The sequence below is a fragment of the Tursiops truncatus genome, chromosome 1, assembly GCF_011762595.2.
Source record: "Tursiops truncatus isolate mTurTru1 chromosome 1, mTurTru1.mat.Y, whole genome shotgun sequence".
Taxonomy (NCBI): domain Eukaryota; kingdom Metazoa; phylum Chordata; class Mammalia; order Artiodactyla; family Delphinidae; genus Tursiops; species Tursiops truncatus.
The window spans coordinates 87,114,950-87,257,445 of NC_047034.1; the positions used below are offsets into that span (position 1 = coordinate 87,114,950).

At 45.6% G+C, this 142,496-nt stretch overlaps 5 protein-coding genes and 1 long non-coding RNA gene across 15 annotated transcripts; 2 read left to right on the forward strand and 4 right to left on the reverse strand.

Annotated features, from left to right (window-relative positions):
* Positions 1-4,700: 4,700 nt before the first annotated feature.
* LOC101334388 (chymosin) lies at positions 4,701-16,811 on the reverse strand. Its single transcript, XM_033863546.2, has 9 exons — positions 16,640-16,811; positions 14,108-14,258; positions 13,164-13,281; positions 12,043-12,161; positions 9,514-9,713; positions 7,304-7,417; positions 6,395-6,539; positions 5,711-5,809; positions 4,701-4,969 (listed from the first exon to the last, which is right to left on the reverse strand). Exons 1-9 carry the CDS (start codon positions 16,699-16,701, stop codon positions 4,832-4,834), a joined length of 1,146 nt encoding a protein of 381 aa, XP_033719437.2. The 5' UTR covers positions 16,702-16,811; the 3' UTR covers positions 4,701-4,831.
* Positions 16,812-37,853: 21,042 nt separating this feature from the next.
* Positions 37,854-45,699, reverse strand: PROK1 (prokineticin 1). The gene is made up of 3 exons (XM_004318134.3): positions 45,562-45,699; positions 42,873-42,998; positions 37,854-41,340 (listed from the first exon to the last, which is right to left on the reverse strand). The coding sequence occupies exons 1-3, from the start codon at positions 45,631-45,633 to the stop codon at positions 41,221-41,223; spliced, it is 318 nt and encodes a 105-aa protein (XP_004318182.1). The 5' UTR covers positions 45,634-45,699; the 3' UTR covers positions 37,854-41,220.
* A 20,130-nt stretch (positions 45,700-65,829) lies between these two features.
* Positions 65,830-105,167, reverse strand: LOC109547371 (uncharacterized). 7 transcript variants are annotated; one of them, XR_012334018.1, is made up of 6 exons: positions 104,062-105,167; positions 102,444-102,606; positions 95,676-95,835; positions 83,393-84,231; positions 70,746-78,209; positions 65,830-66,332 (listed from the first exon to the last, which is right to left on the reverse strand). It is a non-coding gene; the product is annotated as an uncharacterized lncRNA (long non-coding RNA). The 7 variants fall into 7 exon arrangements; XR_012334017.1 differs by lacking the exon at positions 65,830-66,332 and having other exon boundaries at positions 69,795-71,045; positions 77,442-78,209; XR_012334007.1 differs by lacking the exon at positions 65,830-66,332 and having other exon boundaries at positions 69,795-78,209; positions 95,742-95,835.
* LAMTOR5 (late endosomal/lysosomal adaptor, MAPK and MTOR activator 5) lies at positions 83,787-88,134 on the forward strand. Of its 2 annotated transcripts, none has more exons than XM_004318133.4 (4): positions 83,787-83,924; positions 84,783-84,844; positions 86,749-86,866; positions 87,799-88,134. In XM_004318133.4, the coding sequence occupies exons 1-4, from the start codon at positions 83,890-83,892 to the stop codon at positions 87,857-87,859; spliced, it is 276 nt and encodes a 91-aa protein (XP_004318181.1). In that variant the 5' UTR covers positions 83,787-83,889; the 3' UTR covers positions 87,860-88,134. The 2 variants fall into 2 exon arrangements, with proteins under 2 accessions (XP_004318181.1, XP_073665853.1); XM_073809752.1 differs by lacking the exon at positions 83,787-83,924 and adding an exon at positions 84,105-84,240.
* On the forward strand, positions 96,765-118,515 carry SLC16A4 (solute carrier family 16 member 4). Its single transcript, XM_019919727.3, has 9 exons — positions 96,765-96,897; positions 98,105-98,223; positions 102,480-102,612; positions 103,338-103,481; positions 103,659-103,820; positions 105,099-105,614; positions 107,518-107,729; positions 108,798-108,891; positions 118,355-118,515. Exons 2-9 carry the CDS (start codon positions 98,137-98,139, stop codon positions 118,513-118,515), a joined length of 1,509 nt encoding a protein of 502 aa, XP_019775286.1. The 5' UTR covers positions 96,765-96,897; positions 98,105-98,136.
* Positions 118,516-132,353: 13,838 nt separating this feature from the next.
* RBM15 (RNA binding motif protein 15) lies at positions 132,354-140,248 on the reverse strand. Of its 3 annotated transcripts, XM_073809741.1 has the most exons (3): positions 137,263-140,248; positions 136,843-136,977; positions 132,354-133,235 (listed from the first exon to the last, which is right to left on the reverse strand). In XM_073809741.1, the coding sequence occupies exons 1-2, from the start codon at positions 140,126-140,128 to the stop codon at positions 136,877-136,879; spliced, it is 2,967 nt and encodes a 988-aa protein (XP_073665842.1). In that variant the 5' UTR covers positions 140,129-140,248; the 3' UTR covers positions 132,354-133,235; positions 136,843-136,876. The 3 variants fall into 3 exon arrangements, with proteins under 3 accessions (XP_073665842.1, XP_019775565.1, XP_073665839.1); XM_019920006.3 differs by lacking the exon at positions 136,843-136,977; XM_073809738.1 differs by having other exon boundaries at positions 132,354-136,977.
* Positions 140,249-142,496: the final 2,248 nt, after the last annotated feature.

Genomic DNA, 142,496 nt, shown 5'->3' on the forward strand with positions numbered 1-142,496 from the left:
AAACGTGACATCTACTCAAGAAAGACAAAGAAGGTCTTCTCCCCTTCCCCTGTCTTCTTCTGATTATAAAAATGGAACCCACTAAGCACTCAGGGCAGCACAACGCTCGCCTGCCCGCTTGTAAGCCTCACAAGTGTCCTATCCTAATAAATCACGTATCTATCACTTTGCCTCTCACTCAATTCTTTCTGCCCTGAGACATAAAGGACGGTGCTCCTGGAGCCCCCTGAAACGACACCTATCGGTTTCAAAGCCGTCCAACCTGCTACGCAGTTTACACACTTCTTGTTTCCACAGTCTGTGCCCTCCACAGAGTTCCATGAGGGTGGAGGTTCCATGTGCTGTGTTCGCTGAGGGACACGGTGAATAGAGCAGAGCTTCACACCCAGTAGGTACTCAAAACATATTTTTTAATAAACAGGACAGGTGACAATTCTAATTAACCTCAAGTAAACCGAGTGGCCAGGGGCCAGCCAGCGAGTATTCCTGCCTTTTGGAGGGTCTGGGTGAGGCGGGCATCATGGGCAGTAAGGGGGCTTCTCAGAGGAGGGCACATTTAAGCTGGTCTTAAAGGATGAAGAGCAGCTCACAGGTCAGAGAAAGTGGAAAGGGACATCACATGGAGGGGACAGCTTGAGCAAAGGCCCAGAGGCCAGCCCCGCAGGCTGGTAGGTGTGGCCATGGCCGAAGGCTACACCAGATGTTTCTTCTGGCCTCAGCAGGAAGCTGCTGCCCACCCTGGCCCATCGGGGGCCGCAGCTCCAACCAGAGCTCCTGGGCAGCATCCAGGCCATGTTCCTCTGCCTGCCTGGGGCTTTCCCTCGCCCTACCTTCCCACCACCGGCTTCCTGCTTTTAGTGTGTGTTTCACTTGTGTTTCCTGCTGTCAAGGGCTTCCTGGCGTGGGCAACCTCCACCATTCCCGGTGCAGAGATATTCTCCTCTTCTGCTGCTGCAAGCAAGAAACAAACTGCACAGCCCAGAAAACAATCCATCATTTTGTCATAACATTTCCATTTCAAAGACTTTCCTTCCTTTCCAAAGCTTCTCTCTGGCCAAAGCTTCCTCTCATTAGCAAGAGGAGAACTGGCAGGAAAATGAGTGACAAGGAGGGAGAGGAACTGAAAATAGGGCTCTAGGCCTGAGGCCTCTGCCTGTGTGTACTCAGGGCCAGGGCCCAGGCAGGGACTGGTAGGAGACCTGGAGACTCGTGTGTGTGTGTGTGTGTGTGTGTGTGTGTGTGTGTGTGAGAGAGAGAGAGAGAGAGAGAGAGAGAGAGAGAGAGAGAGAGAGAGCCCCTGTTTTTCAGCACTTACGATTCATGCCACCGGGTCAGAGACTTGCCCACTCATATCACAAGGCATAAGCCACCCTTGGGCTCTTTCTCAGCCTCCACAGTGTGCCAGGAAGTTCCCTGGGCACTGAAGATTCAGAGAGTAAAAATGCTGTGCTGTCCATCCGGGACTCTAGCAGAGAGACCAACATGTCAGTGAATAACAAAGGCGAGATAAACGCTGTTTTAAAGATCCCTGCCGAGCAGTCAGGAAGCGGGGAGGCAGCAGTCTGGTGCAGGGTGGGTGTCACCTCAGAGGACACTGAAAGCTGGTCTTGAAGGGTGAGGAACAGCTCACAGGTCAGAGAGAGTGGAAAGGAGAAAACAGGCAAAGGGAGCGGCATGAGCAAAGGCCCAGGGGCCAGCCCTGCAGGGTACTGGGTGTGGCCACGGTAGCAGACAGATGGCAGCTGCTACATAGATGGCAGCTGCTACATAGAGGGTGGACGTGAATGGCCACTGAGACTTCCTCAGCTGCCCCGCCAGGCCCTGGTTCTCGCCAGCAGACAGCGCAGGTAGGAGACCTGGTAGTGAGTCAGCCAGGTCTCTCCCAGCATCACAGCGCCTCACTGGCCTCAGTTTGGCTTCTTCACCAGGGAATGGCAGATGTGCCCCCTTCCAAGGCTCCTTTATCCCCTTGCAGACCCTCAGTGATCTGGGCCTGCTTCAAAGCCTGGTGTGGGCCCCTTGGCAGAAACTTAAAACCCTGCAGACAGCTTGGCCCCTTCTCTCCCCTTCAGTGTCCTCCCAGCATGTGCTGAGCCGTTCCCCAGGCTCACAATGGGAAGGAAAAGGTAGAGAGCAGGCCTGAGTGTGCAGTGAGGGCGGGCGGTTGTGAAGATGGGGAGGAAAGAGGAGACCAGCTGTGAGTAGTATGACTGGTCAGGACGAGTGAATCATTTGTCCATTCATCCACTCATTCATGCAACAATACCTGATAGGGGCATTCCATGAGTTAGGCCTCCAAGATATCAAAGAGAGGCACACAGTGTCTGTCCTCAGGGAGCCCACTGTCCGTGAGGGAGACAGACAAGAAAATAAAAATACCAAGTGTACCTCAGGGAAAGGGCTGGGCCCGGCAGGGCCACAGGAGGGCACCAAACCGGACCTGGTCAGGAGATCCTAAAGAGGTCTGGACTGAAGGGAGATTTGAAGGACACTTAAACGTTGGACAAAGGGTAGGACTGTGGAGAACATTCCAAGCAGGCCTTTCTCTGCAGCTAGGAGAAATCCCAGGAGCAGACTGTGAGGCTGCCATGGCCCATGAGACCCAGAGGGCGCTGCCCCCTCGGGACAAGGGTCTCCACCCGGGCCAGGTGGGCAGTGGGTGCGGCGGGGGACCATTGGGTCCAAGCTACCTATTTAGGAAAGTCATCACATAAATACAACGACTTTCTACATTACCTCCAACTGAGGCCTGGATGTTTCCTTTGTTAAGGGAAAACCACTGAAATATAACACAATTTTTGTGAGCCTGTTTGGCTTTTTTTTAATCTACAGGAAGCCTAAAAATAATGAAAGTGGCCCAGTTCTGTCTCATTCTTGGCAAATAGGCAGAATTGGTCTTAGATTTTAAGAAGTGCCTGATGCCAGACCTTACTCAGCACCACACTCGCCTCCCCGACCCAGTCAGGCTGAAGCACCAACGCTGCCCTCTGCCCTTGAAGTCCCAGAACATCCTCCTGTGTCCTCTGCCCAAACCCACCCCAGACCCCTCAGCTCCCCAGGGCTGCCGCCTGAGCCCTTCCTCCCCCACGTCACCCACCACGGTGCAGCCCTGCTCCTTCCCTACCAGAGGTCCCCAGTTCCCTCCACGGCCAGCACCGGCTGCTCAGCCGCAGACGAGAAAGCCACTGACACAGCATCTCCACCACCCTGGGTGCCATCTTGTGTGTCCTTGGGTACGGCTGGGAAAGACCCCAGGAGATGCCCCCAGAGGGTCCCGTCAGCAGGACCCCATCCGCAGCTCCTGTGGGAGCCCCCTGCCCCCTTCCTAAAGGACAGCCTCCTTTGTGAAGTGTCACAGCCACGCCTGTAGCTTCAGGCGCTCTGAGACATGCCACATGACTCACCTGCCCCTGCTGTTTGCAGGGCACCTGTGGTCAGGATACAGTGAGGGCAGGGACTAGATAATAATGCAGTCCCAGACCTCTTTCCAAGGCCTTCTGAGAGTTCAGCTGCTATAAAGGTGTGACTTAAAGCCCAGTGACTGTCCTGGGGGCAAGATTGTCTGTGATTTAGAAAAGTGAAGCCTGATCAATGGTATCGTCCCCTTTAGGGAAATGACTGTCCAAAGAAGGGGTGCAGGGCTTCCCTGGTGGCGCAGTGGGTGAGAGTCCGCCTGCCGATGCAGGGGACACAGGTTCGTGCCCTGGTCCGGGAGAATCCCACATGCCGCGGAGCGGCTGGGCCTGTGAGCCATGGCCGCTGAGCCTGCGCGTCAGGAGCCTGTGCTCCGCAAGGGGAGAGGCCACAGCAGTGAGAGGCCCGCGTACCACAAAAAAAAAAAAAAAAAAAAGAAGGGGTGCAGAGAAGGGAAGGAGGGCCGAGGGAGCAAACGTGCACAGCTCCTGCCAAGTGACCGAGCACTGGAATCTCCCCAGGAGGTTGGTCAGCTGCCCCTCACAGCATCTCAAAGTAGCATGACTGAGAAAAGCCTCTTACCTTTGCCTAGAGGCCCTTGTTCTGACCCCCTGATATTTGTATTTCTTCGGCGGCCTCTCCCCTCCTCCGAAGACTGCAGGGACCTGTGAGCATGCGTGGTCTGTTCACTGACAGCTGTGGCCTTTGCTGACCTTTGACATGTCTGCCTCTGTGAGCCAGTGGACATGGGCCACTCTGGCGCTGGAGCTGCTTTTCAGGCCCTGGCAAGTCAGGTGTGGAGCCTCTAAGGCTGAGGATGGGACTCTGGGCTGTGATTCTTCCCCGCAGCAACCTCAGGACCCTCAGATCTTCCCAGAAGCCCTCTGCCTGTTCCACTAATGTCTTCTCCAAATGGCAGTCAAGGCCTTGTCTTAATAGAACTAGAGCCATTCTCTCCCTAGGCCAATATTCTCTACTCGGCCTGACCTCAAGCCCTTGTTCCCCGGGCACAAGTCTCATCCTGCAAAGGTCTCCCTTACTGCACTCTTTCCCCAGAAAGACGGGGAGTAAGAAAACAGGAAGGCAAGACTGGTCTTGCTTTTAAAAACCTGACCTGAACTTGAAATGGCCAATTCCCTTGTGAAAGTCTCCATCCATCCACAGTGTCCCCTGTGCTCCCCTACCCATGTGGCCCCCGTTCTGCCGAACACACCACGTGACTGTCACATCCCACCCCCAGAGCGGTGCAGGGATTCAGCCCCAAAGGAAGCCAGGCTTTGCAGAGATGTAGTATTTATTGAGAACCATCTGCTTAAAAACCTCACCTATGTGTGTGCATGTGTGTGTGCATGCGTGCGGGTGCATGTGTGTATGTGCGTGTGTTTGGGGACAGTGAGGTTGTTGGTCCGAGGTGCAATCAGACGGCCTTGGCCAGCCCCACGCGGTTGTTGGCCCTGTCAAAGACGCTGTAATACTCCCGGATGAAGACATCCCCCAGGATCCACTGCTGGGAATTATTTTCACCCTGGAAGCCACTGGTGCAGAAGCCCTGGTCCTGGGAAAGGGAAGGCTGACATGAAGCTGGTCCCAACCCCAGTTGCTGTGCCTCTCCGGACCCCACCCCCAATCACTCTCTCATCTATTATTTCCTCTCACCCTTGAAATCACCTTCTGAGCTAAGCAAACAAGTATCAGATTCATCTACTCAACAGACGAAAAAATTGACATTCAGAAATGAAGTGTCAGATCCAAGATCACCTGGTGGGTCCCCTCCCCGTTCCCCCTCACCGGCCCTCCCCACGCCCCCATCCTCCTGCTCTTAGCACCTACGGCCCTGGTGACCAGCCAGAACAGGCCTGGGGACCCAAGACCTTGACAGTTCGGGGTGCTCAGGATTAGGTCAAAGCTGAAGCCGGCAGGGCAGTAGGGATGAGGGCTGGGTCCCCACAAAGCCCAGGTTATCAAGAAAAATCCCAGACAAAGCCCTAGGCCCCAGGGCTTAGAAGCTAGCGCAGTGGATGGAGGTTCCTATGGGTGGCTGTGGTCCCGCCCATCCCACCCTCCCTCAGGCCGCTGGGCTCGGTCCTTCCTGTCTGCACCATTTCTCCCAGGATGAGGCTGCCGCAGCCACAAATGAGGCCCAAGGACCACAGACCCCACTCCGAAAGGCCAGGTGGTCTAAACGCACGTCCTGCTCTCTCCATCTAGCCCATGCCACTTATCACCAATGCGCTGAGTTGCCAGGAGGCAGGAGGGGAGCTGGGTGAGCCCAGGCTTCCTCTCCGGAGACTCATACCTGGTTGGTGTAGGCGGAGGGGGTCAGTGGGTACATTCTGCTGTTGATCTCAAAGACCACCGTAGGCATGCTGCTCAGGCTGCCGCAGTCGATGTCAAACTAAAGACCAGAGGGAGGTCCTCTTAGAAGGGCCGTGGGTGTGATCTGACTGCCAGTAGCAGAGAAAGTCCCAGGTGGGTCCTCTGCCTCTGCACGGCAGCCGAGAAGTGGGGAGGGACCTGCTACTCAGAGGACCCCCAGGGAGGTCCTTAGACCTCAGAGGAGTCACACCGATGGGGACCAGCCCAGGGACAGACACCAGCTCGAGACAAGGAGTTGTTTGCCTCGACATTTCCCCTCCAAGCCCAGCCAGAGCTCCCAAGGACACTGAGAGCACTTAGCTGTCAGGGAGGAAGAGGGGAGACCCATGAGTGGAGGGGGACAAGAGGGCGCAGCAGAGCTCAGGGAGTCGGGGATGTATGACCCTCCCTGCGGACAGGAAGTCAGATTGCAGCCACTGCACGAGACATGGGACCTCCAACAGCAAGTGAGCCAAAGCTAGAAAAGCTAGGCCATCTTGAATGCCTCCCAACCCCTGCAGGAATCCCAAGCCCCTCACCATTTCCCTTTGTCATTTCTTCCATGTGCAAAGGGGTTCCCTCTTCAGGGGGGTCTGGGGAGGTGGGGATAAGGGTCTGGCCTCACCTCACCATACTGGTTCTGTGTGGCTCCGATGGCCATCTGGATGTTAAGGATGTCACTGCTGGGCCCGACCAGCATGGAGGTGCCCGTGTCCAGGATGGCCTGACAGCCACCATCACAGGCCACCACCACACCACCGATGGTGACACTGCAGAGGGGAAATAGGATGGCCTCGCAGCGCATCCGGCATCCACCCCTCCCTCGCTGGGTCCCTCCTAGCCTCCCCTGCCAGGATCCTTGGCAGGAAGGAAGTCCAGCCACCCCAGATCCTTTTCTTTGGGCTCCTTCCTGGAGCCCCCATAACTTCCTGAACTGAGAGAAAAGACCCGAAACCATTTTCTCCCAACTCAGTGACTCAGTGGAGGCCACCTGACCTTCTATGGGACAGCAACTTCAATGGAACAACAAAGTCACAGGCATTAAGGGGTGGAATGGGTACCACACTGGTTGCCCAAAGATCTGGCTTCAAGCTTTGTCCTGCCATTTATTTGCTGCAAATTCCCCAGTCTTCTTACACTCAGGCTTCTTATCTACAAAATGGGTACATTAACCACCCTGTTCTTGATTTCCTCAAGGGATGGTCGTGAGGTTCAAAGTCGATGTTAGTAAATTACAAAATGAGGATCATCACAGCACCACCCCCACAGGGCTCTAGTGAGGACTAAACCAGGCAGTCATATTCTCACCCAGCACAACGCCTGGCAGGTAGTGGTGCGGGATAAGCACAGCTAGTCTTATTAATAAAGTGTAAGTGAACGTTCAGCATTCTCACTGACAAAGACACTTGACCTTGGAGCATCTGATTCACACGTTAATGTGATGGTCTTACGAGCTACCGGGCTGACACCCAGACCCTCACATCCCCACACCTGGAGACAGCCTCTGGCGGGGCCACAGCTGCCGCTCACCCACCTGTCCACGGTGAACTGCCAGTACTTCTGCAAGGTCACAGGCACCCAGTGCAGGGATCCTGTGTAGTAGGACGGGTCAATGGCCCCCAGTGTGAGCATGCTCTCCTGGCCATTCCTGAAACCAAGGAAAGTCATGATGTGGGACTCCGACACCCTGGCTCTGTGAGGAGGTAGCCCAGCCCCACGCAGGGTTAGATGTGATTCAGACCCTGCCGCACTGTCCTCCCTGCCCCCAACACCCACCTCCACCCCAAAGGCTTCAGATGAGCTCTCCCACCTTCCCGGTACTCCAGGCTTTTCTTTGATATCAGCTGCAGCATCCTTTCTCTCTGAACTCTGCAGCACCCCCCCAGGATGAGGCAGCACTAGAGCCCAGAGCATGGGCATTACCGTGGGAGGGGAGGTCAGGAAGTAGGAGGTCACGTGCCTGTCAGGCTCTGCTCAGGCCACTGTGTCCCTGCCCCCCACCACTCAAGGCTTTCGGCCCCCAGCCCTTTGGCCTCGAGTAGGAGAACGGATCTTCAATGAGGTCCCATATGCTCTGCATGAAAACTGCCATCCCAGGGCTTCCCTGGTGGTGCAGTGGTTGAGAATCTGCCTGCTAATGCAGGGGACATGGGTTCGAGCCCTGGTCTGGGAGGATCCCACATGCCACGGAACAACTGGGCCCATGAGCCACAACTACTGAGCCTGCAGGTCTGGAGCCTGTGCTCCGCAGCAAGAGAGGCCACGATAGTGAGAGGCCCGTGCACCGCGATGAAGAGTGGCCCCCGCCTGCCACAACTAGAGAAAGCCCTCGCACAGAAACGAAGACCCAACACAGCCAAAATTAATTAATTAATTAATAAACTCCTACCCCCAACATCTTCTAAAAAAAAAAAAAAAACTGCCACCCCCAGCCCAAACCCTCTCTGCTCCTCCTGGGACTCTGTCTCATGGCCAGGAAACACCGGCACACTGTGGGTTGCCTGCTTCTCACTCTGCAGCTCTTGTTCCTTGGCCTCATCAAGCTCTGTCCCACCTCCGGGCTCTGACACATGCCGCCCCACTGCTTAAAATGTGCCATCCCTTTGCCTCACCTGCATATCACCCACTCGGGCCTCAGCGAAGCTTCCCCTGGCCACTCTCCACACACATATCTTGTCAGACTGGGCAGTCTGTTACTATTAAGCCTTCAGTACATGCAGACCTCCCCTGCAGGGAGTGCTCTTATCACAACTGTCATCATAATTGTATACGTAATTACGATGTGTGTGTTGTCCGTTTCCCCCGCTAAAAAGTTGACTACCAGTTTGTCCTGTTTGCTGATGTATCCCCGTCTCCTGGCACAGCCCCTGCACATAGTAAGGGCCCATAAATATCTACTGAGTAAACGAATGAGTGACTGCACCTATCTACCCCCTGCCTGGGTTACCCAGCTCCTTCTCCTGGGTGTGATTCCCTTCTGCCAGTCCTGCCACCCACCCCTCTGTCTAGCAGAGTTGCCCCATCAGGCGGGTAGAGTGGGGAACACTGGACTGGGAGTCAGGAGCCCTGGGCCCCCGACATGGCTCGTCCACCAGTTTGAGGGTGACCATCCCGCCCAAGCCTCAGTTCCCTGCATATTGAAAAGAGAAGGTTGGACTCCTTTAGAGCCTGCTCTAAACATCTGTGAGTCTCAGGGACATCAATAAATGATTACTGAGGCCTGCCGCTTTGGAAGAAAAGAGATTAAAAGCCCGTATGCAGAGATGCATTCAGGCTTCCTTTTTTTTATTTATTTATTATTTTTTTTTTGCAGTACGCGGGTCTCTCACTGTTATGGCCTTTCCCATTGCAGAGCACAGGCTCCAGACGCGCAGCCTCAGCGGTCATGGCTCACGGGCCCAGCCGCTCCGCAGCATGTGGGATCTTCCCAGACCGGGGCACGAACCTGCGTCCCCTGCATCGGCAGGCGGACTCTCAACCACTGCGCCACCAGGGAAGCCCCAGTCTCCCTTTTCTAAATGCCAGAAATGAAAGTCAAATGCTGGCCCAGTGGACTCTGACTGCATCAGTGACCATGTTGGGGACCTTTAGGCAGGAGGTTGGATGATTCTGGAAGCAAGGAGAGGTTTGCTTGGATGATGGTGACTACCCTTGTGTTGCAGCGTCCCCAAGGGGTGGACACTCCTCAGCCGACAGCCCCTGCCAGGATGTGGAAGTCCAGCCCACGCCGGGTGCAGCTCCTACCTGTCCATGTAAACCGAGAACAGGTCTTGGGCCACCAGGTGCCTGTTCATCATGTTGTCAAACACGGGGACCGAGTACTCAGAGGCAAGGGAGGGGTAGGCCAGCCCCAGGATCCCATCGAACTCGGAGTAGGTGAAGACGTCACCAGGTTCCTGGGTGCTCAGGCCCACAGTCTGCTGGGGGTCCACAATGTCGGAGACCTGCAAGAAAGGCAGAGTGACCTCCACCAGGGGGCCCTGCAGGCAGAGGACCCAGAAAGGTCGAGGGTCAGGCTCTGCCAGCCCGCCCTCCCTCTTTTAGGCAGCGTAGTTATATGAGCTTAAGAGAGAAAAGCCTCCTTTCCCAGCTCTGTGCTGTGGTTTTGAGGGAACTGGTCTGATGAGGCAGGGGACAGGGTGGCAGGGGAAGAGAGAGCATGGCTGGGGGTATGGACAGCAGTGCTCATGGTGCAGAGGTTGGGGGTGAGCCCAAAGAAGGGCACAAAACAAGGGACGCTCCAAGGCCCTCTGCCAGCCTGAAGCCCTACCATCAGCTGCTGCACCAGGGCATCTCCCAGGGAAGAGCCGTGGGAGCAGCATGATGGACAGAGAGAACACGCACGCAGTTTGCATCGAAAAAGATCCCGCTGGGGCTTCCCTGGTGGCGCAGTGGTTGGGAGTCCGCCTGCCGATGCAGGGGACGCGGGTTCATGCCCTGGTCTGGGAAGATCCCACATGCCGCGGAGCGGCTGGGCCCGCGAGGCCTGGCCGCTGAGCCTGCATGTCCGGAGCCTGTGTTCCACAACGGGAAAGGCCACAGCAGTGAGAGGCCCACATACCGCAAAAAAAAAAAAAAAAAAAAAAAAAGAAGAAAAGATCCCGCTGTGCATCCTTGCTCTGTCGTGTGCTGTGTGACCTTGGACAGGTACCTTTCTGAGCCTCAACCTCCTCATCTGTTACAGGGAATAATAACACCTGCATCTCAAGGCAGTGCTTAGACTAAAGAATATGAACGCTGAACATTTATCGCGCACTTACCAAATGTATGATCAGTGAACCTTTATCGGCACTCTGCGAAGAAGTGCTAACCCCAAAGTGTCCTATCAACCTGCCCGCTTCCCTGGAAGGCTGACGTGTCCACTAGCCTATTCTGAGCTCCCACAGCGGCCCACCAGGCCTCCTGCTTCTACTCTGTCCCCTTATAACCCATCCTCCACACAGGTAGCCGAAGCGAAATGGAGAGTGGACGTCCTCAGGTCACCCCTTGCTCCACAGGCTCCTGAAGGTATTCAGGATGAAACCCGTGTCCTAGAGTCCCCTCATGCTCTGGTCCCTTAGCTCACCCTGCTCCACCCACACTGATCTTTCTCTTCCTTGGGTGCCCCACTCATTCTCACTTCATGTGAGACTTCTGTGGGTGGCAGGGGGGAGGGAGGTCCTGACCCCTGAGCCTCTCTCTCCCACCCCCTGCCCAAGGTGGGTGAGCGAAGAGAGCAAGGTGCACCACGGCTCAGGCCCACAGCAAGGGCCAGCTCTTCCGTGAAGATGCAGGATTTCCCCCCAGAACCCAAAACAGCAGAAAATAGCAAAACCTCGGCAGGGGAATCGGCCTTCCAGACGTCTGTCTGCGGGGCCACCTCAGCCAGTGGCTCTGGTGCTGACTCCTGGGGAGGCCTGAGCTGGGAGGGCAACTCCTCAGCTGAGGAGAGGGCTGTCAGCAGAGAAGGGCTGTGTCCTTTTGGGCTTGAAGTAGAAAAGACTTCAGCCAGACTCCGGGAAGAACTAAAGGAAGGTCAAGGGGAAGAGCACCAAGGGATGCTGCTGGAGTTTTAATCTTAGATGGTGGATGAGGACGAAAAGAAAGATGTTAACGTGTATTGGGCACTTACTATGTGCTGGCCACTGTATTAAGTACTTCAGAAGACAAAAAGGAACACGAGCAAGGGGAGCCCTTGCCCAGAGGGCACAGATGCTCTCTGACATGAAAGAAGATGCTGCTCTGTGACTGATCAAGAATGAGGTCAAGCCCAGAGAGTCGGAGACGTGGGTCTGACACTCAGCTCCCATTGTCCCCCAGCTGTGCGACTTCAGGCAAGTTATCAGCTCATCTGAGCCTCGGGTCCCTCATCTGAACAATGGGGGTGAGAATACCTTCCTCAAAGGGCTGTTGAAAGAACTAAATTTAAAATGAGATCACACAGGTGACGCTGAAGAGCTCAGAACTGGCGAAGATTCAGGATTCAGGACTCACTATGGCCAGGTCAAGTGAGAAAAGGGTTAGGAGGATGGAAACCGGACCCAGAGAAGCGCGTCGGGTGGGGCTCTGGGGACTGACATGGGAAGGAAACGGGGAAGGGAGGGAGGGACACCCCACAGCTGCTGCTGGCTAAAATCCCTCTCAGAGTCCTCCCCCACAGCGCCACCAACAGGGCCAGGACCCAAAGGGCCTCTTGGCACCAGCTGTGGCACAGCCCAGAGCCCGGGGTTCTGGGTGGGAGAGTGGCTGGTGCGAGGGGAAGGCGAGGGCTGGCTGGCCCCAAGCCCCACTCACAGTGACGGTGTCGTAGCCCAGGAAGCCCTGCATGCTGCCCGTGCCATACTGGATGGACAGGGGCTTGCCCAGGTTCTGGAAGGTGGACGACATGCTTGGGTCGAAGCGCTGGTGATTTTCTGGAACACAGACTCAGGGTTAGTGGGGCTTGTAGCATCTTCTCACCGCTCGACAGTGCCAGTGGGAGCTGAATCTTCACCAGGTCTTGTAAGGATATCGTCTAAATACTAACGATTCTCTCTACTGAAAATAAGCAAGAAAATTATTCCTTGCTGCTCAACCCAACTCTCTGACCCCCAGTGCTACCTTCGTAGCTCCCAAACAAAAAAAAAGGAAGAAGACAACCATCCCTGTGGTTTCCCGGGACCGGCTTCTACCAGCTTCGTAATTTCCCGCAACTCTTTTTGCTTCACTAAACATTGGTTTCCTCACCTGGTAAGTGGGGACAAAAAGAGCACCAACCTCCCAGGATTGTGGGAGAAATAAACTATTTACATATATTAAATGTTTACTCAGGGGCTTCCCTGGTGGAGCCGTGGTTAGGAGTCCGCCTGCCAGTTCAGGGGACATGGGTTCGCACCCTGGTCCGGGAAGATCCCACATGCCTCTGAGCAACTAGGCCTACATGCCACAGCTACTGAAGCCCGTGCAACTAGAGCCCGTGCTCCGCAACAAGAGAAGCCACCGCCATGAGAAGCCCACACACCACAACTAGAGAAAGCCCGCTCACAGCAACGAAGACCCAAAACACTCAGCCAAAAAACAACAACAACAACAAAAAAGTTTACTCAGCACCTCCCACTTCATTCTCCCAGGACCCACTGGCATGTTGTAGACCCATTTTACAGAAAGAAAAACTGAGGACCCGCGAGGGTAAGGAGTCTGCCTTGGCTCCTAATAGAGCCAAAAAAAAAAGGCAAAAAGTCCCCTCATTTCTCGCTGGTGCTTTATCCATCAGCCTGTGATTTGCACACCTTCCCAGTCTCTGGCCATTTGGAAGGGTTGAGCGAGGCTGGGCATGTCCAAGCAAGCTCTCCTTCCCCCTATGTTTACCCCCAGCCACCCTGACCGTGGCTGGCAGAGCAGAGGCGTGGGCAGGGCAGGGGGTGGGGGTCACTCACGGCAGGCGTCGCTCTTGCAGTAGACAGAGGGCACCCAGAGGTCGGAGGAGCCAGTGTCAAACACCACAGTGAACTCCTGGGGCGGGGTCCCAATGTAGATCTTCCCAAAGTACTGACTCTGAGGACAGACAGCACTGGGTGAGGGTTGACGCTCGGCACGGAGCCTGTTCAGCTCTGTAGGCCCCGTGCTTTCTGCCCACAGACCTAGGGAAGAAACGGAAGGAGGATCCCTGGGGGGTTCTTCATCCCCGGTCCCCACGCTGAGCTCCGACCCCAGCCATGTGTGTCTTGCCCCTCCCGCAAGCCCTACATCCACTGCTGGAATCAGCCCACAAAGCATACACTGGACCAAAAGGTAAGTCCTTTCTGGTAGGGAGCCTGGGCCACCCTGCCAGGGGCAGGGACATAGTGATGGGGCACCAGCTAGGTACAGACCCCAGACCCAAGCTGTCCTGGCCGCCCCTCCTTTCCCGCTCTCCTCACGGGTCAGTACTGGGGCCGGGGCGGGGATGGGGACGACCTAGATAAGGAAACGAGGGCACAGAAGAGAAAAACAGCAGGTTGTTTACTGCCAAGAGTGACAGATGAGAGAGACAGTCTCCAAAAAGGAAGAGGGCACAGGGGGCACTCCTGCCATGTCCCAGGCAGCTGCCCCCTCCGTGCCAAGCCCAGCCCAAGACATGGGTTCCCTGGGCCCAGAAATGCAGGCATGAGGTTGGATCTGGGAGCAGACCACGTACCCCCGAGGGATGCTGTCCACAGGAAGGTCGTCTGAGGTGCAGGGATTGGTTTTACAGGGCCTGCTGGCCCCTGGGAGATACTGAGGGGTGGGAGACGGCCCCACATCCCCTGGGGTGCCATGACTCCTGAAAGAAGGAAAGAGGCAGGGGGCAGCCAACACACTGTGTGGGAATCATCACGGGAAGGCAGCCAGAGCCACTCACATCCAGGTAGCTGGTCAGGGGCTCACTGGCCACCTCCCCGAAGCTGGAGTACTTGCTGCTGACGGCAGACTGGTGTTTCTGCAGGAAGTCCTCCAGGAGCCCATGCTCTTTTAGTGCCTTTCTCAGGGGTTTGCCTTTGTGCAGAGGGATCCTGAGGAAAGGGGAATAATTAGTGGTGAGGTGGGCATCTCCACAGGGCTGCCCAGCCTCAGAGAAGTGCCCAGAGGCTCTGGGCTCCATAAGCCAGCCCCCCAGTCTTGTACCATAACCCGAAGTGAAAATCGCATTCTACGACAGTTCACAAATCCACACCAGCCCTTACAAAATGCAATGCACTCTGACATTTCCTACTCCTTTCTCTTTTTTAATGCTGGTGGAGACTCAATCGATCCGCTAATGAGTTTTGCAACTCCAAGGTTTGAAAGACACTAAGCGTATTGTCATTCAGTCTCCAGTTCTTACTGTAGACCTACTATGTGCCGGGCACCGTATGGGGCACAGGGGACACAATGGGGAAAAGGATACAGTCTTACCCTCCAGAAGCATACTGTCTGGAGAGAAAAATGGTGTCCCCCACACTCTGGAAAACGCTATGACAATGCTCCTACCCTTTGCCAAGCCCTGTTCTCTGCTCTCTGGGCAGCCTAACGTGGGTGGAAATTCTTCAAAGGGTTTCAGCACAGAGTGTGGCCCCCACGGAACTTGGTTAGAATTTAGATGTTGGGTGATGGAGGCAGATCAGCAGGAAGAGAATCAAGAAGGAAGACGGCAGAAGCTGGGTCAAGACCTGGTCTCCCCAAAGCCCGCAGAGCTCCAGCTTCTTCTCTGCGAAATGCATTCTCTCTTCTTTTCCAGCCGTCTCGGGGCCCTGCTGTGGACCAGCTGAGTGGCTTAACCTCTCCGGCTCTTAGTTTCCTCTCCTGCGGATTGAAGGACTGGAGCGTGATGGTTCCCAATGTCCCTCCCAGCTCTAAGAATCACATGGTCCTCCTCCGTGGGCCTATTTTAAGGACAACTGGAGACTACAGGTGTGAAAGTGCTCTGAGAGTAATTAAATGGCAGCAGCTTTAAGACCCATAAAGAAAACGGGTTTTCTCATGTTGTTCATGTCCCAAATGGATCCCACGTGGAACAACCTCGTATGTGAGTTATGGTCTCTCGTCTGGCGCCTTCCCACCCTCAGCCCTCAGGTGTGACATCAGCGGGGACCTGACTTATAAATGAAAGGTTCTCGAGACATTTCTCAGCCTTTGTCTCTGATGATAGAAAAGAACTTCAGCCCAAAAGGAAGGAGGCTGGACTGAGCTCCTGGGAGCAAGCCCACAGCTGCCCTTTCCCATGTCCAAGCCCCCGGTGCTTTCCGCTTTTTCCAGCTCCGGTTCTCACTGGCTACAAGATCCACTGGCTGAGTGCCTGGCGACTCCCACACTAGTAACTGCAACTCTGCTGAGCTGTCCCATCACAACACAAGACCCAGAGAGCCTCCCTCAGGGCAAGCGAGCATCAAAGGCAGTCCACCGCCCCACGATGGCGGCCCTGAACACAGGCTCCAGCCACCGTGAAACTTCCACCCACTCCTGCCTCCAGGCCTGTGCTGAGGCCACCAGATGCCTGACACTTGGAAGAACCCCACTTTCAGGACCACCACAAGCAGCCCCCACTGGTCAAAGACTGGACCTCTTTTTAGGGATCCTGCTTCCCAGGGATGGATTCAGGTTTCCCTGGGCTCGGACCTTGACAGGGATCGAACCTGGGAACCAGAGGTAGTGTGACGGTCTTTGGCAAGAGTCTGGGACCAAGACTGGGACCACCTGGGACCAAGTCCCGGCTCCTCCATTTTTAATCATGTGGCCTTGGGCAGCTCACAGACCCTCCCTGAACAACAGTTTCCTCATCTGTAAAATGCAAATAATATATCTACCTAATCCCTGAGGTTTAGTATAGGTAAAGACCTAGTTAAGTGTCTGGCAGCTAGTAGCAAGCAACTCCGTAAGTATCAGTTATTATTTTAGGAGGAGAACCTGGGAACTTCACCCACAAAGGATTTGGACCAAATAACGAGAACTTTATTTTGTTTAACAGACGCACGCATAGCTCTTACAATGTGCCAGGCACTGTTCAGAGCATTTTACAAATACGAACTCATACACCCCTCATGATAACCCCATACGATGGATACTTCTGTCATCCTAATTTCACAAATTTATGTTAAGTGGTGTTAGAGAGTTACGTTAGTGATGGAGCTGGGGATCAAATCGCAGGCAGTTTAACTCCAGAAGCCATGCCCTTAATCCCCCAGGCAGCCCATCTGACCCCCTGTTCTTGTTCATCACGCCCTGAAGAGAGTAACGGAACGCCTTAGAAGGAAAGGCCGAAAACACCAAGGCAAGACTGACCGGGAGCGACTATCTTGGGAAACTGCAGCATGTCCTTGAGGACTCCCGGGGGAACAATGGCTGGAAGACCATTTAGAGACCCACACAGAGCCGATGCGTGTGATGCCCATCCCCTCCCCTGGGGCCTGATACCCACCTGGTGATCCCAGTGCCCTGGGAGAGAGCGAGGACTGAAAGTAGCACCACGAGACACCTCATCCTGGACCTGGGTCTGGCCACAACTCCAGCCAGTGCCCACTCCCAACAGCCTTTATGGAGAATGCGGGGTTCCCTCTGGCTGGGAGCCCAGGCTGCAGAGATAGCCCCTAAATTCAGGCCACTCCACAAACACATTAAGATAGCACCCAGACTACACAACACCTGCTCTGATAAGGGCCACTCCGGGGACTTCAAAGCTGAAGGGTACACATGCCTGATCTTCAGGCCAGGAAATATCACTCACACCTTCCTGATCTGATTTCCCCTTTCAAACAGGACTTCTTGGGCTAACACAGGTGGAGCCACTGCCAGAGTCCTATCTCATGTCCCACCTTATGGTCTGTAAAGAGGCCTGTTCCCAGTGAGCCCCTTCCTGCCCTAGCTGCCTCCCGTCCCTGGGCCTGACTTCACGGGAGCCCCAGCCGGCCCTATCCTGGAGTCTCCCTGCCCAGTCCTCCCAGGCCAGGTTTCCAGGGTCCACTCAGTCTACTCCCCAAGTGGCATCTGAGGCCGAGAGTGCCTGTTCAGCCTGTCATCTCCATCTAAGAGAGCCACAGATCCAAGATTCCAGCTCCCCCAGGGTGTGGCCCTTTGTTCCATGTTGGAAGGGCATTGGGAAGGGGAGGGAGCAGACACCAGATCCCATGAACAGTTGGGAGGCCTGAGGAGGGTAAACGGGGAGGGCAAGCATGTGCCACACATGGAGGGGAAGGAGGAAGCTATGACGTGATGGTCAGGTTTGGGGAACAGGTTAAGCGCATCGAAGTCACACACAGAGGATGCAGAAGAGCTTCTTGGAGGCACACATGCAGGCGCTTGTGATGAGGAGAGGGTCCCAGGGTCCAGGCCAGATTGGCCAGATATGCTCTCAGGCCTGTAGCCTGGGAGAGAATTAGGGCAAAAAGGAAAACAAAGACTTAGCCACCAAAGTGGAAGTCACATCCCAGGAGTGAGGGGAGGCTATGAACTGGAAGCTCAGGCTCAAGTTAGAATAAGGCAGGGGCTTTGGGACCACAGGTGTGAGGGAGGCTAGAGTGCCAGCCATCCACACCCTGTAGGACAGATGTCTGCAAAGTGAGGGAGGCCTGGTGGTGTGGAAGAGGGAAGCATGGGCCTGGAACAGAGAGGGCAGGTTGGGCAGCTGAAGAGGTGAGCATGTGGTGGGCCTATGGTGGGCCCCAGACATGGGCAGGGGGTGGTCTGGGAGGGGCAGATCCAGAAGCTCCTGTATTTGACTTGTAAGGGCCTCAGGAGGCCAGTCGACAGGGAATCTGAGTGTTTTATGACAGGCCTGAGGAGGACAGGCAGACCCCACCCTGGCCATGGCAATGCCCACCCTCATATCCTTTCCCAGTAACCCAGGATGCTGCTGCTTCTCAGGCCCCAGGAAGCAGCCATGGGCACATCCAACTTTCCAAAAGCACCCTCACGACATCATCAAGGCACCCTCTCTTTCCAAAACCAGGGAAGCGGAGAGAAAAAAACGCCACCTGATGGTACAGCTTGTTTCCCATTTCCTTCCCTGAGAACGCCGCCCTGCCAGGCCAGGCAGGGCCTGCGTGTCCTGTCCCAGTGGCCCTGCATCCGACTGCTGTTTCCTCCACACGTCAGCACCCAGCATGCCACATAGTAGATGCTCAATTAAATGCTTGGTTAAGCAAATGAATGAATGAATGGTCTTGCCGCCACTCTTGAGGAATAACTAGCAGGCCGCATCTTTATTGTATCCTGCAGAGGAAGAGATGCAGGCTCAGAGAGGTTAAAGGGCTTGCCCGTAAGGAAGAAGAGCTTGAACTGCCACAAGACTCTTGGTCTGATGCTCTACATATACTATACCACAGGGCCCAACAGGCTGTGAGAAGTTCATGAGTTTACAATGTCGAGTCTGGGGCAGCACTTCTTCTAGCTCACTCCTCTCAACTTCTGGACATTCCTTGGGACAGCCATACTTATGAGCAATGGGGCCATTGGTAGCATCTGGGGCTGGGACCCACAGGGGTCAGCACATCAGGCAAGAGTGCTATACCACCCCGCTCCATGTCACCAGTGGCCCAGCCTGACCCAGCAGCAAACACTACTGAACAATGAGTCTTGGAAGTCAGGCTCAGCCCCCTCTCCGTCAGCAAGGTGACCCTCAAAGCCAAGAACCAAAGCACTGGTTTCTCCGTGTTTATTCACAAGATTGGGATCATTCTAGCAGCATTCAAGTGCACGCTATCAGGAAGGCTGCCCCAGACTGCACAGGATGTTAGGACTGTATATCCCCGGGAAGCAGGCCAAAAACTGCAAAAAGCTTTTAGAAAAGCCACGATAAGATTTCATCACTGGGTACCCAGAGCCAGGTGGGAGCGACTCTCCTCGGTCTAGATTCCTCGAGTCTGGGAACTGACCCACAAAAGTGGCTCAAACAAAATCAGGGCCCAGGGACAGCCTTTCCTGGGTACCCAACCTTGTGACCTCCACTCAGACGTGAGTGGCAACAACACCAGCTCAACACATCCTGAGAATCTCCTAAGGGCTCACACTGGACAGAGGCGTGGAGCTGGTGTCATCTCCACCCCCAGGGAGCCACAGTCGGGTGGGGGACAAATTGGCCCTGGTATGTGACCCTGTTGTGATCCAAAGGGCCAGACACCTCCTCTGCAGGGACTCGTTGGCAGGGGAGCGTGGTTTCTATAAAGTACACGTGGAATGATCCCGGACTTGAATCCTGGGTCTCCATGTGTAATTACCCTGGGCTTGAACTCTGGGTCTGCCACATGGTGTTGTGACCTTGAGCGAATCCCTTTACTTCTGTGTGCCTCAGTTTCCTCTTCTGTAGGGTAGAGACAATGACACTGAGAGGGTCATGTGAGGGTCAAAGATAAGAGAGTCCAGGGCTGCTGTTTGTTAGGCCTTCTACAAGTAGGGGGCATAGCGACTGCGGTTGTGTGACCTTGAACATTTGAACAATCATTGAACAATCGTTGAACAATCCTTGAACAACAAACCTTGAACAATCGTTCCCCGGCCTCGGTTCCTCATCTGTGAAATGTGGGATTTACAAGCTCAGATGTGTCCACAGCAGCAGTTCTTTTTGTGCTCTATAAATCATTTGAATTTCTGCCCTGTGCCCGGAGCCCTCCAGACTGAGGGGCAAATTAACCTTAGCCATTTTTGCACAGTGCCCCACAGATGTGCTTTGGCACACGTGACTCTCCAGCCCACCAAGTTTACGGGGGCGTGGGTGGGCAGCAGTGCCCTGTGGTCTTTCCTTGTCCCTGCCTGGGTCCCTGTTGCCTCGGTGTCTCACCTGAGCCCCCAGACTTCTGGAAGCTTCCATGGTCATCCTCCCCAAGACAGGCCACGCGGCCACTCCACCCTGATCTTGCCACCTACCTGCGCCACTGACAGGAAGCAGGGTCCAGGTCCCCGCCACTCAGAATCTGCCTGACTCCCCTGCCTCTGCCTTCTACACCCTCTGAGGAGCCCCAAATTCCCCCAGGACTTCAGGAGAAACACATCTTGACCCGGAAACCCTGCAGGTCCCTTCTGCTTTCTGCCCTGCCACATTTTCCCTGAGGGAAGCTGGCTTTTCCTTTCCTGAAGAAAAGAGAAAGGAGAAAAATGAGAGGAGTTTTTTAAAAAGTCATAAATCAGTACCTCAAAATATTATTCAGCCACACTTAGAGCCTATACCATGCATCATGGGCTTAGTTAGTGTCAGACACCATGCATTTACTCTTTTCAAAGGTCTCCATGTCACAGATGAGCAAACAGGAGCTTAGAAAGCTTAACTAATTTTCAATATCACTCAGCTAATGATAAACGGAGCTGGGATTGAAACTTGGGTCGGTTTGATTCTTGACGGTGCAGTCTTTCAGTCTGACCACGTGACCCTCCCAGCACCCAAATCCTGCAGTTCAGCGAACATGACATCACATCCACACTCAACAAGTCTGGGGCTGAAGAAGGTGGGAGGGGTCCTAGGGTCTTTAATGCAGCTCAGCTGGGAGAGACTTCAGAAGGGCAGAAACCTAGAAAACACATCAGAAGACTGCCCTGCACATTTGTAAGTCCCTACCCTTCTCCCCTCCTGCCCCCAAAGTGATCCCTGTGAGTGATACACTGGCTGGTCCTCCAGCCATGGTCAGCAGAAATTTGGGGGGGAGACCAGCACCCAGCCTCCAAACCCGCAACTCTGTTTGTTCTGCATCAAGTGACCTGAGCCCTGAGAATGTCTGCCCAATGCCTCATGGAATTGCCAGGTCCTCTTGGGAGAAGGGTGGGGTTAGGGACCCTGCCCTGTACACACGGGAGAGCACATTGTGAGTTATGGGAAACAGCAACAGGGAAGCCCATTCCATGCTGAGCACAAGGGCAGCTGTGCTTTCAGAATGGGAGGCAGAAAGGGGAGGATGGGAGAGAGGGAAGGGTCAAGGCAATCCCCAGCTCCGATGCAGAACTCGGGGCCACCAGCAAACCAAGTCTCTGGATCACTGGCTCATGCATCTTGAGATCATGTTTTGCTTTATAAATACAGTGTTAAAGAATCACTAAATAGTTGGGGAAGAGGACTTGGTCAAAAACTAATACTATTGTATCGATGTCAATTTCCTGGCTTTGATATTTGTACTGATTTTGATTTTAATATTTATAAGGAAATGTCCTTGATTTGAGGAGACATACTGAAGTAAAGGAGCATTGTGTCTGCAACTTACTTTCTAAGAGATCAGAAATAAATATATATATATGCATATATATACAGAGAGAGAGAGAATAAAGCAGGTGTGGTCAGGTATCAACATTTGGGATATCTGGGTGAAGGTTTCAGGAATTCTTTATATTTCTGTAAATTTGAAATTATTTGTAAATAAAAAGTTTTTAAAGATTGAGATAATCTAAAGACGTCTCCAAATAAATTCCTTATTTATAACTTTGACATCCAGCATATTCAGAAGGAAGAGGATGGAAACCAAACAGCAAAAGAACCAGCTACTCAGCACCCAGGGCCCTGCTCCAAGGGAAAGCCATTCAGCTAAGGCTTTGGGAAGCAGGGCTGGCAGCTTCCTAAATCCCATTTGGGACTGTTTTTTCAGTAGGGAGTTGAAAAGAGGAAGAAAAGTGGGGTGGAAGAGAGGAAGAAAAGGATGGGAAGATTCTCTGGTAGAAATCAGGTCCCTCCCAACTGTGCCTCCAGCTTCACAAGACGCCCACAATCATGACCGGACAAAGCAGGGCTAAAAGGGGACAATAAAGGTGGACGGGGAGAACACGAGCCACTGCAGGATGACGAAACAGAATCTGTGTCACGCGTCTTGAGATCATGAATGTTTGCTTTATAAATACAGTTTTAAAGAATCACTAGATAGTTGGGGAGAAGAATTGATCCAAACTTTCAACTTCAAAAGCTTCATGACATTGGATTTGACGATGATTTCTTGGATATGATGCCAAAAGCACAGGCAACAAAACATAAACTACAACAAAACAAAAGACGTTGTGTATCAAAGGACACTATCCACAGAGTGAAAATCAACCCACAGAATGGGAGAAAATATTTGCAAACAAACCAAATATCCGATAAGGGGTTAACATCCAGAACACATAAAGACTTCCTGCAACTAAACAACACACGCAAAAAAAACAAGTAACCCAAGTACAAGATGGGCAAAGGACTTGAATAGACATTTTTTCAAAGAAGATGTACAAATGGCCAGGAAACATATGAAAAGATGCTCAACATCACTAATCATTAAGGAAATGAAAATAAAACCACAGGGAGATATTAGCTCACAGCCATTAGGATGGCTATCAAAACAAATAAATAAATAAAACAAACCCCAGAAAATAACAAAGGTTGGCAAAAATACAGAGAAATTGGAACACTTCTATATTGTTGGTGGGAATGTAAAATGGTGCAGCCACTATGGAGATCAGTGTAGCAGTTCCTCAAAAAATTAAACAGAATTATCATATGATACAGCAATTATATAACCAAAAGAATTGAAAGTAAAATCTCAAAAAGATATTTGTACACCCATGTTTGTAGCAGCAGCAGCATCATTCACAATAACCAAAAGGTGGAAGCAACCTAAGGTTAGATGGATGAATCGGTAAACACAATGTGGTAGATACATACAGTGGAAGATTATTCAGGCTTAGAAAAGAAATTCCTTACAACTTGGCGGCCATTAATTTAACTTTGGGCTTTTTGGTGTGTGCTAATTTAGTCAGATTTCAAGAAGATACATAGATATTTCAGTCCTCATTAATTAAATGAGGACATTTTAAGAAGTTGAAAGAGAATTTGATTTCAAGTTGAGAGTGTATTCTCTTTTAAAACCCACCTGATTATTAAATAGCTTCAATTTTATTTTTAAAAGCTGCAACTTGTTGAGTAGATGGTCCTGAAAGTACAAGTGAGATATTAACAGGCTATGTATACAATAAAATGGTTTTATTTTCAGTTTTGCACCACAAAACACTGATTAGTATAAGAAACAATCCACACCATTATTGCATTTTGTTTTTTGCCTGATTCAGGCGTCCCTTGAGTGATATCCCTTAAATGTTCAGGGTTGGGAGTCAGAACCAGTTATCTGGCTTCTCTTGTCTATTGCTTAGGTTTGTTCTTGTTGTCAAAACTGCTCCCCGTCCCCCGTCAATGGTGTGACACATGCTCATGCACATTATGTTAAAATGAGTACACCCTTGTATTTGTATTTTCAACATTGCCAAGGTGCTATGGGAAATTAACACAAAATTAGAAAAACTAAAATTATTAAAAAGCAAAAAAAAAAAAAAAGGAAGGAAATTCTGACACATGCTACAATGTGTATGAAACTTGAAGACATTATGCCAAGTGAAATAAGCCAGTTTCAAAAGGACAAATACTGTGTAATTCCACTTATATGGGGCACTTAGAGTAGTCAGATTCATAAAGACAGTAAGCAGAATGGTGGTTGCCAGGAGGTGGGAGGAGGAAGGAAATGGGGAGTTATTGTTCAATGGGTATAAATTTTTCAGTTTTGCAAGAAGAAAAGAGTTATGGAGATGGATAGTTGATGGCTGCAAGACAATGTGAATGTACTTAATGCCACTGAACTGTACACTTAAAAATGGTTAAAATGCTAAATTTATGTTATGTGCGTTTTACCACAATTTAAAAAATTAAAGTTCACTTGTAACTAAAAAGAAACACACGAGGAGAGGAACCAAGATGGCAGAGTAGAAGGACGTGCTCTCACTCCCTCTTGTAAGAACACCAGAATCACAACTAGCTGCTGGACAATCATCAACAGGAAGACACTGGAACTCACCAAAAAAGATACCCCGCATCAAAGACAAAGGAGAAGCCACAATGAGATGGTAGGAGGGGCGCAATCACAGTAAAATCAAATCCCATAACTGCTGGGTGGGTGACTCACAGACTGGAGAACACTTATACCACAGAAGTCCACCCACTGGAGTGAAGGTTCTGAGCCCCACATCAGGCTTCCCAACCTGGGGGTTGGCAATGGGAGGAGGAATTCCTAGAGAATCAGACTTTGAAGGATAGTGAGATTTGATTGCAGGACTTTGACGGGACTGGGGGAAACAGAGACTTCACTCTTGGAGGTCACACACGAAGTAGTGTGCACATCGGTACACAGGGGAAGAAGCAGTGACCCCAGGGGAGACTGAACCAGACCTACCTGCTAGTGTTGGAGGGTCGCCTGCAGAGGCGGGGGGTGGCTGTGGCTCACCGCCTGCCAATGCAGGGGACACGGGTTCGTGCCCCGGTCCAGGAAGATCCCACATGCCGCGGAGCGGCTGGGCCCATGAGCCATGGCCACTGAGCCTGTGTATCTGGAGCCTGTGCTCCGCAATGGGAGAGGCCACAACAGTGAGAGACCCACCTACCACAAAAAAAAAAAAAAAAAAAAAACTTCCAACAAACAAAAGTCCAGGACCAGATGGCTTCACAGGTGAATTCTATCAAACAACTATAGAAGAGCTACCACCCATCCTTTTCAAACTCTTCCAAACAATTGCAGAGGAAGGCACACTCCCAAACTCATTCTATGAGGCCACCATCACCCTGATACCAAAACCAGACAAAGATACTACAAAAAAAAGAAAATTACAGACCAATATCACTGATGAATATAGATACAAAAATCCTCAACAAAATACTAGCAAATAGAATCCAACAACACATTAAAAGGATCATACACCATGATCAAGTGGGATTTATCCCAGGGATGCAAGGATTCTTCAATATACGCAAATCAATCCATGTGATACACCATATTAACAAATTGAAGAATAAAAACCATATGATCATCTCAACAGATGCAGAAAAAGCTTTTGACAAAATTCAACACCAGTTTATGATAAAAACTCTCCAGAAAGTGGGCACAGAGGGAACCTACCTCAACATAATAAAGGCCACATATTGCAAACCCACAGCAAACATCATTCTCAATGGTGAAAAACTGAAAGCATTTCCTCTAAGATCAGGAACAAGATAAGGATGTCCACTCTCACCACTATTATTCAACATAGTTTTGGAAGTCCTAGCCATGGCAATCATAGAAGAAAAAGAAATAAAAGGAATACAAATTGGAAAAGAAGAAGTAAAACTGTCACTGTTTGCAGATGACATGATACTATACATAGAGAATCCTAAAGATGCTACCAGAAAACTACTAGAGCTAATCAATGAATCTGGTAAATTTGCAGGATACAAAATTAATGCACAGAAATCTCTTGCATTCCTATACACTAATGATGAAAAATCTGAGAGAGAAATTAAGGAAACACTCACATTTACCATTGCAACAAAAAGAATAAGGTACCTACGAATAAACCTACCTAGGGAGACAAAACACCTGTATGCAGAAAATTATAAGACACTGATGAAAGAAATTAAAGATGATACCAACAGATGGAGAGCTATACCATGTTCTTGGATTGGAAGCATCAATATCGTGAAAATGACTATACTACCCAAAGCAATCTACAGATTCAATGCAATCCCTATCAAATTACCAATGGCATTTTTTACAGAACTAGAAAAAAAAATCTTAACATTTGTATGGAGACACAAAAGACCGCGAATAGCCAAAGCAGTCTCGAGGGAAAAAAACGGAGCTGGAGGAATCAGACTCCCTGACTTCAGACTATACTACAAAGCTACAGTAATCAAGACAATATGCTACTGGCACAAAAACAGAAATATAGATCAATGGAACAGGATAGAAAGCCCAGAGATAAACTCACGCACTTATGGTCAACTAATCTATGACGAAGGAGGCAAGGATATAAATGGAGAAAAGACAGTCTCTTCAATAAGTGGTGCTGAGAAAACTGGACACCTACATGTAAAAGTATAAAATTAGAACACTCTCTAACATTATACACAAAAATAAACTCAAAATGGATTAGAGACCTAAATGTAACAACGGACATTATAAAACTCTTAGAGGAAAACATAGGAAGAACACTCTTTGACATAAATCACAGCAAGATCTTTTTTGATCCACCTCCTAGAGTAATGGAAATGAAAACAAAAATAAACCAATGAGACCTAATGAAACTTAAAAGCTTTTGCAAAGAAAAGGAAACTACAAACTACGAAAAGACAGCCATCAGAATGGGAGAAAATATTTGCAAATGAATCAATGGACAAAGGATTAATCTCCAAACTATATAAACAGCTCAAGCAGCTCATTATTAAAAAAAAATCCCAATCAAAAAATGGGCAGAAGACCTAAACAGACATTTCTCCAAAGAAGACATACAGATGGCCAAGAAGCACATGAAAAGCTGCTCAACATCACTTATTATTAGAGAAATGCGAATCAAAACTACAATGGGGTATCACCTCACACCGGTTAGAATGGGCATCATCAGAAGATCTACAAACAACAAATGCTGGAGAGGGTGTGGAGAAGAGGGAACCCTCTTGCACTGTTGGTGGGAATGTAAATTGATACAGCCAGTATGGAGAACAGTATGGAGGTTCCTTAAAAAACTAAAAATAGAACTACCATACCACCCAGCAATCCCACTACTGGGCATATACCCAGGGAAAACCATAATTCAAAAAGACATATGCACCACAATGTTCATTGCAGCACTATTTACAATAGCCAGGTCATGGAAGCAACCTAAATGCCCATCAAGTGATGAATGGATAAAGAAGATGTGGTACATATATACAATGGAATATTACTCAGCCATAAAAAGGAACGAAATTGAGTCATTTGTTGAGATGTGGATGGATCTAGAGACTGTCATGCAGAGTGAAGTAAGTCAGAAAGAGAAAAACAAATATCGTATATTAATGCATGTACATGGAACCTAGAAAAATGGTACAGATGAACCGGTTTTCAGGCCAGAAGTTGACACAGATGTAGAGAACAAATGTATGGACACCACGGGAGGAAAGCCATGGGGTGGGGCGGGGGGGGCGGGATGGTAGTGTGATGAATTGGGCGATTGGAATTGACATGTATACACTGATGTGTATAAAACTGATGACTAATAAGAACCTGCTGTATAAAATAGTAATAAAATAAAATTCAAAAATTAAAACAAAATAAAAACAACTCTCTCATGAATCAAATATAAAATGTGATATACTTCTCTTTAAAACTCGCAGTGTAAAAGATGGACAACTGCACATGTTACATCCTCTCTTTGAACATCTGGAAAACTAGCCCCTCCCTGGAGTGGCTCCCCAGGGACCAGCACCATTGTAAAAAGGGAAGGACCCAGAGTCTGAGTCATGGGGTTTCCAGAACTGGAGGAGCCTGGCACAGCCCTCAGTCCTTGAGTGCTCACTTGGTGTCAGGTGCCCCAGACTTACCCTTGGTCATGTGATCCCCACTCCTCCAAACCTCATCATCCTCATCTGTAAACATCTACCTTGTGGGGTTTTTGTGATGATAAATGAGCCTATGTCAGGTGCCTGGTTGACAGTAGGCATTCAATAAATGTACGCCCTTATTATTCTCCTCTCTTCTAATCACCACCAAAGGCATACAGAGTGGATATCATTACCCATATTTTACAAATGAGAAAAATGAAGTTTAACGAAGTTAAGTCACTTACCCAGCTCCCAGATTAGAATACGGTGGTGCCAGGATTTCAATCCAGGACCCGTTTGACTCCAAAACCTGTGATTTTTCTACTCCACCCTACTTGGGCTTCATTTCATGGATGAGAAACCTGAGGATTAGTGACCCTGGGCAAAAGGAGCGAGCTCAGAAGCCCACAGGGGCCAGGCAGGTAATGCAAGAGAGTATGACAGACAGTGTAAGGAAAATCATCTGCCAGAGATTCTACCAAGAATCTTTGCTTTAACTAAATTATGGGTTAAGCATGTAACATAATATGAGTCTATAGGGTACTAGAGATTGTGTTTCCAATTCTAATTTGTAAAGTAGATATCAAAAAATAGAAATACACAATTAATTTAATTCCCTTCCAAACATTTTAAGCATGATGCAGTCAACACTGTGTGGACCAAACAAATTATTTGCAGGTCAGATGCGAATCCCAGCCACCCAGTGGCCACCCTGAGGCAGGTGTGGTGGAGACCCGGACATGTGTGTGGTGGGTTCAGGTGTGTTTAAACCACTACCAAACTGGCACAAAAGCAGAAATACAGATCAATGGAACAGGATAGAAAGCCCAGAGATAAACCCACACACATATGGCCACCTTATCTTTGATAAAGGAGGCAAGAATATACAATGGAGAAAAGACAGCCTCTTCAATAAGTGGTGCTAGGAAAACTGGACAGCTAAATGTAAAAGAATGAAATTAGAACACTCCCTAACACCATACACAAAAATAAACTCAAAATGGATTAAAGACCTAAATGTAAGGCCAGACACTATCAAACTCTTAGAGGAAAACATAGGCAGAACACTCTATGACATGAATCACAGCAAGATCCTTTTTGACCCACCTCCTAGAGAAGTGGAAATAAAAACAAGAATAAATGAATGGGACCTAATGAAACGTAAAAGCTTTTGCACAGCAAAGGAAACCATAAACAAGATGAAAAGACAACCCGCAGAATGGGAGAAAATATTTGCAAATGAAACAACCGACAAAGGATTAATCTCCAATATATACAGGCAATTCATGCAGCTCAATATCAAAAAAACAAACAACCCAATCCAAAAATGGGCAGAAGACCTAAATAGACATTTCTCCAAAGAAGATATACAGATTGGCAACAAACACATGAAAGAATGCTCAACATCATTAATCATTAGAGAAATGCAAATCAAAACTACAATGAGATATCATCTCACACCGGTCAGAATGGCCATCATCAAAAAATCTACAAACAATAAATGCTGGAGAGGGTGTGGAGAAAAGGGAACCCTCTTGCACTGTTGGTGGGAATGTAAATTGATACAGCCACTATGGAGAACAGTATGGAGATTCCTTAAAAAATTAAAAATAGAACTACCATACGACCCAGCAATCCCACTACTGGGCATATACCCTGAGAAAACCATAATTCAAAAAGAGTCATATACCACAATGTTCATCACAGCACTGTTTACAATAGCCAGGACATGGAAGCAACCTAAGTGTCCATCAAGAGATGAATGGATAAAGAAGATGTGGCACATATATACAATGGAATATTACTCAGCCATAAAAAGAAACGAAATTGAGTTATTTGTGGTGAGGTGGATGGACCTAGAGTCTGTCATACAGAGTGAAGTCAGAAAGAGAAAAACAAATACCATATGCTAACACATATATATGGAATCTATTTTTTCTAAAAAAAAAAAAAAATGGTTCTGAAGAACCTAGGGGCAGGACAAGAATAAAGACGCAGATGTAGAGAATGGACTTGAGGACATGGGGAGGGGGAAGGGTAAGCTGGGACAAAGTAAGAGAGTGGCATTGACATATATACACTACCAAATGTAAAATAGATAGCTAGTGGGAAGCAGCCGCATGGCACAGGGAGATCAGCTCGGTGCTTTGTGACCGCCTAGAGGGGTGGGATAGGGAGTGTGGGAGGGAGACGCAAGAGGGAGGAGATATGGGGATATATGTATATGTATAGCTGATTCACTTTGTTATGCAGCAGAAACCAACACACCACTGTAAAGCCGTTATACTCCAATAAAGATGTTAAAAAATAAACCACTACAGACAGCTGGCTACCACTCCCACCAGTTAGTGCCACTGTGGGAACCCAATGGGATGCCACAGACTTCCCATTTTCTAAGAGATACAGGAAATGCAACTTTGGGGGGAAATATACCAACTTTTAAATACAGGTAACCATTTATTTTTTACACTGTGCAGACAAAATAAGACAGGTCTGCAGGCAGCCGCCAGCGTCGGTCTCCACGATGAGCCACTTCACTCACGGGCAGAGCCCAAACTCAAGAAAGGTCTCTGACTCCTGAGCCATGATGGAACCAACCAGTGGTTTCTCCAGCCCGAACCAGCCCAGAACTGAAGCAGGAGGCACGGAGGAGAAAGGATGAGCTGCGCGAAGGGAGTGCAGGATGCCCAAACCTGACAGAATCCGCCTGACGAGGCAGGTCTACAGAGGATCTGACTTCAGAGCTCACTTTTTTACTTCGTCAGTCAGATCTTTGCCTGAAGCTACGCACAAAGATTTCTGGCAACCCCTCGTCAGTGGGAGGACTGCACAACATCCGGCCACACTAAGTAAAGAGGGTCTTTTCCTCTGAGATGACTGTGTGTTAAAAATATCAAGTATTAATCACTGGCAACATTCATTTATAATAATGCTTGTCTCCCTTTCAGCTTCCAAGTCGACACCTGGCATGACTGCTTTGAAACTGACACCCGTTCCATCGTGGGAATTATAAATAGCCCGAGTTAGAATTTTCATTTTGAACTGAATAGACTGACTCCATGTGATGGTTTATGGAATGAAGGGACTACATTGGGCACTAAAGTCCTGGGTGGGTCTATTTGAGGTGGTGTTTAAAATGTTAAAAAAAAAAAAAAAAGAAAGACAGCAATGGTAGACTGGGAGGGAGGGTCCTAGAGTAGCTCTGACCTGCTTCCTCCCCGTGGGAGGTCAGCCTCCCTCCCACCTGGCCCATTTCATGATGGGTCAGAGGAGGGAGGGGACATAGGCTGTCTCATCCCATCTTGACTAAGTTCACAGTCCAGTTTCTATACTTGCTCTTGGTGACTGATTGGTACAGACACCATTCTCTATTGAAGGGGCACAAAACCCACTTTATATGAACAGAAGGAAAATCCCTCTATCGGCCTACAGAGCACTGTCAGTGCACGAGCTCACTGTGCCCAAGGTTTGCACCATCTCATTCTGGGCCCACAAAAACCCTGCGAGGGAAGTCCCAGTGGGAATGCCATTTCACAGAGGAGGAAACTGAGGTTAAAAATTAGCTGCTTCAAAAAAAAAAAAAAAAATTAGCTGCTTCCCTGAGGTCCAGGTAGCAAGTGGTGGGCAGAGTCAGGATCTGACCAAGAAGAGGGAGTCGCTGGGGTCTCCTTGCTTAATCCCTTTCCATTGTTTTTCAAGCAGCTAAAACCCCAGGCCCCCCTTTCCAGGAATTTGGATCCAGCAGCTCTGGGACAGAGCACAGGACTCTGGGAACCTAACGAGCACCCTCAAGTGATGTCCACCACCAAGGAGGGTTGGGCAGCATTGCTGTGGGGTCCACCTCATTACAACCCGGTGAGGTAGCAGAAGTCACTGTCCCCAAGGAGCAGAGGTGCAAACAGACTCTGAGAACCCCTGACCCCTCAGGGAGCTGAGTTGAGAATCTGAACCTTTGGTCCCAGTGCCACCAGGAAGGACTGGACAACCAGACAGAAGGGGAGGGGAGGGACAGAGCACCCCGTGGAGAGGAGAAGACAGGTAGGACGTGGGGAAAGCAGCGTCTGGGAAGGAGGGCGGGAGATGCTGGGGGCAGCATATGGCCCCATTTCTGATTGTCCCCAGCTCCCCAGGAGCTCAGGGCATCCCTGGGGCAACCAGTGAAGGCCTTCCTGGCCCACAGACTGCAGTCTCCATGGGTCTCCCCTGGTCCAGGGCTCCTAGGAGGGTGCAGGCTGTCCAGGGGCGTGGTGGCCACAGGAGGCCTTTCCCACGATCAGAGGTGCCCACAGGCCCTAAGGAAAGGAAGGACCAAATACCCCGGGAGCAGACTACTGACAGACCACCACTAAGTGACCTCGCAGCTGCCCGTTGACAGTTAGGGCCCTGGGGCCATCTTGTCCACCGGAGGCTCTTCAGGGAGCCCAGCTGGGGCTCAGTGCCCTGCTGGGGCCAAATCCTCCCAAGAGCGTAGTCTCCCCATCCCCTACCCCCTGAGACGATCCTACCTCTGCCCCTCCCCATGAGGCCTCCCCCAGGCGCCTTCTCAGTGTCCCTCCCTGGAGGCTAGTGAGGCCAGATAAGGCATCCTGACCTGCGCTCTCAGATGTGTGATTCCCCTCGCCTCACCTGGGAGTGAGCTGTGGGCTACCTCTGCCCCTGGGGCTCCTTACGGAGATTCCCGTCCCCAGCAGGCTCCTGGGGCGGGACAACCCCAAGCCAAGGGGCCTGGACCTTATTTTCTGCTGCCCTGATTCCCCAACACCCCCAGCTGACACCGAGCGTCCGTTTGGCAGCTCAGATGCGGGTCTCTTGCAGCTGGGCCCCAGATGGGGGCCTGGGAGCATATGTAGGACATGTGTTCGCCTCCTAGCGGGGGCCTTGGGGCACCAGTGCTGCCGCCTCACCTGCAGGTCTTCCTAGCAAACAGGTGGGGCCCCAGCAGTCCGCCTTCAAGTGATGGAAAATTATAGCCTCTTGGGGGTCCCCTCTCTTTGTGGTCCTCTTCCCCCTTTGCCACTTGGGTGACTAAGGTTTTCCCAGGGACAGTCACACCCACTTTGAAATCTAATTCTGGATGGACACAGACCCAGGCCCAGCCTCTACCCCCTTCTCCCTGTCTTCTCTCCTGTCTTGCCCATCCTTGTTTTAATATAAAGGCCACACTCTAGATTGACTGGAGCTTTTCCTAATGGAAAGTAGTCTCTCAGTCCCTTGGGGGGAAAAGTAGCATTTTCATTATATGTTTATTTCCTCCAAAGGTCGGGGTGACAGACAGGGTAGGGCAACGTTTCTCGGGGGGTGGAGGTGCAGGGACCACCTGCATCAGTCACAGCTGGAGGGGGCTTGTTAAAGGCTCCACTGAATCTGGGTCTCTGGAGGTAACCCAGGAACCAGCATTTAACATCATGCTTTGGGCTTCTGTGTACACTGAGGCTTGGACACTACAGGTCTATGGAGTGAATGACATTTCCTAGTTACTGGGGCCACCAGCCACCGAGATGCCTATCTCAGGGGACACACATGCTTTGGCAGGTTTAATTTGAACACAATCTGGGAAGAGCCAGAATAAAATTCAGAGCCCACTCTCCTTATGCTTTTTCTAGAAAAAAAAAAAATTGAATAACGCAGTATTAAGATCATAGCCCATATTGAGCAAACATTCCTTTGTACTTGGAAACAGTGACTCATGTGTATAAGCAGGGTATTAAGAAGCTCTTAGATAAGATTTGTGTATCTATGTTCCCAAATGGAGTGTTATTGAGCTTTTCCCACATAAGCCTGTGCTTCTATTTTTTTAATTTTTTTAATATTTATTTATTTATTTTGGCCGCACCAGGTCTTAGTTGCATCGCGCGGGATCTTCGTTGTGGCATGCAGAATCATTTTTAGTTGCGGCATGCAAACCCTGAGCTGCGGCATGCAAACTCTGATTTGCGACATGCGTGCGGGATCTAGTTCCCTGACCAGGATTGAACCTGGGCCCCTTGCACTGGGAGCACAGGGTCTTACCCACTGGACCACAAGGGAAGTCCCAAACCTGTGCTTTTAAACGACATAATAATAATGGAGCGTGATCCGGACAAACCAGGATTTCTTCCTACCGTGTTCAAATTCTGGGGAAGGAAAATGCATCCAAGAGCAGGTTTTTGTTTCTTCCTGGCAGTTTTATGAGTTTACCTCACTGAGGAGATGCCCCAGGTAACACTGCCTTAGTGTGTCAGGCAGAGAGATCCCAGTACTGACTGTCTGAGACGTCTTCATAAATAAACAAAAAAATGTATAAAACATTCCCACAATGCTTCCAAGGGCCAGGGCTATCCTAAGCACTTTGCGTGCACTGACATTTAATCCTCACAGCACCCCTAAGAGGTAGGTAGTATTGTTACGTAACCAAACTTGGGTCTCCTTGCCTGTGCTCAGTAAAGCCAGTCTACCGACACCAGTCTACTTCACCAGGTTGTGGTGAAGGAAAGTGCAGTGTTTATTGCAGGGAGTCCGGGCAGTTAAGACTCAAAGGATGCAAACTCCCCAGTGGCTTTCAGGGAAAGGTTTTTAAAGACAGAGTGAGGGAGAGGGTTGTGCGGTGTGTGATCAGCTCATGGACATTCTTCGGATTGGTTGGTGGTGAGGTAAAGGGGGGTCAGCATCATCAGCCTTCCGGTTCCAACCAGTCTGGGGTCTACGTGCTTGTGGGCAGCACACAGTTAACTTCTCCCACCTGCTGGGGGTTTCAGTATCTGCAGAACTGCTCAGAGAACATGGCTCAGGCTATTATCTCCAGTCCTTGACTTTGTTTAATGGCTAAACTATTATTATTTTGTCTTGCTTGACTGTTTTCCTTTCTGCATTTTCTCACTTCTCTGACTACATTTATTCTCTGGAACTCAGGGAAGGCCTAGGAAGCTAAAGTTTTTGTACAAACAAGAAGCAGGCGGGGGCTTCCCTGGTGGCGCAGTGGTTGAGAGTCCGCCTGCCGATGCAGGGGACATGGGTTCGTGCCCCGGTCCGGGAGGATCCCACATGCCGCGGAGCGGCTGGGCCTGTGAGCCATGGCTGCTGAGCCTGCGCGTCCGGAGCCTGTGCTTCGCAACAGGAGAGGCCACAACAGTGAGAGGCCCGTGTACTGCAAAAAAAAAAAAAAAAAAAAAAAAAAAAGAAGCAGGTGGAGGACATGGGGAGATTTGTCCCGGGAAGGCCCCATAGGGTGCTGCTCAGTTACACTATTATTAGTATATTGGCATTTTACAGACAGGGAAACTGAGGCAGGGAAGTTTAGTAAATTGCCCACAGTCCCTATCTAATTAGCAGCCTGACCAGGGTTCAACGTCACACAGTCTTGTGCTGTTAACCACTGTGTCACCCCAGTAGCAAGGCAACTCTGCTGCTAATTCTGTGAGATTCGCCAACAGAGCAAAATGCAAAATGACAAGAAAATGTCAAGCTGCCATTTGACAGAGTTGTGTACTTGGTCCTCGGGACTTAGTTTCGTGAGAGAATCTCACAGGCTCCTCTATGCCTTGTCTCTTGTCAGAACTGTGCCCGCGCCTTCGTACTCATCAGCGTTTCTCTCTGCTTAGGCCCTTCTCACTAATCCTTCTCACTGATCTTCAGCCCCCAGATAGAAGCCCCTCTGTCCTCACCAGTCGGGAGCTTTTTCCTGCCCAGGATGAAGCAAGGCCCTCCGGGGGCTCTGATCCCTTTTAAGAACCACACCTATGTTTTTCCTCCAAGTTGCACTAATATTTAAATGAAACGAAAGTCCCTATGATCCATGGGCAGCGGAGCCTTCCAAGTAGGGGGCTGAGACAAGAAAGAATCTTCTGGATGGAGGACCTCCTATGGCCTGGGCCCAGTGGTCCTCCTGAGGCCCACACACTCTTCTCTCAGGCTCATGGCTGGCTGCAGGCTCCCATGGGGCCCTTTCTTTATAAACTTTGAGTGGAAGTCTTCAGTGGCAACTTGCAGAGGTCGAGAGGGGCCTCAGGGGGCCAAGGAGGAAGCCGAGTCTTTGCCCACCTAAAAGTTGTTCTCCGCAGTGACTCTACGGCTTTGAGCTTCTGAGGCTAGGGATGGCCCCCGACCAGGGTTGGAACAAGGAGTGGGTCATATTTCACCCTTATTCCTACCCAGGATCAGCTGTCCGGAGCCTCTGTCCTCTGGCTGTGCAGCTGCTCCAGCCCGGGGCCTCCACCGTTCAACCCTGAGGACACAAACAGGACTCAGACACTGCCCTTCCTTCTCCCATGGTGGAGGCTGACCTAGACTGGATGCTTTCTAAGAGCGAGTGCCAACTCGCCGTCTGCAGTGTGTCCTTCGTGTTGATGGATGCGGTGGAGGTGGGGGATGCATTTGAGTTGACCTGCAGGATACGTGGAAGTCACCAGACATCAGAGGAAAGCAGAGCATTCCCCACAGAGGGAGCAGCCTGGGCAAAGACACACGTGGCATCCTCCACAAACTGAGACAGTCCTGAGGCCGGGAAGCCTGGTGGGGAGGGTGGGAGAGACAGAGAGAGGGTGACAGGGCTGGACCACAAGGGACTTTTCGCTCCCTGAGTAGACTGGGCTTTCTCCTTTGTTGCTGAGAAGCCATTGGGGGAATTTTTCATGGGGAAAGAACTGGGGAAATGCGCTGCCTAGAAGGATGACTGGTGGACACGCAGGGGTGGAAGTTAAGGGGAACCTGGAGGCAGAGAGAATAGGTGGAAGCAGTTGCCCCAGACCACACCAGGCAGGATGAGGGCTCAGACACAGTAACGGCTGGAAGGAGAAGGGGCAGGGTCGAGAGACCTTTTAGAGGTAATAGAAACAGAATTTGGTGGCCAGTTGACAAGGAGCTCAGGAAGAAGGGACAGTAGGAGACAGAAAAGTCTAGACTTCTCTTGAGCTTCAGACTTGATACTAGGGGGCAGTGGAAGCACTAACCATCATGACCAGCAGAGAAAACGAAGATTTGGGGAGAGAGGCAGCTCTTCCTGTGCCGTGCCCTGGTGCACACAGACAGGCCAGTGGGGCATCCAGTCATCTTCCTCTGACCCCCATCCACCTCCACTTTCCTAATCCTGAAGAAGCCGTGAGAGGAGATGTCTTACAGGAAGATGACAGAGGCTTCCAGGAAAGAAGTTTGTAAGGTGGGACCAGACCCAAAGGGGCAATTAAGCATTTATCATGCGCTCCTTACTGTAGAAGCCCTCTTTACAGAGGTGGAAATGTTGTCCCTCTAAACCTCTGATTGAATCTAACACTTGGAATGTCTGGGGAGTGGTTCCCATCTGCTTTGAGAGGTTTCATCGTTCTGATGCTTCCATCTTTCCCACCTCAGCTCTTCTGTGCCATCCCCACTTTAGCCAATAGATGGCACAAGACTCCACCAGTTGGGAAGGAAGGGTTGCAGCAAATAAGGGGAAGTCAGGCTGTCACTAAAGGGACCCACATCTTGAAGGGCTGCCCATTTACTTCACCTAATTCTAACTCTTAATTCGTCTAGAATATATTCTTATTATGGATATATTATTCTTATAATTTGATTCTTTTTATAACTATGTTTATGAAGAATATATCCTTGAATATAAAGAATTCTCACAAATATACTTTTCTTAGCCTCCCCAGCCTCCCCTGTGTTCTCTCCAGTCTTCAGGAAAAATAACAGGGAACTGGAGCAGAGACCAATTATCCATTCCTTGAAATTCTGATACAGAAAGTGAGAATCGGTCCAGTTAGTGTAAAGGGAAGGTTCGGCCCATCCATGGGTCTGCAGATCAGCCAGCTCCCTGTGGGGATGGAGAGGGGTGCCCCTCGTGCCTGCAGCCACCCCGCCCCTCCGCTCCCTGCACTGAAGCCTGCAGCGGTGCCCCACCCAGGCTGGCTCTGCTTGCAGAGGGTGGCAGGACTGAGAAAGGCCTCACACACAGCATGACCTGGCAGCAGCCAGCGGTCCCTGGAGATCCAAAGGACAGGATGGGCAAACTGGATTCCTGGACGTGGAAAGGAACTCTGTAGCCAGTACCTGAGCCTGAAAGTCAGGGGCAAGGAGACTCACGGGCTGGAAGAAGGGGACAAGTCCGCAGAGCAGGAGTCAGTATCTGTCAACAGAGCCAAACTGAAGAACACGCCCTGTGTGGGGCACAGGCCCGGGCTGGGTGGGTCCTGCAGTAAAGCCTGTCCTGAGTACACCCTGGGCAGAGCTGTGACAGGGTCAAGGGCAAATAAGGGAAGCCAGGAGCCCCTAGACCTCAGAAACCAGTTTTCTCAGAGGCTTCTGAGAAACACAAGGACACAACATGTTTTCATCTTTTTTTTTTAACATCTTTATTGGAGTATAATTGCTTTACAACGGTGTGTTAGTTTCTGCTTTATAACAAAGTGAATCAGTTATACATATACATATGTTCCCACATCTCTTCCCTCTTACGTCTCCCTCCCTCCCACCATCCCTATCCCATCCCTCTAGGTGGTCCCAAAGCACCGAGCTGATCTCCCTGTGCTATGGGCTGCTTCCCACTAGCTATCTATTTTACGTTTGGTAGTGTATATATGTCCATGCCTCTCTCTCACTTTGTCACAGCTTACCCTTCCCCCTCCTCATATCCTCAAGTCCATTCTCTAGTAGATCTGTGTCTTTATTCCCATCTTGCCCCTAGGTTCTTCATGACCATTTTTTTTCCTTAGATTCCATATATATGTGTTAGCATACGGTATTTGTTTTCCTCTTTCTGACTTACTTCACTCTGTATGACAGACTAGGTCCATCCACCTCACTACAAATAACTCAATTTTGTTTCTTTTTATGGCTGAGTAATATTTCATTGTATATGTGTGCCACATCTTCTTTACCCATTCATCTGTCGATGGACACTTAGGTTGCTTCCATGTCCTGGCTGTTGTAAATAGAGCTGCAATGAACATTTTGGTACATGTCTCTTTTTGAATTATCGTTTTCTCAGAGTATATGCCCAGTAGTGGGATTGCTGGGTCGTATGGTAGTTTTATTTTTAGTTTTTTAAGGAAGCTCCATACTGTTCTCCATAGTGGCTGTATCAATTTACATTCCCACCAACAGTGCAAGAGGGTTCCCTTTTCTCCACACCCTCTCCAGCATTTACTGTTTGTAGATTTTTGGGTGATGGCCATTCTGACCAGTGTGAGATGATATCTCATTGTAGTTTTGATTTGCATTTCTCTAATGATTAATGATGTTGAGCATTCTTTCATGTGTTTGTTGCCAATCTGTATATCTTCTTTGGAGAAATGTCTATTTAGGTCTTCTGCCCATTTTTGGATTGGGTTGTTTGTTTTTTTGATATTGAGCTGCATGAGCTGCTTGTAAATTTTGGAGATTAATCCTTTGTCAGTTGCTTTATTTGCAAATATTTTCTCCCATTCTGAGGGCTGTCTTTTCGTCTTGCTTGTGGTTTCCTTTGCTGTGCAAAAGCTTTTAAGTTTCATTAGGTCCCATTTGTTTATTTTTGTTTTGATTTCCATTTCTCTAGGAGGTGGGTCAGAAAGGATGTTGCTGTGATTTATGTCATAGAGTGTTCTGCCTATGTTTTCCTCTAAGAGTTTGATAGTGTCTGGCCTTACATTTAGGTCTTTAATCTATTTTGAGTTTATTTTTGTGTATGGTGTTAAGGAGTGTTCCAATTTTATACTTTTACATGTAACGGTCCAGTTTTCCCAGCACCACTTATTGAAGAGGCTGTCTTTTCTCCACTGTATATTCTTGCCTCCTTTATCAAAGATAAGGTGGCCATATGTGCATGGGTTTATCTCTGGGCTTTCTATCCTGTTCCACTGATCTATATTTCTGTTTTTGTGCCAGTACCATACTGTCTTGATTACTGTAGTTTTGTAGTATAGTCTGAAGTCAGGGAGCCTGATTCCTCCAGCTCTGTTTTTCTTTCTGAAGATTGCTTTGGCTATTTGGAGTCTTTTGTGTTTCCATACAAATTGTGAAATTTTTTGTTCTAGTTCTGTGAAAAATGCCAGTGGTAGTTTGATAGGGATTGCATTGAATCTGTAGATTGCTTTGGGTAGTAGAGTCATTTTCACAATGTTGATTCTTCCAATCCAAGAACATGGCATATCTCTCCATCTATTTGTGTCATCTTTAATATTTTTCATCAGTGTCTTATAATTTTCTGCATACAGGTTTTTTGTCTCCTTAGGTAGGTTTATTCCTAGATATTTTATTCATGTTTTCATCTTATGTTTTGCATTTTCCTAGACTAGGGATTGAGGTGAGAAGGCACCATGGGGATAGTAGCCTGGCACTTAGGAGATATTCCCAGCCCCTGGTTCAGACACAGGCTCAGGGCCTCACCAGCCCATCCTTGATATGGACTTTCTCACCCACACACGGTGAACTGAGTGGCATCAAGTATTTGACACTAAACAAAAGGGACTAAATTTCAGAAAAGGGAGCTGCCACCGTCCTGAGCTCACTAGTGGTCTTCCCACCCAGATGCCAGCTCACGGCCCCCACCTGTATCCAATCCATCTGAACCACACCCTCTCCGCCCAGAGTCCACTGAGCTGCCTTGAACCCTTCATTAAAAGAGACCCTGAATCCACTTTCTCCAAAAAATTGCCCCAGCTGGGTGGAGGAACTCCAGTTGCATCTCTCTCCTACCTGGACACAGCCCAGTCCTGTCCCCTCCCCACGTCCCCACACCAGTGCAGCAGGAACACCATGGCCACTCGCCCCTTTTTCATGCTTTTATTCTGCAACTAGTGGTCAGTGTGCACAGCTTCCAGCATCAGCATGCTGACCTGGGCAAGCCTCGGGCAGGGGCCAGATGTGAGGTGCTGAGTGAGGCTGGTGTTTCAGACGAGATGGAGACCAGTGATATAACGCCCAGACAAACTGCTTTGAACTTCAGGCAGACCTCACTCTCTAGAGAAGATGACTTGTTTAGATGCGGGGCACATGCAGCCTGGCTGTGGTCCTGGATGGTAGTTGCCTCCTGTGTCCGAAATCAGTGATCGGCCTGCCCCACCCCCGTTCCTGACCCCTCCCCAAGCTGACCAGATGCCAGAGGCCTCCTCAAGGTCACAGACCTGCTCTTGACCCTTGGAAGGAGCTGTCGAAGGTAACTCCCTCATTGCCACCTAAAATGTCAACAGCTCGTTTAGACTGAACCACCACCGTCTGCGTTTCATGGGGAGGCGGTGGGACTGGGGGCATCGCTGGGTAACGTAACTTGCGCTACGAGGGGCCTTGGAGGCCCACAGTTCTGGCCCGGGGGGCAGGCCACAGGCTGGCCCCATAGAAGCCGTCTGGAGGGCGACTGACCTCCTGGCTCCCCACGCCTTCCTCGAGCTCACCGACTCAGGCAGAGGAGTACGTGCAGGACGGAGAGAGGCAGGGCAGGCAGACGGAGACATGAGGAAGGAATATGTTCCTGCTACTAGCAGCCCCGCAGGCAGCCTGAGCAGTGCACACAGACTACTCCCAGGACCACAGCCACCAGCCTGGACCCTGCAGGTCACCCTGTGGCACGTGTCTCGTGGGTGCACCTGTGTGCGCTAGGGAGGAGGGGGGTAGGTAGGCAGTGCGGGGAGTGGGGATGCGACAGCAGTGGATTGCAGGATTGGGCCACAGGGCAGAAATAAAAGTCCAAGAGAGACCACCCCAGCCTGTGCTCAGGAAGAGGCCCGGTGGGTGTCGGGAGACCAGACAAGCTCCTACAAGTTGACGTTCTTCAAGTCAGTGGAGCAGCGGTACCTGCCATCCCAACCTCTGGAGCACAGCAGGCTGGGCAGGCAGGGGCAGGTGTGGTGCTGGCGTTTTCTGAAGAAAGGGACCTGGGGAGAGAAGAGAAGAGGGTGGCACCTTCACCAAAAGGAGATGGGCCCCAGGGCAGGAGCCTCTGGCCGGCCCAGCCCTGGCCAATGTCTCACTGCCACCATCCCAGCACAACAAAAACAGTTTTACAGAGGAGGAAACTGAGGCACAGAGTGGCTAAGCAACGTGCCAAAATCACACAGCCAACGTGTGGAGGAGCCCGGATTTGAACGCAGGCAATCTGGCTGTGACACACTGTGAACAGCCGCAGCCCTAAAACCCCACAGGCCCTCACACTGCCCACCCGGGGCCCCTCGCTGACCCAGCACACGTGACCACTCACAAACTCACACCTACATCCGTAACTGACTATCACTTATAGCTCACCCGTTATACTCTCCATCCCGTGTTGGGTGCCGGGGATGCAGCTACACAGAACGTGGTCCCTGCCGGGTGATTCACACCCAGAGGAGGGCGAAACCACTGAGCTTTCCTCAAAGGGGATGAATAGGAGAGGGTCAGAGCATAGGTAGTCAGGCAGCCTGGGCTCCAGTCCTAGGTCTGCCACTTCCCAGCTGTGTGGCAACTGACAAGTTATTTAGCTTCTCTGTGCCTCAATTTATTGTCTGTAAAATGGATTAATAATAGAGGCGACCACCTATGGTTGTAAAGGGGTTTACACTGTAAACCTGAAGAGGTTTAAACTTGCAAAGAGCACTTAATACGAAGGGTGGCACATAGCAAGCACTCCGCATTAGCTTGTATTACCTCTGCTGCCTGCTTTGGGAATATAGATCTGCGGCTGAACCCCCTGACACACCCCAGGACCACGAGGACTGTACTCTGTCCCGTCTGTCTCCCCCCACCTCCTCACACCCAGGCAGACCCTGCCAGGGAGGACCACAGCCGGAGGATGCCCCTGGGTGCAGGTGTGCTCCCCAGAGGGGCTTGAAGGGCGTCCTGGAGCACAGGAAGCCCCGGGAAGGGTGTACAAGCCCATAGTTGCTGCTGCATCCACCTCACGTTCAGAAGCAAAGGCCTTGTGGCCTTTCTGTGCCCTCTCTGCTGGGAGCTCCTGAGGGAGCAAGGCAGGTGCTGGGCACCTGGGGCACAGAAGGGTGAACCTCCTTAAAGTGTGTGCACCAGGGGCCTGGCCAGCCTCACCCTGCCCCTCCCCCACCCCAGGCCCTGGCTGGGAGCCCATTTTACAGTCTTCCCACGTCGTGTTCTTGAGGGAAGGATGCCGTGCAGCAAAGGGCATTCAGGAGCCTCTCAGAGCTGGAAATCATCAGACCAGCAACAAACATCAGACGTGTCGTCTACTCCCCTCGTTGTATGCATGAGGTGACTGATGCCCAGGACCCTTCAGCAAATGAGGAGCTGGGGTCCCAGCCCCCAGGTCTAACAGGCTATGTGATTGGGACCCCACTGCACCCCAGGCCACCCCCAAAGCAAGGAGGCAGTGAGATATTCCTAGACTGGAGTCAGAACACTGCGGTCCAGTGCTGGCTCTGGTTCGTGGCCTTGTGCCCTGAGCAAGTGTGAGCAGTACCTTGTGGCTGCCGGGGTAGCACTCCTCTCCTTCCCACCCCAGCGGGGTGCACACACGCAGCCCACGCAGCCACAGGCTGACTGCGCAGCAGGTGCCCGCCCTGCACTGGACGTCCCGCTCGCAGGCCTGCGGGGTGGAAGACAAAGGGGTCGTTAGTGCCCATTAGGCCCAACCCAGAGAAACCAGAGGCAACGCACATCCAAAAGCCCTTGAGAGAGGTGCTGGGAACAGCACCCAGGCCGCGGCCTCCCGGGACACCTAGGGCACTGCTGCCCCTGCGCCTCTCTCGGCAGGGTGCTCGGGGCTCAGCTGGGCAGCAGACCTGGATGGGAGGAGCCCCCAACTCCTTCGAGGCCACTCGGCAGGGAGGCTGTCCTCTTCCAACGGGACTAGAGCTTAGGAGGTGGAGGTTTTCTAGCACAGGAGATGCTCCGTGGATGCTGGTGGGGTTGAATTAATTCAAATCCTCAGGTGGGGGAGGGCCCCAATGGCCTGCACCCCAGGGGGTCAGTGCTGAGTTTCTGTGGATGTGGACTCTCCAGCCCTCACCTGGCAGCACTCAGGGTTGGTGCCTCCCCTGCCCGTGGTGTCCCCCTCGGTCCTCACTAGAAGCCCAGCCTCATCTGAGGGTCCAGCACCCCTTGACAGGTGTTTCCCCTGGGGCTTCTCTGCTGGCCTGCCTGGCCCCCAGAGAGGGATGGACCCCTCTGGGCTGGGCTCCCAGAGCAGGGGCTAAGTGACCTGGAAGGTGCCGTCTGTAAAGCCACCCAAGCCCGCTTTAAACAAAAGCCTGGATCGGGAAAGACAGAACGGAACGGCTCCAGACTCACAGGAGGCCACACTGGAGAAGCACCCAGGCTTTCCACTTCCAGAGAAGCTTTGCGGCTTTTCTGAGCCAAAATTGGGAGCGGGGTTTGGGCTCTTATTTACCAACACAAGGCCATGGAGGGCCCTCTGGCTGCCTGTGGGCAAGGCAGGAACTGTAAGACCCACAATGTGCTCAGCCCCAGGAGGAAGGTGGGAGATGCCGGGGCTGCTCGTCACGCAGAGGAGGTGTAGGCGGCAGTCACCTCGCCACTCCGGTCTCCAGCCTAGCGAGGGTACTTCTCACACACCAGCCGGTCCCTGAAAGCTCAGGGTTAGGGCCGAGTAGACCCCACCTGACTCTTCCACCAGAGAGGTGGGGCATCGCTGTCGCCCTCTGGGAAGAGGGACCCCCCAGGCCTGCATTTGGGATGGTCACAGTCCTGGGAGCAGGGGAGTGCGGGGATGGTAGAACCCAGCCTCTTCCTGAGGGTCAGACTCAGGGCAGCAGCAAGGCCCGGAGCGCAGAGGGAACAGTTCTAACTACCTGTGGTCGGGTCTGTCATGTGTGTCCTCTTACCGCAGCTTCCTCTCCTTCTGTGCTTTGCAAAGTGTCAAACTGGAGCCTTTCCTAGGAAGATATTTCCTCATCTCTCAGACCTGCCTCCCACGCCCCTCTGCTTCCCCATCCCTGGCCAGACTCAGGGTCAACCCGCTGCACCCGTCCCTCTCGGCAGGGTAACCACGGCTTCTATCCTCTGCTCTTACCCTCCTGATCTCCAAGCTACACAATAGGAAGACAGCCTTTGGTGGTTTACATTCATTAGGTACAATTCTGCCCTGACAGTTGTATTTATGCTCTGGGTCTCCAAAGCTTTGGCTTGCCTTTGATACTTGTTCTCCTTTGAAACTCAGTCTTTTTCCTCTAAAAGAGAGAAGAAAGAAATTTCCTTTTCTGTGAACATTAAAATTAATTCAATTCCAGGAATGGTTTGGCCTTTCTCTACATTTCCATTCTCTGTGTAAAAAGTTAGAGGAAGTTGAAACAAAAGTGAATGTCCCTCTTTTCTTTTTTTTCTGGTGGCTTTTATCTGGAAAACTCTCGGGTAAGCCATTACTTTCTGTTTTGGTAAGAATTGTCCCACCACTGTCACACAACATGTGCCCATGTGAGGGTAGGTCCAGGTGAAGCCAAACTTCTGAGAGAGAACCACAGTTGGGGTGTCTCGAATACTATGACGTGCCCGCCCGGGTGTGCCCACAGTGGGACCGGATTTCTACTTGTTATCCGACACTTGCTTCTGGGTCACTCAGCCAGGTGTTGGCATCGCCCTTATTCTTATCAGACCTGGGCACCGAGTGAAAACACATAAACCATAAGGGAAAGAAAGAGTTTCAGGACAGGCTTTCTTTAAGAGTAGAGAAAGCAGAGATTAAACGTACCCAATAGAAGCTAAATAAGGTCACAGCCTTTAAGTCAACTTGCTATGTAAATTACACTTGACGTGTGGTCTAGACCATACATGAAAACCAAAGTTTACACAAAAGATAGATTAGGGGGTGCTAATCCACATTCTAAAAGAAGTCATTATTACACAATAGGAATCTTCTTTTGACCAAAGTTCCAAACTTCAGAATTTGCAATGCTCTCCTAATGCACTGAGAGCAGAATCTGATTTACACACAGTTTCTCAAAAGCAGATGCCCTTTAGCAGAGTGAGGTCTAACTAACGTGAAAATTCTGTGAAATGCCTCTCGGAAGTGCTGTCTGGTGGCTGGCTCCCCACGCCCTTGGTTTGCCTCCTGTTCGGTTCCTGGCTCCCAACCCACGCAGACCCTGACGTCCTCCCAAAACCCAGGGAGTAGAGAATATTGGACGACTTACCCCTGTGATCACGGCACAGTCGGACACAGTCACAAGGAGGAGCATGACTGAGACTCGCGTGGTACCTCTCATGGTCACTTTGGGGTGATGGCAAACACTGCCGGCCCCGCTCAGCCTCAAGCCCGCCAGCTGGGAAGGCCAGGCTCTCCCCAGAGATTTATACCGTCCGATCCAGGCTGCCCGTGGACGCCTGTCTCCTCTATTCTCTTCCTCTTCACACTGTTATTCAGATGATCTCAGAGATGGAGATGAGACCTGAATCCCTAATGACATCAAATCACCACGAAAACCAATAAATGAACCATCGGCGGCAGTGACAGTTGCTCTGACTCTCAGGACGCAGAGATCCAGTCGGCTCCGTGCATCGTACCCCGCAGTACTCTCTGCCTCTGGGACATCCTTCTATTCTGCTTGGGGCGGGGTGGGGAGGGCTTTGGCAATAAATCAAGGGATTTACAGCATCGCCATTTACCCTTCCCTGCGCCAAACCATGCGACAGACGCTCAGGATCATTCCCTCACACGCAAGCCAACAAGAACAATCTGGGCACTTAACTGTCTGCTCAGCACGAGCTGGGGGCTGAGAGGACACAGTGGGAAGGCAGTGTCCATGGTCCCCTAGAAGGTTAAAATTCCAGTGGAGAGACATGAGACAGTGAGAAAACAAGGCCAGGCTTGTGGGGTTGATGTTCCTGAAAAACTCACAAGGAATCGCCCTCTAAGAGGCTCAGGAACCAGAGGGCAGAAGATGAGCCAGGCCACAGGTTCCTGTGGAAAAGCGTGCTTGGGCTGGGCTGCAGCTAAAAGGTACCAGGAGCCACGCGCCTTCCTCTTTTATGCGTTGAGTATGGAGTGGCCTTATCTAAGGGCGAACAAACAACGTGGATGCAGACACCAGTCCTGGGGAAGGTGACTCTGGGCACGGCCCCTCCTGCTGTGTGGGGAAGCACCTAGCCCAGATCTCCCCATGCCAGCCGACCCAGAGAGCTCCCAGGACCCTTTACCAGACAATCCCCGCTTCTCTCCACAGTGATAAAAGCCATTGGCACCCAAGTTACGTCCCCCAATATGCTAATAGGTGTTATGCACAGAAATACATAAACGTAAGATTTCCACAGTTGAAGCTCTGGGAAACACTGATTACACAGTTCAACTAGCCTTTTTACTGAAGGATTTTTCAGAGCCTTTCATATGCTAACAAGCATTTGAAAAACCAAGCAGAGAAATGGAACTTGTAGTTATTTCCTAAACAGATTCATCCACCAAACACTTTTTTCTTGGAGTGTCTCAGGGGAATAGGGCTCCCACATAGACACGCTGACAGGCATTTATGAGTGCAAAGAGAGAGGACCCAGCACAGCAGCTCAGATAAGACCACAGAGACAGACTGGGGCGTTGACTTCTTATTCCAGGGTCATTAGTTTTATGACCCTGAGAATAGCGAGAATCTCTCTAAGCCTCAGTTTTCTCATCTATAACATGGAGTTAAGAGTAGCACTTACATCATGGGGTTTTGTGAGTATTCGTCCATTATTTATTCGTTGACTATATATTTCTTCACAACTACTATATTGAAGGCACCGTTCTTGTTGCTGGAAATAGAGCAGTGAACAAAACAAGGTCCCTGCCCTCATGTGGGGGAGACAGGTAATAGACAAATAAACAAATAGGTTTGTAATAACATGGCTAGGTTTGTGGAGTGCTGTTAAAAAGGAAGGCAGGCTTTGTTATATAACAGAAACTAACACAACATTGTAAAGCAATTATACTCCAATAAAGATGCTAAAAAAAAAAGGGGGGGGGCTTCCCTGGTGGCGCAGTGGTTGAAAGTCCGCCTGCTGATGCAGGGGACATGGGTTCGTGCCCCGGTCTGGGAAGATCCCACATGCCGTGGAGCGGCTGGGCCCGTGAGCCATGGCCGCTGAGCCTGCGCGTCCGGAGCCTGTGCTCCACAATGTGAGAGGCCTGCGTACCGCAAAAAAAAAAAAAAAGGAAGGCAGGGAAGACGACAGAGCGTGACACGGGTGGTGCTTTAGATGGCGTGAGGGTCTCTCCAAAGAGACACTTGAGAAGACTGATGAAGTGAAGAAGCGAGCTGGGCAGAGCCTGAGGGGAAGAAGCGGTGCAAAGGCCCTGTGGCAGGCCCTTCTTGGCCAGTTCCGGGAGCAGTAAGGAGTGTGGTGAACTGGAGAAGGGAGAAGAGGGGATGCTGTTGAAGCAGGAGCCAGGGGTCATGCCATACCAGCCTTGTAGGACATGGTAGGGGCCTGACAACAAGTGTGACGGGTGCCCTTGGAGTGTCTGGAGCAGAGGAGGGGCAGGATGTGATTTACACTTTGAAGGATCTCTCTGGCTGCTTTTGGAGAGTTAAGCGAGATGATGCTTGTGAATTTCTCAGCACAACACTTGGCACACAGCAGCATTTTCAACTATTGGCAATTTCTATTGTAAAAAGATAGGCCTGTCTGCCTTCATATGAAATTTTCCTGCAAGGTGAGAATCAAAATGACAAGTGTCTACAGCCCATCCGTACACCATGGCACTGAGCCAGGCACACGACAGGAGAACCAAGACACCACCACCTGCCAGCAACTTACCGAGGGAGAAGGCGGCATGGTGCCGGGCGCTGGGAGGGGGCACAGAGGCAGCCCTGCACGCTCAGGACGCCCTACACAGACTGCCCGCCTCACACAGGTCACATCCCAAGACACAACGTTAGATGACAGCGATTCTCAGGCTAGCACCCCCATTCCGCCCTCACCTCCCATTCTCACCCCCTCCCTCGCTCCCCACAACCCCCCCAAACTAATTATCCCACACAATGGCATGAAGAATGGTAACAAGAAATACTGCTGCAAACAGGACCAATAACATTGATTGAAAGCACTTTATTTCTCTCGAATACTGTTGCTTGAGGAAAAGCCAGTTTAATTAGAGGAAGGCGAGGGATAGGCAGTGACTTGGTAGAAACCCCAGAGGAGACTCCAGGGAGCTTTGGAGTTTTGGGCCCAATAACTCATGTAAGCAGACTTTCACAGAGAGCTTTCCACAAGTCAGGGCCAGGAGCTCACGGCCGTCAGGTCTAATTTCCCTCTGGAACTGAGAGCTCTCCTGTCCTCTGCCAGGTGGATTTCAACAGTATCCTTGACATATGTTAGCCAGATGAGGGTTACTTTTTGGCTGACAGGTGTAGTGCAGAAAAGGAGAGTGGGAAGGAGAGAAGGGCCCTGAGCTAAGCCGGCAGGAACCAGAGACCGTAGCAGGAGGTCAGAGGTGAAGACAGTGGTGAAAGCGGGGAAATGGTGACAAGTGTTGACGCTGTACTTGCCTCCCTTGAGGGAGAGGAAAGCTGGGGAGAAGATGTGCTGGGCAAACCTTTCCCACCTCCTTCATGGCCAGAGGGAGTGAGGCGGGTGGGCATTTGTAGGAGAGAGCTGCCTCGTGTCTGGGCCGGGCCCCTGCTTCTCTGCATTAGTGCTGTGGTGCCAGTGTCACCATTTTGCGGGACTGTTTATACAACCGTGTGTGTGTGTGTGTGTGTGTGTGTGTGTGTGTGTGTGGTGAGCAAGGGCCGCTCACTCGCTCGGGCATAGGAAAAGCCTATGGCGTGGGAAAGCCCTGGGATGGAGGTGCAGGCCCAGGTAGCCCTGACCTGGCACAGTCCCTGAGGTCGCTCACCCTCCTACATGGGATAAGTTTGGCTCCTAGAGGGTCCGAGGCCCTTTCCAGCTCTACCATGAGGCCATGGCTCTGCAAACTAGAAAGCGAGGACATGTCCAGGGGCCATACTGCTCCTGCCTGAGAGTGACACATGTGATCACTTTATCAGTGGTTCGTTAGTAGTTAATGATTAAATAAGAGCTGACTCTGACTCACTGAAGAAAGAAATAAGCAACCAGGGACTTTGCTGGTGGTCCAGTGGTTAGGACTCCACGCTTCCACGGCAGGGGGCACGGGTTCCATCCCTGGCTGGGGAACTAGGATCCCGCAAGCCACGCAGTGTGGCCAAAAAAAGAAATAAGCGATCAAACAATGGAAACTGGAGCATCCAGGCCAGAAGTTCTTAACCTGGGGTCACAGCTCCCCAAGCAGTTGATGAACAGAATTCAGAGGATCCATGAACTTGGGTAGAAAAAATAATTGCATCCTATTATCACTAACTGCTAACTGAATTGTAACACTTTCTTCTCTTCTAACCGTAGGCCACACACACAGAAGTATTCATAGTACCTGTGTTCTTGTCACCAAGAGAAATCACAGATCTTTTAATGCCATATGCTATTGTTGCACGTAGCTCAAAATATCTCCGCTCATCACGACATTGAAATCATGGTAGCTGTTAGTCTAGACCGTGTTATTCGATACGTTAATAAAGAAGCACATATATGACCACATCACAAATTTGTTTTTAATATAAATATTTATATATTCAATATAAATATATTTATATATAAATATATATAATATATAATATATATAAATATATATATTTAAATATATTCAATGTAATTCTTTCTAATCCTACATATTTTATTTTATACATTTTAAAACACTATTCTAAGTGGGAGTCACGGGCTTCCAAGGTGTCCATAGTACAAAAATACCTAAAAACTCCTGAAGCAGCGTGAGGAGACTTAGAGAAGAGACTAGGTTCAGTGAGGTACAGGGTCATAAGTCCAGGCTAGCCAAACTTAGCTAGGACCTTAGGCTGGACACATTCGGGGGAAAAGTTGTCAAAAAGAAGCAGAAGCAGCTGAAGCGGCCAATTAGAGCAGGCAGAGTGCAGTGCCTGGGGTCACACAGAACAACAGGACTAATGCTGTTAGTGGCTGTTCCCACAAGAAGGGGTCACAAGGTGAACTGGCTCCTGATCCAGACCCAGGTAGATTCCATCCTAGGCCCCTGAGTCTCCCTAACCCACAGACAACTTGTACCCCATCTACCTCATCTTCAGAACTCGCTGGATTTTTAAAACCAAGGACCAGGTTCCCATCAGTCCTTGAATCTTGAGTCCCCACCAAGTTACTTCCATCCCAATTGTCTAACTGAGGTTCCAATGACTGATCACGAGACCTCTTTATTCTACAACTGGAAGACGTAGTTAAATAGAAGACATGATTACAATGTATCAGAGACTATCAAGTACCTAAGAAGAAACATCCCACAACCTGGACCTGTCACCCGTGGTCACCCTGACACTGTCCACGTCACAAGCTCTCGCTCACAGCCGCTGCCCTTGAACTTACCCTTGAACGCGGCCCTGCTCTCTCCTTCAGCTTGCACCTTGTTCCTCTCCTTCCCCACACAGTGAGCTTCTAGGTAGATAGACCACCTTCCTCTCCTCCTTTCCCCTCCTCAGCCCTCTCCAGCCTCACTTCTCTTCCTACCCCACCAGTGAAACCACTTCCTCTAAGCTGCCCTTGTCCTCTAAATGCCAAGTACACAGCGGAAATTAACACCATATTGTTAAGTCAACTATACTTCAATAAAATTTTTTAATTAAAAGATAAAAAATAGGGTATTTCCTGGTGGTCCAGTGGTTAAGACTCCAGGTTCACTGCCGAAGGCCCAGGTTCAATCCCTGGTTGGGGATCTAAGATCCCACAAGCCATGAGGTGCGGCCAAAATAAATTAATTAATTCAATAAAATATTGTTTTTAAAAAATAAATAGGGACTTCGCCAGTGGTCCAGCGGCTGAGACTCTGCACTCCCAATCCAGGGGGTGCGGATTTGATCCTTGGTCAGGGAACTAAGATCCTGCGTACCACACGGCCAAAAAAAAAGAAAAGAAAGAAAAAAACTTAAATTAAAAAAGCAAAAAAAAAGCCGAATACAAAGCACCATTTTCAATCCACATCTGGCACACTTGCAGGTGTTGACACAGGCACCTACTCTTTCTTTAAATCCTTCTCTTACTTTTCATGACATTGTTTTCTCCAGGTCCCCCCACCCTTCTCAATCTCCTCCAGAGATGCCCTGGGGCTGCACTCCCACTAGCCCCCTGTCCCTCCACCCGCACCCAAGGGAGCTTCACAGCCACCTACGTTCTGATGACCCTTGACTTTTCTCCACCCCGACCACCCCAGCTCCTGCCTGTCTAGCCAGCAGCCCATTGGATGTCACACGCTGCTAGCCGGGCACCTCACTTTCACATGCCCCTTCCTCCAGCATCCTTTATCACTCTCACGCCTAAACCCACTCATATTGCTCAGGGTTCTTAGTTGCAAATAACAGAGTCAGTCCGCTGGCTTAAGCAAAAGGGAATTAATAAAGATTAGTAAGTAGTTCACTGAATGGCTTGGGGTCTGGAGAAACAGGATGGAGCTTCACATCCAGGAACAGTGCCCAGAACCACACCACAGAATCGGCTAACAAGGAAAGTGTCTCCCCCGGGGCAGATCGGCTGACATCCAGGCCCCACGCAGAGCCACTTTCTTCCTGCTGCTTCGTTCCTACAGAAGGGAAGGCACACGTGGGCTGGTTACAGGGCGCAGGTCCCACACGTGCCCTTCTGCAAGGACCCTGGGAAGTAATCAACTCATAACTGAACACAGGGAAGGTGTTCAAAGCTCTCGCGCAGCTACAAAGCATGGGTGCCCGCCGCCCCATCTTTCCTGTTGTGTTCCCTTCTCCAATAGTGACACCGCAACACACTCAGTGGCCCAACCTGGGAGTTTCCTAGATTCCTGAATTTCCCTGCTTTCATCAGTCATGTCATCCTGTCACTCAGCCCTCCCCTGGACCTCAGACTCTACCACCATTTCCGTCTTCACCACCAGCATCTCCTAACATCTTCCTGACTGGCCCCCTCCTTCCAGGCTTACCCATCTTCCATACAGCCCAGAGATCTGGTCTTCACTCAAAGTTCTCCAAGGAGTCCTCACCAACCTCAGGATCAAGCCCAAACTCCTCGGGCCGGCAGCCAAGGGTATGAATGGCCCAGCCCTGCTCCCCCTCCAGCTTCATCTCCATCACCCCCACCCTCACACATTCCCCTTTCCAGCAACACAAAACCGCTCACAGCTCCTCCTTGGGCCAATCTGCTTTGTTCCTCCATACCTTCCACATGCTGGTCTCCTTCCTTCTTGTCTGGGTGTATAAGCCCTAGGTTCCCATCCCAGTCCGGCCACTTACTGATGGGTATAAACTTGCAGAAGTTATCACACCTCTCTGAACCTCAGTTTTCTCTTCTGAAAAATGAGAATGATACCCTCCTCCCAGGTGCATTGTGAAAAGTACATGACACAACGGGGCAGAGTGCTTAGACACTATTGCAGGTTGAAAGGTGGCCCCCAAAAGACATGACCCCATCCCACTCCAACCTGTGAATGTGACCTTATTTGGAAAAAGGGTTTTTGCAAATGTAATTAAGTAGAGGATCTTGACATGAGATCATCCTGGGTTACCCAGTGAGTCCTAACTCCAATGGCATGTGTCCTTATTAGGGAGAAAAGAGAAGGTCATGTGAAGATGGAGTTACGCTATCACAAGCCAAGGAATGCTAAGAGCTACCAGCAGCTAGAAGAGGCAAGGGAAGATTCTCCCCCAGAGCCTAGGAGGGCAAATGGCCCTGCCAACACCTTGATTTCAGACTTCTGGCCTCCAGAACTGTGAGAGAATACATTCCTGCTGTTTTAAGCCATCAGGTTTGGGGCAACTTGTTAGGCAGCCGTAGGAAACTAGCACAGACACTCACGCAAAGGCTATCCATCTCTTTCTGTTCCTCATCTCTTCCAGCGGGGGTCCCATCAGGGATGCTCCTGGAATGGGGACCCACACGGCCAGGTTCTGGCCACCCGACAGCACATCAAAACACCCCATTTCCTCTACAAGCAATCGCCACAGAGATGGCCTCTCTGAAGAGCACGTTTGAATAGAGACATTGCTCTGCCCTCACCTTGGGAAGTGAACAGGCTTCTCAGACGGTCCAGAGCAAGTGAACCCAGGGGACCAGAAATAAACAGATAGTCCACCAGCTTCACCGCTCAGGGGTCAGGCAGGATGACTAGTTCTCATTTATCTTGGCTTCTTGAAGACGCCCCAGGAATTTACAGCTTATGTTTGTTTGTTTATTTCTTTTTCTTTTTTTAAAATTTATTTATCTTATTTATTTATTTTTGGCTGGGTTGGGTCTTCACTGCTGCAAGCGGGCTTTCTCCAGTTGCAGTGAGCAGGGGCTACTCTTCGTTGCAGTGTGCGGCCCTCTCATTGTGGTGGCTTCTCCTGTTGTGGAGCACGGGCTCCAGGCTCACAGGCTTCAGTAGTTGCTGCATGTGGGCTTCAGTAGTTGTGGCTCGCGGGCTCCAGAGCGCAGGCTCAGTAGTTGTGGCGCACAGGCTTCACTGCTCCGCCGCATGTGGGATCTTCCCAGACCAGGGCTCGAACCCATGTCCCCTGCATTGGCAGGTGGATTCCTAACCACTGTGCCACCAGGGAAGCCCCTGTTGGTTTATTTCGTAACCTCGTCTAAGAAAAAGGAACACTTTTTTCCTCATGGAAATCTGAGGGCCCGGTGGCATCTGATTATTTTGACTAAACCCCTCCATCACGATTCCTCAGGGTCTACATAGGAGCTTAAAGTCCCAGGCATTGTAAGGACACTGGTGTCACTGCCCAGAGTTACGATAGGCCCAGGCTGGCCGACGGCGTCTGGGAGAAGCCAGCTATGGGAAGGAGAGGCCTTCGTTCCACTCTCGCCAGCATCCACTGTAGGTACCCCTTGGCATTTTCACTCTCAAGTCTGAGTCCCAAGGCAACTTAGTGTCTCCCTACCTCCTCACTCCACAGAGAAGGAGCTCAGCTCAGAAGGGTTATGGAATCTCCTGAAGCCACATCACAAGACGGCAGCAGAGTCCAAACTCTCCATCCAGCTATGGCAGAGGAAGAAGAGAAGGAGGTGTAGAACGAAGAAGCCTGGTTTTGGATCCTGGCTCTGCCACTTACATTAGCCAGGATTCCCTCACTCCTCCCCTCCCGTGTTTTTGAGACGCCCAAAGGGAGAGGGCGTGCTAACACACTTGCCAACTGTGATGTCTTTCCCGGAAGTGGGACATCGGTCCTCAGCCCAGAGGGAACCCCCATCATTTAGGTCTAAAGTCGAAAACGACAGTAACATGACCATCTTCTCAGGTCTTGGGGTTGGGACTCTTGTTAAAGAAAATCCGTGTTGGTTTGGCAGAAGCCTGGAAAGGAGGCGGCCATGCCCGCCCATCATAAGCCATGCTTGTACCGTCTCAGTGCCTGGCCACATTATTCCATCCTATGGCTCCTCCCCTGTCCCACTCTGGGGCTCTCCCACCCACCCACAAAGCCAGGTTTATTGCTGTCCAGTCCAGCCCTTTCCCTGCTCCATGGAGGTTCATATTCGAGGGACTCTGGGGCACAAGAGGGACAGGACAGCAAGGGGCCTTGAGCCCAGAGGCTTGCTCCACGGTCTGGACTTAGGGAGAATGCCTGGGGGCCCTTGTCTCTTAGACTGTGTTCCCAAACTGTGGGGATCCGAGTTGAATTTGAAGGTTAGATGATGGGCAGGAGAGTTTCCTACCCCACCTGCCTTACAGTCCTTGGGTCCCACCCAGAAGTGCTGCCTGCTAATCTCCTGACCACCTGTCTCCCCAGACAGCCCATGAGTTGTCCCTTCTCCCACCACCCTCACCCCTCAGCTTCCAGACCCTCTAGCCCTAGGTGGCAGAGTCCCAGAATCTGCGCTGGCTCCCCATCTCACCACAGGCGCATTTGTAGCCAGAGGGGGTATGTGGGCTGTTTTAGGGGAGGTCTTGAAATGGCAACCAAGTGAGGGAGAGGTGAGGGGGCTTTAGATGCTTAGCCTGGAAAAGCAGGCAGGAAGGCGACCTCAGTAGCACTCCATTACTGAGCCGTCTACAGTATCACCTGATTTAATGCTTACCACAGTCCTGAGGAGGTATCATTACCCACTTCATAGCTGAGAAAATGGAAGCTTGGTAATTATCCAAGTCAAACAGATGGCAAGTCACAGGGCTGGAATCTGACCCCAAGTCTGACTTTAAACGCCTACTCCTGACCGCCATGCTACACGGCCTCTTACGTAGGAGAAAGGCTGCTAGAAGGAAGGTGGCTGAAGCTCGCTCTGCGTTGCTTCAGAGGGCGAAAAGCGGGATGACAGTGTGGAAGTTACTGGGAGAAGGTTTGAGCCCAGGACAAGGAAGACGATTCCAGCAGGTAGAGATATGAGATGCACAGAGGCAGGGAGCCTCTTGTTTCCAGATGTGTTCAGAACAGGAACACGGCTTACTGTCTGGGAGAGAGGCAGAGACAATTCTTGCCTTTGGTAGCTTTTAAGATCCTAAGAGACTGAATATACAAATGGGCAGTGGCCAGACCATATATAAAAACAGAACTCTGACCCCCAATATCTGAAGCCACCAGCCCAGGAACTCACCCCTTAGCTAGAGTAACTGGCCCAGGAAGCCGGATAGAAGTCAGGCTTGTAGGAAGCGTGCTTGCTGTCTCTAGCAATAGTCCAAGAAGCCCAACGATAACCTGCATAAACAATCAGCTCCAGATGCCCAGGACTGGATTAATAACGAACAGCTTCCCTAATTTTTGACCAACCAGAGAAAGTCAAATATACTCCCCTAGCCAATCACACAGGATGCCCCCTGTCGGCTCACCTACAGCTTCCCTCAGCCAGCGGTCTCCAAACAGGGCACACCTGAAGCCATCTTTTTCCCACTATAGAGCTTTCCCACTCTTCTGCCTGCCTTTGTGTCCCTGCCAAAACCCAAGGCTGGTGGCTGACTCCCTTGCAATAGTAAGCTCAGAATAAATAGTCTCTGCTTTCCTCCTTTGGTCTTTGTTCATTTCCACAGTCCTTGCGAATGCTAAGGGTCAAATGTCTGAGTGTGTGTATGAGACAGGGAGAGAGATGTGTCTGTGATTTTATGTCTGTGTCCGATGGTGCACAGTCAGTTACATACACAGAAACCTCCTGTTATTCTTGCTTGGTGAGCCCTGCTCCTAGGCCCAGCTCACTGATTTTCTGGACCTTGGACAAGTCCCTCATAGCAGGCTCTGTTGGGGCCTCATGACGGATGTCACATCCCCTGGGCTTGTCTCTGATTTCAGGGTCAGCTGAGATGGAAAGTTCCACACGAGCTCAGATTTACCTGTGCTGACAGGGTCGGTCTCCGGAAGACCACTTCTTCCCATCTGAGACCCCAACATCTTCTCTGCCCTGCAGGAGCTCAGCCTGCAAGTACAGGGAGTTAATTTCTACCCAGTCCCAGGAAGCCTTCAACCAGGAGGATGGGAGCCAGCCGATAAATGCTCCAACCAACCTAGAAGACCCTGGAAGAATCCAGGCTGTATCAGAGAGAACACATTTTTCATTAGCATTCCCTCCTTCCCTGCCTCCTTTCCCCTACTCCTCACTCCTGTTTGCTAGAATCACCTCCCAAATAAACCACCAGCAACCACATGTTTGTCTCAGCCTCTGCTTCTGGGGAAACCCAAGTCAGCTTGCCACTCACCATCTTCAGACTTCATCTACATCCTCCACAAAATAGGAGTTTGCAGACGCTGTGCCTCAGGGACTCTCCTGGGGGAGGGGGAGCTCCCACGGCTAGTGAGGTCCAGCCAAGGGCCCCTACCCTGTCCCGCAGAGCAGCTACCCTCAGCTGTCACATCCTGGGGTTCCATGTCAGTTCACTTTTTCAAAGGACTTGTGCTTTGACTTGTTAAAAGACCACTGGGCAACTGGTCTTGAATATTCCCTTAAAGCCCTAGAGGTAGTTCTAGAAAGGAGAGCCCAGTCCCCCAGGACACCTGCTGAGGTGGAGTCCCCTCATCTGAGTGGCATTACTGAGGCCTCCTCTCCATGGACATGCTCAGAGCCCTCTGCCTGTCTAGCCATGAGGTTACATCAGAAATACTGTATGCTAACACATATATATGGAATCTAAAAAAAAAAAAAAAAAAAGGTTCTGAAGAACCTAGGGGCAGGACAGGAATAAAGATGCAGACGTAGAGAATGAACTTGAGGGGGAAGGGTAAGCTGGGACGAAGTGAGAGAGTGACATGGACATATATACACTACCAAATGTAAAATAGCTAGCTAGTGGGAAGCAGCTGCATAGCACAGGGAGATCAGCTCGGTGCTTTGTGTCCACCTAGAGGGGTGGGATAGGGAGGGTGGGAGGGAGATGCAAGAAGGAGGAGATATGGGGGTATATGTATACATATAGCTGATTGACTTTGTTATACAGCAGAAACTAACACACCAATGTAAAGCAATTACACTCCAGTAAAGATGTTAAAAAAAAAAAAAAAAAAAGAAGCATGGGGTTAGTATGTGCCCTTGGCTGGATGTTTCCAGCAAATTTCTGAACATTCCTATCTGGGATGGATTTCTTCTTCCCATAAGAGTATCTCCCAGGCACCAGAAATCTCTCTGGTTCATGAACTGGTTGGTTCCCCTATAAATGTCAAAGCCACCCATCTATGAGAGCCTAGCAATGTCTTTGAAGTGGCAGCAGCCATAAACAGGCTCGTGCTGCCTTGCTAACAGCAGGGCAGGGAGGTCTGGGAGACAGTTGGGCGACTTCAGCCTGCTTGCACTCTAATTACTCCCAGCTCAGCAAGAGGATGGCCCAGAGATGGAGGACAAGGAAGGCAATTGCTAACAGTCAGAGGCCCAGAAACAGGGAAACCTGTGGTGGGCCAGACCCCCTTTCCTGGGCAGCTGGAGAGATTTCCTCCCCTTTGTGCAGGTCAGAGCAGGGTCCTCTGGAGAGGAAAGCCCGGCGATCAGTACTCCCAGACAGTTCCCATCTGGTCCAGTCCACACAAGCAAATTCCTAGGTATAGATGGAGCTTGAGCCAAAGGAAACTCAGGGTCAGGAGGAAGGTTGGTAGAGAGCCCCTGAGTGGCTAGAGCCCCTAATCCTGCCCCTGAGTTCTCGGAGGGGGGTCTCCTCTGGTCCTTGGTTTTCCATCCATGGAATGAGGTGGACGTCCCTCTGAAAGTCACAGACTGTTAGCATAGCAGCAGCTCAGAGGTCTTCCTTCACTTTGACAAGAGGCAGGGGACTTGCTGGGCTGGGTTGTAGTGGAACCTACAGTGAGGGCCGGGACTCCTGCCCCAGCCCGGCATGCCTCCGCCTCCCAGCATGGACCCTCCTGAGTCTGACTCTGCCGGCCAGCTTTCTTCTTGCCAGACTCCTGCTCAGCCGGCACTCCCAGGTCACTACCAAAAACTGGTTTCATGGCCCCTCTTGTTAACTCAAGGCATCTGCCCTAGCCTCTCATCACCTAGCCTCTCAGGTAGGTAGGTGACACCCAAACCAAGGGACAGCACTATTACAAACCGACCTCCTTAAAAAGTTATTTCGGGCTTCCCTGGTGGCGCAGTGGTTGAGAGTCTGCCTGCCAATGCAGGGGACACGGGTTTGTGCCCCAGTCCGGGAGGATCCCACATGCCGCGGAGCGGCTGGGCCCGTGAACCATGGCCGCTGAGCCTGCGCATCTGGAGCCTGTGCTCTGCAACGGGAGAGGCCACAACGGTGAGAGGCCTGCGTACCGAAAAAAAAAAAAAAAAAAAAAAAAAGAAGCTATTTCTATGTGAAAAATGAATGGTGCTTTTATTTCACAATGTATACAAACATCAAATCATTACATGGTACACTTGAAACTAATATAATGTTATATGTCAATTATATCTTGAGAAAAAGAAGAAAGAAAGAAAAAAAACAAAGACAGAAACAAGAAAGAAAGGAAGAAAGAAAGAAAGAAAGAAAAAAGGAAAATAATCAGTGCTCTAGAGCAGTTTTTCAAACTGTTTTACTATGATTTACCTTAAGAAATAAATTATAGCCCAGCACCCACAAGTATGGATGTATGTTTATATAAAATTGAAAGCTTTCATTCAGTAATACTCATTCTTGTCACATGCAATGCACTCTGATATTTTCTGATACTCTAGTCTGTTTCATCCTTTAATGCTTGTTGCAACTCTTTAGTCAGGGATCAGTAAACTTTTTCTGTAAAGGTCTAGTTAGTAACTCTTTAAGACTTTGAGGACCATATAATCTCTGCTGTAACTACTCAAGGTTTCCATTGTGGTGGGAAAGCTGCCATAGACGACAGGAAAGAAATGGGCCCTGCTGTGCTCCAATAAAACTTTATTTACAAAAATGGGTGGTGGGCTGAATTTGGCCTATGGGCCATAATGTAACCTGATTTCATGACCACCAATGGGTTAAACCATAGTTTGAAAAACACTGCTCTAGGAGACCATTTCCCACATCTTTCCTCCTAACAGAAACCAAATTTCGTTCAGTGTGTACCTCTTCTCCACGTAGCACAACCCCCAGGGAGCTTACAAACTGTGACTCAGGAAAGTGACGGTTACTCCTCGTACCAGCGCTGGGTATACATAGGTCAAATCAGCCCATCACGTCGCTCACCCAGTAACCACTGTGGCTCCAGGGTGGATGCAGGACTTAAGTTGGCCCAACCAGCCTAAAGAGAAGGACGTAAAGTCTGTGCTTGGAGAGTGTTTTGTTTCTCCCAGATGATACCCAGGGGCATGGTGCCTGTTTCTCCCGTCATTGGGATTGGAGGATTCGGCCTATCAAGGTAACCAGTCTTCAGAAAAATCCAGTGCCGAGGATGACAGAGCGGAAAGATGAAAAGAATCTGGATCCCTGATTTGACCACATGTTAAGTTGCTTGAAGTCAGTGCCTTCTATTTCTGGTGGCCAAAAGTACCCTGACACCAGGGCTGCCCGTCAGGGGGCTTGGGCCTCCATCCACAGATGGAACCTTGGTCCATTCCAAACAGGTTCAAGCTTCTGGCGAAAGACCCATCCTCACTCTAAGCAGCTGAGGCCTCAAGCCTCCACATCCACGGACCAGTGCCCCCTCCCCCAGCGGTACCCACGCTACAGAAACCAGTGGCCTTCAGGGCGTTGTAGGCTCTGAGTCTTCCCTTATACATGCTGGGAAGAGTAGGTTGGCACACTCTGAAATCAGGACCAGCTCACTTCAATTTTTTATTTGAAAAAATAAAAAGGCCTCCCATTAGCCTTCAGCTGATGAAAGACAGGCTCAGCAGGAAATTTACATCTATCAAATGGGCTATTATTGGGTAAGTAAACAAGGAGGTCATTAGATTGGGGTGGTTCTGATGCCTTGGTAGCTACCTAAGCACCCCCAAACCTAAGTCAGAATCAATGTACTCGAAACTGAGAAAATGACACTTAGGGACAACCGATCACAAACAGCAACTGAGCTTTCCCAAGTCAGGCAACTGCTTCAGCTACAGCCAAGCAAGTAATTCCTTCATTTTGCTTCAACATCTTCTCTATAAAAAGTTTGCCCCTAGCTCCTGTCAGTGGTGTGCTCTTAACCACCTTTGGTTTTGTGCTGCCTGATTCGGATGGATATATGTTCAAATACGCTCGAAAATTTTTAATGTGCCTCAGTTTCTTTTTAACACGGAACGGAAACTCTTAATTTAAATGGGAGATATCGGACATCCAAGCTGACGCTCCCCTTTGACCCGGGAAAGAGTTTCTCATTCAGGCTGCTAAGAGCAAGGATAAAACAGAGTATTTAACACTGAACTGTGCATTCAAAAGATAATTAAAATGATAAATTTTATGTTATGTATATTTTACCACCAAAAAGGAAAAGGAGAAGCAGGGAAAAGAGATAAGTGAGGGGTTGTGAGGGCAGCAGGGCAAGGAGAGAGCATGTTGACATCCTACATAACCTCCTTAGAAAGGCAGCCATGAAATACTCCTGTGAGTCTGTTTACATGACTTCATTTCCAGGAAGGCCTGGGTGGGGACTGGCTCTGGGGACATTAGGCTGATGAACTGGAAATACGGGGAAAGGCCCGGGACTGAGTCAGTAGCAGCAACCAAAGCCAGACCCTTCCAGTAGGCCTCTTTCTCCCACGCCCCAGGCTTCCACGTCACACCCCTACCCCTACCAACACTGCCATGACCTGGGAGGCCAGGAGGAGCATCCTTTTATTTACTCATGTATGTATGTATGTATTTATTTTTATTGAAGTATAGTTGATTTACTATGTCGTGTTAGATTCAGGTATACAACAAAGTGATTCAGACAGATAGATACATACATACATACATACTCTTTTTTCATATTCTTTTCCATTATAGTTTATTGCATGCTATTGAATATAGTTCCCTGTGCTATGCAGTAGGTCCTTGGTGAGTATCTGTTTTATATACAGTAGTGTGTATCTGTTACTAATCCCAAACTCTTAATTTATCCCTTCTCCCTCTTTCCCCTTTAGTAACTATAAATTTGCTTTCTATGTCAGTGCCTCTGTTTCTGTTTTGTGAATAAGTTCATTTGTTTTGTTTTGTTTTGTTTTTTACATCTTTATTGGAGTATAATTGCTTTACAATGGTGTGTTAGTTTCTGCTTTATAACAAAGTGAATCAGTTATACATATACATATGTCCCCATATCTCTTCCCTCTTGCGTCTCCCTCCCTCCCACCCTCCCTATCCCACCCCTCTAGGTGGTCACAAAGCACCGAGCTGATCTCCCCGTGCTATGCGGCTACTTCCCACTAGCTATCTCTTTTACGTTTGGTAGTGTATATATGTCCATGCCTCTCTCGCGCTTTGTCACAGCTTACCATATTTTAGATTCCACCTATAAGTGGTATCATATGCTATTTGTCTTTCTCTTTCTGACTTACTTTACTTAGTATGATAATCTCTAGGTCCAGCCATGTTGCTGCAGATGGTATTATTTCATTCTTTTTTATGACTGAGTAGTATTCCATTGTATATGTGTACCACATCTTCTTTACCCAGGAGAAACAATCTATTGGGAAATTACTGTCAGCAGGCGCCATGACAGGAAGGGCAGGGAGGATGGAGAGGACTAAGAAAAATGCCAGGCTCACCAAAGCCCTTGACTTGTTTCCACCTCTAACTTGCAGGTTCCTACTAGGGCCAGGAGGAGGGAAAGGAGGAAAAGGATGCTCAGGTCCCAGCCATCTGAGGCAGGGGCTCTCTGGTTTCACTCAGATACTGATGCTTGTGAGGGACATCAGAAAAAAGGCACGATCTCCCCTCACTCCACCCAACAGCCCACCTGGCAAATGCGGGTCTCTAAGGGGATGGGCTCTGGTGTGCGAGCAGCGAGGCTGAGCTCAGGAAGCAGCTCCTCTCTGTTCTTGGTATTTGGGAGGAGAGAGGAGATGAGGTTAATAACAGTTATCCCTTTCATCAACTACATCCCCACTAAGCAGGGGAAGGAGCCCTGTAATTCCCTATGTCCCCATAATGACCGGCTATCTGCTCTTTCCTTCAGCTTCTACAGGCTGAACTGTGGCGGTTTCCCCTAAAAATGAAACTCCACCAAATATAACAAAACATGGGAGGTGGTCGAGGTCTCTCAATGCTAGGCAAGTAGAGTCATGGAATTAAGGTGCCCTATTTCAGAAAGAAAGAAAAATAATTTTTCTGGTTCTGGGAAGGACCCATGTGGGATTTCCAAAGAAAGTAGGAATTTAGAGATAGAGTCGAGTGAGGCCAGCAGCTAGGCAAGACTGCTGGGGGGCAAGTTCCATCTTCCTGCCCCTGATGGATAGCACCTCCTCAGCATGTTGACGCAAACACACACACACACACACACACACAGAGACTCATCTGAAGTGCTGCCCATCACTAACATTTTCAATTTCAGACCTGACAAGCCAGGCTTCCTGACAGCCGGCCCAGTATCCAATCTTCCTGACCGAGCTTCATCTCTGACTAGAGCCTCAGCAGTTTGTCCAGAAACGTACTTTAAGTGTGGGAGGCAGGAGACCAGAAGGACCAGGAGATGCACAGAAAATAAGAGATGAGATAGGGGGACTCCCAGCCTGGTCTCTCATTCATAACAGTATGTATTGAGCTCCTGCTGTGTTTCAGGCATTATCCCCAATAACCCCATGAAGTAGCTATTCTTGTGGGGAGCAGGGTACAGGGTGGTGGAAGGGGCATAAGCTTGGGAATCAGCTCTTGGATTCAACTACTGCTCTGTCATACATCAGGTGGAGAAGCTGGTGAGCAAACAGGCGATCCATTCCAGGAAACGGACAGGCTATCATCAAAGCACTAGGTTCAGCGGCGGCCAAAGGAACAGGCCCCTTGGAGGAGGGGGTGCTGGAGCCAGAGGCTGAGTGGAGTTCACTCAACAGACGTGGAGAGAAGAAGCTCCAGCCAGCACAAGTCATGTTTATGAAGGCAGAAAGACAGACAGAGCCCAGTGCATTTGGGGGCAGTGCACAGGGATACGGATTGGAAGTGACGAGCAGCAGGGATGAGACTGGAGCCTGGTCAGGCATGCTGATACAGGTAGATTTCTTCTTGTGGATGACGAAGAACTATTATATTTGAAGGAATCTTCAGGAAGGACGAGATGGATGAGCGGAGTCAAGTGTGGAGATGCTCTGTCAACCAGGAGGCTATGTCAATAGATGGGGTGAGAGTGGAGAAAGCCCAGCCTTAGGTGGCAGAGGTGGGGTGGGACCATGGGACAGACTTGAGAAACTTGTGGGTGTGAGAGTAGGGTGAAGGGGAAGGAAGAGTAGCAGATGATGGACGTTTGGAGAAATGTGTAGGAGTCGATGTAATTCACCAATTCAGGATGTGCAGGAGAAGGAACACGCATCGGTCAGGGTCCCCACAAGAAATGGGGAGGGACTCAAATTAGGACAGTGCAGGGAGAGTTTTCTCGTAAAAGTGTGTGTGGGCTTGGTGTAGGGGAAAGACAAGGGCTAGTGCAGCAACTTGGGGCTGGTAACGGCAGAGGGGAGGAGTTCCAGGCCAGAAGACAAGGGAGAAGACCGTTGCATAGACCAGAAGGAGAGAGCCACGTAGAGGAGTTCTCTTGAGAGGTTCTGCGACCTTCTGGCCAAGGGACTGCCAAACCAGGTGACCTCATCGGGAGCATGCCAGAGGAATAAATGCCTAGTTCCATTTTCTTCCTTTCCTCCAGTGGTGTGAGGGACCTACTAGCCAAAGCCAACTGGAGACCAGCCAGCACGGGAGCCCATGGTTGCCATTCCCCAGGTCAGCCTCCAGGAGGCAAAGCAAGGCAAAGAAGTGGGGGAGTGGACCTGAGGAGCAAAGAGCAGATTCGAGGGGTGCAGCACTCTGCCGTCTCTGCTGCTCGTCACTGTGTGGCCTCGGCCAAGTCACTGAACCTCTCTGATCCTCACAGAGAGGTTGGGCCTGAATACTTAGGAGTCATCGGTGGAAAGGTAGACACCTTGGCATGGCCGCCATTTCCTAGAGAATGTGTAGTAGGGGCAGAGAGACTGGGGACCTGGGGGAGGTTGAGGAAGGAGCCCAGGGAAGGACACTGGGAAGGAGCAACCAGAGAGTGGGCAGCATCCTCCTCTGGCCTCCTCAGCACTTATCCCTCAACCTCTCTCACTGGATTTTGTTGTCACTGTTTCCACGTGGCTCCAGTCAAAGTGTGAGCACCTTTGTCCCCACCCCCCAGCCCAACTAGGCTGACACCTACTCAGTCCTCGTGGGTTGAGTGACTAAGTCAAAACACTGAAGAATCTGCTTCTGAGAACTGGGGGACTGGTCAGTGGGCTCCAGCAGAAGGTAGAAGACAACCTGGGGTTGGAGTCAGGATCTCAGGCTGAGGAATGACCCCAAGACCTTGCGTCCACTCGATGGACACCTACTAGGGATTGTGAAAAGGAAATCAAAATGGAGTCGGTTTTGGTAAGTGAGCTCTCTAAAACAGAGCCAGGAGGCCTCTGAGGAAGTGTGACTTATGCACGTCCCAGCCTGGGTGGAAGCTGACCTTTTGACCACTTAGTGTCCTGACAAAGTCATCCAGAACTTCTGCCAGAAACTCAAGATGCTTATCAGACCCTTACCCTAAAACAACCTGTGATGGTCTATCCCTGAAGGACAAATATTTCCTTTCTTGTGTCAGAAGGCAGCCTCATGGCTCTTGCCTTTATAAGCCCCTGATTGTTTTTATTTCCCCAGAACACTTTTTCAGTTTTACCCAAATCTTTCTCCCAAACTGCAATTCTTAAGACCCCAAATAAAGTTCTTTGTCCTTTGCAGCCTTGATATTGGTTATTGTGCAATAGGATTACCACGTGACCGGCACTGTGCTCAAGACTAGAGGCTCTGACCTGTGCTCAGAGAGATGGCCACCAGGGTAAGTGTGACAGTTCCCCACAACAGAGCCGTCCACATGGCCTCACTGAGCGCAGACCGTTGTTAGTGGGATGTGGGCCGGGGCCGGGGGGGGCGGGGTGTGGTATCAGGCAGGTTGGAAGGTGAGGGAAGTTGAAAAGCATCCTGGGAATGAGCAGAGCCTGATTTTGGAGGGAGGGGGGAGCGTGCGGGGGAATGTGCAGAAATGAACTCAGTTTAGTGTTTAGTTTAAAGTTTTTTTTTAATTTAGTTAAAAATTCAATGCAAGAAGGAGTGAGAGACCAGATTCGGTGGGTAAGCAGGCAGGAGTTCATGAAGGAACTGAATGCCCAAACTTGGACTTTTAATCAAATTCAAGGCAATGGGGACCCCTGAAGGGTTTTGAGAGGAGAAGAACATAGTCAGGTGTGCTCTGAGTGGCCTGCTGCAGAGGGAAGGTTAGCAAGCATCACCCAGATGGTCATTATAACAATACGTACTGTGAAAACCTTCTTTGAGTACAGCTTTTGCACTTGCAGATGCTAGCAAGGTCCCAACCCCCCTGGCTGGGATGCAAAGTCCAGGTCCCTGGTGAGGGCGAAAACACGAGAAAGAAAAAATGAAACAGTTCGTCTTCTCCTACTAGGAACCCATCCACCTGGAAGAGCTAATATAAGCGCAAGACCCAACACAGCCCTCCTGCCCTTTCTGGGCTCTGCCATTAAAAACCCAAAAGGCTGTGGTCTGTGAGTTGCCGTGAGGAAGCAAATGGTTGTTTCCCAGTCCCCGGAAAAGAGTGAGCTCCACAGTCCCTCACACAGGATGAGCCATGGAAACGCGTGGAAAGTAAAAACTCAGGGTGGTCCGAACACGGCGATGGTGGAGCATCAGAGCAGACAGCTGCAGGAGCCACCTGCCCGCGCAGCCCGTGAGGACACAGAGGCAGGGCCTCACAGAAAGGAAGCAGGTATCATTTCCAGCCGGTGCTGACTGAACAATACAATAAATGGAAGCTGCTCTATATTGGGTCATAAATCTGAGCTGGCCAATTGCCCACTGAAATAAGTCAGCTGCGTCCTCCTGGAGAGCCCCGGGGGGCCCCTGGCCCAGTGCAGGCCCTGCATGACTCTCTTCTTCTCATGAAAGAATAATCCTTCAATTTCTGAAGCCGCAGAGAGTATGTGGGTGATTGTTTTAGTATTATTCTTCAACCCATGTTGAAATATTTCATTAAATAAAAGCAGTTAAATTAAAAACAAATAATTCTCTTGGCGGCATATTGGGGACCCTCTTCAGCCGAGGGACATCTTCTACTTTCCTCTATTTTTTTTTCTCATGTAAGAGTTACCGACTGGGGCTTCCCTGGTGGCGCAGTGGTTGAGAGTCCGCCTGCCGATGCAGGGGACACGGGTTCGTGTCCCGGTCCGGGAGGATCCCACATGCCACGGAGCGGCTGGGCCCGTGAGCCATGGCCGCTAAGCCTGCGCGTCCAGAGCCTGTGCTCTGCAATGGGAGAGGCCACAACAGTGAGAGGCCCGCGTACCGCAAAAAATTAATAATAATAATAAGAGTTAGCAAATGAAGATAACTTTTCTTGAGAACATCTTGAGATCAGCAGGGTACGGAGTGGCACAGTTGAATCATTTAAAGTAGGGGGTCTTGGGAAGCACAGCCAGCCAGGGGTCACTACCCGACACGAGGGCATGGGCCAGCTGCAAATCACCAGGGACAGAGCTCTGCCCCTTGCCTACCCTCAGGAAGAAGGAAACCCCAGCCCCGCTTCAAGCTGCCCTGCCTAGAGATGGAAAAAGTCCTAGGGCTGGATGAGGAACAGGCAGGAACAGAGGCTGCCTGTGGCAACGTGAGAAGAGTCATATCAAGTCTTAAATCAGAAAATGGTAAGAGCAGAAAAAGACGCGTGGCTCTCCTTAACCCAACTTCCTCCATCTCCCTCCACCTTTCTGGGTTAGTTTCTGATGTACAGCAAGGTGTATACATATTCTTTTTCATAGCCTTTTCCATTATGGTTTTTACTACAGGATAGTGAATATAGTTCCCTGTGCTATACAGTAGGACCCTGTTGTTTATAGTAGTGTGTATCTCTTAATCCCAAACTCCTAATTTATCCCTCCCCACTCTTTCCCCTTTGATAACTATAAATTTGTTTTCTATGTCTCTGCATCTGTTTCTGTTTTGTAAGTTCATTTGTATCATGTTTTAGATTCCACATATAAGTGATATCATGTGATATTTGTCTTTCTCTTTCTGATTTTCTTCACTTAGCATGATCATCTCTAGGTCCATTCATGTCACCTCAAATGGCATTTTTTCATTCTTTTTTTAATGGCTAATAGTCCATTGTATACATATCTAACATCTTCTTTAGCCATTCATCTGTTGATGGACATTTAGGTTTCTTCCATGTCCTGGCTATTGTAAATAGTGCTGTTATGAACATTGGGGTACATGTACCTTTTTGAATTAGACTTTTCTCCGGATACATACCCAGGAGCGGGATTGCTGTATCATATGGCAAATCTATTTTTAGTTTTTTAAGGAACCTCCATACTCTGCCCTCATTCTTATTGGGAAAAACAAACAGACAAACAAAAAAGGAAATCCTCCCTATGATTATAAACTAATTCAGGAAAGTCAAATGATTTCATTCCATACGCCAATGCTGATTGATTATAATGGCTGCCTAGAGGAATGTGTTGAGACTGGGTCTGAAGTCATCTCTGGGCTCCGTGGGAGAGAGCGCCGGCACTGACTGGTGGTGTCTGTCATGCGTACAGGATGGGAAACTGTTGGCACACGTGCCATGTATTTTCTAATCACGGGACTCTGTTCAGAAATAATCCATTTATACTGGATTTATCCTTGAAAATATCAATGAGATAACAGCCGAAGGCTCAGGATCAAGGCAGTTTCGACTCCTAATAGGAGGCCCCAGTTATGTTTTTGTCTCTAATCACAGAAATGAATTCTAGCAGTGCATTTAGCCTCCTGGTTCAGGTCAACGAGTTGCAATTACAGTTCTTCCTTTGAGAGCTATAGATTGTTGGTGCTGGGAATGGGGTTATGACTCATCAACGTTTTCCCCAGCTCTAGTGGTTCATGAAATAAACTGCTTAAAACAAACAAACAGGGCTTCCCTGGTGGCGCAGTGGTTGAGAGTCTGCCTGCCAATGCAGGGGATGCGGGTTCGTGCCCCGGTCTGGGAAGATCCCACATGCCGCGGAGGGGCTGGGCCCATGAGCCATGGCCGCTGAGCCTGCGCGTCCGGAGCCTGTGCTCTGCAACGGGAGAGGCCACAACAGTGAGAGGCCCGCGTACCGCAAAAAAAAAACACCCTTTGGCAAAGAGGTCAGGGCTGAACCTTGGAAAGGCTGCCCAGGAACCTTGCCTCCTGGACTGCCAATCCTTTCTAAGGACGTGCCCCCCCTGGACGGAGGCCAGGTGACACATAAACATGGGCCAAGATGATTCCCGTAGGCTCAGAGGATTCACCACAAAGTGAAATACTCTTCTTTTCCCTCAGTTAGTGGTTCATTTCAGCTGAAAATAAGACCTAGCATGTACAGGTCTCAAGGTCAACAGTTCCTACCATGTCCCTGCAACAGTCCTTTGAGAATTCTTTCCCCGAGACCAACAATTAATTCCCTTTAGGAAACAGGACTGGAGTGGCTGGAAGGGGGTCAGCCATCCTAACAGGGCTGGGCCCCATTCTCTGCTCTTGCTGTTCTGGTTCCAAATCCAGCATGGACAGAGGGGTGTGCATACAGCCTTGGAGCGTCCTTGTGGAAAAGGCGCTCTCTCTCTCTCTCTCTCTCTCTCTCATAGGATTTGAACAAGATGACAGGCCCATCCTGCATACAGTTCGATAGATTTACAGACAAAAGGAGTATGTGTCACTTGCAAAGCAAGCCCCTCAGTACCAACAAGCTCAGTCTGCTGGAAAAGGCTCTGTGTCCCCCTGGGGTGAAGCCCAGAGAGGAGGCATATGGCTGGACACAGAAGAAAACAAAGATGGGCAGAACATGCCTTGGATGAGTTAATGAGCCCAGGACTGAAGCTCCTTTATTGATGTGGGGAAATGTTAACATTATATGGCTAAGTGGAAAAAGCTGGAAACAAAAAAGAATCTACAATGTAATCCCCATTTTACACGTGTGTGTGTGTGTGTGTGTGTGTGTGTGTGTGTGTGTGAAGGCATGGACACACACAAAGAACAAGATGGAAAAGAGAAGAACTAAAATGTTCACATTTTATCTTGGCAAGGAGGAACTGCTAATGACCCTGGGTTTGGTTTATTTGTCTTGGTGGTTCTTTTGTCTTCATACGTTTCTACATTTTCTGTTTTCTATTTGCGCACACGTTCTTTCGGTAATAGAAAATGAAGTAAATGTTACTTTCGAATAATTAGAAAAGAGTGGGAAAGGGAATAATAAAAAAGAACATGAGTATTGGAATTATTTAGAACTAATAATAATCCTCATTCTGTCCCATCTTAGCTGGTGTCCTCCCTGGCCTCTGGGGCTCTCCCTAAAGCACCTACACAGTACGTGCTTAGACAGAGAAGGCAGACCTACTGTTTTTATGGTGGTTGGTTATTGTTTTCAGAGCAAGGGTTCTTAGCAGCCAGCAAAAGATGATTGTGGTGCTAGGGAGAGATTTTTGGTTTCCCCTGCTGAGACCGAGGGTCTAGAGTAGACGTGAGGCAGCCTGGTGGATGCCAGGAAATGGTGCAGCTGGGAGGTGCCCACACTCACCATCCAAACCCTCCGCAGTGCCTCCAACCCAAGCATGGGGAGTACAGACCAGCAGAGACCTTGGGGACCTGGTCAGCAAGATTCCAGCCGCATCCGTGGCCGTGACTAATGTGAGCTAACATTCAAGAGTCTGGGACACAGCCAGCAGACATGTTCTTTGTGAAATACTGTGTAAGTGCTTATGAGTAGGGGGCCAAGCCAGGCTGGGAGGGGGGATAGATGGATTCACCTGCAAGTTGATGAGACCCACAGCCAAGTAAAGCGGTTGGACCTCCATGGCAGAGGCACGAGGGACACAGGGGATACCAGGATGGGGCTGAGCATGGCTCCAAGGGCTTTGGGGACATCGTGCAACGTGGGAAGGACCATCCACAGTGGCCCAGCAGCTTCTGCCACAAGGAGCAGTCCCAGGTCCATTCTGCCTTGTAAATCCGGCTCCAGAACGCTCAATTTCAGCAAGAGCTCCCCAGAGTTCCCAACCGGGCACATAATTTCACCTTCTTAATAAATCACCGGGAGTCCTCCTGTCCTAAGAAAAACAAGAAGAGGAACAGCCAGAATCTGTCAAGAAATTAATTGAAAACAGCAAAATAAGACAATATAATTCCTTTCTCAAGGGCAGACTTGGAGGTCGGGTACTGTCCCTCTGAGGCCGGCTGACCCAGGGCCCCCCAGCTGCTGGGAGGAGGTGCTCCTGCCTCCAGCAAACTGTAGCTCTTCCCTCTCTAGCAAAGCTACAAACAGCACATCTTTGTGCACCTTCCAACCCAGGAGCCAGGGCCACAGACGTCACGTGGCATCAAGAATGGCTCTTCTAAGAAAAGCTAGAAAAAAATGCCTCTGTGTATTATGTGCACCTGAAAAAGGCACTTGTGTGTGTTCATTATATGTTTCATTTATGTGTTTGCATCCTCTCTTGTGTGATGATGACCAAACTAGGATCCGAGCATCTTAGAGCTGGACGGAAACCCTGAGATTAGACAGCACCCCCAGTGCCCAGCATTGCACCCGGGACTCAGATGCCATGTCCTCATTTGATGGGTGAGACTATAGTCATGGTCACAGACACAGCTAAATGCAGGTCTTCTGCTCCCAAGTGGCTCTATCCCATTGGTCCTTCTTCAGTTCCATTCAGCAAACCAGAGCACACAGTGAGAAGGCAAAGCTGAATAAGACAGAGCCCCTACCCTCGAGGGACTGGTGGGAAAAGCAAGGATGTACAGGACTGTGATGTTAAGAAATAATACTAATAATTCAAAACCTGGAAATGTGGCCACAAGAGGACAGTAAGTCCTTCCAATGTCATTTGGTCATTGTTTCGCAAGTCCACCCAAGGATTATTTAATCACCCAGGGGAAGGTATCTTTGTTTAATGGCTATTTACCATTAATTAAGGGCTCAGACTCTGTGAAGTTACATGTTAACTTGTAGACCATGTCCAGTAAAGATATAAATAATGTCTATTCAATAGAAAGCATAACATTAAAGACTGATTTTTTTAACTGCCTTGTAAGACATTAACCAGCTGTTTTGTTTTTAATTGGGATAAAATACACATAACATAAAGTTTTACCATCTTAACCATTTTTAAGTGTACAGCTGTGTCATTAACTATATTCACATTGTGCAACCATCACCGCCATCCATCTCAAGGACTCTTTTCATCCTGCAACACTGACACTCTACACCCATTAAACATAACTCCCCATTCTCCCCTCCCACCAGCACCTGGCAACCAAAGTCTACTTTCGGTCTCTATGAATTTGACTACGCTACATATCTCATATTAGTGGAATCGTGCAGTACTTGTCCATGAGACTGGTTTATTTCACTTAGTATAATGTCCTTAAGTTTCATTCCTATTGTAGCATGTGTCAGAGTTTCTTTCCTTTTTAAGGCTGAATCATATTTCATTGTACATATACACCACATTTTGCTCATCCATTCGTCTGTCCATGGACACTTGGGCTGCTTCCACCTTTTGGCTATTGTGAATAATACTCCTATAAACTTGGGTGTTCAAACATCTGTTGAGACTCTGCTTTCCGTTCTTGTGGATATATATCCAGAAGTGGAACTGATGGATCATATAATAACTCTATGTCTAATTTTTTGTGGAACTACCATACTGTTTTCCACAGTGGCTGTCCTGTTGTACATTCCCACCAACAGTGCACAAAGGTTCCAATTTCTCCGGATCCTTCCCAACACTTGCTACTTTTTGGTTTTTTTATTCTAATGGGTATAAGGTATCTCATTGTGGTTTTGATTTGTACTTCCCCAGTGATTAGTGATGTTGAGTATCTTTTCATGTGCTTATTGGTCATTTGTATATCTTCTTTGGAGAAATGTCTATTCAAGTCCTATGCCCATTTTTTAAACCAGGTTGTTTGGGGTTTTTTGTTGTTGAGTTGCAGGAGTTCTTTTATATATTCTGGATATTAACCCCTTATCTGATACGCGATTTGCAAATGTTTTCTCCCATTCCATGGGCTGTCTTTTCACTCTGTTGATAGTTTGCTTCCATGCACAAAAGTTTTTAATTTTGATATAGTCCAACTTATCTATTTTTTTCTTTTGCTTCCTGTGCTTTTGGTGTCATATCCAAGAAATCATTGCCAAATCCAACGTCATGAAGTTTTTCCCTTATGTTTTCTTCTGAGTTTGATAGCTTTAGCTTTTCCATTTAGGTCTTTTGATCTGCTTAGAGTTAACTTTAGTACATGGTATAAGGTAAGAATTCAACTTCATTCTTTTACACATGGGTGTTCCACTTTCCCAGCACCAGTTGTTAAAAAAGACCATCTTTTCCCCATTGAATGGTCTTGGCATGCTTGCCAAAAATCATTTGACCATACATGTGAGGGCAACCAGTTTTGTTCTTAACCTAGATATTGTACTTGAACATTTCCTTTTAAGTGCTTGTAAATACCCATTTCCTCAAAATGCTCTTTGAACCAGCTTTGCCAACTTATTGGTTCCCTCATTCATGAATTACTAAATCTTTGACACCTGCCCATTCCATATTTTATGAGAGCCATGTTTTTAAATGCGTGAACATTATGCTTTGACAGTAACATACAAAGTGCTGTGGGTGTCGGGGTGAAGATCATCTCTAATCGAGGGATTCAAACACCTTTTCACTTTTGAAATCAGCCTTATGATTAACGGGTAGACTTTTGGCAGATAGACATGGTGGTTTGGAGCGAACATTAAAGACCGCGGAAACAGCAGGAAGAGTGTTTTCCTTCCTGTTTGCTTCCTTTCTTGTGTGTCTTAGCCAGCAAAGTCTACTGGCCAACACAGATGTGACACTTTCCATGAGAAAGCCTTAGGGAAAAAAAAGCCTCTTGCCTCTTTCATATGTCATTTCTCTTCAGGACAGGTCCCTGCTACAGCTCCAGGTCCTCTCAAGCCTCCACCTCCACCGCACCCCCTTCCCCTACCTGACAAGAGGCTAGAAAGGGCCTAGGCCTTTCCATCCATACTTTAGATTCATCTCTGATTCTGCCTTAACTAGGGAATTGCATTTCCTGGCTGTCTCCATCCCACCACATGGGGCCTCCATGAAATATCTCCCTGACAGACTCTAAAGGTTACCAGCATCAATCACAGGGATAAACAGCAAACAAGCCCGGGACAGAGCAGCCACCTCTGTCTGATCCAAAGTGGTATTAATTAGAAACCCTAACTTCTGGCCACAGAGGATAAGAACTGCCACCCTCAAGTGACCTTTGCCTTGGCGGAGTGTCCCCAGCCACGGCTGGCGGCAAAGCCCCTCTCTTTGGGGATCTTTACTCTGCAGGGTGCTTCTGTCCCGCTTGAATTTAACGCTGAGACTTGTGTTCCCTGAGGATCTCAGGTGTGCACATTCCTCCTTGGGTTTTTTTTTTTTGCGTTACGCGGGCCTCTCACTGTTGTGGCCTCTCCCGTTGCGGAGCACAGGCTCCGGACATGCAGGCTCAGCGGCCATGGCTCACGGGCCCAGCTGCTCCGCGGCATGTGGGATCTTCCTGGACCGGGGCACGAACCCGCGTCCCCTGCATCGGCAGGCGGACTCCCAACCACTGCACCACGAGGGAAGCCCCCTCCTTGGGTTTTTGAGATCACATTGTTGTGGCCCCCAGGCCATTCCCACCTGAGCTTCCTAGCCCATGGCCGTGGCATTTCCTCAGGCTCTCGGCGGCCACAGCAGCCTGTATGGTGGCTTGACACTGGATGTCCCAGCTTCTGGCTTGCTGAGAGGCTGTCGCTGACCTCCCCCTCCTCCATGGGAACCCATGCACAGCGGTAACCCAGAGGAGCCTCAGCAGAGCCTGTGCCTTGCGTGCTACTGAGACCCATGGCCTTGGGCCTGCCCACTCCTCTACCGCTCCCAGAGCCTCAGCTGTCCAGACACCCTGAGGCCTCCAGGCATCCCAGCCCCTCAGACTTGGCTCAGTCTCTACCACTGGTAAAGACACCTCCCCGCTGGGGTCAGCAGGGCTCCCTAAGGGGCTGACCAAGGAAGGAGTGAGTGAAGACTCAGTGATCTCGAAGCAGGGCTGCTGGGCTACTTTCCTGGCTGGGTAACCAGTGTGTTCTCTGAGTGGTTGAGGGCAGACTCAGGGTGAGCCAGCCTCCACCCTTTCACCTTTCACTAGCTCAGCAACCTTGGGCAACTCACTCAACCTCTCTGAGCCTCAGTTTCCACATCCGTAAAATGGTGCTCATAATAACACCTCAGAAAGCTGCTCGATAGTAAATATAAAACACTTAGTACAGCACCTGGCAATAATCAATCCTCAACAAATGTTAACTATTTCTTGGGGGTCAGGGGTGGGTTTTGTCCCACTTGTGCAGTTGTGTGTACACAAAGAACACGAAGTCCTAGGGGAAGGACAAGTGGAACAAAGGCCAGAGATCGTGCCACTCATTTCTCCAGGCCTTCTCTTTGCTGACCAATGTTTCTACCAACTCATAGAGAAGGCTGTCCTACTTTCATATTTGCTTGTCCAGAGAGTGATAAACTGTTATCTCCTTAAAGTCATCCAGCCTGCGTTCAGACGGGCCCTTCTCCACCTTGACAGATGGGATTACATTCATCTCCCTTCCCCTTTGGCAACTGGAAAGATCAATGAGACATTAGTCTCCCTGACTCTGACTTTCTCCTGGGGGAAATGCTGACAGCCCAGAATTAATGTGTCAATTGATTTACTCCTGGTGTCTAAAGGAGTAGACAAGACAAGTCCTCCCACTGCTGGGAGGGGAGATGGGGAGAGAGCAGCCTCTGGCCACTTTCTGGGTCCGGCTCACAGGCCTGTGCTGTCTGGACTGGTTGAGGAGACAGTTGCAGAGAGACGGATTCACCTGGGATCTACATCCTGGAGACTGGCCGGCCCTAGCTCTGGAGTCCCAAAGCCGTGGTCACTCTCAAGTTCCACGGCCTTGACAAGCTATAGACCCCTCCAGATCTCAGTTACTTCATCCACAAAATGAGGATGGAGATCCCTGATGGGATGACTGTGGAATTAACAAGAGATAATGTATGTGAAGAGATGTGCTTTGTAAATGTTAATTTTTTATCTTTAAGTACAAGAGTAAATGCAATGTTCTTGAGTGAGAAACCAACCAAGTTTACAGATATTAAAACTGAGGCCTAGAGAGATGAAATCCATTTTTTTTTTTGCGATACGCGGGCCTCTCACTGCTGTGGCCTCTCCCGTTGTGGAGCACAGGCTCCGGACACGCAGGCTCATCAGCCATGGCTCACGGGCCCAGCTGCTCCGCGGCATGTGGGATCTTCCCAGACCGGGGCACGAACCCGTGTCCCCTGAATTAGCAGGCAGACTCTCAACCACTCCGCCACCAGGGAAGCCCTGAAATCCATTTTCAGTCAGGTAAGTTATGAAGACTGTCCACTGCCTTCACTGCTTTTGACACTGTGATTGCGTCCCTGCCCCCACTTTCTACTGGCTCCTTGGGAGCTAGAATAATGGACAGATGAAGGGTTGGAGAGGGTCACTTTCCTGAGATTTTCAAAGGGATTCCCCGCCTAACAGAACATTTGCTGGACACTTTCTGTGTGCTAGATGCTTTCCTAGGGACCATGGAGGGCAAAGACAACACACTCAAGTTCTGATAAGCCCTTGACCTTGAGGGTTTGGTGTTTCTCTTTTCATCCTTCTCTCTCTCACTCACTCGTTTGTGTGTCTTCTCCCTCCCAGAAGCAGCTCTGCCTGCCCCACTGAGTCCTTTCCTTACAATGTGGCCCCAGACTCGGGTCTGGGCCAAACACTCAGGTTGTTGTTGGTAATGATCATTGGTTCAAACAGCTTCTCTTACCCAAAATAAAACTTGGGTTTTGTTTTGTTTTTTCCATGATCTCTAGCTTATTTACTGTATAGAACATAAACTCCTTGAGTGAGGAAGCTCTGCCTGATTTATTACTACTACCCACATAGAATTTGGCAAACTAGGAGTGAGAAATCAATTTTAAAAAATGAAACTACAGATCTACAGTGAGGACACGGCACGAAGCTGGCGGACATACATACTCTGAGATGCATTTCATGGCCCTTATCTCTAGAAGCACAAAGCAAAATGACCAACCTCTCGAATTTCATATTCTTATACTCAAGCAGAAGAAAGGGCAGATAGCTCTCCCCTCCCCTTGCCAGGGCATGGAACTTTGCCTGGTAAAGTTGCTCTCTGAGGTATGGAAGGAGCTGTGCGTGCCTCACCTAAGAGCTCTCCCTCACGCAAAGAAGGAAGCCCCCTCCCTGTAGGAGACACTTGAAATGCTCTCTTGCTGCCCGGCCCCAGGTGAATACCTTTGCTTTGCTCAGGCACTTGCAGAACAGATATAGAAAGCAGACATTTCCTCTTCAGCCTCCTTTGCAACTAAAGCCAGGGATGTGATCCAGGCTGCATTGCTTAAACTTACCCACACAAGACTTCAATTCAGAGGCTCTGGGAAAATTCCACTTTGCTGGCAAGGGCAGCAGCAGAGGGGGTCTGGCTTCGGGGCGTAGCAAGCATAAGGTTAGGTTCCTGCCACAGTAACGGCCTTGGTGCCGCACGCTGTTGTGGGCTGCCACAAGACCAGTGGCAGGGGTGGCATGGTGGGCTTGGAGCTTTGTCACTGGAAGCTTAGACTGAGCTCTCCAGCCCTCCCAACAACTGGGTAACCGTGAGCTACCAGTGTCATTTTAAAATTTCCTTTCCTACTCTATAAGCCAAAGTCAGCTTCTGTTGCTTGCAACTAAGAGCCCTGAACGACAGTCTAGTTCAACTTTGCCTCAGCTATCATTTCCTGAGGTCCTGGCAACGATAGCAGCTCTCACCTGTTCACTGTCTGCGGTGGCCCCAGAGACTGTGTGAGGGGCTTCACATGCATCGTCTCATGGAGTTCCCACACCACTGCTATGAGGTGGATACTATTCTTATCTTCAGGGAGAATTGAAAAAAATCTGAGACATCAAGGCATTAGAGGACTTGTCCAAGGTCTTACAAGAGGGTAATTCAGTGTTGTAACAATAGGTAAGCTCCCGAAGCTAAATTCAGATTCCAAGAGAGACGGTGGCAGCCGACAAAAAATCTTCTCGCTCCGCTCTTCATGGCAGGGTGTGCAGAACTAGATGGGTCATCTTGTCTTCACGACATTCTCTACTCTGAAGTAAGGACCAGTAACACTTCACTAAGTTCGTAGACGCTGAAATAAAGACACGAAGATATTTCACTGCCCAAGAAGGATTTTTCCAGGACAGTGGCAGACATGATTGACAAGGGGACACATTATTACCCCACAAGCATGTTTTCTGAAACTCCCCAGGGGCTGAGGGAGTCCATGCTGGGTAGACAGTGAGGGGTAGCCAAAGAAGCTGAAAGCCGGCATTTAACTAAAAGCCTCAGTGTGCAGGTCGGCACTGCAAATACATTTTAATACAGGTAATTCCTTTCCCATTCATTTTCGAGCACTTATTTCATTTACACAATCCCAAGGGCCAATAAATCTTGGCATTAAGGCTGATTTGATGTGTGATGCAGACAGTCTGATTAAGGATAGGGTATTTTATCAGCTCCTCTAAATTTCCTTTTCTCTAGTCTACAATTTTTTATACTGGGCTGATCTTTTTTTTATTCATAAGGGCTTCATTCCCATTTGTCATGGCTGCATCAACCGGGCATCTAATGAAGACTTGGATATGGAAGTCTGCATCTCATCTATCCTCAGTAGCAAAATTAATAAAGCAGCAGGAAAACAGCTTCCTGAACTGAAATGTCCTTGGCCCACCCTGAGTCATCTAAAATATATTTTGCTTGTGTCTTCCAAAATTGGGGCTTAGCTATAAACTTTAGGAGGCAGTGCTCAATTTCAACTTCCATCCACTGATAGCCTGTACCCTACTCCCCTGCCCAACCCATTGCTTGGAGAGGCTTGGACCAGGGTGGCCAGAAGCCTATTTTCCCACTATCCCCTCTGCACACATTTATTGAGCACCTTTTATAGGCCAGGCTCAGGGAGATATAAAACAGGCTCTAGAAGGCCACAGTCAAATGGGTCATGCCACCACTGTTGGCCAATGCAAGAAAAACATCTTAGTTAGCCAAGTGTCAAGGCTGGGAGCAAGCTGGAATGATTATCTGCTCTATCCTTTTGCCTCTGAGAGGGTGAGCCTCCCAACCAGTTTCTCTATAATTAAGGGCTGCCAAACGCCTGTGATCACAGACATTGACTTGTGGACTTTATGGATATATGAGTATATTGGTTTCCCAGGGCTGTCATAACACAGTACCACAGACTGAATGGCCTAAACAACAGAAAGTTATTGCCTCACAGTTGTGGAGTCTAGATGTTCAAAATCAAGGTGTCCTTCTGAGGGCTGCTCCAGGCCTCTCTCTTTGGCTTGGAGATGGCTGTCTTCTCCCTCTGTCTTTTTACATTGTCTTCCCTCTACGAATGTCTGGGTCCAAATTTCTTTTTATAAGGACATCAGTCATAGCGAATTAGGGCCCACCCTTATGACCTCATTTTACCTTGATTACCTCTGTAAAGACCCTGTTTCCAAATAAGGTGACATTCTGAAGTACTGGGGGCTAGGACTTCAACATATGAATTTTGGGGAGACACAATTCAACACGAGTGTCTCTAAAACTGGTTTAACTAAAGCTTTAAGACAACCTGTAGCAACACCATATAGTTAGAACACCACATGGAGGGTTAAGAATTCCATGTTCAAGTTCTAAATTAGCCACTTCCCCTCTCTGAGCCTCAGATTTCTTCTCTAGAGAATAAGAGAGCTGGACTGGGCCTCCAGAACCCTCTCACGTCTCCAGGATTGTGTTGCTGACGACATAAGAGAAGTTGAGGCAGCACAGGGGGCAGGTTAATGGTGAGGCTCCACCACTCACAAGCAGGCTGGTCCTGAGCAAGGATTGATCTTCTGAGCCTCTTAAGTGAGGACAGTGACAGTAGCTACTTCAAAAAGGTTCTCAGGACTAATGAGGCCTGTGAAATGCCCGGCACGCAGCTGTCCCTCCATGTGTACGAACTGCTAAGGGTATTACTGCTCTTATTACTATCAGGAGTTAGGCTATGGATCTAGGACTCAGCTCTCAGGCAGTGTCCACGATCGGAAGACAGGGGGCTGCACCCCAGTGTCCTATCCAGTAGCTCATGTGGAGTGAGAGGCTTTAGCTGGCAGGACTCTTGTGAACCTTGGGACATGCCTTTCCCCATCTCCACCTTCCAAATCCCATCCCATTCCATTTGGCTTTTCACGTTCATGTCATTAGGGTTAGGGCTAGGATTTCAGGTGATTTTTTTTTCTCACTGTTTTATTAATTTTACACACCCTAGAAAAGTATAATAACACATATTTCATCATCTCGTTTAAATGCAGCCCTGCGACCTCACACCCACATGAACACTAGATTGCTTGAGGTCTGTAGTGGTCATTCGGCTCTTATCATCTTTGAACTGTTAGTTGTTTGCTCATGTGTGTCCTCGCCTAGACTGTAGGCAACTTGAGGAGACATATGGGTCTTCTTACTGAGATTTAGCAAACCTTACTGATTGACTCCCACAATGCACCAGCCCTCTTACATGAAAAATCTCATATCATCCTCCCCACAACCTGATGAGGCAGGTAATGGTGTTACCATGTCACAGATGAGCCCCTGAGGCTTGGGGCCACACGTGTAGGCAGTGGCTAAGCCAGGATCCAATTCTACATCGCCTGACTCCGAGGCCACCAGTCTAGCCTAGTGCTGTCCTCTGCAAGCTGTACCAGCTCAGGAGGCTCGTGGGTCCCTGTAACTCACTTAGGATCCTCCAGCCTGAGCAGAGTTTTCCATGGCCTTGGTGCCCCCTGGTGGCATGTGAGGGCTCGTTCCCAGCCCAGCTTCAGGCTCATTCCACTGCAGGCCTGCGACCCCTAAGCACTTGAAAGAGTGACCAAGGGGGCTGGCCCTGGCGCAGCAGGGCCCTCTGCACCCAGGGAAGGGCTAGTGACACTAGAGTGTCACTTTTTAAATGGACCGCCCCCGCCCCGAGGATTCTGCTCCTGATAGGTCAAAGAAGAGCGCTTAGGGTCTCAGGCCAACAGCCCTGAGATGAACTACAAGGTCTGGTTCACACCACCCAGCTTCTCATCTCCCCTTTCCCAGTCAGGACATGTGGGCATGGGCAATCTCTGCAGCACCCTCCTGGGATTTCCATTTTCCAAGAGCTTATTTATGGAGTGGGGGAGGGAGAAGAGGATAAAGGTGGTTAAAGTTGAGGACTTAAAAGCTTCTTTACATAACACAGTCTTTTTCTCAAAAAACCCATCAAGATTCTTCAGTAAGTATTACTGGAGTCCTATTGTGCTCCACAGCGCTCAGGATGCAGAAATGGAGAAAACAGCCTTTCTGTCTTGGAAAGTAAACATATAAAAAATTACAATGCAATGAGGCAAGTACTCTGATATGGGTGTCCTGGGACTTCTCCTGTCACACCCAAGATGGTTATCAGTACTCAAAACTGAGAATAAAGAATCATCAAATACCTCACAAGCTGAAGTAGAAAACAATTAGGGGTCAGACACCTTGTCCAACTAACCATCACTCCAGCCAACAGCACTTCCCCAGCTTACATAAGCCACCGCTCCTTCTACAGGGACAAAACAGCAAGAAGACACAGAAAGAGGGGGTGGTGTGGAATAGCCTGCCTTCCCACCTCCGGAGCAACAAGGATGCTTGAGCCAGCAGTCATCCTCTTCCTACATGCTCATTTTCCCCTTGGAGGCCTTCCTTAGCACGTAAAAAGTGATCACCAGCTTTTCCGGGAATCCTATAATCACTGATCTGGCTTTGAGATAATCACAGATATCCTAGAGCTGCATTAACCAATGGTAGCCACCCATCACACACATAGCTATTGAGCACTTGAAGTGTGGCTAGTCTGAATTGAAACACGCTGTCAGTGTAAAATATACACCGGATTTTGAAGACTTAGTCCGGGGTGGGGCAGGGGAATGCAAAACATCTCTGTATTTTAAAAATTGATTACATCATGAAATGATAATATTTTGGACATAGTATTTGGATAAATAAAATATATTATTAAAATTAATTTCACCTGTTTTACTTTTTTTAGCGTGGCTACCAGGCCATTTAAAATTACAGCTGTGGCTGGCTCACATTCCGTTGCTATTGGACGTCGCTGCCCTGAGGGTTAGAAAGCCAGAGCTGAGATGCCCCAGTCCAGCAAAGCTTACACCACATTGGGACCACAAGGGGGCGCTACTGTGGTGCCGAGCTGCCTGGGGCAGGACTTCAGCAGCAAGCAGGCCGGCTCCTCACATTTTCTGATGCTATCTTTTAAGGGTAGCTTTAAACAGCTTTTTCTAAAATTTAAATGGCCCATATTATGTGACCCCGAGGTTAATATAAATCATTTCTCTAGGGCAGGAGTCTAACACTCCTGAATTACAATATTCAAGATTGGAATTTTAAGGCAGCTGCAAGTTTCTCACCATCACAGCTAGGGAATGAAGAGGGACTGTGAATTCAAGTCGAGAGAAGCCTTGAAGCTGGGCCCCAGAACAGAAGGTGGGCTGTGAGTAAAAGCTGGAGGTAAGAGGGTTGGAGAAAAGGTAGCTCCAGGAGTGATGTTAGGAGGACTTAAGCACAAGGAGTGGGTATTGGCTTATGGGCGATGGGTGACCTCTGGACATACTCCCATTTTCATCAGAATGCTACCAATCTGAGTGTAAATTGTTACCACCTTTCTTCGGGGCAATTTGTAAGTGTATTTTAAAAGCCTTAAAAATGTCAATATTCTTTGACCCAATAATTCCATTCTAGTAACTCATAAGGAAAATTTTAAACTGCACAAATATTTGGCTATAAGGATATTCATCCAGCATTTGTAATAGCCAAAGAACCCAAAATAACAATAAAACTATAAGCAACCTAACTGCACATTGATATGGGTTGGTTAAATCAATTAACAGTTATAATATGGACTATTTTGTAAGTGTTACAGAGGTTGTGTAAATGAATACTTACTGACATGAAAAGACATTTATGCTAAATTCTGTGAAAAGGGTCAGCTACAGAATTGTATGTCCAGTATGTGTGTCAATTTTGCTTAAAAAAGAAACAACAACAACAACATTAAAAGCATACATCTGCAAAGACAATTGGCTGAAAGAATATTCTCCAAGGGATTAATAGTCAACTCTGGACAGAGGCTATGGGTGGGCTTTCTTTCCTTATTTTTTAAAACTGCTTTTATAATTAACTTTTTTAAAGATTATTTATTTATCACAAGTGACACGTTCTTTCCCAAGCCCTCGCCAAAGGGGAAGAACCAACGTTTTCGTTAAAATCCCGACACTTTCCCCATACCTATTAGCATTGTTCCATCTCGTCCTCTAGTCCCTGTGTCCAGTCTTTTCCCCTGTAAGCCTTTCACCGGGGTCCTGTGTCTCTCTTGTCTCTCTCTGCCCCACCGCCTGGATGAGACCCCGTCGGGCCGCCCGGGTTGTTGTAAAACTTCAACAGGGTCTGGCCCGACTTCTTGGAGTCGGTGGAATTGTAATCCAAAGGTCTGTATGGAGGAGACAGAGGGACAGGCCAGGAGGCCGGCTCCGAGGGACGACCGCAGGCCTCCCTCCCACGGCGGCATTCCGCGCCGTCCCCTCGCCTGTTGCACAGGCAGCAGAACCTCCGCCCGGCTCGCGGTGGCGGGCGCGTAAAGATGTCATCCTGGACACAACGCGAAGGCTGCGCCACGAATTTTGTCCCTTTGGAGGCACCGTTCCTGCCCACGGCCCTCTCGCGTCATGTGAACGACCGAGGGGCACCCGAGACCAGCGGCGAAGAAGAAGGCGACTCACGGCGGCATGGAGGCAACTTTAGAGCAGCACTTGGAGGACACGTGAGTAGTATTCTCGTAGGCCTGTCCTGGGGTCACGGCTGGGGGATTTGAACGGGACAGAGGGCGCAAGCTGCGAGCGCCGGCCGGGCGTCTTGGGGACGCCCTGTCCCGGGGCCTCGGTGTGGGTGCGAAATGACCCGGAATTAAATCCCGCCGGGGCTCCGCACATTCCCTCCTGAGCGGGTCTCCGCGGCCCGAGCCCAAACCCGACTCTCGTGCTGAAATTGTCCGGACAGGGTCGTTCTTCGGGAGTTTTAGGAACCGGGTTCGTTTGGGAGAAGGAAGTACCACTTGTGCAGAGCCCTGCCTTATAAACGTAAACACACACAGCGTATTATTTCCTTCCGGGTGTAACCAGTTACTTGCTGAAAGGCATCCGTTAAATTTTTCGAATGAGTAATATCTACGGAAAATCCAAAGTTGGAAAAATAGAAGGCGTACAGGGAAACACCTCCCTCGCATCAGTGCCCCTCAGCTTCCCACTACCCCTCCAGGAGGCAGCCCGTGTTACTTAAGAGTTTGTCAACAGTTGTTTCAAATGAGTTAGTATGTTAACATATGCATTTTTAACGAAGGCAACAAAATCCCAACTATTGCAATGTTTGTGGCCCTCCAGAGCTCAACAGTACCTGGGCACGGTCTTTATTCTCATGAGAGAGAAACTGGTTTAACTATTTAATTCAGTTAATTGTAATTTAATTTTTCCTGGGACAGGGGTGGGCGATAGTGAAAAAAGATTAACACTGACTTCAAGTACTACAACAATGCCTGGTACAGAGAAAGCATATTTGTGTTATAATTATTTAAATTCATTTTCCCACATCATTTGCTTTCTTCTTCCTGCGTTCCTGGAATTAGAATGAAGAATCCATCCATTGTTGGAGTCCTGTGCACAGATTCACAAGGACTCAATTTGGGCTGTAAGTATCTCACATCAACCCTTTGGTGGATTGCACAGCATTTGATGTTGACTGGGAGCCTAGTGTGCTATTATTCTCTAGTTTTTATTTCCTGTTACCCTGCCACTTTCTGGGGACTTTTGCAAGCGTAGAGATCATCCCCAAATAACAAAATTAGGAAATTGAAACTTCTCTATAAAGGTAGAAATGTTCCTTGCAGTTCTAGCACTACAGAGTCATTTCTACTAGAGTAGTATTTTAATCATTTTAAATTGGGTCTAGAAAGGACTTCAGATAATGACAGCAGTTACCATTTATTGAATTTCTGCCATATGGTGGGACTGTGAAGCTTTGTATACATTATCTCTGATTTTCACAATAACCCTGCTAGATGGGTGGTGTTACTTTTTAGTCCAACTTCACTTAAGAGTGAGTAGGTAGTAAAAATGGGGGCTGTAGGGTTGGACACACCTAGCTTCAACCCCTTGCTCTTCCATTTACTAGTGGTGTCAGCTTGGACCAAAAAGAACCTTTCTGAGCCTCAGTTTCTTTACTGAGCTGTTGCTTAATAAGAATTATTATTATGGAATTGCATTTATTGAGCTCTTACTATGTGCCAGGCACCGTTCTAAGTGTTTTGTGTATACTAAGTCATTTAATCCTCATGACTACCCTGTTAGGCAGATAAAGAAATGGAGGCACAGAGGTTCACTAACTTGCCTAAGGCCATACAGCTAGTAAGTAGTTGAGCTAGGATTTGAGTCTGGCTCAGAAGCCTCTTAATCAGAATACTATAAAATTATATATGTAAAGCACTCAGCACAGAACCCAGACATAATGCTCAATAAATGGTAACAATTACTGATGAGAAAATAAATCCAGAAAGGTAACAATGGAAGCCTTCAGCTAAGTAATGTCAGAACTAGTAAACCCAGGACACCTTGCTCCTTACTCCTCTGTACTGCAGGACTTTTTAAAGCTCTGAATTTTTGCTGGGAGGGTAATTGAAGGAAGTAGTCTGTAACTCAGGTTTTACACACAAATCAGTTTAGTTGGAAGAAAAAAGGCAGATTTTTTTTTGAGGCACTTGCCAGGCTCACAAAGGAAAGACTGAAATTCAAGTGCAGAAATGTAAAACTAAATGTACTCCTTCAAGAAAACTTCACCCAAAAGACTGCACTGTGTGTCCAGTTAATGTTTTATGTAACAACAGTAAATCCATCAACTCTGCCATACTGGCATGTCTATTACCTGAGTTAGTTTCAGGCAGATGGGCTTGTGTTGCCTTTATATACAGAAAGATATTGTAAACTTAGTAATTACGTTTTGTACCTGACATCCAAGATTTAGTTATTATCTACAGGCTAAAACAAACATTAGTAAAAAGCCAATTCTGTTGCTATTTGAAAAACCAGTTTATTCTAGTGGAAATAATTGCTCACAGAATATTTATACATGCCGTTAAGGTGATCTTACAGCCAAACTCCTGAGTAAAGATCTTTATATCCTTTGAGGTTGATCTCAGTAAAAGGAAATCAGATTTTCCATGAGGAATTAATTAGTTTCAACAAGTCTCTTGCCCTTACTGGTTTTTGTCAGTCTCACCTATGAATTTCTTCGTTTCAGTTTGCTTTCAGATTGACTTGAATTACAGCTTCCTTATATGCTTGAGAAAGTGTTTAGAGATGGTGATGGGAATGACTTGGAAAATTGAGTGTTATGGCCTTTTACTGACTTAAAAGCTGTTATTGGCTTTCTCACTGATGGAACCACTGAGTATCAGGGCAGAATCATTTTATGTCAGTACCTAACCTAAGAGACCATGAGCTGAACCTTCTTTTTGTGAATAATTCAATTCAGTTCTACTATACGTCTATACTCATTTTTGGACAGTCAGGCAACCTGATATCATCTCTGTCTTCCAGGCCGCGGAACCCTGTCAGATGAGCATGCTGGGGTGATATCTGTTTTAGCCCAGCAAGCAGCTAAGCTAACCTCAGACCCCACTGATATTCCTGTGGTGTGTCTAGAATCAGATAATGGGTGAGTAGATGGCAGCAGATCCCTTCCTTTCCTTTTCATTCAGAAAAATCAATCCCTGGGAAACTTGACTGGGGCTTGCCCTGTGTTCATCAGTGATTTCTCAAAGTACGTGGAGGAAGGTTCTACCCTTTGGACCACAGGAGCAGATGGATTGATCTCTAAAGCTAATGTGCTTTCACACCACAAAGACATTTAAATGAAGAGTAAGAGGAGTCATGAACTATCGATAAAAGAAGCAATAAATAACACAGAGGAAGACTAAACAAAGAACAGAAACAATGTCTGTAGTAATAGAAATACCAAAGACATTCCAAGTGAGGGTCCTCAGAATAATAGTAAATGAAAAAAGCAGAACCATGCACAGGGACTTCCCTGGTGGTCCAGTGGTTGAGAATCCGCCTTCCAATGCAGGGGATGCGGGTTCGATCCCTGGTCAGGAAACTAAGATCCCACATGCTGCGGAGCAACTAAGCCTGCACGCTGCAACTACTGAGCCCACGTGCCACAACCAGAGAGCCCGTGTGCCGCAATGAAGAACCTTCGTGCTGCCATGAAAGATCCCTCTGTGCTGCAACTAAGACCTGACACAGCCAAAAATAAATAAAAATTTTAAATAAATAAATAAACTATGCACATTATGATCACAGTTCTGTAAAGTGAGAAAAAATGTATATATGGTATACATGCATATTAAAAAAGGAAAATATTAATAGTGGTTGTCTTTGAGTGATAGGATTATAGAATTAATTTCGTTTTTATATTTTATACTTTTCTGTATTTCCCAAATGTTTTATTGTATTTAGATATTGCTTTCATACATAGAAAAGTAAGTATTATTTTTTTAGTTGTGTCCTAAACCAAACAGCATCTTTAATCTTACGTCGACTCCCACTTGGAACACTTTACTGAATATCTTCCACTTTGCCTTTCAGGAACATTATGATCCAGAAACACGATGGCATCACAGTGGCAGTGCACAAAATGGCCTCTTGACATCTTGTATCAGTTCTCCAGCAGCTTGTCATGGGGACTCAATCGTACCTTATGTTAATTATCTTATAGAGCTATTAGAGTTCCAGTAATTAGGCCATTCATGTAATGTGCATTAGGCACTTTTCTATTAATTTTAGAGTAAGCTGCTTTTTGACACTCTGACTTATCAAAATTGACTTATCAAAATACTAGTTAAGGGAAGTATGTTTTGAAGCAAGTTTAGGTCACTTTGTATACAGAATTTTGTTATGTTTAATAAAACTGGTTGGAGGAAAGCTTGGATCTTTTCTGAATTCTTTAAACTCTTATCAAATGTTTATTTTTTCAATTATCAAATTGTAATCTTTCTTAAAAAGGTAACTGCTCCAAACCATTCTGTTTCGGAAGCTCCTGAAATACATAGATTCTCACAGAAACATCCATGGATATATAAAACAAGTCAAGCATATGCCTACCCCATAATAAAAACATAATAATAGATATCATAAGTACTTACTATATGCCAGGAACACATTCAGTTCTCGTTAACAACCCTATATGGGTTCTCAATAGCAAAGAGGTGGAAGCAACTCAAATGTCTGTTGATGGGTGAATGCATAAACAAAATGTATATACATACCATGGAATATTATTCAGTGTTAAAAAAGGAAAGAGATTTTGACACATGCTATAGCATGGAGGACTCTATGCTAAGTAAAATAAGCCAGTCACAAAAAGACAAATCCTGTATGATTCCACCTATATGAGGTACCTAGAGCAGTCAAATTCATAGACATAGTAGAATGGTGGTTGCTAGGGTGAGGGGAAAAAATGGGGAGCTACTGTTTAATGGGTACAGAGTTTCAGTTTTACAAGATGAAAAGAGTTCTAGAGATGGATGGTGGTGATGGTGGCAACAATAATATCAATGTATTTAATACCTCTAAACTGTACACTTAAAAATGGTTAACATAAAAAAATGGTTAAGATTGTAGATTTTATGTATTTTACCACAATAAAACAGTTTTAATTAAAAAACATGAACTAATAAAAACACCACCTGAACTAATAAAAAATTCAGCAGAATTACAAGATGAAGATCAACTTACAAAAAGTGAAAAAGCTTCTATACCTCAAAATAGAAAATAAGAAAACATTTGCAATAGTGACAAAAACAATAATGCATTTAGGAATTAATAAAGGATGAAAAAAACCTGTATGGAGAAAAAGTTTAAACTCTTAAGGATTAAAAATTGAGCAGAACTAAATAAATACAAAATATTGAATACAATGTAACAAAAGGATATCAAATCTGCAAAGAATTTTTCCTGAATTCAATGTGTTGTAATAAAGATGGCAGTAGGAATTTTTTTTTGTAAACTTGACAAACTCTTCTAATATTACAGGGAAGCATAAAAGTTTCATACATAGTTGTCAAAAACAACCCTATATGGTAGGTACTCTAATTTGACCCATTTTGCATTTGTGTAACTAAGGCTAAGGAATTAGCAGAGTCACCATTTGGACCCAAGCCTCCAAGTCAGAGCCTTACTTTTAACAGCCAGACTACTACAGAAGTAGGTATGTTTGGCCAGAAGAAAATCTACCAGTTTGAAAGTATAGGACATTATCTTCTCTTCAGACTTTATCATTCTCAACAGAATGGTGCATAGAAGATACAAAAGACTTCATTTTGTTGAATTTGAATGCAGCTCGTATTGCTGTCTAGCAATTTAATATTTGACAGTATACAAAGAATATATATCATTTATTCAAAAATATCAAGCAACTACAAATATATAAAGTGCTAGTTTAAGCACAGTGATCTCTTATAATTTAAGGAATGGTGGGAACCCTCCCCAAATCTTAACTCATTTCTTCACAAAGAGTGAGGACAGGGAAAATAAAATCTCGGTAGTGCTCGTATTATACTCTAAGTCCCTAAGTGCCAAAAAGTTTCATGGACTGTATTTATCAGTGGGGTGAGGGTAATAGTGGTGACAGGAAAATCATGCTGCATCCTTGCTGAATAACTTTAGGGCCAAGAGTTAGAAAGTCAGAGGTTGAGGGAATTATTTTAGTTAAAAATCGTATAAGCTTTATTAAGTCGATTGGGTACAGATGTCAAAATTTAACTAATATCCCAATGGTGGCTTAAGAACTCTTTGCTCTTGATATAAAGCCCCACATGATTAATAAGAACCATTTTTAATGAACTAAGTACCAACAGCAGGTCTGTTAATGTGCAGTTACTGTATATACACAGTCCTCACAACAAACTTGTAAATAATATTAGCCACATTTTACAGGTTTGGAAACAGATTCAGAGAGGGTAACTTGCCCAGAGTGTGCAGGCTTAAATAATGGCAAAGTTGAGATTCTAACAAAGTCTGCATTTCCCACTATACCTCAAAGCTTTCTGTATGAAAGACATGTTTCAAAGGGTTCAACTCTGACAGCATCTTTGCAGCTTTCCTAGCCTCTGGGAATGACTCATTGTTCTGCCACATTTCAAATCTGACCCAGCCCTCAGCATCAGAGCTCTCTAGCAATACAAAGCTAGCCTCACGTCATCCTGTGATCAGAATCATAGATAGCCCTGCTTTAAAAGAGCAACAAGTACCTACCAAAAACAAAGTCTTACAGATGTTTACTAAAAAATGTTTTCTAGATTACGTTAGTAACTACATATAACTCTCTGAAAAACACTCACCTTCCCTCTTTTGGGTTTTGTCTTCTGCTGAAGGTTTGTTTGATCCTTACCACCAGGCCCACGTAATTGCATAATCTTTTCCATTGTTAACTTAGAGGCCATCTTCCCAAACCACTAAGCTGTGCTTCTGCTAGCGCTTGAATCAAAAATATTATAGAGTTGGTTTTAAGAGCCTGAGAAGCCCCTTACCTTTTAAGAAACATGCATAATAAATATGTGCAGATTTTCCAGATAAAACCAGAAAAACACACATCAGCCTAAAATACACTCTGGTTTAAAACCTGGAACGTTGGTGCTGGGAAGATGAAAGGCAATTTCCTGTTGACTTTTTTTCTTTTTTGATGTGGAGGGTGGAGCAGAGGAAGGAAATGGGATAAGAAAACTGAATTGTCCCAGTAATGTTCTAGGAGACTCAGCCTTAACCATTTCCAAAATGCAAAAGAAAAAAAAGTTTCATTAAAATTAAATATAAGTATACACCTTTCATGGGAGGTGTTTGGAGTTAAGGTAACGTGTATAGAAAAGTAATTAAAAGAGGGCTTGGAACTCCAAGGTACTAACCAGAATCTTCAGTCATTACACAGAAGGTACACAAATGTGCTGCAGATTGCCATTTATAGGCCAGGAAATGTATCACCCAACTCTGAGGCCCCACTCCCTGCCTTGAGCATAATGTTAAAAGATAAACTGAGGCATATTAAAAATGATAAGAGCTTATCTGAGCAAAAATCGATGTGAAGCTGGTGCTGACAAACCAGAGGAGGTTAGGAGTGCTCTTCCATTCGGGAGATCAGGAAGAAGCTTTTGCAGAGAAAATGCAGAAGCAAAGCAAGGAAATTATTGATTGGCTACAGCTTAAAGCCTAGTTGGCTGTATGTGGCTGGTTGTCCTTAGGTTTTCATTTCATAACTTTGAGGCATTGACAGGCTTAGGTTTTGGTTTGCTTATGTAGGCCACACAGCACTAGAGCCACCTTAGTCTAATGGCCTCCTGTTGCCTCAGCCAAGTGGCTTGTTAATTTCTCGCATTTGCTACACTACCAGAGGTGTTGATCCAGCTACAGCATGAGGTATTTGCTATGGCACAGACTCTTCCTTGTTTAGCCAACAAGTAATCTAAAGCAATTCTACTATCTCAAATTATCTTACCAAGAAAACCTAGGGACTTCTGTTCTGTAGGTATGGCCTTAGCAAGATCCAGCGATAGTTGCCAGAGAAGCATTGTCTTACCGTGCATTAACAGAGAGAAAAAAGCAAGTAGTGAAAAGGCAAAACGAATAAAGGTTTCAAATAGGAAATAAAGATCTTGATCCGTGATCTCGGGAGAGCTGTCCATCTCAAGATGCTATCTGCTTCTGGAGAGGAACCTCCATAAGCCAATTTTAATTTTAGGTCTCCAGTTGTACAGTTCCAAGAGTCTGGAGGAGCCCTTTTTAACTGGGAGATACGGACCCAAGGTTTAAGGCCCTGAAGTTTGACTGCTGACTTGGTACGGTCCCTTCTAAGGAGGTTCAAGGGTAGTCTTTGTTCTTAGTGATTTCAAATCAGAAGGGTAGGAGAAAACTGGAAATCTTAGTTTGGAGAGTAGCCAGATATTTGAGAAAACTAGAACAATTCAGGATCCAGTCCGGTTTACAGGTATATAACAAAAGCTCAAAGACAGTGAATAGGACTAGAATCTGATATCCACAAGATCGTATTATAATTTTCTACTACAACATAATTTTTTTTTATAATCACCCCCATTTCTATCAAAGATAATCACAGTAAGGCTAATTTGTTTGCAGAATAAGTCTAGTCTCATAAAACTTGGGCTGGTTATTTACAGAGGTGCAGTAGGAAGAGTAATTGACCATATAGGCTCTTTTTAAATCTGTTTTGCTAGGACTTTTCATAAGGGATCTTAGATTGAACTTTTAAAGGCTCTCCAGATTAAGCAGTCAAGTCAAGGATTTGTCATTTCAGACTTCATCTGGAATACCTATAGATTTGGGTGAATTCCTCTCTTCTCAAGGTCCCTAAGATATCCTGAGGTTCTCGGGCCTGCCAGGAAGTGACCTTCCTTACTCACCTGGTAAGGTTTCTTGGAACCCTATAAACAAGATGCCAGGCCAGTTTTTCTTAGGAGCTTTATTGCCTCCATAAAGTCAGCCTTAGTTCCTTAAAACTGTCCGGTCATATCTGATTTTATGCATATTCTCAAATATGACATTCTAGTCAAAGCCTTGGTAATATAACCAAGGCTTCCAATTGTGTCCTGTTATAAGAACATATTCTTATTGGGCTTATATAAATCACTATATTGCCATGAAAATAAGACTACACAACAAATTTCCAAATTCTGGAGGGATCAGGTAGGGAAAAAAACGTTTCACTTTTGTTTACAAAGGTATAATTTACCAAACTGCCTTAAGACAGAAAGGTTTCCTTAAATTTGGAAAACAAAACATTAAGGAATCAGCAGTGTTTCAAAGAAAAAGTTGTAAAAAACATTATAATCATCCTCATCAGTTCATTTAATCATATGTTATTAATTCTTGTTCAGGATGAACCCAGTTTTTTCATTAGCTCTGAAAATTCTTACCCAGTTCACTTTTATGCTCTTAAACTTATCAGAAATCTGTATTCTAGATCTTTCCATGAATCTCTAAAGACAAAGAAGCATTTCTGTGAAAGCATCAGAGTAAAACAATAACTCTCTGCAAATGACAAAAAGACTTTTAATAAAGTCTTTCCATACCTTTCCTTACCCCCAGACACATTCTACTTTCCTTCCTACTTTTCACACAGTTGTTTCCTTTCACCCCTATATTTTAGTAGTTTTAAATTACATATAACGATTAGAATTCGTAACCCTTAGAATCCTTACTTCCTAGTGAAAACTAAGAAGCAAGCAACTGTGGACTGTTACACTAGCATTCTGTGGATTGGCACATTTATAAATACATTTCATAATTTCCAGAAGTATATTCTCCCTCACAGTAAATTTTTCCATATGGCATAAAACACGTTTACCAATAAACCCAAATATCTTTAGTTCCTCTGTAATAAGAAGCCAAAGTAGATAAAATGCCAAAAGTAGATAAATTTGTGTTCAGTAATTAATGTTTCAGTATTTTATCTTACTTGGAAATGATCTAGTCAATGAATATCCATAATTTAACTCAGTAGAACTTTCACCTAGTTTCCAAATCGCCCCCCACATACTTTTGTTTTTGTCCTTCTAATAAGAATCACCTCCCTGAAGTCCACATTTCAAAGAAATGGCTCTAAATACTCGAGATGCAGAACGCTTACATCTCAAAGCTCAAAGGCACAGAAAAAGGATGTAAGTTCCACCAAGAAGAACTCTTTTATTCCCTAAATCCAGATGTTTTATAATATCTGTAAGCCTTCTGAGCTTAATAGAGGAGGTTTTGAGATTGGTAAAAAGGACAGACTTTTCATTGTTTCTAGAGCTGCATTTCTGTTCCTGTCAAAACTCGATTTGTAAGACAAGTAGTTGTTCTTTATTCCTCAAAGAACTGGGTTGCCAACTGAGGCCCAGTGAACCCACCCATCCAACTATATTATCTTCAATTTGCTTCTTTATGTCAGGGAGATTTCCAACTAAGATGAAAATTAAAAGATTCCTATGTTCCAGATTTGGAGCTGTGCATCTTTTGAATGTTTTAGTAAATTCTTCCACAGTGGCCTCAGAATGTTTTTCTTTCCCTCTGGGTACATAATTTCATTTCAGCTTCGTGGAGAAGCCCTTAAAAACAGTTCCTATCAGGCTCTGAATATCAGCTTCCAAAGTAACCAACTTTTTTTTCTTTTTTTTTTTTTGCATTTTGGCCACGCTACGCAGCAAGCGGGATGGCATGTGGGATGGTTCCCCGACCAGGGATTGAGCCCCGGCCTCCACAGTGAAAGCACCAAATCCTAACCACTAGGCCATCAAGGAACTCCCCAGAGTGGCCAACTTCTAACCAGAAAGATCACTAAGAAAATCCTTTTAAATATTTTATTAACACGTTTTAGGTGGGACAAACAGTAACTATTCCTGGCAATACTAAACAAACTTTTCTTTTACTTTTAAACCAAAGGTATCCCTATCAAATGACTCAAAAACAAAACCATAGTTTAACCATGGATGCAAGAGGCATCCCCAAAGAAAGTACAAAAGATATTACTCCCCCAGCCCCAAGATCCAGAGCCATTCCCAAAGATAATCAAAGAAAGACAGACTTAGGGCTTCCCTGGTGGCGCAGTGGTTGAGAGTCCGCCTGCCGATGCAGGGGACACGGGTTCGTGCCCCGGTCCGGGAAGATCCCACATGCCATGGAGCGGCTAGGCCCATGAGCCATGGCCACTGGGCCTGCGCATCCGGAGCCTGTGCTCCGCGACGGGAGAGGCCACAGCAGTGAGAGGCCCGTGTACCGCAAAAAAAAAAAAAAAAAAAAAAAAAAAGAAAGAAAGACAATTCCCCTGGTGGCTGGTGACCCACATTTCTGTCCAGCCATATTTTGGGGGTCCCCAATGTGACAGCTGAGCTGCCTGCACACATAAGAACTGCCAACCTGTGTGCCCTGATGGGCAGAAAGCCAAGCCAAGTTCTCAGGACATAACAAGATAAATGAGAAAGCTATAGCTGTCCCTGGGAGTAAAAAGTCCAAGAACCAGTGGGGACTTAAATGAAAGTTCACAAGCCACCATTCAAAGATCTAATTCTTTTATTTTTTATAATAAATTTTATTTATTTATTTTTGGCTTCATTGGGTCTTCATTGCTACACGCGGGCTTTCTCTAGTTGCGGTGAGTGGGGACTACTCTTCATTGCGGTGCGCGGGCTTCTCATTGTGGTGGCTTCTCTTGTTGCGGAGCATGGGTTCTAGGCACATGGGCTCAGTAGCTGTGGCTCGAGGGCTCTAGAGCACAGGCTCAGTAGTTGTGGCACACGGGCTTGGTTGCGCCGCGGTATGTGGGATCTTCCTGGACCAGGGATCGAACCCATGTCCCCTGCATTGGCAGGCGGATTCTTAACCACTATGCCACCAGGGAAGCCCCCAAAGATCTAATTCTTACAAACATTTTTCTCCTGCCAATCTGAATCTAGAATGGAAGGAACACTGTGAAATTGTACCTTCCTCTCTCAACCAGGCACCACAGGTGGAGGTCCAGGAGAACTGCCTTTGGTAAGAATTCTCACCCTTTATGGGCTTCGGCCAGCTTTCCCGGGATCCCATCAGCAGGCTCTAAAGCAAGTGGAGTGTCCCAGCAGGTGTCATCCTGGTCACCAGAAACTGTAGAGGAGGAAGAATAATTTTCCCTCCACCCTTATTGTAAGGGTTGGCTGGGGTCCCTTTTTCTCTAGGGCACCTCATAAGTGGATAAACTGTGGCTACTGTAGTACAAGGTTGTCTTTGGTAAGGATAGCCTACTTGTTCACCCTTAAAACAAAATTTCATTCACCTGAGACCTCACACAAGACCAGCCCAGTTTAAGTCCAACCCAGTCTGACCCCGGACCCAGGCTGACTCCAGCCAGTTTCTGGACCCAGTCTGGAAGAAGAAAGGCGCAACTAAAGTCTGACAGTTCATACTGCAAAAGCTTGTGGAGCTGGGTGGGAGAGGGACTTACCCACACCTCCAGAGGCAGCTAGAAACCAGCAAGCCAAGGGGCTCAGCAGATACCTATCTCTGGCTGCTCGGGGTCTCCTTCCTTTGTTCCCTCTTCTGACACCAGAACTGTTAAAAGCCAAACTGAGGTATATTAAAAATTTTAAGAGTTTATTTGAACAAAACTGGATTCAAACCGGGCAGTGTCAAACTGGAAGATGTTAGGAGCGCTCCACCAACGGGAGCTCAGGGAGAGGCTTTTATAGAGAGGGCAGAAGCGAAGCAAGGACGTCATTAATGGGCCACAGCTTAATTCCTGACTGGCTGTTTGTGACTGGTCATCCTTAGGTTTCCATTTCATAACCCTGTTTTGATTTTGGTTTGCTAACATAGGCCAACTTGGCATTAGAGCCACCTTAGTGCGACGGCCTCCAGGTTTAATCAGCAACAGTTACCCAAAGGATTTTCTACTTGGTTTACTCTGATGCTTGCTTTTGGGTGGAGGGAGGGCCTAGGATGATGTCAAATTACAGTCTTTCCTCCTCCCCTCAGGAAGTAAAGTCCACTGGCAGGAGTGCCTAAATTGGCTCTAACCCTGGGCTCTCACAATGCTTGCTTGTTTTCACAGGGCAGAAGAATGAAACGCCTTAGAAAAAGAGCAACATTCTGGAAAATTGTATAGTTTCTTTTTCTTCCCAGATTGTCTCAAGTCTGTGGAGGATTCCCTTGCTACACACCACATCAAAGGTAGGATGAAAATGGGACTGTGTGTTGGGGTTGGTCCTCTATAGTGTTTTGAACAACCGGCATCTCTCCCTGCGCGGCCTGCTCACCAGACAGACGGCCATACCACACGCCGTGCCGGCAGATTCTCCTTCCCAGGAAGAAAGAGCCTGCCTGCCTACCTGCCGGTGGCAAATAAAGAATACCGCCCTCTCTCTCAGAGTATCTACATTTTCTCTTTGCTTTTCCTCTCTCTGTATATTTATTTTACTGAACCACTTTTGAGAAGGTAGCAGACTCTATGACACTTCACTCCTGAGCTTCTTAGCACACTCCTCCTAAGAACAAGCACATTCTTCGGCAGAACCACGAGACCACCATCACCCCTAAGAGATCTAACCTGGTCTGCTATACAGTCCTCATTCCAATTTCCCCAACGCAGCTCCTGAAGTCCTTTCCAACTTTTTTCTGGCCTGGGATCCATTCGAGGAACATGTTGTTGTCATGTCTATTTAGTCCATTAGAATATTTTCATTTTAGCAAGTGCTGTGAAAGGGAATTTCCAAACCTGAAGTTCCCCATCCCTTTTTTATTTCTCTAAAGTCAAGAGCTAACCCAGAGGATGGTGCACAGTTTGCCCTAGGATTTGGTTTGCAGACCTGAGGGGAGAATAGTGCAAGGAATGGCCACTCCACAATCAGTGAGGTCAGGCTTTGCGATCAACTCCTTTGCTATTCCTGCCTGAAGTGAACTGAGTGGTCATCTTTCAGAGGCCGTTCAAACTGGTGGAAGAGAGATTTATGTGGTGGCTTTGATGTCCCTCACATCACAGCCTTTTGTTATCTTTTTCTCATTTCTCCCATGGTTCTGCCTGGATCATGATTATGGAATAAACGAGGATAAGGGGACAGTCTAGTCGGGCAGACTTTATATGTAACTAAGGACATACTCCAAGAGAACTGTCAGCTCCCTGTGGACTTCCAGGGGAAGCCAGGCAGCAGACCTCCACAAAAATCCCCCAAATGGTACAAAGCCCTGCTTGTATTTTTGAGGTTGAGATCAGAGAGTCTATAAACTCCAGAGAGTCTGTAAACTTTAGAAATGAGGAGAAATCATCTAGTTTCAGAGGTGGGCTGAAAAAAAATTACAGTACAAGTGGTTTTATACCACAGAGGAAATAAGTTAAGATCATTTTGTCAACTGAGTCAACTCTGTCTTGGATTCGTCACAGGAATCTTCTGCATTTAAAACAAACGAAGCATCATGCTGAAGAGGGAGGGGAAGGTCCGACCCTACACGAAAACCCTGGATGGAGGTTGGGGATGGATGGTTGTGTTTCATTTCTTCCTGGTAAGAATTTACTTTCCCCTTTGCTACTGTCTGAAAGAAGGCTCCCTGAGAAAGGCTCAGAGCAGACTAAGATCACTTATGAAATCCTTGACATTTGAATGGAAAGGGGGTTAGAGCAAGGCCAGGAACTGCCAATGAACCCAAGAGAAAGTTGAAAATGTCCTCCTTGAGTGAAAGCAGAAGCATTCCATCCTGTCTCCCACCCCTCCTTAAACCTACAGAGTGCTCCAGTTACCATCAGCAGCTCTGCCCTCGCTGCATGGCAATTAGGATTTGGGGACAATCGTACATTTAACCATCCCATAAGTAGCACTGGAAACCACTAAAAAGTGCTTTTGCAGGGGTGGGTGGGGAGGGGGTTCCCCAGCTCAGCCCAGCATAGACGTAACCCTGCTGGAAGCATCCTCCGTCTCTCCTAGGGGGCAGGGACTTTTCTTCTGTTCTGCCTGCTGTCTACTTCCCAACCCATCCCCGCCAACCATAACTTATGCTAGAGTTAGGCCCAATGTATATTTCTGACATGTCTGGAAAGGGAGAGGATGATGTGGATTCTGAAACTGGAGCCTGATTTTTCTCCTTCATCCATAAGCAGCTGGACTCCGCACTCTGTTTTTTAATTAACTTCTTTCCTTCCTCCTCCCAGAAGCTCTTGGGGTCGTTATGTGAGGCAGTGGTGATGTGACTCAGCATGCTTATTCTGATGGGACTGGTGAATCCCATCACAGCTATATCCCAAACCACCCTGAGAATGGCACCAGCTCCCCAATTCCTCATAAGTGTTCCCAAGTAAGTTAACTTTGAGATGTATTCACAAAGACACCCTTCCCTCCTGATCCTCCTCCCCAGCCCAGCCCTACAGTAAGAAGCTCCCAGGGAAGGGAGTGCAGGTCCTGGTGACTACTAACTACCCTGAAGCCCACAATGTGGAAATACCACACCTCCTCCCTTATGACAGAGAAGGGGAAAGGAGGGCAAGAAGTCCTCAGCCAGGATATACATAATACAAAACTCCGAACCACAGGACTATTTGTTAAACATTAGCTTGATTACCAAAGAATGTGGAATCTTTTTTTTCCTCCCAGGAGTGTTACTAAAAAGGAAACTAAGGACACCCTAGGTCTGAGAGCCTTCCTGTGACTGGGCCACCTCCCCACATCACAGGCTTTGCAGACCTGGCATTGTTGGTGAGGATCTCTAATTCTCCCACCTTTCTCCCCAATAACTCCTTTTCCTGTATTATCCTCTGAGGATAGGAAGTTATTTGATCAATTTAGTTGCTGGTAAGAAAAGCTGTCTAACAACCAGATTAATAAACAATGTCCCACTTTTTTGGGTGTGATGCTACTTATAAAAGCACACACACAAAAAAAACATTTTGGGTCCTCAAAATGTTAACAGTTAACTCAGGCCAATCACCCACAGTGGTAATGTGGGTACTTAAGATGACAATGCTTTTGTGTCTGCATAAGTTACAAGTCTACTTTTCTATAATAGATGAGCTCCTGAAAAGATGAGTGAAAAACCCAATAACAACATGTTCTTCAGGAGCTCTCTACTTTTTTTAAAAAAATGACTCATATTCTAACTTACCATACTTTATAACTACATATTTGCATGATTGTTTTCTGTATTCAGCCTGTGTCCCAGGACTGAATGTTCCATGAGCACAGGGGCCAAGTCTGTTTGCTCACCACTGTAAGCCCTAGTAAATAGCCTGGAACACAGTAGGCACTCAATATATACCTGTTGACAGATGGGAGGATGGATGGATGGATGACGGGGTAAGGCCATGTACAGTGTCTGATGTGGACTCTGGAACAGGACTGAAACCCATCAACCTTGGTCCAAAACACGAGATGAAATAGTATAATATAGATTTATCTAGTCTGCTTAGTTAACTAAGGGAATATCTGGACCTTGGGGAAAAGATTTTTAATAGCTCTGAGTCAAAACAGAAACAAAGTTGGAAGGTTACAAGTTAAGGGAGGGAGGCAGGGTGGCTAAAAAGGCTATGTCCTTGGCCTTCTTGATATACACAGTGGTAGGCACAGACCCAGTTATTAGAGACAAGTCATATCCACTTACAGCTGCTATGCCCAGACACCAGGGAAAGACCAGAGAGGAAAGGTACTAAACTGGGGGGACCAGTAGCTAGCCAAACTCAGATGGCTAAGAACATAGAGGCCAGCATCGTGTAGATGCCAGCACAGAACCCATGTCCACAGAAAAAGAGGAAGGGTAATTTTACAGAATGATGCCTCATTGTCACATTCCCTGCTCATGAGAGGAGGCAATCACCGCCCTGTATTTTAAACTGAAAGAAACAAGTCTGGGTCATTTAAGGTTCATGTATATTCTCTAGCCTCATTTCCTGATAGGGGTGTGTTTAAGGCACGTTATGATTACAAAGTGCTTGATAAAATGCTTTTTCCATTTTTGAATATATAGCCCTGGTGTCCATAGCATTGTTCACTCTAAATAAGGAAAGTCTTGTAGCTTCTATCAAATCAGAATGGGAAAAAGTACATTAAGGGACTTCCTCCTCACCACCCCATCTTTTGCAACCTTGGAGCACCACCACTGATTCCTAGTCCCTTATTCCAAACAAGAAATAATACTTGTCTGAAGTAAGAGTCTAGCAGAGAGGTTGGAGGGGAAGGCCTTGGTTATTTTATTCAGTAGGTAGAGGCTGAGGGAAGGAGGTTCCTAAGTGGAGGTAGGTCTCTGATTTGGGTGAGTGGGTGGATGGTACTAATCAAGAGAAATGAAAAGGAAGAGTAGGCATGGGATAAGAGAAAGATGAGTTTAGTTTTGGATAAGTTAACCTGAGTTAGAAAGATATGGTAGACATTAATATGAGTCTCGAGCTCTTGGGAGAGCAGAATGGTTACACAAGATAACAAAAACATAGTTAATAGTTTGAGTATTAAGTGCTAAGTATTACTTTACCAGAATTTTCTCAGTCTTCACAGTACTATGAGCTAGGTGACATTTACTTTTCCTCTACTTTATAAAAGAGGAAGCTTAACTTACTTAGTTTGCCCAAGGTCACACCCCTAATAGGAAGCAGAGCCAGGATTCTGGCCGAGGCAGGCTGACTGCAGATGGAACACAGTATTCACAACTACACCATGAGTTCAAGGGTGGTAATTAAAACCTTGAGACTGAATGGTTGTCTATGGGGCAGGTATAAAGTGAGATGACTGCAGAACCACAGGGGGAAATATTCACCAGGTGAACAGAGAAAGAATCAGTGAAAAGAAACCCAGGATCTGTGGTCCTTCCACAATGCATAGCCAGCTTGACAGCAGAGAAAGTGGCCTTGAAACACCAAGGCCACTGAAAAAAAGGAAAGGAAAGGGGCCACTAAGAAGCCCCTGGAGACAAGAGTGAGTACATGTGGCTCCTGGGCTTTGACTGACTGCAGAGCCTGGCTAGGCCTCCCTTCTAGTTCCCCTCAGACCCTTGCTCCTCACTGCCCCCCTTCTAATCAGAATTCCAAGAAACAACTGCTGGTACTCCACTGAAAGAAAACCTGACCTCAAAAGAGGAGCTCCGCCTAGTGGAAGGAATGAGGGTGGTGCGGGCAAAAGGGTTAGATGGGACAGAAAAAAAGGGTGGGGGCACATGACCCAACCGTAAGGTGACCATACATCCTCATTACCCTTGCTGTCCAGGCATCAATTAATAGCACTACTTTTCACTCTCAAAGAGCTTCAACTGGGTGATAAATTATTATGGTTGCCGTATTTATATACCAGGTGAGGGAGGGTACTCAGCTCAAAAGCAGAGTTAAAGCAAAGCTAACCTAAGGACTGACAGAACAATTCTTTTGGATCAACACACATCTCTCACAAAGGTAACTGGAATTAGCTGTTTTTAACAGATGCTACTGTAACAGGATGGTATAGTGGTTGGTCTGGAGTCAGTCTATCTGGGTTCAAGTCTTAGCTCCAGCATCCCCAACTTGAGCAACTTTTAAGCTAAATCTCAATTTTCTGAATTTCTAATACAATATTGACACACCTATTCCATGCCTTTGTAATGAGAATTAAATGAGATGCCTTCATGTAAAGTGATTAGACACTCTAAGTGGACAACCCGCCCCTAAAATTTAAAATGTTACAAAGAGGAACTGGCAAACAGACTGGTAAAATACAGGTTACACAGAGAATCAGAGCCTCCAGCAGTTCCAACCTCCCCTGTAATGGCTTACTCACCACCTGACTTGGACTCTTTGGTCTGCTTTGATTTAGGTAAATGTATTCGTGATGGGGATGACCAAGACTTTTGCAATTTTCTTTGTGGTTTTTCAAGAAGAGTTTGAAGGCACCTCAGAGCAAACTGGTTGGATTGGATCCATCATGTCATCGCTTCGTTTTTCTGCAGGTATAAAGCCATCAATAAGCTTGCTGTCCAAGGAAAAGGACCACCAAAGGGCAATTCCAAGAAGACTCACCTGTCAGTCAATCAAGACTGAAGATTTGCTAAAACTCAGGTTCATTTATCAACATGTAAAGCTGAGAAAAGGACTTGTAGTGTTTAGCCTCCACTTGACTTGGAAAAACTAGACAAATTAGTGCTTAAACAAAGAAAGGTGAAGAATCCAACTATTTAATTCCATGATTCAATTTTCATGCCTTGTTTCTTTCAACAGTGTCTTAATATAGGTCCAGTGAGCCAGTCTCTCAACTGGAATGTCGACCATAAAGCTCTGACCATAAAGCTCTAAAAGACAGAACCAATTCCTCTTCCTTTAGTTCTAGTTGGAGCTAGAACATGGTGTAGATAAATAATTGAACTTTGTTCTAGTCATAGGTCACTAGAGGCAACCTTTTTTTGCAGAGGTTTCATAATGCATTTTCAGCAAGCTTCCTTTCCAAACCTGCTTATTTACAATTTTTTCTTTAAAACAAACAAAAATCAACAAAACTTCTTCCTAAAAGCAAAATAGTGTGGGGCTGGGAATATTAAGAAACTCAATACAGACACCTTTTTGAAGGATACACAAATGTAGAGTCCTCTTATTTCCCTTCAGTTGCCCATTTAAACTGCACACCAGAAGACAAGGGATGCCAGAGCACATTTAACTAGCATTTGTTTCTTTTCCCAAGGTCCCCTAGTTGCTGTTACTTGTGACATAATTGGAGAGAAAACTGCCTCCATTCTTGGGGCTTTCCTTGTTACTGGTGGATATCTGATCAGCAGCTGGGCTACAAGCATTCCCTTTCTTTGTGTGACTATGGGATTTTTACCTGGTGAGTCCATTGTAAAAGTTAAGACTTAAAGAAAAAAATGGAACCAGGAACCTTCCCTTTTACTCTCCATGAGTTCAAAAGACCTACTTATATTATCTCAGGTCCAGGAGAATATCTTGTCCAGTACCAAGCCACTTAATGTGAAAGTGATTCCAAGCTATTATGTTTTTCTTTTAGGTTTGGGTTCTGCTTTCTTGTACCAAGTCGCTGCTGTGGTCACTACCAAATACTTCAAAAAACGATTAGCTCTTTCTACAGCTATTGCCCGTTCAGGGATGGGACTGACATTTCTGTTAGCGCCTTTTACAAAAGTCCTGATAGATCTATATGACTGGACAGGTGAGTCATTCTAAGTTTCTGAACCATCAACTCTGTAAGATTTAATGTTGAGCCCTCTCTATGATGACTACAGAGGAAGTGAGCATGATTCTAAAGTAAAGTATTCTTCCTTGGAGAATATATGGCAAAAGAGACTCTGAACTACTTGCAGGCTTTGCCCGCCATGCAGGCAACTCAGAGTTCACCATAGAGTTCAAGTCTGAGGGGATGGAGGGCAATCTATGCGGCTGGGGAAACACACCTTTGCAGGGAAAGCGGTACTCCTGCGGAAACAAGGATCCTCTACTCAAAGCATTCTCTTCAAATTTTCTCTTTAAGAAAAAAATCTGCATTTAAAAAAGTCTCCTCCATCAGATTCACTAAAATAGACGGAAAAAAACTGAGTGAAAAGAGGATTATGTTCCTTAATACTTAATCTTTTATATACTGTCAACTATAAATTTTCACGAATAAAAACCATTCACTCCACAATTTTCTTCATACCTGAGATAAAACATTTGGATTAAAATAACCTCAAAGTATTGGGGAAAAAAATCTATGTATATGTACATATATGTGAATATATAAGCCTATTCCTATCTACAGAGCAGTTTTGTTGAACTTTTCCTTTCCTGATTAAAAAAACCACCAGTAGTCTCATGGTAAACAAGACCAGCTGACAAATCCGTAAGACAGGATAGCAGAACCTACAGTTAATTCTATCACTAGAAGCAACACACCCAAGTCACAGCTTTGGTCAGGACATGCTGAAGTCAAGCAACTACTAAGCTTCAAAGGCAACACTGGCATGTCTTCTTTCTAGGACATTTAAAACATCACGGGATGACAGGCTATCTCCTCTTCTAAGGCAGTTTCCAAATGATTCCCGTTACCTAATTCTGTATTTTCTGTACCTAAATCTACACCCTCCCTTCAGGATATTTAAAACACACTGTAATTTTCTAACATTTGAAATGACTTCCCCCCACCCCAAACCATTTTTTTCCTTTAGCACAAATAACTCTCCTTCCATGCCCCCTAGTGGCACAGCTTTCCCCTTTTCTATCTGCAAGAACTCCCTGTTTTCACAAGGATACAGCAGTGTGTACGGCTAACAGTTAAGTTAATGGATTTAAATGCTTTCAGCTAAATACAAGGACAAAGCAGTGTTTTCAGGAATTACTGCACTATGACTGAATATTTAGTGGTGGGGCCTCTTCTGAGCCTAAGCATACAGAGTATTGTGAAATGAGAGAGGTAATTTTTAGCTTAACTTCTCAATGTCTCTCTCCTGTTTAGGTGCCCTTATATTATTTGGAGCAATCACATTGCATCTGGTGCCTTCTAGTATGCTCTTGAGACCCACCCATATCAAAAGCGAGAGCAATTCCGATATTAAAGATAAAAGTAGCAGTTTTTCTGCAAGTGGTCCAGAGGCAGCATGTGGGACAGAAACATCATGCCGCAATGAGATACAAGAGTCTGCCATCAGGGACAATACTATGCAGGATGGACAACCTGGTATAAGTTTAACAGTCTCACAAAATCAAAATGAAGAGTTCAACAATGAACCTAACAGGAACAGACTCTTCCAAAACACTAATGAAGAAAGTTATGGGAATAAGACTATTTTGTGGAGCTGCAAACAAAAACTCTTTGATTTTTCTCTTCTTAAGAATCCTTTTTTCTACATATTTACGTGGTCTTTTCTCCTCAGTCAGTTGGCATATTTCATCCCTACCTTTCACCTGGTAGCCAGAGCCAAAACACTGGGGATTAATATCATGGACGCCTCCTACCTCGTTTCTGTAGCTGGTAAGAAAGTCTACTTCAACCTCACCCTCAAAAGGAGAAATGAACTTAATTTCACAAAAATTTATTAAATTTAATTTTTAAAAAGCTTAAGAATAATATTTTTTTTTAAAAAAGAGTTGTGGGAAGGCCAGAAAAGCAAGTTTTTTGAGGCTGGTGGGAGCAGCAGGACTTTCCCTCCAACCTGTCACTGCATCTTGCACACAGGCTCTTCCCTACCAGACAGCGGACCCCAAAGCAAGTCCTATTTTCATATGTCAGTATCTAAGTATTTGTTGGATACCGAACTTTAGAAAGCTGGTTCTCAGTGACAACAGCCATTTTAGCAAGCAAAAACAATCCTAGGTAGGCTGTACAGTTCAGTGGTTGAAAGGATTGGTTCTGGAGCTAGACTTTCCAGGTTCAAGTTTTTGCAGTGTATGACAGTGTGACCTTGGGCAAGATACTTGCCTTCTCTGTGTCTCAATTTCCTTGTAATATATGAATAATAGCATCTACTCTCAGAAGGTTATTAGGATTAAGCAAGTAATGCATGTAGAGTTCAGAATAGTACATGAACTACTGTAAGCATTCAATAATGTTCTAGTAGTATTCGTAGCTAAGAATTTTTCCCCCTTTAACTCAAAGTAAGAGGATAAGATAAATAAGCATACTAAGGCTAGTCATTAATGGGTAGGCTGACATTTAGAATGAAAAAAAAATCATTTTAGTTGAGTACTTATAAAAATGTACGGAAACAGAATGCTTGATCTAGAAGATATGGATTCTTTCAACTGACAAAATAGGGAGTCTAAAAAAATGAAAATGAATGAAATGGAACTGGTTTGCTCTATCTGGAAATTCTCAGTAGCTCAACATTAACTTTTCTCTTGCTAATTTCTGGAAAAGCCTATTTACCAAGCCCTTGCAAAACTGACTGCACCCCATTTCCAACTGCTTCAGTCAAATAAAACTTGTGTACCCAAGAAAAAGATACATAGCTAAACTGACTTTTTTTCCACTAAAGTGTCTGGTAGTATCAATTTAGATCAGATTAGGGCTTTACAGCAGGACCAAAGAACATAATAAAGTTTCAATATGTATCCTAGAAATAACTGTAAAAATATAGAGATGGCAGTATGAATTTTTAATTCCTTTTTGTGGAGCAATTTGTTTGAACCACAGGAGAATTTTAAGTATAAAACAACTGCAGCTCATGCTCCTCTTGGTGAAAATCTCTTTCAGTATTTAACTGCTATATTAACATATAATAGGATAAAGGATAAGAATGTTCTGTTATCATAAAACTAAGTGAAAAATGTTATTCTTAAATTTTATTCAAGTTACACCATAGTTCCAGTGTTCAAGAGATGATGTCCCATTTCCAGACTTTCTACATATTTTCAAGTTAAACATAATAGCCTTTGGAGAAGGACTTAATTACCAAAACCTCATACAATTATAAGTCTCAACATCTGTTTTTTTTCTTCACCATAAGACTTTATTATTTATACTCCAGTCGTCCACCATATGACTTCCCCAGGACACTAACCTGTGGGTTTACTAATCTTCAAGAAATCTCACTTCCTCACCACTTCAAGGGAGGCCTACTGAGCCCAGCGTTCTCTATAACCTGGTATTCCCAGTTTGGTGGTATGAGTTTCCCACACAGTGAGAAAAAATACCTGGTGAGTCCTCTACCCAACTCTGAAGGAGTCTTTCTGGTATTTTATTGATGTGTCTGGAATAGGTAAGTAAATGACAGAATCTATTGATAGACAAATGGAACCGTTTTTTTTTCTCTTATGTCCCAGCCTCAGGATGAAGTCATATTACTTAGGAAAAGATGCCTTATGCATTTACAGTTTTCAAAGGGGCTAGGAAAATGGAATTAGGATTTCATAAGACCTTTTCAATATTGTTCCAGGTATCACTGAGACAGTCAGTCAGATTATCTCCGGATGGGTTGCTGATCAAAACTGGATCAAGAAGTATCATTACCACAAGTCTTACCTCATCCTCTGCGGCATCACTAACCTGCTTGCTCCTTTTGCCACCACATTTCCACTACTTATGACCTATACCATCTTCTTTGCCATTTTCTCCGGTGGTTACCTGGCATTGATACTTCCTGTACTGGTGAGTAGACGTACTCATTAATGTTCTTACACCATTTAGTAAAAGTGTTAACAATCACCTCCCCAAAAGAGAAAACCTATTTTGTATTAATTTTATAATTAAAAACATACTCAGAAACCTTGTAGCTATATCTTATCCAGCTATTCATCTCACCTTGGGGGGGTGGGGCCGGGGGGGGTGAGAGGACTATCCCCCCGTGGGACGTGGGACAGGAAAGAAGAGCAAAATAGGGATCAGAAGGATTCCATTTTGCTTATCAGTCTCCCAGGTTAGACTTCTGTTCACTTCTTTACTTCAGGTCCAGACATTTCTTTGGTTCTAAGACACATCTTGGAAGAGTTCCTTAAAAGAAAAAAGGGCTTCCTGACCAGCACTGGCTTCTCTTTTGTAGAGAGTTCTCTATACTTTAATAAGGACATTGTGTTTTTAACTCCTCTCCATCTTTACCCCAAATTGACATAAAGTCCTAGACCTGAACGGAACTGAGTTATACAAATACTTCTGGGTTTTTCTTGGAACCCCATGGGTTCTTAGAACTAGGTACCCAGTGTGCTGCAACAGAATCCCCCGGAATCTTCTGACCTGATATCAATATTAGCATAAGTGCTGCAGGATCTTATATGAGGCTTAAGCAAAAATCAAACTTTCTAAAGCTGAAATCAACTCCTGTGATATCTGATTTCTTATAAACCAATGGTTGGTATTCAGCCATAGGTGGATTCAATAATACCACTGTCAGCTCCAACTGTAAATACCATTTCCTAACAGAGAAGAGCAGTGAGGTTCAGGGGAAAAAAGTATCCCTGAACCAATTAAAAGATTTTTAAAAAGAAACAAAAACCAACGTTCCTTACTAATAAAATGAAAACACTGTCTGCCTACTGAAATTACTATTCCTTATCTGCCTCAGCTCTTTCATAATATCAGGGTAAAATGCCATCCAAATCACCTCAGAAGTCAACTGTTCACAGTTTCAGATGACATACACAGTATTTGCCCCTCTGTAGGCAAAGGTCTCCACAGAATTTCACCCTCAATATGGCTAACATTGGATTCTAATCCCTGCAGGTTGATCTGTCTGGGAATTCTATGGTACACAGGTTCTTGGGGCTTGCCAGTTTCTTTGCTGGGATGGCTGTCCTTTCTGGACCACCTTTAGCAGGTAACAGCTTACCCACATTCTGAGTAAACTTGAAAAGCAATGAAACAAAATGCTGATCCATGATTAATGGTAACACGTAATGACGTTATCAGGTTAAAAGAAACTGATGATTATCTCTGCTGTTCCTATACCAATGCTCACAACTCCATCACTAATCCAGGAGAATCTCAGGGTTAATTCAACAGATGTGCACTAGGCAGATTCTTACATTCTCTTGGGAGTCTTAGAGCAGGGATTGTGTGTATATCTACTTCTCTGGGGAGACAATCCAGAGTTTTATCAGATGCCCAAAGACCTATGATGGTTAAAAACAAAAACAAACAAAAGCTGTCTTGGATTAAGGCCAGAATCTGTGGAGAGGATATGTGGGGCCACTGGAGAACATTAAATACAAGTAGAGTAAAACTTGGGGGAGTTCTGTTTTTAAGTCAACTTTAAGACTGAAGCATTGTTTTACATTCACTTTTTACCTATTGGGACATTTTGTGCTTGCTGAACATTTAATCTAAGACTATTAAAAGACTGCCTACTCACACAAATTTCTTTAGGAAACAGACTTAAGCTTTAGTATCTTACACTATAGGTTCTCAATATAGTTGAATTACAAATTAGTACAGCATTTCCAATCATCCACAAAAAGGAATTCAGCCTAAAACTTACTTCTGCTTCCCTCAGTCCTGAAGACAGAAAAAGGGTCTGATCTTGTCCCACTATCATTTTTTTAAACTAAGTTTTATAATGACATTAGATTTACACCTCTATGAACTTAAGACTTAAAGGCAAATATCAAAAGTATAAAAACTTAATAAAAGAAATTATTACTGAAGGTAAAACAATGTACCACTATCTGAGTTTCAATTTAGGTATACCTATCTAAAGGAAAAAATTACACAAATACACAACTAAGTCCTTATTTGCATTTATGAACACACCTCTTCCCATGAGCTCTAACTCAGCCAATACTTCGTAACTGGAAAACAGGCTAGAATTTTATAGCCCAGAACTGTTATACAGGGAGTGGTAAAAGACCAAGCACCAGAGGTGGCTAGCAGAGCTACTCTATGGCTAGTATCCAGGTCAGTGAAATACAGAGTTCAAATACAGTTTGCTGATGAATTTTTTTCAATTTTGACCCTTCTTCACTGGCTGTCCTAATGATGCCTTGGAACTTTTCAAGCCTATTAGGCCAAAAGTGTAGGGAAGTAACAAATACCAGGGCACAGAATATCTTATTCAAATGATGAAGGCAAATAACAAAACTACAACATGTTTAGAGATAAATGTTTTTGTATACATTTAAAAATATTTAAAGAGTTCAATGTATGAGAAGACAAAGCAAGTTTTGTGAGGAGTATTACTTAAAAGGAAAAAGCTATAGATGTATGTGTGGGTCTTGAAACCAATTTGTTGGTCATGATCTTTAAAATTTTTTTTTTTTAATAAAAAAGGACCACGAGCAGATTAGAAATCAGAGTGCATCACTTTATTGTGAAACTTATTTCACACGCACACACACCTATGTAACAGAAAACATATGTGATGTAAAACACATTTCTTACTATTAGTGAGTCAAAAAAAAAAAGTTACAAGCCTTTTATTACCCAATATCCATGATACCCTAGCACTGTATGTGAGGATAAAGACAGAGCTCATGGTAGAATTTTTACCTGCTAACTCTGAAAATGTTATTTAGGCAATCATAAATTTCTTAAGTTCTACAAAAAAGTCAAAGGAAGTGATAAGGCTATTGCTGAAAGCTTAAGTACAGGTTTTTAGTCTGGGAGTTGCTCAGAGTATCTTAAACAAGATTATGATAATAATATATAATTCAGTTAAGTTTCCTGCTCTGTACCACGGTTTCTCATTGACTACAATGTAGTGCTAGGCTTCTTGCTGAAGGGAGACTTCGGGAGAGCCCTTGCTGTAGGTCCTTGCTCTGTGAAGTGACAAGAGGGTTTTACAAAGGCCATTAGATTTGTTCCTAACTTCTGACTCCAGCAGCAACTACTAAAGAACATCAGAAATACTGAGCTACAGATCCACTCAACCCTCAACTGGTACAGGCAAGTTACGTTACTGTCTTTAGCTTTAACTAAATCAAAAGGCTTACTGGTTATAAAATATTAAATTCTAAACCAAACTTAGATCTTCCGAACTGTATGAGATCCTCATTTTTTACTTACCTAGACTTGTTATTACCAAATTACAAAAGGTGAAATTCCTATAAAAGATTACAGGCATTTAAAATAAGGAATCTAGCAAACAGTAAAATGTTTCACAATAATCCTCAGTCAAAAGACTAGTTAAAAATGGTACATGAATAATAATTTTCTCCTTCCTGTATGGAAATAAAGAAGAAAAACAAGTTAGTTCTATACAGCATATTTTAAAAATTCAAGGAAAGGGGAATATAAAGCATAGGAAACCCAAGGAATCATATAACCAAGATTTTCTAAAGTTACTTTTTTCTTTAAAAAAATGTAAATAGAGCATATGGGCAAGAAAATTATTTATACATCTTTTGTAATGGTGATTATGATAAGAAATACAGTGGCAACAAAATTCTCCATCAGATCTTGGTTAAAATTGACAGGCATTGAAATAAATAATAGTTTAAAAATTATCCCCCGCCACTCCCCGCAAGTGACCACCCTGCCCGCTCCACCCCACAGCTCTCCCTATTCCTGCCAATACTCAGCAACAAATTCAATTTTAGTTAATAATATGGCCTGCTTCAGACTGGACCAGTTTCAGGGTTTTTCTAGTTTCCTGACCTAGGTGGTCAGTAGACCCAAGGGTAGACCAAATGTCGCTGTTCATCCAAACCCAAATGCTGTTTTTTGCTGGTAGATGGCATCCAGAACTATACACTGACACCAAGATGGAAGCCTTGGAAGGTTGTGGAAAAATAAAAAGTATTAATATTTTTAAAACTTAATATACATTTCTAATAGACCCCTGTTAACAAAAGTACACCTGCAGAAAGCAATCTAAATACAAAAATAGTGCCTTCGGCAAAAAAAACAAGTATACAGTCGTATTCTCCCATGTACAAGACAGCTATAAGTTACTTATGTTAAATTCCTAGTCCTGTACCTGAGGTATTTGACATATGAGCTCAAAATGCTAAGGGCTGTTCAGTTTCATTTAAAAATAAAACCACTTGGGCTTCCCTGGTGGCACAGTGGTTGAGAGTCCGCCTGCCGATGCAGGGGACACGGGTTCGTGCCCCGGTCCGGGAAGATCCCACATGCCACGGAGCGGCTGGGCCCGTGAGCCACGGCCGCTGAGCCTGCGCGTCTGGAGCCTGTGCTCCGCAACGGGAGGGGCCACAACAGTGAGAGGCCCACGTACCGCAAACAAACAAACAAATAAATAAACAAATAAAAATAAAACCACCAACAGCCCATATCAGCTGCCTATAAAACAAAACCACCAAATGTAGTTCCTCTCTCTTCCACATACACCCCCCTTTCCCAACTGATGAGTGCATATATTATGCTAATATTTATTTTAATATAAAAAATTTAAATCACAAATCTCTGAAAACTCCCTTAAAATGCCATAAATAATTTTGTTTTTGTTTTCACCACCAAAAATTTATTTTCCATCCATACAGGTGATTTCCCTTATCCATTTAGCCCTCCCTCCTGCCCCTTCCCCTCTGATAACAACTACCCTATTCTCTGTATCTACATGTCTGTTTGGTTTGGTTTGTTCATTTATTTTGTTTTTGTTTGGTTCACAAATAATTATTTGATTGTAACTCAGTATTCATTCAATAATTATTAAGCAACTTATTAGCACAGAACTCTACTAGCTGCCACATGGACAAAGAGAAGACAAAATTATTTGTTCAATGTTCTTTCATACCTTATTGGATCATGGTACAGCATTCACTCTGTCAGCCACATACACTGCTTAACATTAGGACTTAGTCTAAAATGTCTAAAACTGAGAATTGTTAGAACCTGCATTCTTCTTCCACTTCATTAATTGAAAATTCGGTTGAGCCACTGTAACCCATGTCTCCATTTTCTTACCTTTAAATGAAGGCACCCTAAGCTTTGGTATAATAAAAATGACCTTAAAATATAGTAAAGCTTCACTCAATCAAGCAGATATTTCACAAAAATAATTTTTTTCAATAAATTCAAGGAGAGTTGTTTCTAATGCCAAATAATTATAAGTTGATTGTACTCCAGAATAAGCTAAAGGTAACTAGTTCCTAAAGAAGAAGTACATCTCTCTCTTGCTATTATTATTTTTTTTTTTTTTTTTTTTCGGTACGCGGGCCTCTCACTGTTGTGGCCTCTCCCGTTGCGGAGCACAGGCTCTGGACGCGCAGGCTCAGCGGCCATGGCTCACGGGCCCAGCCGCTCTGCGGCATGTAGGATCTTCCCAGACTGGGGCATGAACCCACGTCCCCTGCATAGGCAGGCAGACTCTCAACCACTGCGCCACCAGGGAAGCCCTCCTGCTATTATTATTCAACCTCACAATTCATCAGAAACACCATGGGGCAAAACTGGTAATTTTGCATTAACTTTTTCCGAGTTTTTTTCTTTTTTATAAATTTATTTATGTAGTTTTATTTATTTTTGGCTGAGTGGGGTCTTCATTGCTGCACATGGGCTTTCTCTAGTTGCAGCAAGCAGGGGCTACTCTTAGTTGCAGTGCGTGGGTTTCTCATTCTCTTATTGCGGAGCATGGGCTCTGGGCACGCGGGCTTCAGTAGTTGTGGCATGCGGGCACAGTAGTTGCGGCGCATGGGCTTAGTTGCTCCGCGGCATGAGGGATCTTCCAGGACCAGGGCTCGAACCCGTGTCCCCTGCATTGGCAGGCGGATTCTTAACCACTGCGCCACCAGGGAAGTCCTGCATTAACTCTTTATCTGCGTTTTTACAAGAAAAGACAATGGCTAAAATGGAAATTCATCCATCTAAGCTTGTCTCTCTGTCCCATGAACACAGACAAGTTCATCTCCTCATGAAATGACAGGTCATTTCCTATCTCTATTACATCCTCATTTCAGATACAATGTTAAACAGATATTCCACCCAGTCCTCACTCCACCTTTTATCAACCATGCCCTCTAGAGTATTATCAGTCATCTTGGCCTATCAGTTGAGAATTTCTCTACGGCCTGAAATTTTATTTGGAAAACAAACACACAAGCAACTCAACCTTTTGGTCTGCTATAAATCCATTTTGGAGATTGGGGATACGGGGGACAAGTAAGAAGGCAGAACAAAGTTTTCTGTCCTTTAGATCCTGAGAAATATATTATACCCTGAAGAGGCAAAAGGAAACAATGTAAATCATTTCTTTATCCAGTGGTTATTTTCCCCATAAGCAACAAAACCTACAGAATTTTACTTTGATACAGCATTCCTAGGATTAATGAATCCCTACAAAAGCATCAAAGATAAATTCCAAATAGCTCTCTATTGTGGTTTAAATAGGAGAAGGGGGAGGTAGTCCTTTCCTTGCAAGGCCAAGGAATCAAGTTTCAAAATCCTAACACAGACCACAATCCTCTTAATAAAACTTACAACACAGAGCCAATACTTATAGCACTACCAGTAAATCTTATGGCAAATTTCTATCATGAGGCCTTTAGAGAGCTCCTGTCTTAAAAGGCACTGAGGTTTATATTTGCTAAACCATGTTTCCCAAGATTTTTCCCTTCATGGTACATACAGGAAATATTTGTACAGCACACCCTAAGTAAAATGACAAGGCTGCTAACAGCCAGTGGGCAGCTCCAGTGACCCCAAGAATGTGAGAAGTTCATTGTCTCTGCACACCTTGGAAGTCTGCCACTATTCTACAGCCTAACAGCTAGAAGCTCTGGTTCAACACCGGCCAGTCACTTACAGAATCCTCAACAACTAATTTGAACTACCATCAAGGAACTTTGGAATTAACGGCCTTCTAGGGGTATTTCAAATCTTAACAAGATGACCAATAATAAACTTAAAGTAGTAATCCTATTGAAAAGGATTCATAAATCAGCTAAAAATCAACTTCTGAGATATCAGATATGAATACTTTTTAGACAAGATGTTAAACTCATTTTTAAACGTGTATGGCTTAACCCATAAAATGATATAGAGTATCGTTTTTAAAATGTTGACATTTAAAAAAATGAATTTAGATTCTATATTAAACATCAAACTTAAAAGATTATTCCAATCCCTTTTTTGTTGACTGTAAGAAAACTGGTTTGCAAAACTGTTTAAGGAAGCTGAGGCCTATCTTCTTAGTTGTTTTAAATTATCACAGGAAACATTATTAGATATTCCTACCCAGAACAAGGGTTACAGCTATAAAGAAGTAATTTGGACAACAACTTTATTGTATGTAAGAATCAACTGGGTGCCACCTAGGAGGAAGTACGCTTAGGAAGCCAATGAATTTGCACAATTAACATGCATCTTAAGTGAATCTGATGCAGGTAGTCTGGAGACACCAAGGAAATGCTTAGAGGGGACTTCAGCTTAGGAAGTCTGCACCAGTAGGCAGCGTACTCCTCAGAATGCTGGCTACATACAGTATTCCTTAGCATGGAGTGGAGGCTCAGATCCATTGCACGCTTTCCTGGACCGTGGCTAGTATTTTCTGCCACTCACAATGCTTTTGCTATGACCACAAAGAAACCCAGTCTTTTGAATGTCAACTTATGCGTGTATTTCCATTTGAAAATGATTAGAATGCAGTGGTTTCTGAACTACCAACAATAACCCTGAAACTGTTTAGGGTTGAAAGTGCATTTGTATACATCTATTTCGTGCTATTATAAAAAAAGTACAAAGACCTAATAAAATCAGATCAAATATACAGTCTTCTTTTTTTTTTTTTGGCTGCACCACGTGGCGTGTAGGATCTTAGCTCCCTGACCAGGGATCGAACCCGCGTTCCGTGCAGTGGAAGTGAGGAGTCCTAACCACAGGACTGCCAGCCAATTCCCTATACAGTCTTATTTTACTTTCAATGGTGGGGAAAGGCTAATTATTCCAACCAAACAGAGATGTTTGGTTAAAGCAGCAAAGCTATGAATTTAACTTACCTAGTAGCCACTTAAATTTAAGCTTGATTATGAAGCTAATATTTTCATAGGACAATTAATTAATAATAGTACACTATAGTCCTGCATCTTACATTTCACCTCATATTTGCTATTATAAATAACATCTTAAAACTAAATACTCAACTGCACATTATTATCGTATGGAATGGCAATTAGATCTTAGAGACAGAATTTTAAAATATACTAATCTCTCAATAATCAAGCATGAATGGGAGAAACAGATTTAAAACAAATTATTTCATTAAACTTTGCATTGGTTATTCCCTGGCAGTCCAGTGGTTAGGACTCAGCGCTCTCACTGCCAGGGGCCCAGGTACAATCCCTGGTTGGGGAACTAAGATTCTGCAAGCTGTGCGACACGACATACATACATACATACATACATGCATACATAAATAAATAAATAAAAACTTTGCATGGAAATACATGGAAACAGTTCTAAAGCATGCTAAGTAATTCCCTGCCCTGGTAAGAAAATACACTAAATATATCTTAATCTTTCACATTTCAGAAACAACATTCTGACTTTAAATGTATGTGAAATGAAAGGCTTATAAGCAGTTTTCTCTTAAACTGTTTTAGTCCCTCCAGGATTTATAAAACAACTCAGTTTCACTATTTTTAGCTTTACCCTCCTGACCTTTCAGCAGCACTATCTACCTCCCTCTCCAAGAATTTGTAGTCTTTTCCTAGAGTGTTACTTCAAATACCCCTGTCTTACAATTCACAGGTTATATATAAACTGGTAAATTGCTATACTAAGGGACGAAGGCAAGAATGACAAAGGATAAGAGGGGGTGCTGCTGCTTTCCACAGTTCCTCCTTCATAGAAATTTCTAGAAAAACTGACAGATTGGTCAACCGTTTCTTAGATATCTAAAGGTCAATCAACATAATACAAAGACTTGTCCCAGTCGGTTTCACTATTTTGCTTAACTCCAAGAAACATTTAATTGAGGTCACTGATCAAACAGTAAAAGCAAGTTAAAGTTAGCTGAATTTAAATAAAACATTCCATTCATTCATTACATTAAGAAAAGGAAACAAAAAGCTAATGAAGCAAACAAACAAAAATTGAAAGTCTCTATCACAGCCAAGTGAGAGAATAAAAAGGAGAGGAGATAGAGACACACAATCAGACCAAAAAAAAGGGGTATACTCTACACATCCAGTGAGAAATCATGTTCCAAGACATAAGTGAAAATCAAAAGATACAATGTAAGCTCCATGCAGACAGATATTTTCATCCATTTTTGTCCATGGGTTTATCCCTAGTAACCAGAACTGTGCTGGCATAGAGTACCAAAATTTTTTGAATAAATGATCAGAATAACATAAGGTTATTCAATAAGGTTTTTCAAGATTTTAAATATAAAAACTTATAAAAGTCGTATTGTAAGTTTGCATCTACAAACATAATATGCATACAATAATCTAGAAAAGACTGTGACTCCCCGAGAGGTCCTGAGCCCTTTTTAGGGAGCCTGAGGTCAAAACTATTTTCATAATAATATTGAGACATTATTTGCCTTTTTCACAGGGTTGACTTTTGCAATAACGTATAAACATTGGTGCCTTGCACAAATATTCTTTGCCACCACAAACTCACACTTTTTTTTAAAAAAAGCGTTTCACCTAAGAAGTTCTAGTATGTGCCATTAGCCAAATGATTTTGAGGACCCTCCCAATTCTTGCTTTTAAAAGAGCACTTTGAGATTTCAGGGGGAATTATCGTCATTGTTTAACCCACTTGGCCAAGTAAGTCATTTCCTTTTCATTTGTTCTCATAACCTCCTGAACCATCCATCCCCTCACAGCCTTTATCGCAGGTGTAATTTATGCGGTTAATACCAAATCCCCACTAAACTATATGGTCTATGAGGGCAGGGACCATGTCTGTTTTGGCTCCTTATCATATCCTCAACACCCAGCACGTTGCTGGGAACACAGTAAGAATTCAAATGTCTGTTCAGTGAAGGAAAAAAAGATAATAATCAGTTCTCACTTTTTTCTTTGGAAAATAGTAATTCACAATACTTTTCTTCATAAGAATAGTGGTCTTCTAATAAAATTCATTGTAAAATGAAATGGTACGTGTTCCTAATTTTCTCCAACTTCCATTACAAGACTGGAGGTGGGCTCTGGGTTCACGATTACTTTTAACCCAAGGTTTAAACCCCTAACTCAGATGGAATTGATTTAACTTCATCAATAGAAAATAAGACAGGTAAGCAGCTTGACTAACTTTCTAATGGGTCACAATACAGACTAGTAAGTACAGGAGGCTCCTTCCTTCAAGGAACGGTTCATGGCTGGGAACTACTAATGGAAAGGTTTGCATCACTAACAGAAATCCTTCCTTCCGTATAGGCTGGTTATATGATTATACCCAGACATACACCGGCTCCTTCTACCTCTCGGGCATATGCTATCTCCTCTCTTCAGTTTCCCTTTTCTTTGTACCATTGGCTGAGAGATGGAAAAACAGTCTGACCAGAAAGAGAGAGGACTGCAATCAAGTGAGAGCTTAACAAAACAAAGTCTAAACTAAAAGTCACTGGAAACAAAAGCATGGAAGAAAAGTACCCGCATTTGTAAACTAAGAAGGTGAACCACATAATTTTTTAAGGTTCCTTTTTGCTTTAGCACTCTGAAGAATGTCTAACTGGTGGTAAGAAAAGAGTAATAGCAACTTAAATTAAACTCTGTTAGTATTTAATCAAATAGGCTAAAATTTTAATCAGTTGAAGCAGTTACTTTAGATATTAAATGAAAATCAGAATGTACTGTAATAATAAATTAACCAAACTCTCAGCTGTGCCATGGTAATTCAGTCGCAAAAATATGTAAAGACAGAAAACCATTTTCCTTCATACAGAGCAGTATTAAAGAGTCATTGAACTCTGGAATGTGAATGAACATTGAAACATTGTTTAGTGACTGGAAGAGTATACACCCCCCAAATAGTTTATCTTTGCTTCTTAACTAGAGGTAATCTTTGTTTTCTTTCATTATTTTGTTTCTTAAATTTTCTATAATAAACATGTATTGCTATGTAATAAAAAAATAAATAAGAACTGCTAAAAAAAGAAAAAACCCCACAAACAACAAACCTTTATTGCAAGATCATTTGAATAGTATTCCTACTCATCCAAACAATGTTACTTTTTCACTATATCTAATTATCTGGAATGTTCAAGCTAAATATCTAGACATATCTTCAGAACAAGTTTTATATGAAAGTTGAATAGGTGGCTCTTAACGGGAGATAAACCAAAAGATGTTTCTTAAATATGGAATAATTATGTTAACTAATTAATGTCACTTAGACTAAGCAACTACATGTGGATAGAGAGCTCTTCATTATCTGGGTGATTTTAAAAGGAAAAAAAGACCACCCTAGAGTTCTCTGCAATACCAACCTCCTCTAGAATCTCCTTCAGAATGGTCCTCAAGACTATTATTACTATTATTATTCCATCTTTCCATTCCTCTCTGCTTTGAAATATCTATTAATTCCCTATAGAGAAAAATCCTAAACTGAAAGCCTGGTTTTAGCTCCAAAATGCCACACCCTCTCGTGTGCCTTTGTACAAGCTGTGCCACCAGTTACAATCCCAATGGCTTGCCATTCTCCACCAGGCACGGTCTCACTTATCCTTCACAATCTGACTCACCAAAAGCCTCTGGAAAACCTCCCCCAGCATTGTCATTCTCTCCTCTGTAATCTCATCTAACTTTTTTTTTTAATTAATTAATTAATTTTTGGCTGCATTGGGTCTTCACTTCTGTGCGTGGGCTTTCTCTAGCTGTGGCAAGCGGGGGCCACTCTTCATAGCGGTGTGCGGGCCTCTCACTATCGAGGCCTCTCTTGGTGCGGAGCACAAGCTCCAGACGCGCAGGCTCAGTAGTTGTGGCTCACGGGACTAGTTGCTCCACGGCCTGTGGGATCCTCCCAGACCAGGGCTCGAACCCGTGTCTCCTGCATTAGCAGGCAGATTCTCAACCACTGCGCCACCAGGGAAGCCCTAACTTTTTTTTTTTTATCTTTATTGGAGTATAATTGCTTTACAATGGTGTGTTAGTTTCTGCTCTATAACGAAGTGAATCAGTTATACATATACATATGTTCCCATATCTCTTCCCTCTTGCGTCTCCCTCCCTCCCACCCTCCCTATCCCACCCCTCCAGGCTGTCACAAAGCACCAAGCTGATCTCCCTGTGCTATGCGGCTGCTTCCCACTAGCTATCTCTTCTACGTTTGGTAGTGTATATATGTCCATGCCTCTCTCTCGCTTTGTCGCAGCTTACCCTTTCCCCATCTAACTTTTAACAGAGCACTATATATGAGCTGACATGTCAATCTTTTCCATCAGTCTGCAAGATCAACAAGATGGATCTATTTCCCAAGGGCCAGCACCAATTCTGGAACCAAATTAATCTGGGTTCAAATCTGGGTTATCTTAAAAAGTGCAGTCGGTCCTATTTAAAATGTATAGGTTTTACACTTAAATGTTAATGTCTAACATTCTTTTTACATTTCAGATGTAAGACAATATGAATAGAGCAGAAACAGTACCGCCTCACACAAACAGCAAAAATAATAATAAATCCAAGCTCTGCTACCTGTTACTATGTAACCTCGTGAAAGTTAGCCTCTCTGAGTCCCAATTTCCTCCTCTGTAAAATGAGGATTCCACCAAGCTACCTCACAGCTATACTATGAGGATTAAATGAAAACATACTTGTACCAAGCAAAATACCCTTCATACACAGTAGCTGATAATTTCCTTTCTTCTTCTTTCTACATCAAAGCACAAGATTAAGAAAATCAATGATTTACTAGGAACCACTCTATCCGTCCCCCCTTCCCTCTTGAGCAATAACTGTTCTCAAAAGACGTTAACTACCTAGGGCAACTAGATTCTTTCCTCCTATGAAAGCAAACTATACATTTTAAGCAGAACCAACTACAGGGAGTTCCCTGGTGGCCTAGTGCTTAGCATTCAGGGCTTTCACTGCCATGGGCGGGGTTCAATCCCTGGTTGGGGAACTGAGATCCTGCAAGCCGCGCGGCCAAAAAAAAATAAAATAAAATAACCCACAAAACAGTAAAAGTAGAACCAACTAAAGAACTCCAAGTTGAATTCTGATTTACATAGGCTTTATGACTCTTACACAACAGGGCAGTTCTTCATCCTACTCCATGCTAACAGCCCCTCTAAACCTGGGCGGTATGGATCAAGAAAGACTGACTCCCTAGACTACAGGAAGCTAAAGACTTCATAACTAATGTATTCACTATATTAACAATTAACTTTAAATGTTCCTATTCATTTACTCCTGCCCTTGAACAATATTATAAGATGTTAACACATTTCTAAGTAACCATAATCTACAAATACTATCTCGGACAGATACAGGGTTTCAAGAAAAGCAAGAATACACTGATTTTCTATCTCCTTCCCCCTCAAGATATCCCATGGGACAAAGAGGAAACAAAGAGGCTTAGCATGTGTCTGGAGAAGTAGGCTGGTGAAGAACTTTATTTCAACATCTAATACATACTAGTCACTGAGGCAGACACATTTTATATTTAATCTTAATTTAATATTCACAAACTTTGGAAGAAAATACTATGATGACTATTTTACAAATGAATAAACTTAAGGTCAAAGTAATTAAACACCCAGTAAGTAGAGGAGTCATAACTCAAACTCAAACTGACAAAAAACCCTACACTTTCCCCTTCAGACAACCCTGGCTGCTTAAGAGTGTCACAAGATTACGAAGCTAATTTAATTGTAAGCAGTTATCTTATAATAAATTTGTTCTAACTCAAATTGGCATAAACTTTTAATATCTAGATTGAAATGAAAATGAGGATGCAAAATACCTAAGAACCAAAACAAACAAATTAAAGCCACAAAACACATCTGCTACAATGCAGTAATAATGTAGTTGTTAAAGATAATGAACTTTTTTAGGTCTTCCAATATTCACCAACCCTGACCAAAGAAGGTAATGCCTAAGTATGTGCCACTTATAATTCCTCAATACTAAAATATTCGTTGAAATGTTTACAGAGTATATAAAGTATTATCTATAAATATACATATTTAGTAGAGCATAACTTGAACATAAAAGTTCAATAATACTTTCTTCACAGTTACTTGCTGAGATATTTAAAACTATTAAGATACCATTTCTTGCTGTTCTTACTCTAAGAAAATGTCATACCACCACTGTAAAAGGAATTTTCTATATACGTTGTTCAGGAAATACTATTTCTGATACTAAAACTCTACCCACACAGAGCAACTAAGCCCGTGTGCCCCAACTACTGAGCCTGCTCTCTAGAGCCCGTGAGCCACAACTACTGAGCCCGTGCACCACAACTACTGAAGCCTGCACGCCTAGAGCCAGTGCTCCGCAACAACAGAAGCCACCGCAATGAGAAGCCCACGCACAATGAAGAGTAGCCCCGGCTTGCGGCAACTAGAGAAAGCCTGTGCACAGCAATGAAGACCCAATACAGCCAAAAATAAATAAAATAAATAAATTTATAAATAAATAAATAAATAAAACTCCACCTTATAGTACTTTTAAGTTTTTAAAGTTCTTTCCCACCTATTACCTCATCAGCATCATGCCAATCCTATGAGGAAGATGGATAGGTATTAATATTCCTGTCTTACACCTAAGGACAAAAGCAAATTAAGACCAAGTTATTTGCCTAAAGTTACAAAGCTAGTCCTAATGGAGCCAATTCTGAAAACTAATTAACAACGCTGATTAGATCACAGCCCCTGGCTTTTCTTCTTTAATGATTTTCTAAAAGTATAATAAAAGCAACAATTACTTAAATGGACTGAAATAATTTGTGATATTTTTCAAATAATCTAGGCATATTAACATATGTGATGCTATGTTTGTTTGCAAAAAATTAGCTCCTTAGCACATAAACTTGCCTAATTGTAAAACTGGCTTTTTCCATGAGAAAAAAAAAAAGCACACTGTGTATTAATATTTGATTTTAGATCTAATTTTTAAAAATCCAAACCTAGTTCCTCTGAGGACCTCATTATAAAACCAAAGCCCAATACTTATTAAAAGCCTTGAGGGTTTCTCTTAAAACAGAATCAACTTGTATACGGCTTTAAGACATATATACATAAATATTTGCCTCATTTGGCTACTCATTCACCACAAATATCTACCTAAATGTCTCACATTTATCACCCATGGTCTTAACATGGGGACACAAATGAAAAACGACAAAAGTCCTTGTAATCACCTTTAAATCGGTCAGTTTAAAATTCATGTTTTAGGGCTTCCCTGGTGGCCCAGTGGTTGAGAGTCCACCTGCCGATGCAGGGGACACGGGTTCGTGCCCCGGTCCGGGAGGATCCCACGTGCCGCAGAGCGGCTGGGCCCGTGAGCCACAGCCGCTGAGCCTGAGCGTCCAGAGCCTGTGCTCCGCAACGGGAGAGGCCACAACAGTGAGAGGTCCGCGTACCGCAAAAAATAAATAAATAAATAAATAAAATAAAATTCATGTTTTATTTCTATGAGAGGGAAGCTGGCATTACCTAGGATCACTGAGACAAATAAGACTATCATTTCTTTAAAAAGAAGAACTTACTCTCTGGTACATTCCAACAGAAGCTAACATAACGTAAAAATCTACTTCTATCCAAAACGATGATCAGTAACAACCTAGTGACATTGTTTCAGGCATGCAGAGAATAAGACAGGGTGACCAACTGTCTGGCTTGCCTGGAAATCAGTGAGTTCCTGCGACCTATGACTCTCCGTTTTAAAACCAGGACAAGCTGGCCACCCTTACTAAGGAGTAAAGACACATCTGGATGTCTGGATACTTGACAGCAGGCAGCTAGAGACTAAAGTTTTTTCTGTCCACATTTACCAACAGTCACAAATTCAATTTATTTTTACATCATTCAAGCTCCAGTGAACACATAGAAACAAAGAGGATACACAGTAGTACTTAAGGCAGGGAGGCATACAGTTTTAATGAAAATCCACTTTCAGGCATTAACTGACCAAGGACTTGTGAAGTGAAATTTTAAAAACTGAATTAACTTTCCCTATTGAAAAATTTCCAACTTTCGCTTTTACACTATTTTTACAAAACTAACAATTTGGGCCAAAATAAAGCCAAGATGTCCCACTCTTTGGTTGGTGTCAACCAACTTCAACATTCTCTTAGTAAGGAAAAGAGAAATCTATCCCTTAAGAGCAGTATTTCATGAGCAAGGAAATGATAGATAAGTTTTAAAGAACAAGAGCTAATATTACCTTCCTTCAATATCCCAACTAGTCAAAGTTTAGTATAAATTAATTTACAAACACCAACCTGTAGATCAGAGGAGTTTATCACACTTGATTAAACCATTTCAAGGCTAAATGCCCCAGCTGTGCAGCATAGTCCTCTGAAGCCATAGTAATAAGATAACTCACCAACTGCCAGGTGTCTTAGGTTCTACGATTAATGGGTGTCTGCCTGGATGAGAACACATGTATGTGCCCAACAGACGACCTCGTCCTGCTTGGCTAAGAGAGGAGAGAAGCTAAAAAACTAGTCAGTTGTACAGTACTTGTTTTATAATGGAAAGAATCAGACTTTGCCCCAGAGAAGAGACTTACAATTCATGCAGACTTTTTAAATGTCCTCTGTACATATTTTATATCACTTACCAGAAAACGACAATAAAGATCTAAGAGGATAAAAACCAATTTTATCACCCCGAAATGAGATATAAGTGAAAGTGAAAATTATCATATTGAGTTCACTGCTTCAAGAAATGTGAAGTCAGAGTCACGAGAAAAATAAATCCATATTTAAACCCTCCTATTACATTTAATGACCTGATGTCAGTTTCCACTCAAGTAAAAATCAGTAGTTCATATTTGCGTTCTAGTACACTAATGTATATATCCTTATGTGAAAACTGATACCATGCCACAGTTAATACGGGTTTATAAATATGGAGTTTAAAAGAAACTTACCCATTCCCTTTGTGCAGCTCTGACTTCCAACCCAGTTTCTATAGAAACAGAAGGACAAGTGCCAGTGCCAGAAGTCTGCCAATTAGAACTCATCTTTTAGTTGCTGAATAATAAAGCCATATCCCAAAGTCGGCTATAGGTTTTTGATTGTCAGTAGTTCCTAAAAAGAAACCCAGGAGGAAAAAAAGACATTTTAACCAATTACTATACTTAGAAATGTTCCCTCCTTTAAACTTGGCTATTAAAAAAAAATAGAGGAGGTAGATCCAATACCATGTGTTAAATTTTTTTTTTAAATTAGGGCTTCAGATATCTCTAAACTTAAGGAGCAGCAAATAGAAGAAAAGGCGTCTCTGAAGGTTCAAAATAACTTTAAACCATTAATATTAAAGAAAAAAACACTCATGTATCACAGAAATAAAGTATTTTCAACCACCAAACCTTAAAGTTCAGATGAATTCATCCTTTTCGTGGAATGAATTTCCAGTAAGATTAATAACACTGCAGAGGGTAAACTTCACAAATGAAATTTGTCAGGAGAAATAAATGATACAGGTTAAGTCTCCACTAAAAAATAAAAAAGCACCTCTCATGTCTCAGGAGAAATCTATAAATCATAAAACCACCCTAGCAAAGTTTTCTAGAGACGCTGACATTGCTGTGCTTAATGAAAAATCCCTCTAAAACACATGCCAATTTAAAAATTAAAAAATGGTGGGATGAGAATAATCTGGCTGCGATTTTTTATTTGATATCAACATGGTTGCTTGGTTAATGTATTTTAGAATTTTTTATCATAAAAACTTATGCATTAAAAATAGCATTTCTGTATCTAAATTGATATCATGCAATTTACAGTATTTTCTGAACATTCACATTGGTCCATTCCCTTCAATATATACAAATCTTAATATTTATTATTTGTCACTGTGAACTTTAACATAATTAGATTCTTGTTGCTATGTGAGGAAAATCAGTTTATTAATGAAGTTATTATCATACAATTAAAAACAAAAGCAATTAGGAACCACTCCTCAGTCCTGTCCATATCCATCCCCTCCATAGAAAGCTCTGAACCTACCTCTACCAAATTTTCTAAATTATGGGGTACCTATCAGTACAGTGTCTCAAATATCCTCATCTGTATCTATAAAAAAATAACATATTCTATCTCACAATGAAAAGAGTGGGCTAGAACAGAATAGGAGGGAGAGAAAAAAATAAAAGTGTAACAAAATAAGCAAGAACCAACCAACTAGGATAGACAACAATAACCCCTCCCCTATCTTGGTGGCAGAGACCCTCTGGTAATTCTCTGGTCACCAGAAGCTCACTACCTATGAACTCTTGTTCTTACTTTTCTTATTGAAATATTTTTTTTAAATCTTTAAAGTAAATGTCATTGACTAATGCACAAATCTGAGAATCTTATGCATGAGGGATAAGATTCTACTCACCCATTTTTATTACAAAGAACATTTATATATCTGCATCTTAATAAGTACTTCTCAAACCTTCCAGTACAGAGGAATCACCTGGGGATCTGAGTCCATTCAGTGGGTCTGTGTGAGGCCTTGCAATTCTACATTTCTTAACAAGCTTCTAAGTGATGCTATTACAACTGGTCTGAGGGCCACGCTTTCAACAGCAGAAATTCTAGAAGACTAAACAATATACATACTCTACTGAACCCAAATTATACTCTGAAAGTTTTTCGCTTTGATGTTCCAACAGTTTTTAAGAGGCTGATTGTGCGTGTGTTGGTCTGTATGTTTAAGATTTGTCTCTAGGGCAGCGGTTCTCAACCCTGGCTACATACTGGAATCACATGGGCACTTAAAACAACAGTGGGGTCTTGGCAGAGCCCCACTGTACCTAGATCAATTTAAATAATCTACGAGAGACTCCCAGCTATTGGTACTGAAAAGTTCCTCGGGTGATTTTAATGCATAGCCAGGTTTGAGACCTCTGCTACAAAATGCAGAAAAATTCTAAAGAGTGTATTTATTGAAGTGTTTCTCTATAAAAGAATATACACAAACGATATGCTTATCTTGGGAGCAAGGTAAAACTACTGACAGTCAATTTCTATATGCTAAAATACAATTTTATCAAACAACACTTTTCTCAATATGCCTTAAAAATATGTAATAAAAATATATATGTATATGGTGCCTCAAAGTGTTAATTTTACCTGTAATAATATTTCTACCCTGAACATAGATGCAATAACAAGCTTATGCATGACAGCTTTTTATTAAGCCCCTTGCTTGGGTAAAAGGAAAATCTGCTGGTTACGTGAGAAAGGTCAGATACTAATTCACTACTTTAAAACTGTATACACACATGTAACTGGCTTGCATAGGATGACAGCCATTCCACAAAAACCCTCTAAATTGATTTTTAGTATTGAAGTTTGGTTTGACACCACTAGAAAAATTACAAGTTATGAAATACAGAAAACATGGTCAGTGTGTTATAGCAGAAACTATATGTGACTATAGTGTAAACTGTCATGACAGTTTGCTGAAAGCAGAAAGAATAAAAAATGACATGTTGAGAAAATGAGGATGTACAAGGAGGAAGAACTCAGGGTAGTCAACAATTATGAGCCTGAAGAAGAAATAAAATCTCTATTACAGTATTTAAATAAAAGAACACTGCTTATCTCTGAGCAAGAACATATTCACCGTCTTGCAGAGAATTTGAAATGTTCATTTATCTTTGATGTGTAAATGGTTGAAAGATTTCCTGTTTTGAATTACTCATACTGTTTGTCTTCAATTTCTGTAGCTAATTAATTAATTCTTCAAATATCTGGGTACCTATTATATACGAGGCAGTATTCTAGATCTTGGGAATAATTGAAAGAAATCTGAAAGACATTTATTTGTTACTTCCCTGAGACACGTAGTCAAATCTTGATCAAATCACTTCATCCCCCTGCTTAAAACCTCCAATGGCTTTCCATTGCATTCAGCTTTAGAATACAATCTAAACCCTTTGTTCTTGGCAACAAGGCCCTAACTTAGTTTACTACCTACCTCCCTTCTTTCATCAGAATATGAGCTCCATGAGACATAAGGAGCTGTTTTCCTCACCAATATACTCCCAAGACCTAGAATACTACCTGATACATAACAGGTACCTAAATATTTGAAGAATTAAATAATTAGCTACACCAATCAAAGACAAACCAAGTATTGATAATTCAAAATGGGAAATCTTTCAACCATTTACAAGTCAAAGATACACTCAACTTTACCTATAATTCCATTGTATCTCAATCCTATTAGTAACCTAGTTAGGAGGTACTAGAGAAAAGTGATGGTTCATTGATGGAAAACAACTTACGTTGTGTACACACACACATACTCACTCAATCCTACAATTGCTTTCAATTTCAAGATAGACTACAATCACATTATTTTTTAGATTAACTGAAAACTCAAGGATACTTCAATCAGTTTCTGGCTATGTACCCCTCAGCCAAGTCATAAAACTTTTCTGGTACCCCTTTAGCATTTCATAAACTCAACAGCAATGCTTCTTCACAGACAGTTATAAGGTAAAATTAAATACTAAGCTAGATTGAATTCCTGGGAGATATAATTACATGACTATAAAACAATTACTTAAGTGACAATTTTAAGTAATAAATTCCACGGCATTTGCAGTTTCATTCTGCTTGTCTCTTCAATAGCTCTGAATTTATCTTCTGGAAGCTCCTCTCAGCTTCAGAATCTGAACACTATTCTGGCTCTCCTACCTGAGCCTCTTTTCTAGCACCATCTTCCCTTCCCATGCCTTAAATATGACATTACCCCAAGTTCATAACTTCAACACTCTACTCTCTGTGGGTTAGTGTTGCTCAACCCATGGCCACTGACCACAGACTACATCAGAATTACCCGGAGGGCTTGCAAAAGAACAAAGACTCCTGGGCCATGTTGGCCCTAACAAAGCCCAGAATTTCTGGGGTTGGAGCCAAGGGCCTGTATGTTTCCCAAGAACCTCAAATGCTGATACACTATAGTATGAAATACACTATCCAGACATTTTCTCCAGTTTGCAGCTTTAATTCCATCCCAGCCGCTGGAAAAAAAGTGAGGTATGACAGTACAGTGACCAAGAGCCCTAGCTAGAACAAAAGCCTGGTTAGAACCCTGGCTCTATCACTTACTAGCTGTCAGATTATGGTCTGTGGTGAAAAGTGGATGAGACAATGTTTGTCGAGGACTTGGCAGAATGCTATTTAATAAGTGACTGCTATTAGTATTGTTGCTTTACATCAGCACCCCTCAACTGATTATCCATCCTCACTCCCCACCTGCCTAAAACTGGCTTGCCTTTCAGGACTCCCTATTTTGTTGACCCAACTACATTACCAGTTTTCTAGGCTCAGCCTGCATCTTTTCCATGTATCAACTTCTATTATTATTCATGCTTCTTGGCCTGACATCTCAATCCCAACCTCCCTCCACCATTCTATATCCTTCTCTAACTAACAAATTATTTTGTAAAGCCTTTCTTGACCATCCCAGCTTAAAGTTCATATACTCAATCATATACCCATATGGCCAGTAAAAATTCAATTAATCAAATTTGACCTGTGACATCTCTCATAGTTGTCTTAAACTATGAACTTTTTTCCCCTGATATTTAACTATTTACCTGTTTATATCTAGTTTCTCCAATTAGAGTACAAGTTGCTGACAGGGGTAGACACTATTTGATACTTTGTTCTACATACTCAGCATCTTAGTTCTTAACATACAGCCAGCATTTAATTTATACAGGAACCCTACCTGAATGCTTAATATCACAGCATTTGGGTACAGAAGCATGCTAAGTAATTTTACCTCAAAATCAAAATCTCTTTTTGGTTGCTTCTTAGCAACAATCTTGTCTGAGGTTTGAAGGAATTTTGTTACTCAATAAACTCCTCTGCTTAGAACGTATAACTAGGTTATAATCCAAGTTTTTAAGTAAAAATCCTATTTTAACCAGGAAAGCTTAAAAAGAGCTTGAATGGGAAATGGTGGTGATGGTCAGATAAGCCATAACCATATATCCTATTGCAAAGAAGAAAAATAGATGCTGTACAAGCCATAAGCACTAAATTTATTGCCTCAGATAAACAGCTTGTAAATAATAATGTGCCTTAAGCTACTGAAGTGGCAATTTATAAAATCTAGGTTGTTTTACTAAACTCAGGGTAATCCCCATTTTCAATTTTAATACAACCAGACTTTTCAAAATGAGCACAAGTCAACTCAGGGGTGTTCTTGGAACTATTTCCTTTATAGGAGAACCCTAAATTTAGATCATACAAAAGACACTGGAAAAACCACACATATAATTCCAAAGGGCACTTTCCAATTTATAAAACCAGAACTCTAGATCTAATACTCAACCCAATTAATATTTTTTCTTCATGGTACAGCTGGAAATAAAATGATTTCATGAGTAGTTTCAAAAAACTGTGTATCCTTCCATTTTGCATGACATGGTCTCAGATACAAATAAACAAATGCACTGTCTGCAACATTTTTTCTTCTTCTTGAAAGATGAAGCCTGAGATCTTAGAAAGATACCAAACATGGAGAAATATGTAGAGTGTAACAAAATCTTCCTCAAATTGCCAGTGATTTTAAATATTTTTTTACTAATTGTAAAAACTACTTAACGGGCTTTCAGTAGTCAGAGAAAGAAAACACACTGGAAATTAACATTTCCAACAGGAATAAACTGTTTAAAGAAATGTACATGAGAGATCATTTACCAACTCATGTTTTAAAAACTGTTGAAATGACATACTGAGAACCTAAAAACCATCGCACTTCACTTTTCCCCTCTGGAAAGAGATGAAAGATAAAAATCTCATGAAAAAGAAAAATTCTCTTCAAAATATTTGATCCCATTTAAAATAAGGCAAGGAAACCTAAGTTGTATTATACATTCAAGAAGTTGTGCTTGTATTAAGCGGCCAAAGCCTCACACTTGATTAATGTTGGAGGGAGGGGCTGGAAGGGCTCAGAAGGCTGGCAGGGCTAAATGGACAATGAAAATGGTTAAGCGCTAGATCTTCCTCAACACTGCCCATTCACCTCCTAAAGTTCGTTGTAGCTACCTAATTTTATAATTAAATAAATCTCCCTGTGGAAAAAGAACAAAATTAACTATTTTGGCTAAGTTATCTGTCATTCCCAGTCTGATAATACACTTTTTTGCTATACATACTAAAATATTCTTAACTTGGAGGTTTAGAAATCAGTGTTTGTAATAAGCAACATTTTTACACCAGCTGAGTTCTTCCAGCACCATTAAATCACCACTAAGGGTGAAGGCTATGGCTAAAAGAAAACGTCAATTTTTTGTAGATCCAAATCCATAACCAGGATTTTAATACTTTGGCTCTCACATTAAAATAATTTTTTCAAACGTTAAAACAAATTTTAAAACTTAAAACTCAAAATATCAAGTAGAACAAAAGTTCTGGCCTGCAACTTTGTTAATACAACACTTTGGTGAGGGGAGGAAGCTAGTAACAGCAGCAGAGTACCTAAAGACTTCCAATCAGAGAAACATACCCCAAAACATTAAAAGCCCTCACCCTAATAATTATAATGCATTTTGACCTCTAAAAACCCTCTTACCTGTTTACAAGAGTTTATACAGCTGTTTGCCACTGGAACACCACCTTGCAGAGTATAAGCGTGGCATCCTTTGTTGATAATCACCTGTTGCCTAAGTAATCATCATCCCGCATGGAGACAGACAGCACTAGGCCTCTTCCATCCGAGGTTAAAATTCAAAACAAGCCCAACAAGCCTGCATTTCAAGGTGGTCTTCGTCTGCAACTAGTTAAGTTTAAAACTGGCAAACAACAATGGTGTCTGAAGCCAATGGTGCAGCACTGCTGGCTTCCTCTTGAACTCCAGCGTTGTCACTGTGCACCGAAGTCTCCTGCTGCAAACAGGGGAGTTGTTCTCCTGTACTGGAAACAGCTTCCAAAGCTCAGGAGCCCCTGTACAGGATAATGCAGGAACTAAAGGCAAACACTTTTTCCTCCTTAAGGATGCCTCCATTTTTTCCTCACAATCTGTACTACCAACCGAAGTGACTGGGCCTGAGTGTGCGTTCGTACCTATGAAACCGTCACGGTGCATGCACATCCAAGGCATGTGGAACCACAGGTCAAATAAGGCACAGATACCAAGTAACGGTTCTAATTACAAACGCTAGCTCTCAGGAACTCTTCATCCATTCAGAACTAAACCCATCACTGCATAACTCTGGTAAGAAGCCCCTGAAGATGGAGGAGCTCCTCAAATGTGTCAGGAAAGGCTTTATTAACATCATCATTAACATTTAAAAAGCAAGCGGAGCATTTCTCCTTCTTTTGGCAATTTGGTGCAAATGTTAAGAGCAAGATAAAGCAATTTCAAACTTTTCTTCAAATTAAAAATGAAACTAAGGCCAAACGTGATGGGTGAACAAAATAAATCAAAACTTAAATTTCAGCAACTCCGGCTCTTCAAACCAGCAAAGCCCCCGACTCGTGCACTGTGGTGAGGCTTACGGTGCTTGCCCCGGCTTCTTGCGTGCCAGCAAACAGCACCATTTCCTCATCAAGTTGAGGACTGAGAAGCAAACGATCCCCTTCACTGCAAACAAAGGGGGTCACAGTAACACTAGTGATCCTTCAGAATTGACACACTGTGATAGTCAAAATGATGGTCTCCCTGCTTCTTGCTCAAGACATACAAGATCTGAGCAGCAGCAAGTACCCCCTCAGCTGCAAACAAAGGGGTCAAAGGTTTGCCGTCAATTCACTTCCAGGCAGAAAAACATTTTCCTCAAAAGAAACAATTTATTTAGAATAAAACAAAAGCAGCTCAACTGTGAGCGCACGTTTGAGTGACAGCTACTTTTAAGCTGTGTGAGCCATAAAAAGGGTTTTTCTTTTCCAGAAATCTTGTGTACACAGCACAAAGCAAGGTCATTTTTTTTCCACTTAAAACACCGGCATTGGCATCACAATAGCAGATACACAACTTTAAGCTGCCATTTTAGTAAAATGCACAAATACTAAACAGATTAGCTTTCTTCCATCAAGAGGCCCATGTAAACTCCACATAAGCCACAACTTCTCTTCAAAAAGGTCCATTAGAGCTTTGAATTCCGTATCTTCATCCGTTGTTCACCAGTTTTGCTTGCGAGGGGGGGGGAGGGGAAAAAGGTTATTCAGTACAAACGTTTACAATATTAAAAATATATGTATTTCCCCTATGCCATTATAGCTAAACATAACATTAACAAGACCTTCCTGGATAGTCCACCTTGACTTCAAAAAGCACCAATAATACCCACTGGCACAAACCTTGAAATGAATTTACTGTATGAATAGACAACAAGTAAAACAATAGGGTGGATTTTTTTTTAAAGACTGCAATTAAGTGAGGATTATAGGACTGAAAATATCCTTGGTACTCATGTAACTGAGTAAAACATATCAGAAAAAAGCAAGTTTACAATCAATTTATAATCAATATATTCTAAATATAACTTAAAAAATGAAACTATAAAAAGGTGGAGTTTAGTCAAACTTTTACCCCCTCTATTTTCATTCTGTAATTTATATGGAGCAATACAGACCTACTCCATTACTGTACAAAGGGGTCAAGATACAAAGCCTTTTAAAAATCCACCTTCATCTGTGTTACCAAAGACAGCAGCTGTTATTTTCTTTTAAGAAAACCCTCATACAAACAATCGCTAAACAGCCAAAGAACACTGTAGGACTTTTACTTTCCAACTCTGTTTACATCATACATGTAAAACTCTTCATTAAGCTAGACAGTTCACCGTGGTTACCTGAAATCATTTTCTCCCTTTAGGCACATCACTAAAACCAGAATGTTAAGAGGGTCAGCTCCATTTCTCTTCTTGTTCTCATACCTAACTCCTATCTCCAAACCAAACACTGTGGCAGAGACAGAAAAAAAATGTCCAGAAATTCTCTCCAAAAATTTTTTCACAAAGAAGGTCATTAAGGCCCTCTTCTCAACAAGATTTCCTAGTTCTATTACCACAGTTTTTGGTGAGTGGGTCCTATAGGGAACCAAACTGCAGTTCAAGCTGTATCTGCAAATGAGCAATTTCACTGTCTGAAGAAAGTGGATTTAAAATCAAAACGACAAAAAACAACACAAAAATTGTCAGTGAAAACCTGCTCATAAAATAGTTTTTAAATAAACCTAAACAAGTGTTTGACTCAGAAAGCAACACCCAACTTACTTTTACTATTGTACCTCAAATGATCTGAGTTAAGAAGGTCCAGAGTATATATATTACCTTCAAAATGTGACAAGAGCTTATACCAGCCAGAGGATGGACATTTTAAGATATAATCCTTAAAGGGAAAACTCTATCTACTCTCAGGTGAGAGTCAAAATATACATCTTAAACCAGGAATTTAAATTTTTTGCATGGAAAACTCTTTATAGGGATACCAGTTATAACCAACAAAATAATATAAAAAAATTGGCTAGGAGCTGAATGATTAATTTTTCATAAACTTTGAAGTTGTGATTAAAAATCTAAATTAGCTTGATGGTTTATTTTTTTTACCAGTAATACTTAATAAGTCATTTAATGATATCCTGAAGAAATTCTTTCCATTCATTTGAACTGAGTTCCAAAAAAATCAATTAAACAAATACATTTTTTTTAAGTAAAAGAAACAATTGGTTGTCACAAAGAACATCCAATGTTGAGATTATGAAATTCTGGCTAATGAGAATTAGAACCAGATGGTTTTAGACATTTGTTTTCATTACACTCTGAAGTTTTAAGTAGTTTACCAATATTATGAACCTGCACAACAGAACGAGCAACACAAATTAAGAGATTCATCTGAATGATGGCACTCTGCAGGTACACACTAAACTAAACATAGTTATAATACATACACTTAGAAATGGTATCAAGCCATTGTTTCAAAAACATTGAAGCACAAACTGCCCAGATCTAACAAAAGCCACAATGTCAGATTAAGGTTCAAACAAACATGGAGCAAAACCCACAGTACTCTGCTCTTCGGTAAGCTGTCACATCAACTTAAAAAAAAAAAACAAAAACCACACACACTTTGGATTAGAGTAAAATTAGATGTCATGGACTTCACTCCCTAAAAGAGTAAAATTATTTGTCCAGCCATCTTATCAAAAGATATTCAAAAGTTAATGGTTAGTGAGATTATTTAAACTGGAAAAAATGTATCTAGCCACAAATTGTACTTTGACCCCACTTATGCACAGACTGCACACTTGCATAAGTTTCTGAACAGGTGTCTACTCCACATTAGCATGTCAAGCAAAGCCTTTTAAAAGCAAAAAGGACCAAAAGTCTTAATTGTAGGATTTCAGGTATTTTCCCTACAGGCACACCAAGGACCTTTGTGCTCAGAGCCTAGTATCTTCCTTCTCTCAAAATGGCTAGTTTTTCCAGTTTAAAAACAAAAAATACAAAAACTTCCAAACTTAAAAAGAAAATTTACAAATGCATAGTGAAAACCAAAAAGGATGACACAGAGTGATGAGGCTTTCATGCTGACATGCATTAGACACCTGTCATAACGGACAATTAAAAATTACATGACGTTTCCCTGGGTTATTATTGGTGCTATTTCAAAACTATCAGCTTTGATAACAGAAAGAAAACAGTTGGGTTCTGCCAGGCTTTCAAGAAGTCACTTACACAGACTAGAAACACGACCATGATCCAAAGGTCCTCAAGTTTCTAATCATAATTAAATATCAAAGGCCTTAGCTAAAGTCCTCAACATTTAAATCACAGGGGAAAATATACCTACAAATGACCTGAGAAACTAGGGGTGGGGGTGATGGGGGTAGATGAAAAATAAAGACAAACAAGGAAAACACCCATTACTGTTAAGCAGCAAAAACCCTTGTTAAGAACCAGAAGTTGATATAATCTTCAGTTTTGGAAAAAAACTGTCAGGATGGGCTAAATTATTTTGTATTCATTCCAGGTGTCTGAGAAAATAAACCACTAAAAAAGAGTTTTCCTAAACTGACATTTCAATTTTCTGTGGTTGGACACCAGTGAAAATATAAACACAAAATTTCAAAGATATTCAAAATATTTTCAATAATGTAATGTCATTGCTAGCGTTTAAATATGAAAATAAAAATACAAGCAAAATTTGGAGAGTATGTCAAAGGCATTTCACGATGACATATGGCTGATTAATGCCCACTGAAACAAAAGATGACTTATGAGCCTGCAGACAACTCTTCTTTCTATTATTGAAATCAGAAATTTGAATGGATACAAAAATAAAAACTCATCTCTGATGAAAAACACAAGTTTTGAAACATGCACAATTAAATTAGAACTGTACCTGCTACATCTCTCTGAAAAAGTCAGTGAAACCACCACCACACACCAACAACTGACCAAAGAATTCTGATTTTAAAAGCACCTACTCACTTCCTGCATACTAGTGTAAGCATAAGACATATGTGGTTTGTAACATACTCCTCAATTTTTACTGAACAGTTACTGCTACAAACCAAAAGTGCATATACAGGATACAGAACTCAAGAGCCAATGATAAAAATGTGTATGTTAAAGCAAACTCTCTGGGAATAAACCACGTATTTTAAGAGAAATACTCAAATACCTGAATAAAATAATCACAATGCTATATGATTTACCAGCTTATACTAATGAGATTCCTGATCAAATTTCAGCCACACAAACATTTCTGGTACAGGAATTATTTACCTACATACCAATCAAGCCATTTTCAGGTGTATATTATCATCTTTATATAGTCAGTGGGCTCTTTGTTTTCCAAATTGACTTTTCAAATTTCTGGTTTTGTAACTTGGAGGATTTTTTTAAGCTTAAGCTTAAAAAAGAAAAAACTGCAGAAAAAGAGGAAAAAAGTTACTCATAAGAGTGGGAACTCCTAATTAAAGTAAATCCATTTGCCTGCTACCTTTAGGGCATCCCTTTCACTTAAAATAATAGCTAAACTCTCCTGACTTCTATTTTAAAGAGGTTTATAAAAATATAAAAAAGAAGAAAGCTACAACTAAACAACTAATTAAAAAGAAAATTTCATCCAATGCTGTATCCCATCACACATCACAAAACAGGAACCATGTCAAAGTACTAAATACAAGTTACATATGGACTTTAAGACGCACCACGGACAATGATCATGACCAGGTAATCTTCTTCAGATTTGGCCAGTGCCTTGGCAGGGGAATCCAGGAACTTCTGGGAGAACTCACAGGGTGGGAAGGCATGAAGGACTCCGGTGTTTTCCTTGTCTTTGTTGCCCCCCACAGGGAGGCTGATCACCCCGGCGGCCTGCTTTTGCTTTAAATAGGACACGAGGTTCCTAAGTGGCCTCTGAGTAGAGGTGGCAGTGTCTGAGGTGGCCGAAGAAGAGGAGGACCTGCTATCAGAACTTCCAGGCACAGCCAGAAGAATAGCATAACCATTGGGCCCTGCCACTTTGATGCGTCGAGTTACTTCATCCAACTTGGGCTGGTCCAAACGAAGACGCTGAGTGATTTTTAGCTGGGCCACTTTGCCTCCAGTTGAGCCCTCCACAAGAAGACTACTAGCCACCTGGAGGTCACCCTGCAACAGATGCATGTTGGAAGGAAAGTTGCTGTTCTTCAACAGAAGCATGCCCTGCCAGGCCAAACAGAGTTTGGGAGAGGCTGCTGCTGCAGGGGCTGTCCCACCATCCTGTTTCTGGGAAGGGGACTTCAGCTTCGATGAAGCAGTGCTGGTGCTGGGTGCACTCCCATCAGACCGGTCTTCTTTTTTCAGAGGGCTTTTTCCCTCAGTGGAAGCAGCTGTCCGGTGCTTCCTATCCCGTTCAGCTGATGCAGAGTTTTTACGGTCTCGCTTGTCACCCTGGCTCTTCTCCAAACTACCTCGCCGGTCTCTGATTGGAGAGGGCCTTTCCAAGAGAAGACGGGAAGATCGATCATTGTCACTGTTGTAGCGATCCCGGCTACTGCTCAATTCTGGACTGCGGTCAGGAGAAGGTGCACAATGACGTTTTCGTGGACGGTCACTCTCCGGGGACCTATCCAGATGCCGTCCCCCGCTCTCCTCAGGCAGCCTTCGCTTCCTAGGTTGGTCTCTGCTGCTGGGCAGATCTCGATCACCTCTGTCCCGGTCCAAGGACCAGCCATCCCGCCTGCGATCCAAGCTATCCAGTGGCTCATAAGCAGGCACAGCAGTAGCTGCAGTCCGAGTGCTGCGTTCACGAACTGGGGGCGGCGGTGGCACCCAATCGGAGTCAGGATAAAGGTCCCTATCACGATCTCTGTATAGTAACGGTGGTGTCCTGTCCCGAGCACCCCTCAAAGGGTCAGGTGCCCGGTGTCCAAAAGCATCTGTCACCAGTTCATAATGAGTTAAGGGCAGAGGCTGCAGATATTGCTGCTGGTAACGATGTTCTGTGTCTGCAAAGTCTACTCTAAGGCGACGATCTGGGCCACCAAGTGGGAAGCCCCGCATATGGGTCCAGGCAGCATGAGCTGCATCCAGGCTTTCGTACTGGATATACGCCCAACTATCACCTTTGCGGTAGTCAATGGTGCGTATGGTGCCAAATCGGTCAAACTCCCGTGCCAGGGCAGCAAGAGGCACCCAAGGACCCAGGCCACCTACCCAGAGGCGGGTGGTGGGTGTAGCTTTGCCATAACCAATTTTTATAGGATTCCGAATTATAATTTTGCCAGACATTGCTAGTTTGGCCCGGTGAGACATGTCTAGGTTCTCAAATTTGAGAAAACCATAGGTACTGGTCTGGCCCCGAGAAGGCCTCTTGATATCTACTTCTGTGATGACTCCGAAACGATCAAAAGCCCTTCTTAGATCACTCTCTGTCACAGTGATGTCTAGGTTGCCCAAGAAAAGCGTCCGGTTAGCGCGCTGATCATCCTCGGGTGAGATCTCATCCACTTCTCTGAAAGGAGCAGCACCTGCTCCAGCTCCCACCCTTGGCTCCAGACTGTAGGCTGGGCGTACTCTCTCATAGAACGAGTAGTCTCGCTCCCTCTCCAGGTCTCGGGGCAATGGTGGCGGAGGTGGAGGGGGCAGGCGGCCAAGAGCCAACTGCTGCAACCGGTAGTCTCTGTATCCCAAGGCTGCGCCACCAGGGGAAAGTGATCTCTGGCCTCCACCACCTCCTCCAGGGGGGTGCCGGTGACCACCTACAGAGGACCCGACAACACTGGCTGACGGAGGATAAGAATCTTTGTCTAAAGGGGAGCGGCTGCGGCGCCGGCTCACATACACAGCTTCTATCTTCAGGGGCCGGTCATAGAGCACTAGACGGCCTCTGGCATGCTTGGCCGCCCGCGCGTCCTCTGGCCGCCGGAAGTTCACAAAGGCTACTCGCTCATCCCCGCTGCCAGAACCCGAGAGATGACTGATTTTGACACTTACATCACCGAAGCGTTTGAACTCGTGAAACAGTCCGTCCTCCACCGCTTCGTCACTCAGCTGAGACCCCAACTCGCTTATCTTCAATGTCTTGTATTCCCCGCCGTCCCCGCCGCCAGGAGCTGAAGAGGCGGCCCCAGAGGAACGTGACTCCCCGCCTCCACCCCGGGAGCTGCTGCGCGACTCGCCCCCGCCCGAGGAATTTTTGGTGCTTGGGGAGCTGTAACTATGCAAGCGGCTACTGGAGCTGCCCCCACCGGTGTCGTACTCGCGGCTACCACCTCGGCTGCTAGACTTGTCCAGATGAAGGCTGCGCCGCGACCCGCCGCCGCCGTCGGTCTTTCCACTGCTGCTCCCATTGCTGCCACCAGAGCCCCCTAACTTCTTGCTCCGCTCCCCGCGGGGAGTCGAGTCCTCACCACCACGGGAGCGTTTCGGCTTGACTGGGGAGCGCTCTTTTCCCTTCATTGTAGCGGGTCGTCGGAGGTCTTCTCCGCGAAACTGACTAACCCGCCGCCCCGCGCTCGTTTCACACAGCGGAACCGCACGCCGCCATCTTGGACTCCGCCGCGGCAGAGGTTCCCGCCCCGCAGTCTTCATTGGTCAATTAGCTCCTCTCTTCTACAGTCTCATTGGGAAAACTATTTGTCTGTCTTTACATCTCCCCGCGCTCCGGGAAGGCGCCCGCCCGACCACTGTTATTGGGTTCCCAACGCCCTAGTCAGAGTACCTCATTGGTTCTAGTCGTTGTCCGTCTTAACGGTTCCTCGCGCCAGACTGTAGCTCCGCCCCCCGCACTCTATGGTCACCTGACCCGAAGTCTGGAGGCGTTGATTGGACAAAAAGTCTGCCCTGTAACGGTACTTCTTGCGCGGTGAAAGCGGTGATCCCACCTCCTCATCCCTTTCATTGGTTTACGACCCCGTCCTTTAGCCTACTATTTGGGAAGTCGGGCCATATGTTCTAGCATTTTTTTCTGAGAGGCCGGGTCACTGCGATCTCGCGAGAGAGGCAGAGTGTGAGACAGAGAGAGAGAGAGAGAAAAAGAGAGGGGGAGGGTTCCCTCCTTCTACCCCCTTCTTCCAACTCCTCCGGCGGCTGAAAGAAGTTTAAATCTGATTGGACGTTGACGAGGAAATTGATAGGCCGAAATAACTGTCCATCACTCGCTTAAAGGGGTAGGCCCCTACACTGAGGAGGCTGCCTGAAGGTGAAAGAGTAGAATACGCGCTTGCTCTGCGACGTCAGTTAGACGTCGCGAGACGGTGACCATAAACCAGATCCGCCTCCCCACGCTTTCTGCGTTCTCCTCTCCAACATTTGTTCGGTCCCGCTGCGTACTTGGTTGTGCTTTGGTCCTCGGGCCTCAGAACTTCTGGGCTTCCTACTTCCTACCTGTGTGGGACAAGGGTCTGGGCAGGCTCTCCGGCTGTCGGGACCCACGCACCCTTCAGGAAGCCGTCGCGGGGCGCCCACCGGACACCATCCTAGCCCCTCTGGCCTCTGCGGGAACAGCCTGAAAAAGCCCCACTCCCCCATGCGCCAGAAAGCGCTCAGGGGCCCGCGGGGCAGGTGGGCGGGGCCGGGAGTTCACAGTTCACAAAGCGCCGGCTCACACTAACGTCAGGGGCGGGGCGGAGGCAGTTTTGGGCTCTTGGGGACCCGCAGCCAGGACGCAGCGGAGCTGGGGCGCAGCCCTGGCTCGGGAGCCGGCCTTCCTCTGCGTGTTCCGTTTTCGCCTGAGTGCCCCCGGGCAACCCAGGAGAGTCACTGAGGCTTCCAGTTTCGCCGCCCGCGGGCGGGGTGGGGACTGTCAGGCCAGGGCGGAGGGGTCAGGGCTTCCTGTTTTGTGTTGCAAATTTACGTGGATTTGGGGTTTTGTAGTTCCGTAATAGAGCTGCGTTTGTTTTTCATATGTAGTATCCCTCCCTGTTGAATAATCGAGTGCAATTTACGCTCCATGCAGATGTGTCGCGTTTTTTTCTGTGGCTTCTTGTACGTCACCCCACCCCGGGTTAGTCTATACTAGAACCCAGTAGAACAGCCACCTTTCTGTCTGTAAACCCATCTCTTTTAGTTCTTTCAATCGTTAACCGCTTTAAAACCCAACTTTCTTTCCACAGATCTTCATCGTGTCAGACGATAAAGCACTTGCGCGAGGTGCCGGAGACCAAGATGATAACAGGTACAGCCTCTGTCCGGCTGCCCACCGTCTGGTGAAGGGAGGTAGTGCTGAGTTCATCACAGGGGTTAGGTTTCTGCAGTCCTCCCCGATATCCTCCGGGCAGAGGTTAAGAGGATTCTTGTATTGATCCTCTCAACCACACCTCTCAAGATCCTATCTGTAAGGAGAGAATATGAGATGTTTTTTAAAGGCATTTTTCAAGGTAACAGGGTCCCCCAAACTGAAACCTAAACTTGAAACTTTTAAGATTAGGGACTGCAACCTGTTTACCCCAGCCTTAGCCATCCTTCTTTTTATTAAGTAATCTTGAGGAAGGTGAAGATATGAGCCTTTTGTCTCTTGATTACATCAAAAAACTTGAAAGAAGCCCAGTATGTAAAAGCATATCTATGATATTGTATTGTGTAGACATAGTCATTGTATTAAAACCAGGTAATGAAATAACTTCATGAGACATAGTACGATGTGTATGATATGCTACCATTTGTGGTTTTAAAAAATGATATACCTGTATATGTGTTTGTACATTTTTTAATATATATTCATAGAAACTTAATTGAGAATACTTAGAAGTTGTTACTGAGATCATGCTAAGGAGGGGCTAGGTGGAAAAAGACAAGTTTTCATTCTATACCTTTATGCATTATTAAAAGAAAACTTTTGTTTACCATGTGCATGCTATTGCTGTTTCATTGTTTTCAAAATAGCGATTATTTTTAGCTTTCCTTAAAAAACTTTTTATGGAAAAACTAAAAAATATACAAAAGTAGAATGCTATAAAGA

What these genes read in the sequence shown, in the direction of transcription:
- LOC101334388 (XM_033863546.2), bottom strand. Translation starts at nt 16,701, where the DNA reads ATGAGGTGTCTCGTGGTGCTACTTTCAGTCCTCGCTCTCTCCCAGGGC. An exon ending in CTGCAAGAGCGACGCCTGCC is followed by an intron (nt 12,162 to 13,163) that starts GTGAGTGACCCC and finishes TCTGTGTTCCAG; the next exon opens with AAAATCACCAGCGCTTCGAC. An exon ending in TGGGCTACGACACCGTCACT is followed by an intron (nt 9,714 to 12,042) that starts GTGAGTGGGGCT and finishes CCTTTCTTGCAG; the next exon opens with GTCTCCGACATTGTGGACCC.
- PROK1 (XM_004318134.3), bottom strand. Translation starts at nt 45,633, where the DNA reads ATGAGAGGTACCACGCGAGTCTCAGTCATGCTCCTCCTTGTGACTGTG. An exon ending in ACTGTGCCGTGATCACAGGG is followed by an intron (nt 42,999 to 45,561) that starts GTAAGTCGTCCA and finishes TCCACCCCGCAG; the next exon opens with GCCTGCGAGCGGGACGTCCA. An exon ending in GCTACCCCGGCAGCCACAAG is followed by an intron (nt 41,341 to 42,872) that starts GTACTGCTCACA and finishes TTCTCTCCCCAG; the next exon opens with GTCCCTTTCTTCAGAAAACG.
- LAMTOR5 (XM_004318133.4), top strand. Translation starts at nt 83,890, where the DNA reads ATGGAGGCAACTTTAGAGCAGCACTTGGAGGACAC. An exon ending in GAGCAGCACTTGGAGGACAC is followed by an intron (nt 83,925 to 84,782) that starts GTGAGTAGTATT and finishes TCCTGGAATTAG; the next exon opens with AATGAAGAATCCATCCATTG. An exon ending in ACAAGGACTCAATTTGGGCT is followed by an intron (nt 84,845 to 86,748) that starts GTAAGTATCTCA and finishes TCTGTCTTCCAG; the next exon opens with GCCGCGGAACCCTGTCAGAT.
- SLC16A4 (XM_019919727.3), top strand. Translation starts at nt 98,137, where the DNA reads ATGCTGAAGAGGGAGGGGAAGGTCCGACCCTACACGAAAACCCTGGAT. An exon ending in ATCGCTTCGTTTTTCTGCAG is followed by an intron (nt 102,613 to 103,337) that starts GTATAAAGCCAT and finishes TCTTTTCCCAAG; the next exon opens with GTCCCCTAGTTGCTGTTACT. An exon ending in TTCTGGACCACCTTTAGCAG is followed by an intron (nt 108,892 to 118,354) that starts GTAACAGCTTAC and finishes CCTTCCGTATAG; the next exon opens with GCTGGTTATATGATTATACC.
- RBM15 (XM_073809741.1), bottom strand. Translation starts at nt 140,128, where the DNA reads ATGAAGACTGCGGGGCGGGAACCTCTGCCGCGGCGGAGTCCAAGATGG. An exon ending in GGTCATGATCATTGTCCGTG is followed by an intron (nt 136,978 to 137,262) that starts GTGCGTCTTAAA and finishes CTTTTTCTGCAG; the next exon opens with TTTTTTCTTTTTTAAGCTTA.